The 144,179-nt window shown below is 37.8% G+C and overlaps 10 protein-coding genes and 1 long non-coding RNA gene across 15 annotated transcripts; 6 read left to right on the top strand and 5 right to left on the bottom strand.

Moving 5' to 3' along the window:
• The first annotated feature begins 32,018 nt into the window (after positions 1-32,018).
• Positions 32,019-53,631, top strand: LOC104121629 (uncharacterized). Its single transcript, XM_070197573.1, has 24 exons — positions 32,019-32,518; positions 33,442-33,801; positions 34,525-34,654; positions 36,509-36,684; positions 37,836-37,909; positions 38,080-38,115; positions 38,208-38,298; positions 38,373-38,432; positions 43,524-43,788; positions 45,904-46,103; positions 46,247-46,348; positions 46,626-46,736; positions 47,971-48,036; positions 48,121-48,219; positions 49,085-49,318; positions 49,654-49,776; positions 49,924-50,010; positions 50,517-50,828; positions 50,980-51,167; positions 51,246-51,348; positions 51,427-51,572; positions 52,455-52,534; positions 52,740-52,915; positions 53,224-53,631. The coding sequence occupies exons 1-24, from the start codon at positions 32,126-32,128 to the stop codon at positions 53,377-53,379; spliced, it is 3,768 nt and encodes a 1,255-aa protein (XP_070053674.1). The 5' UTR covers positions 32,019-32,125; the 3' UTR covers positions 53,380-53,631.
• A 590-nt stretch (positions 53,632-54,221) lies between these two features.
• On the bottom strand, positions 54,222-64,449 carry LOC104121627 (uncharacterized). 2 transcript variants are annotated; one of them, XM_009633665.4, is made up of 9 exons: positions 63,854-63,995; positions 63,094-63,258; positions 61,361-62,626; positions 58,487-60,175; positions 57,188-58,270; positions 56,746-56,850; positions 56,562-56,651; positions 54,943-55,053; positions 54,222-54,871 (listed from the first exon to the last, which is right to left on the bottom strand). In XM_009633665.4, the coding sequence occupies exons 2-9, from the start codon at positions 63,124-63,126 to the stop codon at positions 54,332-54,334; spliced, it is 4,917 nt and encodes a 1,638-aa protein (XP_009631960.1). In that variant the 5' UTR covers positions 63,127-63,258; positions 63,854-63,995; the 3' UTR covers positions 54,222-54,331. The 2 variants fall into 2 exon arrangements, with proteins under 2 accessions (XP_009631960.1, XP_009631959.1); XM_009633664.4 differs by lacking the exon at positions 63,094-63,258 and having other exon boundaries at positions 63,854-64,449.
• Positions 64,450-65,763: 1,314 nt separating this feature from the next.
• LOC138908467 (uncharacterized) lies at positions 65,764-66,078 on the top strand. The gene has a single exon (XM_070199134.1). It carries the CDS (start codon positions 65,764-65,766, stop codon positions 66,076-66,078), a length of 315 nt encoding a protein of 104 aa, XP_070055235.1.
• Positions 66,079-73,257: 7,179 nt separating this feature from the next.
• LOC104121626 (heparanase-like protein 2) lies at positions 73,258-79,003 on the top strand. 3 transcript variants are annotated; one of them, XM_009633663.4, is made up of 10 exons: positions 73,258-73,492; positions 74,409-74,667; positions 74,765-74,801; positions 74,992-75,175; positions 75,730-75,878; positions 75,979-76,212; positions 77,130-77,322; positions 77,449-77,574; positions 77,711-77,810; positions 78,458-79,003. In XM_009633663.4, exons 2-10 carry the CDS (start codon positions 74,458-74,460, stop codon positions 78,848-78,850), a joined length of 1,626 nt encoding a protein of 541 aa, XP_009631958.1. In that variant the 5' UTR covers positions 73,258-73,492; positions 74,409-74,457; the 3' UTR covers positions 78,851-79,003. The 3 variants fall into 3 exon arrangements, with proteins under 3 accessions (XP_009631958.1, XP_018622233.1, XP_018622234.1); XM_018766717.3 differs by lacking the exon at positions 73,258-73,492 and adding an exon at positions 73,701-73,724; XM_018766718.3 differs by lacking the exon at positions 73,258-73,492 and adding an exon at positions 73,799-73,891.
• Positions 79,004-103,037: 24,034 nt separating this feature from the next.
• On the top strand, positions 103,038-103,829 carry LOC138908466 (uncharacterized). Its single transcript, XM_070199133.1, has 2 exons — positions 103,038-103,503; positions 103,657-103,829. Exons 1-2 carry the CDS (start codon positions 103,038-103,040, stop codon positions 103,827-103,829), a joined length of 639 nt encoding a protein of 212 aa, XP_070055234.1.
• A 4,624-nt stretch (positions 103,830-108,453) lies between these two features.
• Positions 108,454-109,048, top strand: LOC104114904 (uncharacterized). Its single transcript, XM_009625451.4, has one exon. It carries the CDS (start codon positions 108,546-108,548, stop codon positions 108,807-108,809), a length of 264 nt encoding a protein of 87 aa, XP_009623746.1. The 5' UTR covers positions 108,454-108,545; the 3' UTR covers positions 108,810-109,048.
• Positions 109,049-111,672: 2,624 nt separating this feature from the next.
• LOC104114903 (SNAP25 homologous protein SNAP33-like) lies at positions 111,673-115,247 on the bottom strand. 2 transcript variants are annotated; one of them, XM_009625450.4, is made up of 6 exons: positions 115,091-115,247; positions 113,779-114,342; positions 113,254-113,347; positions 112,963-113,093; positions 112,149-112,246; positions 111,673-111,987 (listed from the first exon to the last, which is right to left on the bottom strand). In XM_009625450.4, the coding sequence occupies exons 2-6, from the start codon at positions 114,271-114,273 to the stop codon at positions 111,888-111,890; spliced, it is 918 nt and encodes a 305-aa protein (XP_009623745.1). In that variant the 5' UTR covers positions 114,274-114,342; positions 115,091-115,247; the 3' UTR covers positions 111,673-111,887. The 2 variants fall into 2 exon arrangements, with proteins under 2 accessions (XP_009623745.1, XP_018632732.1); XM_018777216.3 differs by having other exon boundaries at positions 113,779-114,447; positions 115,091-115,228.
• Positions 115,248-116,170: 923 nt separating this feature from the next.
• Positions 116,171-118,374, top strand: LOC138907201 (uncharacterized). The gene is made up of 2 exons (XR_011414977.1): positions 116,171-116,710; positions 117,066-118,374. It is a non-coding gene; the product is annotated as an uncharacterized lncRNA (long non-coding RNA).
• A 287-nt stretch (positions 118,375-118,661) lies between these two features.
• LOC104114901 (uncharacterized) lies at positions 118,662-119,794 on the bottom strand. Its single transcript, XM_009625449.4, has one exon. It carries the CDS (start codon positions 119,671-119,673, stop codon positions 118,885-118,887), a length of 789 nt encoding a protein of 262 aa, XP_009623744.1. The 5' UTR covers positions 119,674-119,794; the 3' UTR covers positions 118,662-118,884.
• Positions 119,795-121,371: 1,577 nt separating this feature from the next.
• Positions 121,372-123,683, bottom strand: LOC104114900 (zinc finger protein ZAT1-like). The gene has a single exon (XM_009625448.4). It carries the CDS (start codon positions 123,352-123,354, stop codon positions 121,903-121,905), a length of 1,452 nt encoding a protein of 483 aa, XP_009623743.1. The 5' UTR covers positions 123,355-123,683; the 3' UTR covers positions 121,372-121,902.
• A 6,263-nt stretch (positions 123,684-129,946) lies between these two features.
• Positions 129,947-133,747, bottom strand: LOC104114899 (uncharacterized). The gene is made up of 3 exons (XM_009625446.4): positions 133,181-133,747; positions 132,050-132,194; positions 129,947-131,772 (listed from the first exon to the last, which is right to left on the bottom strand). Exons 2-3 carry the CDS (start codon positions 132,186-132,188, stop codon positions 130,343-130,345), a joined length of 1,569 nt encoding a protein of 522 aa, XP_009623741.1. The 5' UTR covers positions 132,189-132,194; positions 133,181-133,747; the 3' UTR covers positions 129,947-130,342.
• Positions 133,748-144,179: the final 10,432 nt, after the last annotated feature.

The following is a 144,179-nucleotide window of genomic DNA, read 5'->3' as shown; positions in this document are numbered from 1 at the left end:
TCAACGATGTGAATGCCTTATGCACACCCACCAAATCGGATTTTATTGTGGGAATTGGGTTTTCGAACAAAGACGCACATTAATAGTTAAAAATATTGCGAACATATATATAAGATTCCAAAGTCCCACATTAGTAGTTAATGCACATTATGGTGTGAGGCCGTCAAGAAAAATCGTGCAGGACTTGACTTAGAACGGACAATATATCACACCATATTAGTCGTGCCTTTGGAATGATTGAGCCCAACATTTCAAGAGTGTTATAATAGCAAGTAGACGAGGAGACTAATTTGAAACCTAATAGAAAAACTATTTTGTTGAAGAGTTGGGGGGACCGAAGTTTTATCTGTCCACTTAAATACATACTCCCCCGTAGGCCGTAGTACTACTACTTACTATACAGTTGCGAGTAGTGATGGCTGAGAAGCTGTGGATTTCGGCTGCTCTGACTTGTGACCAAACAACAATCCAAATAAGTTTAGACTGTATTTTTATGAAGCTTCAATCATTTAGATGTCATGTCCACCCCATACTTGGCTCCAAAATTCTAGCCTGGAAATCCTCTATCCTTTTCCATAGCCAGGCATTACAGTATTAAATTCCTGCATCAGTTTCCCAACACGTGGATCTTGTCATGCCTCACCACTTTGATATATATATATATATATATATATATATATATATATATATATATATATATATATAATATCTCCTGTGGAGATCGATTGGACATGTCCTCTATGTTCATGTCTTGTCGCTCTCCTCACTGATATCTTGCAAACGATGTAAAGATCTCAGCATTTAAAATTGAGAATTCTTTGACATTTCCGTATCAAATGTAAGTGCTTGAGTTCAGGCTTAGTTATAATTTGCTTAGTGTTTCCTCAAGCTAACTCGTCATTGATAAAAGTAGTGACAATTATTTAGTTGCTAATATGAAAAGGGAAAGAATGTTTTAAGAGAACCAAAAATCAGTAATTCAGGAGATTAAAGTTGATCTTGATTAATTAATTAGTTTTGTCGCCCAGGAAACTAAGTTTGAGTGTTAATACTATATGAAAATAATTAAATAATTTATTCGGGCCACAGGTCTGAGACCAGGAGGGTATAAGAAGAGGAATATCAGGGAACATCTACATGCTTCAATATTTAGGAAATTTTAATTAGGAGTATTATGAGTAAATTCTACTGCAGTATAATAATAGTTTAATAAGGTAAATTACAAATAAATTTCCATAATAAGTATTAATAGGGCGGTAACTTGATAATAAGGGACGGTCCAGTTGTTTTGGAGGGGTGTTGTCCACACGGGCGACGGGAGTTCGATCTACCCTCAATGCCTTCTCGATCTGAGTCTGTTGCACAAGGCTTGTCTAGTGCGGTTTGCATCCCCTGTGTGGTTTTGCAGGCTATTACACTGGGGTTTACCCAGTGCGCACAGAGTGCTCACTACAGAATGCTCACCCGAAGGGCAGAGGATGTGGCAGAGGTTGTAGCGGCTGCGGGTTTTACTGGGGTTCCAAAATAAAATGATTAAAATGATAATTAACGTGCTTCAATAGGTCAATGATGATCGTGTAGAAGTTCTTCATATTGTTAGAATATTTGAGTACATAAAATTAAGGGGAATTCCTTCCTTGATAGCAAATAGAGAAAGATTCTAAAGGCTGCTTTACATGTATTAGCATTTCTCATATTAGGAAACAATGGCAAATATGTCCACATCCAATCACTTGCCAGCTTAGACACTAGGAAGGAACAGAGACTCTCTGTAAGTTAGTTTGCATCTTGTGGTTCAAACTTGTCAAATAGATTAGCAACATTTTGTCGTCAAGTGCAAAGTTGGCTGAAATTTTCATATAGCTAGGGATCTTGCTTATTTAGGCTGGTCCCGTGTCGCCTACTGTGTCAATTTTGCAACTTGTTTCCGGAGAAGCATCACGTTACAGTGGCTATATTTTAAATGTTTTTTGGTTACAAAAACCAACATTACCACAATTTTGTGTGTGCGCGTAGATTTAGTCTTGTGAAGAGTATGTCATGTATTTTTTTTCTTTGTTTTCACACTTTCTTCGTCTTTCCAATCATGTTTCTTGGACCGGTATGGGAAAGATTCTTATCTCCAGTTTCCATATGATCCATTGCTATTTACATGTTTTACCTATTGATAATTAGAGGTCGAAAATAGCTGCAAGTCTAGTCTTAGTTATTGGATATATGTTGTTTAATGAAAGACGATATAATTAATGATAATGGTGACATTATGTTTGACTTAGCTTGTCTGTTACATGTTATAGGGGTCGTCAATAGACAAAACTGGGACAGATGTGGACTCTGCATCCTCATTAGAATACAAAGTCTATCAAATGAGAATGACAAGTTCAGAGCTTGGATAGAGTTATCGGTTGAAGCTGGAGATGATGATAATAGATTTATCCCCGTGTCAGATGTAGCCCAAATAATAGCATTGTTTGTCACTCCATCATTTCAATTGAATAATAGCACTGTTTTCTCTTGAAATTAAAGGCACACTTGTTGAAGTTTAATATGCTCAAGATGCTATTATTTTCAGAAAACATCACGAGACTATTTTCACAAGGCTATTTGAGCAAAACTAAAAAAGAATTCCCAATCAATATGACATATGGAGGCTATGTTTCCTCTTTGCATCAAAAGTTTCATTTTGCTGTGTCCAATAACCTTACAAAGTTTCATATGCACATTCTTCCCAAAGGAAGCTGCTAACTTAAAACTTAGAAGCAATTACTTGATTTCTGTTTTCCCATGTATAAAGGTTTCTTGGACACCCTGCTTTAGTGTTTGCTAATAGCAGTAAAGATACAACACTATGATGCGCTGCCTCTTCTATTCAGAATCCTCCTCCTTTCCAACATGGTTAGAATAATTTTGTCCAGGAGCAAGGATTTTGTTATCTTTATTTTTTTGGTCACATGCTTCCATTTCAATTCATTTACTTTAACTTAGTTATGGTTACACAACTTGTACATTAAAAACAAACACTTAACTCTCCTTTACAAAAGAAAAAATCATATATGTCAATATTTGTGTAGGATTCTCATTATATATGGGATTAAATATTTTAATATATAAGAAATGTATTAACAGCTTATTTTTTTCGTTTTTCAATATTGCACGATGTTTGGCGACCAATATGCCTTTCGGTATTGCACGGAATTCACGTGAAAATAGCATGGGCTAGCCAGTTTTCGCACTGGTAATTCAAAAATAGTCAACGTTTGCAAAGTCATAGAAAAATAGCCATTATTTTGCTGCAACACGGAAAGTTCCAACATAATATATTTGAGATTGGTGCACATGTGTATGAACTTCCATCATGTTATATTGGAACTCCAATACACGGAATGTTCCAGCATAATATACTAGAGATTGGAGCACTTGTGTATGAACTTCTAGCATATTATGCTGGACCAGTATATTATGCTGGAACTCCAGTATATTATGTTGGAACTCCAGTATATTATGGTGAAACTCCAGTATATTATGTTGGAAGTTCACATGTAAAAAATTCGAACTCCAGTATATTATGATGTAATATTTTTCCTAAGTTTGAACAGTATTTTCGTTCATATTTATCTTAACATGAAAAGTAGCTAAATTTCGATTACCTTTGAAATTGTGGCTATTTTTTAATTATCACTTGTAAATCTGGATATTTTTGAATTTCACCCGGAATTCACAGAGCCGTCAAAAAGGGCTTATACATTAAGATGACCCAATCCAACTTGTTGCTCGGGTAAACTTTCGGGATTGTTTTACAAATGGCCGGCCAGATTCAATGTTTATGTTTTTTAGTTGGTATACATAGCTTATTCATTGTTTAAACACAGTTATACATATATTATACTTCCGTTGGCTATTTTAAGTTTAAGAGATTAGTTGAACGGCTATTTGGGCTAACACTAGAACTTTTTCAGGGGCAAGTACATAGATAGCCATTCTCAGAGATACTATTTAGAGATTAGCTAGTATTTATTTTGTCCTAAAATTTTAGACTAAAAATCTTAACTTCAAGACAATTTAGGACATTTTTGTCCTGAAAAATAGAAATTCAAGACGCACTAGTTAATTTCTAAATAACAGCCCTTTAGAGTGGCTACCTGATGTCATTTCTACCTTTTCAGACCATTTAAATTGGCAAGAAATGGCATGGTATAGCCACTTTTTAAGTGGTATTTATTTTTTAGCCAGTATTTTTAATGTTGAGCAAAAATAGCCAATACTCTATTAAAATTGATACAAAAAGTCATTTTTACCCTTTCTTCATGAGTGCTGTGTAAATATTAAGGATATGGTGTCCTTAATTTTATGAGTGTTGTGTAAATATTAAGGACAAACCATGTCTTAATATTTTACACATCACTCATGAAGTTAAGAACACCATATCCTTAATATTTTACACATCACTCATGAAGTTAAGGACACCGTATCCTTAATATTTATACAATACTCATAAAGTTAAGGACGCTATGTCCTTAACATTTACAATGCACACATGAAGTTAAAGACACCATGTCCTTAACATTTATACTACACATATGAAGTTAAGGACATGATGTCCTAAAGTTTAACAACAGAAGGTGCAAATGCAAGCTAAGGACATTATGTCCTTAACATTTACATTGCACACATGAAGTTAAGGACACTATGTCCTTAACATTTATGCTGCACATATGAAGTTAAGGACATGATGTCCTAAAGTTTAACAACAGAAGTTGCAAATATAAGTTAAGGACATTATGCCCTTAACATTTACGTTGCACACATGAAGTTAAGGACACCATGTCCTTAACATTTACACCGCATATATGAAGTTAAGGACATAATGTCCTAAAGTTTAAATACAAGTTAAGGACATTATATCCTTAACATTTACATTGCACACATGAAGTTAAGGACACCACGTCCTTAACATTTACACTGCACATATGAAGTTAAGGACATGATATCCAAAAGTTTAACAATAGAAGGTGCAAATACATGACACTTTTTCCTTAATATTTATACAACACTCATGAAGTTAAGGACACTATGTCATTAATATTTACACAACACCCATGGACACCACGTCATTAATATTTACACTGCACATATGAAGTTGAGGACATGATATCCTAAAGTTTAACATGAGAAGGTGCAAATACAGGACACTTTGTCCTTAATATTTACACAACACGCATGAAGTTAAGGACACTATGTCCTTAATATTTACACATCACTCATGTCTAGCACAGGGGTATTTTTGTCCGGGCGGGTAAAAATTTATTAAGCACTGACTAAAGAGTAAATACATTTAAAATAGTGGCTAAAAAGTGAAGACATCTCTAATTAGTGTTATTTGTGCACTTTCCCCTTAAATTGGAGCTTTTTAGACACCTCCAAATAGCCCAATGACCTCAATGGTCGGGCTCGGTTGGCCCATAAGGCCTAACATTACAAACGAATCACATAAAAATGTGAAAATAACACGGGCTAGCCAGTTTTCAGACAGGTAACTGAAAAATAGCAGTGTTTACAAAGTCACTAAAAATAGCTACTATTTTGCTGAAACACGGAAAGTTTCAGTATAATATGCTGGATTATGGAGCTCTTGCGCATAAACTTCCAGCATATTATATTGGAACTCCAACACACGGAAAGTTCCAACATAATATGCTAGACATTGGAGCTCCTGCGTATAAACTTCAAGCATATTATGTTGGAACTCGAGCTCATTATGAAATTCCAGCACATTATGTTTGAATCTCATATGTAAAAAATTCGAACTCCAGCATATTATGTTGGAATGTTTTTGTATTTTGAAGGGTGTTTTTGTTCAGATTTTATCTTTATATGAAAAAGTAACTAAATTTTGATTACTTTTGAAATTGTGACTATTTTTTAATTACCAATTGTAAGTTTGGCTATTTCTTTTTTTTTTCCCTATAAAAATGGGTGAAGTACACAAATAACCCTCAAAGTGGATGGTCTTAAATTTTTATCTCGCTTGTCCCATTGACACAACTTCAAGTTTAACAAGTATTGCTCATCCCTTGTCCCATTGACAAGACTTTTAACTTTGACCTTAAAGTTTTGTTCATGGGACAAGTGGGGTCAAAAGTTAAAGATCACCCCAAAAAATAACACATTTTTATGATTTTCAACTAATTAAACAAAAAATAATACATAAACAAGTTACAACAAGAACCCTGAATGAAACTAAAGGAACTTATGAAAAAATCTTTATGCTTTATAAAATTGATTGCTTGTTTTTGAAACCTTTTTTCTATTTGTGGTTGATAATTTTACACCTATTCAATTTAAAAATTATTTATTCACCTTTTTTCCTAGTTGTTTCAAAGGCTATACATGATAGAACGTTTAGGCAAAAATGTAGAATATGAACTGATGTGGTTGAATCAAATGTTCTATCGATCAGCACCTATTTTATTCAGTCCTTTTATCTTCTCTAATTTCCTTCTTATTTAGACTGCCACAGCTACAAAAGATTTTCTTTTAAAAAAATTTCTTTCTCCTCCTACTCTAGTATTTGTTGGTTATATGCTACAGTATTTTGAATAATTTTGATAATTACTATTTTCAAATTATCACTTCATCGAATTATAAACGAGAAAAGATCACGTACAAACCACACATTGTAACCTATTTTCAGGATTATTGAATTATTTATAACGAAAAGAAATGTCAAAAGAGTTTAAATTTCGACATAATAATTGCATTTCGTCATACTCAAAGAAATTTTACCAATAACTACTCGTCATCATAGTAGTATTAAAGAAACATTGAAGAGCTAGTGTGCGACTCCCTTAGGGCTAGTTGTGCTAGTTATTCAAAAGCACTTTCGGACGAGGGTTAGGCCGGATTGACGAACTACTGGATCTAATTTAAGACCAATACATAGGCGGATCCAACATTTTAGGACATATGTACTATTACGAAAAGGTGGATTCAAGATAAACAAATTTTGGATTCAACCTTTAATTCTTAGTGATTGCACCCATTACATATTTGAAATTATTAGCTCAAAATTAAATCTTTTTAAATAGTAAATTTCTTATATTTATATTTGTACTGCGTGTCGAAAATGTTAGATCAGCTCAAACCATTGACTATATGCTACATTATTCACTACTACTAATTGTAATAAACGCATTTCGTTTAATCATATAAAACTTTATGGTGACAAAAGAAGAATAGGAATTTCAATGTGTCACGACCCAAACCGAAGGGCCGCGACGGGCACCTGGTGCCTTACTCAACCGAGTATCAACGTAACATATCTTTCTTATCATACTACCATGGGTAAATGAGTCGGAAAGGCCTTCATGAGATAACCGGAATAAAACATGAGGGAATACTCAATATAGGACGACCCAACATGATATACAAACTTATACATGTGACATACGGGCCTATAGCCGACATGATCAATTGTACATTCAAAACATAGGCCGACAAGGCCATACAAGCATCCATATACATGAAATCTATCTACAAGTCTTTAAGAGTACATAAATGTCATAAAGGTCAGGATAGGGCCACGTCATACCAATCATTACATGTCCAAAACATACTGACCAAATAGGCAACTCCGGAGCAAGTGGAGTGCGCCAATACCTTACGCTGAGCTGATAGTCTACTAGAAAGACTGTCAACCTGTCCATCAGAACATGTGGGAATGAAATGTAGCGTCCCTAGGAAAAAGGGGCGTCAGTATGAAAAAGTACCGAATATGTAAGGCATGAAAGCATAAATAAGAAAAGTAACGCAAAAAGAGATAGAGAAGATACAACCTGTAATATTTGAGTGCCTATGAGGGCTACTGACATGAAATGCATGATATATATATGTGTGGGGGGGGTTACATATATGATGATGCCCACAAAGACGTAAAATAAATACATATATAATGCATGTTGGACTCATAGAATCACGTTCTAAACCTTTCGAAGTGACATAAGGTCGTCGCGCCTTCAATTAACATTATGGACATCCATACCATCAATATGAACCTCAATAGGATTCAAGGATCATAGATACTTGCTTATAAACTTTATAAGGAAAGAACAACATGGACAACTTTAGTTGTTAGGAGTAGATTTGTTATGAAATAGCGTATCGTTTACGTTCATTTCACTTCAGATCATGCCAAAAGAAAGAAGGAAGTGCCTTAACATACCTTTGCAATCTTCTCTCTAATCGTCAACCAAGCTCAATATAATTTTCTTACATCTCCAATGAGTAAACCGACTTCATCGTCATCACATAAGCGTTGTAACTCTCATGTGAAAAAACCAATATTCTATAAGAAAATGGACAGTGCCTCCCCTATTTGTACTACATCCCATAAGTTACTAAAAGTCACCAAATAGACAAAACCATAACCAGTGGCTATATGGAACACAACCAGCACAATAACACGTAGAGCGTCAAGCTCGGTTCATGTCTAATCACACTATATTTTGAACCCTTTGTCTCTTATTTATATTAATAAAAATTATTGATAATAACAACACAATATACTCAGGTTACTCCATAAAATTTCCAGCCATAAAACGCTGCAAGAACACCTCCCAAACAGTCCAATAATCAACAATATTACTAACAAGTCTTTTGATCGGTATCTCACAAGTTCTAGCTTCAACGACTTAGTCGTAAATTGGATAAGTAAATACATTTAGAGTAAGAGGCTCATTACCTTTAAAAAGATAGAACAACTCCAATTTGAGCTTAGTTCACCACGAAATATCTTTCCAACGCAGCCACAAGAACAATGAAGCGAAAGTAGCAATCAATTCGGGTTTCTCGACACTATAATCACTTTGGAAGATTTGAAATCACCTAAAGTTGATATAAAAACCTTGGGAGAGTATTTTACAGAACATAAACCACTTTAAACAACCCCCCACACGAGCTGAAACCACACCAAATGTCACAACTCAAACTCACTTATAGGTCGTGATGACGCCCAACATCCCAGCTAGGCAAGCAAACTAATGATTTAAACATATATTCATTTCTTTAAAAAAATGAATAATCAAACTCTTCAAAATTTCAAAAATTAAGAAAGATATGAGAAAATAAGATAAATTAAAACCCAAGTAAAATAATTAAATCCACAAATTCTACTAGTGTGTTCCAAGACCTCGTGTCACAATTGTATGAGCATCTAGTAGATTATACAAAATTTTAAATACTGTCTGAAATAAAATAGACAGAATACAAATACAAGAAGAGGCACTAGTTGCTGCAGAACGGCTCAGAAAGGAAGCTCACCACTAAGCATCTGGATAATGTGGGTGCGCGCTGATAGGTCATCCGATAGTACCTGTCTCAGGTCCTGCACAAAAAGTACAGCAAGCGTAGCATGAGTACGTAAACAACGTGTACCCAGTAAGTATCACGCTAAATCTCGAAGAAGTAGTGACGAGAGGTCGACTTTGACTCTCACTATAGGTCAATAATATTACAATAGAATATATTGAATTAAACATGATTTTTAGATGAACAACAATAATTTTCTTAACAAGCAAAAATAATTAATTCCTTACATTTTAATAATTTTTAATTTATCAATTAACTTTACAAGAAGCAATTAAAATATCAAAGTATCGTGTAATTATTATTATTAGGCACAATTTCTGCCGAGGTCGTACGGCCCGATCCAGAGTGTCATGTACACTGCCGAGGGACTTGCGGCACAATCCATAGATGCATCTGTATTGCCAAGGCGTTCGGCCCGCTCCACAAGAAAGGAGGACATTTTCTTATGAACCTCCGGAATGAGAAAATATATATATATATATATATATATATATATATATATATATATATATATATATATATATATACGTTTTTGAGATTTAATGCAGGAGGATGTACAAATTTCAACAACAGTTAAATATACTGAACAAAATTTCAAGTATGTGAGATTTCACTCTTTTACCATTTCCTCTAACAATTTCCAACATAATTCTATTACTTTAATTAAATAAGGATACAATTATCACAAGTAATTCATGATTTAAGTCCTAAACTACCCGGACTTTAGCAATATTAGTAGCAACGCACGGACTCTCGTCACCTCGTACGTACGTAGCCCCTACAATTAGCAACAATTATTAATTTAAATCACCTATGGGGTAAATTCCCTATTACAAGGTTAGACAAGAGACTTACCTTGTCTTAAAGCCCACTTCCCGATCACAATGTCGTGTAAAATCTCAATTCGGTGCCGAAAAATCCGAAACTATCCAAAGGTTATATAAAATAATTAATACATGTTCAAAAATTCAAAATTTAGACTATTAAATAACTTACCCTATCCAAAAATGGTAAATTCCTAAAATTCACCCCGGGCCCACGTGCCCGGATTCCGGAAATTTTCAGAGGAAATCGTTACCCATAATCTCAAGAACTCAAATATACAATTTCCATCCAATTTCATAACCATTTTCGTGGTTAAAATCTCATTTTTATACAAATCTAGATTTTTCCTCTAATCCTTGATTTCCACAAATTTACAGGTTATAATCTACCCATAATCTATGTATTTAACACAAAGTTTGTAGGATTAACTTACCTTCAAGTTTCTAGTTGAAATCCCCTCTTAAAAGCTCCAAAATCGCTTAAAATAGAGGAATTACGGGCTAAATGGTTGAGCCTCGCCCATTTAAAACGTTATACCCAGCAGTAATTTTGCACCTGCGGAGGGCTAGCCGCACCTGCGTAAAAAGCCTCGTAGGTGCGAGTTTCCCTCGCCTGGCCAAGCTTCGCATCTGCGCCCTAAGGACCGCACCTGTGCGCTCGTAGGTGCGCCAAAAATCTCGCTCCTGCGATCCCTGGGCGTGCTTGGCTTTTCCACTTTTGCAGCTCATGGCTCACTTCTGAGAGCTCGCACATGCGGCTGGCCAAGCGCAGGTGCGGTTGTAGCAGAAACTGGAAGCTTTAGCTGCTGCTCCAAAGTCCAAATTTGGTCTGAGCCTCGTCCGGTTAACACCCGAGGCTCTCAAGCCCCTCCCGAACATACCAACAAGTTTGAAATCATAAAACGGACTCGCTCGAACCCTCGGAATGTATAAAACAATATCAAAACTAAGAATCATACCTTAAACCAAATTGATTCAACTTAGAATTTTTAAATTCTTCAAACTTACACCGAACGTGCCGAAATATACTTATACTACTCAGAATGATACTAAAATTTGCGTGCAAGTATTAAATCACCATACGGAGTTATTCTCAGGCTCGAAATTCAAAACGGACTTCAATTACTCCAACCCTTACTCCAACCCAAATTTAAAGAACATTAAACCTTCAAATAGTTAAGTTTTACTATAAAGCGCTGAAACGCTCCCGGGTTGTCCAAAATTCAATTCGAACATACGCCCAAGTCCAAAATCATCATACGAACATATTGGAATCTTCAACCCAATTCCGGGGGCGTTTTCTCAAAATGTTTGACCGAAGTCAAACTTGAGATTTTAAAACCAAATTAAGGAACTAAGTGTTTCGAATTCAACCTGAACACTTCCAAATCTTGAACCAACCATCCTCGCAAGTCATAGATTAATAAAAGCACATATGGGGAGTTTTATTTAGTGGAACATGGTTCTAAAATTTAAAATATCCGGTTGGGTCATTACACCAAAATCAGCAACCACAAGAAGAACAAGAAACCCACTAGCACCACGGGATTCCCGATACTTGATTTGTGTTGTTTTACATTGGTATGGGTCTTGTATCATGAGAGAACTTTGAAAGAAAGTTTTTAGGTGTCTAGGGTCTTAAGAGAATGAAACATAATGAGTTAAAACGGGGATGTAGGCATCACATATATTTCAAGATATCTCAACCGCCTAAGTAGGTCCCATAGGGAGCTGTTTGCGCAGTCTCGCAAAAATGTAAATATCTCTACACTCTGACGTTGTATCGATGAACGGTTTAATGAGTTGGAAACTAGACTCGTAGATCTTCAATTTTATAGGCTGATCATTCTGTAATTCCAAGTATATTTGGAGAAATGCTTAGCTACATTTGACCTAATTTTCATCACATTATGAATGTGACTTGTGATGACCTTTGCCAACTTTTATTCTACAACTCACTTGACTTCAAAACGTAACACATAATTATCATACGACTAGAATAACTCATAACATAACCTCCTTATCATGTTAAGTAACCTAGTCGCAACCCAAAAGTACATGTTGTTACATTCCTAACTTGCCGACTTTCGACGAACTTATTTTCTTCAATTCGTTTAGCTTCTAAGCTTTCCAGCCCTCTTAGTACCTGTTATTCATGATCTTAAACTTTTGTAACCCCCAAGGTAACATGATTAACTTATTTTATGTACTTCCAAAGAGGATCTCATTTCTAAGTTTACATCAATTGACTTACGACGTACTTTTGCGTACGAAAATATAGGATGTAACACCATTCCCTCCTTTGTTACGTCAGCTGAAACCATTGACTATATGCTACATTATCCACTGCTACTAATTGTAATAAACACATTTCGTTTAATCATATAAAACTTTATGGTGACAAAAGAAGAAAAGGAATTTCAATGTGTGTCACGACCGAAATCGAAGGGCCATGACGGGCACCCGATGCCTTACTCAACCGATTACCTACGTAACATATCATTCTTATCGTACTATTATGGGTAAATGAGCCGGAAAGGTTGTCATGAGATAACCAGAATAAAACATAAGGGAATACTCGATGTAGGCCGACTCAACATGATATACAAACTTATACATGTGACATACGAGCCTATAGCCAACATGATCAATTGTACACTAAAAACATATGCCACCAAGGCCATACAAGTATCCTTATACATGAAATCAGTCTGTAAGCCTCTAAGAGTACATAAACATCATAAAGGTCGGAACAGGGCCCCGCCATACCAGTTATTATATGTCCAAAGCATACTGACCAAATAGGCAACTCTAAAGCAAGTGGAGTGCGCCAACACCTTCCGCTGAGCTAATAGTCTACTAGGAAGACTGTCAACTTGTCTATCGGGACTTGCGGGCATAAAATGCAGCGTCCCCAGGCAAAAAGAATGTCAGTACAAAAAAAGTACCGAGTATGTAAGGCAGGAAAGCATAAATAAGAACAGTAATTCAAAGAAAGATAGAGAAGATACAACCTGTAACATCTGAGTGCCTTTGAGAGCTACTGACATGAAATGCATGATATATATATATATATATATATATATATATATATATATACACACACACACACACACACACACACACACACACACACATTAACCTTTAAAAATATACGCCTCTGTGGGCATCATTATCGTCATCATCATATAGTACTCGACCGTAATAGGCTCGGTAAAAACGTACCCGGCCATCATAAGGCTCGGTAGAATTGTATCCAGCCACTTGGAGCTTGATAAAACCCAACTCATCAGTGGTAGCACAATAGGTCTCGTACCCGACCGACTATAGCGCGACTTAGTAGAGTAAAATAAATATATATATAATGCATGCTAGACTCATGGAATCACGTTTTAAACCTTTCGGAGTGACGTAAGGCCGCCGCACCTTCAATTAACATTGTGGACATCCATACCATCAATATGAACCTTAATAGGATTCAAGGATCATACATACTTGCTTATAAACTTTATAAGGAAAGAACAACATGGACAATCTTAGTTGCTAGGAGTAGATCTGTTATGAAATAACGTATCGTTTACGTACATTACACTTTAGATCATGCCAAAATAAAGAATGAAGTGCCTTAACATACCTTTGCAATCTTCTCTCCAATCGTCAACTAAGCTCAATATGATCTTCTTACGTTTCCAATGAGTAAACCGACTTCGTCGTCATCACATGAGCGTTGTAACTCTCATATGTCAAAACCAATATTCTACAAGAAAATGGACAACACCTCCCATCTTTGCACTACACCCCATAAGTTATTAAAAGTCACCAAATAGCCCAAACAACAACCAGTAGCTATATGGAATACAACCAACACAATAATACGTCAAGCGGTAAGCTCGGTTCATGTCTAATCACACTATATTTTGAACTCTTTTCCCTCTTATTTATATTCAAAAAAATATTGATAATAACAACAAAATATACTCAGGTTACTCCATAAATTTTCCAGCCATAAAACTGTAACGACCTGGCCGGTCGTTTCGGGAGTTATAGCCCCGTTTTTCCCATTTTTGTTTCCTTTATGCTCCTAAGCTATATTATGATATACCGGGTTAGTTGGTTTGGGCCCGGAGTGGTTTCGAAGTGGAATGATACACTTAGTCTCTTATTTAGAACCTTAAGTTGGAAAAGTCAACCGGATGTTGACATATGTGTAAACGATCTCCGATTTGAATTTTGATGGTTCTGTTATCTCCCTAAGGTGATTTTGGACTTAGGAGTGCATCCGGAATGTGATTTGGAGGTCCGTGGTAGAATTAGGCTTGAATTGGCAAAATTGGAAATGGCGATTTTTAGTCGGCAATGGAAAATTTGATATCGGGGTCAGAATGGAATTCCGGAAGTTCGAATGGGTTTGTAGCGTCATTTGTGACGTGTGTGCAAAATTGAGTTCATTCGGACGTGGTTTTGTTGGTTTCGCCATCGGTTGCCGAATTTAGAAATTTAGAAGTTCTTAGGCTTGAATCAGAGGGTAATTTGGTGATTTGATATTGTTTTTAGTGATTCGACTAAGTTTGTATGTTGATATATGACTTGTTGGTATTTTTGTTTGAGGTCCCGAGGGCCTCGGGGTGATTTCGGGTGCTTAACGGATTTGTCGAAGTTGGAAAATGCAAATGAAGTTGCTGCTACTGCTATTTCAGCACCTGCGGAAGGAGTAGTCGCAGGTGCGAGGTTGCTGGTGCGCAAGGGGAGTCCGCAGATGCAGAAAAGAGGGCGCTGGGCAGGCTTCGCAGAAGCGGAAGGAAATGCGCAAATGCTCTACCGCATGCGTGAGAATTTGAAGCGCAGATGCGGAAAATTGGAGGCCAAGGCTGGAGCGCAGGCGCGAAGGATTTGGACGCACCTGCGAGCCCGCAGGTGCGAGACTTGGGCGCAGGTGCGGAGGCTAATAGTTTAAGTGATTCTCTCAGGTGCGAGGATTTTATACCGCAAGGGCGGTCCTGCAGGCGCGTGGAATAGGCCGCAAGTGCGAAAATCTGGGCAGAATGTATAGATAGCACTTTGTGAATTTTGGTTCATTTCCAACATTTTCAAGTCGAATGTTGGAGCTTTTGGAGTGATTTTCAAAAGGTGATTCAAGGGCTATCAGTAAGTTAAGTTGCATGAGCCCTAATACTTGTATACATGGTGATTTCCCGTTGTTTAATCATTGTAATTAGTGAAAATGAGGGGCTAGGGCTTGGAATTTTTAAGAGTTTAATTTAAGGATTTGAAGGACCAAACGATGTCGAATTTTGATAAATTTGGTATGGTTAGACTCGTGAGTGAATAAACTTTCTAGTTTTGTAAAAAAAATTGGATTTCTATACGTGGGCCTGGGTTTGAGCCAATTTCGGGTTTTGGTCTAATTTGATAGTTTTTCTTGTGGAATTCATTCCATTAGCGTATGTTGATGGTATTGTACCGATTGTAAATAGATTTGGAGAATTTGGAGGCTGAGTCCAGAGACAAGAGCATTGCGGGGTAGAGATTTGACCGGTTTGAGGTAAGTAACGATTGTAAATCTTGTCCTGAGGGTATGAAACCCCAAATTTTTGTATCATTCTAGTATTTTGAAGTGACGCACATGCTAGGTGACGGGCGTGTGGGCGTGCACTGTTGGGGATTGTGACTTGGTACGTCCCGTAGCAACTTTAAAGTTGCATATTTTGTGGAAATTATATGATACTTGTGTGTTTTTATAAAGAGGTTTTGTTAATTGGGTTGAATGCCATGTTTGGGCCTTGTGCTGTTTGGACCCTTAGGGGTTTTATTTTATTTTTATCATCTTCTCACTGTTTTCGATTGAAAATCTATACGCAGTCATGGTTATACTTGTTTGTTGCATAACTCAGTTTTATTACTCGATTTTGATGCATATAAGTGTTGTTTTGGGCTGAGGACCCTATTTTTACTGAAATGCCCGAGTGGCTTGAGAGGTTTATGACTGAGTGAGGCCGAGGGCCTGATTTGTGAGGATATTTATGGGATCGGGCTGCACTCCACAGCATGTTGCATATTTATGGGATCGGTATGCATGCCACAACATGTTTGATATCGGCCGAGGGCCTGATTGTGAGGATGAGTGTCGATCGGGGCTGCACGCCTGCAGCATACTTTATTATTATAGCACGTGAGTTGTCCGTGCAGATTATAGAGCTTGGGCTGAAGGAGCCCCTCCGGAGTCTGTACACACCCCCAGTGAGCGCAGGTACCTACTGAGTGCGAGTGCAGAGTGCCGAGTACTGAGTGACTGGGAGGCATAAGTGATTGTGAAGTATGCCCGAGTGGGAAGAGTGATTGTGAGGTATGCCCGAGTGGCACGAGTGACTGTGAGGTTTTCCCGAGAGGTTGTATATGAGTGATGTTTTGCCCGAGGGGCTGTTTTTGATTTCATCATTTTTGCTCACCTTTGCATTGAGCTTGTTTGAAAGTTGTTGAAAAATATCTTTAAATGATTTTTTTTCGGAACTAGGTTTAAACGAGATGTTTTGATTCAAATCCTGATATTTAAAGCATGTGGTATTTTACTGAGATTTCCCGATATAAACATTATATGCTTTATTGCTCGTCACTACTGCTCAGCCTTTATTTATTATTGTTACTTACTGAGTTGGCGTACTCACGTTACTCCCCGCACCTTGTGTGCAGATCCAGGTATAGCTGGACACGGTAGCAGTTGTTGATTATTTTGGTTGCAGATTTTCTCGGGGATAGCAAGGTAGCTGCTTGGCGACCGCAACCCCTGCTCTTCTCCCTCTTATCTTCCTCTAGTTGTATTTAGCTATTTTCCAAGTTGAGTTAACCTTGATATTGTTAGTAGATGCTCATGACTAGTGACACCCTGATATCAGGTTTTTTTCTTTTCCGCACTTTTGTTTTGATTTGAACTCCTTTGTGAAGGTTTTTATGTTAAATAGCATTGAAATTATCTTTGAAATGAAAATATCAGTTTTTTTTGGAAATGAGTCGGTTTGCCTTGTTCCACGATAAGCACCATCACGATAGGAGTTTGTTTGGGTCGTGACAGATTGGTATCAGAGCCTAGGTTACATAGGTCTCACGAGTCATGAGCGGGTTTAGTATAGTCTTGCGGATCGGTGACGTCTGTACTTATCTTCGAGAGGTTGCAGGACCCTTAGGAAAATTTCACTTTCTTGTATTCTATCATGTGAAATGGATTCAGCTTGAAATATAACTCTTTGAATTCCTTCCACGCATTCGTATGCGCACATGAGCGCTCGGTATCAGTTATGCATCGACGGCTTGTGATTCTATGAATGAGGTTCGAGATATGTATTATGTGTTTTGGTGATGGGATAGTCTGGAGGACTTGAGGCCAGGTTTAAACTGTAGTTTTGGCTCGGTAGCTTCAGTTGTAACCTGTACATTTGGACTCACATGTCCGGTAATGCCCCTACGAGTGGAATTCGTGGCTTGGTGAGCAGTGGAAAGGCTTTGTGATGAGTATGATGTAACTGCGGGATGTGTTAAGACGATTTGAATATGACGAGAAGTGTTTCCTTGAAATGTAAAGGAAGGCCATTGGGCGCTTGATTTTCGTTTTGATATGACGTACGGTCTCGAGTGTGAATGTTTTGAAGGATCTTTCACGTTGTTAAATTTTGGGGCAAATTAAATTCTCATGTCTTATCAATGAGTTTGGACTCAAGAGGAGTAAGTGATTGTGTAGTAATTATGGTTGTGAATGGGTATTTTTGATGTTGATGGCTCGAGAAAGATGATCTTCGAAGAGACTTAGAGTCGGTAACATTTTATTGGTTCAGGTGCGACAGAGATACATTTCGATTTGATGAAGCAGTTGGGTAGCAAAGTATAAGGGAAGACATGACGGAAAGTGTTTCGCGGTGGTTGAAGTACTAGCAGGTCAAGTAGGAGAAGTAGAGGTTGAGAAGTATCTTAAAGGAGATGATTTAACCGAAGTAAGAGTGGCAGATTAGCATATGAATTCACTAGTAGGGTAGTCGTGCGCCTTGAAAAGTGTAGAATGGTTTGGAATCGTGTTAGTATGTGAATCGGCCTGCAGACGCTATTTGGAGTGATGGTTAGTGTACAAAGAAAAATTGAATATGGCAGAAAGGTGTGTGTTTGAAATGAATAGAGGCGTGAAGATCTGATTATCGTGTCAGGCGCAATATGACTTAAGTTCGGAAGGTATTGCTGACGTACAGTTGATGTCAATAGGGAAAGTGTAGACTTATACAAATGGTGGGCGAGCATGATCTCAGGAAAATTTACGGATTTAGTGGTCGTTGCACTCAGTGCAGTGTCATTGGAAGATGTCGCTAAGGAATTCCACATGTGGGTTATCTCCTGTGTGCATCTAGCGGTGCCATGATGTTGATGAAGCTTTTACGAGGAATATTACTTGCTTCCCGGTAGGAGGTTGCTTGTGTGATTTTGGCTGTAGATTCAGAATGTTCATGAAAGGCTTAATAAAAGACTTCGAGAAGTCTGGCAGGTTAACGGTGCCAGACCTTGGTAATTGAGAAGGATAAATCCTTACGGGTTCTAATTTTATATAATTACAGCTTAAGGCTAAGTGGGGGAGTCTGCTATCGATGAGTTGATTGCACGATTATGGGTCATATTAGTTTCGGTTCGGGGTATACCGGTGAATCAGTTATGACTTGCAGAGGTCGAGATCGAGGATGACTCGGGTAAAGGAATTTCTGGACACAAGTTGTATTACACTCTATGGTTATAGGATGACCATAAAATAATTGAATGGTTATTCACAGAGAATGTAGTGTACATGGAGCGGGAATTTGCTCGGTTGCGTAGGAGTGTAGGTTAATTCTTATTCCCTTGGGTGTTGGTGTGCTAATGGGGCACAGGTCGTTTCGGTCCGTTTGGTCGGTTAATTCGAGATTTGAGTAGAGTGGATGACTCTCGAGAATGGTTCTAATGGATTCAAGATTTATTAATATGGCTAGAAAACTCAGAGTTGCACTAAACGGTGTTGAGACTCATGGCATCTTATATCATTGTGAATTATGCATTTCAGTATCAAGAAGGTGAAGGAAACAATTTTAGGTTCACATAAAGTCTCTTCGGAGTAAGCATTATTTTGGTTGTGGAACCTTTAGGATACATAAAAAGGGAATTCGGCGGCTTATAAGCCTTAGGGCGGCGTGATTCTATGCTAGAGTTCGTGGGGTAAGTTTTAGTTAAGGATAGTAGTGTTCTAACAAGGAAAAAGTAGCAATTTGAAGGCAATTTAGAAAGAACTTGGAGAATTAGGACAACTTGGTAGTATGTTGGGTTAGCACAGTAATGGGTATGATCAGTTCTTTGGGTACTTATGATGTAGCTAGTATCTACAGGTGTTTCGTGGCAATACTCTCGAATTTGCAACCTGTGTGGCTTGGTGGAGTTAGAGGAATTCAGTTAATATATCTTGGTTATGTGCAAATGGATTTCAAAGTGTTTATGATGGGTTCTACCATGGTTTGAACCGAATATTTTCTACTGATGTACGGAACGTGTTGTGTGTTATGATTTCCTACTAGAAAGAAGCAAGAAAGAGGTTTCTGACTAATAAGGTATGTAATTTGCTAGTGACTCAGAGTTGATAATAGAATTCTTATGCTTGTCACATGATGACATAATAGATGTGGTGTGGTGTGCAGGAATAGAATTTACATGTACAAGGTCACATTTCAGTTTTGAAGGGAAGGACATAAATTCTTAGGCAACATGAACGGTTTCCGATGACTAGGTAAATGATATTACTATCTGGTATAGCTTGATGAGAGTGTACATTTCAGAAGGGGGCAGTGTGTTTTGATTTATGGGTACTTTGCTGGTACTGCGGCACTCTCCTGGTTGATCGATTGTTGATATTCAAATTTTTGCCAGGTGGCACGGAAGAATTTTGTTTTTGTATTTCTCTTGGGATGATTATGTATGAGATAGGTGTTTGGCATTCGGGCGGTGTAGGTGGAATCAAATATGGTGATTCATGTGTTTTATAGAATTGGAGATTGAGAGTTCTCAGGAGCAGATTGTTTCATGGTTGTGGACTGTGAAGCTGTGGCCGGAGCTAGCCAGATGATAGAAGGTGTTATGATTCCGTCATTGTGGACTTTCGAAGGTTGTTTATCTATTGGTGGCTGATCATAGTTGATTTGAGGCCCATTGGTATGCCCAATTAGGATGTGTATTCTACACTGAGCCTGATTGATTGGCTCCATACTGCTATTGTTGAAGGATGTGCCATTCGGTTGATATGAAGCTTATTCGTGTTCTGAAATGATATGTGAGTTACTCTTCTGTGCTACGAGGAGTTGTGATACATATAGTGCGGTTCTATTATGGCATTATAGCAGAATTTGAGCGAGAATAGTATTGGATATTGCTTGGTTGATGACGTATTGGTTATGTTCTTTCTGGTTTTATGTGGCATGGTGTCGTTTGCTTCTCTGTGGTTATGGTAATGCACTTTGGGTACTTGATGTCGAATTGTGCATGGTTATTGATTTTAGCAGGGTGGCTTGAGGTGTTTCATATGGACCAGTATTTGGATAGGGTCGCGTATTGCAGCAGAGTTATGTGAAAATATGATCCCTTATGTAAGATTTGTGTGTTATGGTTCTGCGGTGTGTGATGGGTTCTTAACATTGCATCGGGGTGGTACTCGTCGAGCTTGCGGAACGGTTCTCCTGTTTGGGTCATTGTTACGATTGGTTACATTTGGAATATTGCTATCTGGTGCACGGATTGCACGGGTTGTGGATTTAGATTGTATTGATGTGTCATGTCACTAGAGTGGTCGTGTTGGATGAGACGAGGTCATTGGTCCTAGAATGGATGCTATCAGATTTGATTGTGGTATAATTGGGAGGATAATACCGAAAGTCGGCTTTGAAATTGGCTATAGTTCTTGTAGAAGGAACGAGAGCTCCATGACCTGTTGGTCTAATGAATGGTTATGAATTCGATATGTTTCTTTTATCATCGGCAGTGTATGAAGGTTTTAGAACGAGGTTTTGTCTGATATGAGGTTTATTACCAGCACTGGGTTGGTTTGAGTCGATATTGTGATTTGAAATCATTGCTTCGAGCATTCGAGCTATGCAGTATTTGAATTTGAGTATCTGAGTTATGGTTATGGCTTTTGGTACAGCTTGTTCAGACTTATACGGTATGTAGATGCGAACTTCTGATTTTATAAGAAATTTCGGATGTCAGAAATTTGATTCGAAGGCTTATGGGCTAGGTTGAATTGAGGAATTTCAGTTATGTTGTGCTATCGGACCTGTATGGGATAGGGTGACGTGGGATCACCCCCGGGTATGTGCATGGGAAAGTTACACAGCCATTTCTTGGCTTTTGGAACAACTATCGGCACGTTCGAGGACGAACGTATGTTTAAGTGGGGGAGGATGTAACGACCCGGTCGGTCGTTTCGGGATTTATAACAATGTTTCCCCCATTTCTATTTCTTTTATGCTCTTAAGCTATGTTATGATATACCGGGTTAGTTAGTTCGGGCTTGGAGTGGCTTCAGAGTGAAATGAGACACTTAGTCTCTTATTTAGAACCTTAAGTTGGAAAAGTCAACCGGATGTTGACCTATGTGTAAACGATCTCGGATTTGAATTTTGATAGTTTCGCTAGATCCGTTAGGTAATTTTGGACTTAGGAGTGCATCCGGAATGTGATTTGGAGGTTCGTGGTAGAATTAGGCTTGAATTGGCGAAATTGAAAATTTGACAATTTTTGGTCGGGAGTGAAAAATTTGATATCGGGGTCGGAATGGAATTCCGGAAGTTGGAATGGGTTCGCATCGTCATTTGTGACATGTGTGCAAAATTTGAGGACATTCAGATGTGGTTTTGTTGGTTTCGGCATTGGTTGCAGAATTTGGAAAATTAGAAGTTCTTAGGCTGGAATCCGAGGGTAATTTGGTGATTTGATGTTGTTTTGAGTGATTCGTTCGACTAAGTTTGTGTCACGACCCAAAATCTAACCGTGGTCGTGATGGCACCTATCGTGTTACAAGGCAAGCCTATTTCCCAGAATATTACTACTAAATCGATTATAAGAATTTAATAAAACATTTCAACATTTGAACTTCTCATAAACTAAATCAACTTTAAATATAATTTTTAAAATACGGAAACGAGCCCCAAATATCGGGGTGTCACTAAGTCACGAGCGTCTAAATCTATGAACTAAGAAATGAAAATGTCTAATTGTCAATACAATCCAAAAGAAGAAATGATAAAAGGAGTAACAAGGTCCTGCGGACGCTAGCAGCTACCTTGCAATCTCCACAGATAGCCGGCCTGAACTCAACGATCATCGCTTTCTAACTCACCTGAATCTTCACATAAAGTGCAGGGTGTAGCATGAGTACAACCGACTCAGCAAGTAACAGAAATAACTAAGGAACTGAGCAATAGTGACGAGCTAAGTAAAACACTTCAGTTATTTATTTTCATAATTTAAAAATAAACATAAATAAACATGTAAATTCCATAACTCTGTAAAATGCCACAAAGAAGTTTAACAGATAAATGCAGCAACAACACAAATAAATACAACCTCATAGCAGTGTCACTCCATCACTCATCACTCGCACTCAATACTCAATACTCAAAACACTCAACACTCTGCGCTCACTGGGGTGTGTACAGACTCCGGAGGGGCTCCCAAAGCCCAAGCGCTAAGCACGGACAACTCACGTGCCATCATATCAATACCTGGATCTGCACGGTCAAATCACGTGTTACGCGGACAACTCACGTGCTATGGTATCAATACCTGGACCCGCACGGTCAACTCACGTGCTACACGGACAACTCACGCGCTATGGTATCAATACCTGAATCTGCACGGTCAACTCACGTGCTACATAGACAACTCACGCGCTATGGTATTAATATCCTCACAACCAGGCCCTCGGCCTCACTCAATCATGTACCTCACTAGCCTTATCATCACCAACAAATAAGGGAACACAATCCACATCAAGTATCACCGCATATTAGCAATTAATAGAGACTTAGGTAAACATGTACAATAATTTCTATGACTGAGAACAAATAATGTGAGCATGAATAAAGCCTAAGCATGATCTCTAACATGAAGGCAAACAAGTTCAACAACAAATAAACACATAACCACAGATAATAGCCATTAGGCCTCACAGCCTCACGGGACGGACCAAGTCTCAATCCCTCGCGGTGCACACCCACACGATGGTCACCTAGCGTGGGTATCACTTTCAAACAATCACGTGATGTCAAATCTTCGGGTTTATACCCTCAAAGCCAGAGTTAAAACTGTTACTTACTTTAACAACATAAAAATCCTACTCCGGGATGCTCTCGTCTCTAGACTCGGTTTCCAAATGCTCCTAATCTATTCACAATCAGTATAATACCATCAATATACGCTAATGCAATAAATTCCACAAGGAAAACTATCAAATTAGACCAAAACTCGAAATTGGCTCAAACCCGGCCCCCGGGTCCACGTCTCAAAATCCGACAAAATTCACAAAACTAGAAAGCTCATTCACTCACGAGTCTAACCATACCAAATTTATCAAAATCCGACATCGTTTGGTCCCTCAAATCCTTAAATTAAACTCTTAAAAATTCCAAGTCCTAACCCCTCATTTTCACTAATTACAATGATTAAACAATGAAAAATCACCATATATACAAGTATTATGGCTCAAGTAACTTACCTCAACGAAACCCCCCTTGATTCCCTCTTCGAAACTCTCCCAAAAGCTCCAAAAACCGAATAGAAATGGTGAAGAACGCACCAAAATTCGCGAAGTGTGATATATAAGATCTGCCCCAGGGATTCCGCACATGCGGACTCGCATCTGCGGTCCCAGGTGCGTATATGCGAAAATCACTTAGACGTCAATCTTCGCACCTGCGGCTGCCCCTTCGCACCTGTGGGATCGCAGGTGCGATCCTCTCTTCCGCACCTGCTCTCAATGCCAGGCCTCCATTTTCTGCATCTGCGACATGCCATCCGCATCTGCTATCATCGCACCTGCGGCTCAAAATCCGCAGGTGCGGCCACACCAGTAGCCTTACACAAGCAGCTTCCAGCTGCATTTTCCAACTTCCAAACACCCCGATACCCATCCTAAATCATCTCGAGTCCCTCGGGACCTCAACCAAAAATACCAACAAGTCATATATCAACATACCAACTTAGTCGAACCTTCGAATCACTCAAAACAACATCAAATTATCCTCGGATTCAAGCCTAAGAACTTCTAAATTTTCAAATTCGGCAACCGATGCCGAAACTAACCAAACCACGTCCAAATGACCTCAAATTTTGCACACACGTCACAAATGACACTACGAACCTACTCCAACTTTCTGAATTCCATTCCGACCCCGATATCAAATTTTCCACTGCCAACCGAAATCGCCAAATTTTCAATTTCGCCAATTCAAGCCTAATTCTACCACGGACCTCCAAATCACACTCCGGACGTACTCCTAAGTCCAAAATTACCTAACAGAGCTAACAGAACCATCAGAATTCAAATCCGACGTCATTTAAACATAGATACATATCCGGTCCACTTTTCTAACTTAAAATTTTTAATTATGAGACTAAGTGTCTCATTTCACTCTGAGTTCCTTCCGGACCTGAACCAACTAACCCGATAAGTCATAAATCAATTTCAAGATATAAATTGAGCAGTGAATGGGGGAACATGGTTATAATATTCAAAATGATTGGTCGGGTCGTTACATTCTCCCCCTCTTAAACAAACGTTCGTCCTCGAACGAGTCTAACAGAATAACATACTTGAAATCACAACATCTGAAGCAATAGCGTCTGGCCTGTCTGGGAGGGCATAGAAACGGGCCTGACCACCCCCTGATCTACCTCCCCCTCTCGGGAAACCCATAGCTGACTGGGCTCCGCCCCTAGCTGAGTGAACTCCACCCCTAGCTGGTTGGGCGGGTGGTGGAAGAACTGGTGTTGGTGCCGTTGCCCGGGTACTCCACTGCGAAGTCCCACCCAACAGCCTAGGGCAATATCTCGCAATGTGACCAAAATCCCCGCACTTGAAACAACCCCTCCTCTGACGAAATTATGCTCCTGATGCCCAAAAGAATTATCCGATGATACATAAGCGGGCGGGGCATAATGAGAACCTTGTGCTGGCAATGCACTGAATGATGACTGACTCTGCTGAAACTGGTCCTGCTGAAACTGGCCTCCCTGAGGAACACCACTGAAACCGCCCTGACCACGAGGCCTCTTAGCCTCCCTCTCAGTCCTCTCCTGACCTCGAACCATCTCAATCTGTCGAGCAATGTCGACAACCTCATCAAAGGTAACCCCAAATACTCTCTCCCTGGTCATAAGCAATCGAAGCTGAAAACCGAGGCCATTTATAAACCTCCTGATCCTCTCTCGGTCTGTGGGAACCAACTAGACCACATGACGAGCTAACTTGGAGAATCACATCTCATACTGTGTAACAGACATCTCACCCTGGCAAAGCTGCTCAAACTGCCTGCGCAACTCCTCTCTGCGGGTCAGGTACAAACTTCTCCAGAAAAAGAATGGAGAACTGCTGCCAAGTAAGGGGTGCTGCGCCAACAGGCCTACGCCTCTCGTAAGTCTCCCACCATCTGAGTGCAGCCCCAGAAAACTGAAAGGTAGTGAATGAGACCCCACAAGTCTCCAAAATACCAGCAGTACGGAGTATCTTCTCACACCTGTCCAAGAAATCCTGAGCGTCCTCTCTCTTTGTGCCACTGAAAGGTGGCGGATGGAGTCTCCCAAACCTCTCCAACCTACACTGATCATCCTCAGGCATAGCAGGAACCACATAATCATGTGCAGTTGCAACCAGTTGGGCTGGTGGTGCCTCCGGTGTCTGAAGTCCCTGAATAACCTGCTCGGGTGTGTGAGCGACGGGAGTCTGAGTGCCTCCCCTGGCCTGAGAAGTGGTTGCGGCCGTCGAAATAGAGACCGCCTGAGCAAGGCTAGTACACGCTGTCAGAATCTGAGTTAGGGCCTCCTGAAGGCCTGGAATCACAATAGGCACAGGTGGTGCCTGAGCTGGTGCATCAACAACTGGAACTTGGTCCTGATCAGGGACAACCGGTGGATCTGTAAGTACTGCCCCAACCGCTGTATGGGCTGCACCTCTGCCTCTACCGCGGCCTCGGCCTCTCGCGGCCCTGGCTGGTGGTACTGGTGGCTGGCCCTCCTGACCGGTAGTATGAGTCCTCACCATCTGTGAGAGAATGAAATAACATATGTTTAGTTACTGGAATCAACAGATTGGCACGACAAGAATTCAAGAATGTGGAGTTTCCTAAAGGTTCTGCAGCCTCTCAAAGATAAGTACACACATCTCCGTACCGATCCGCAAGACTTTACTAAACCCGCTCATTACTCGTGAGACCTATGTAACCTAGGCTCTGATAATAACTTGTCACGATCCAAAATCTAACCGTGGTCATGATGACGCCTATCGTGTTACAAGGCAAGCCTTTTCCCAAAATATTACTACTAAATAGATTATATGAATTTAATAAAACATTTTAACATTTGAACTTCTCATAAACTAAATCAACTTTAAATATAATTTTTGAAATACGGAAACGAGCCCCAAATATCGGGGTGTCACTAAGTCACGAGCATCTAAATCTATAAACTAAGAAAACAAAACTGTCTAACTGTCAATACAATCCAAAAGAAGAATTGATAAAAGGAGTAACAAGGTCATGCGGACGCTAGCAGCTACCTTGCAATCTCCACAGATAGCCGGCATGAACTCAACGATCACCGCACTCTAACTCACCTGAATCTGCACATAAAGTGCAGGGTGTAGCATGAGTACAACCAACTCAGCAAGTAACAGAAATAACTAAGGAACTGAGCAATAGTGACCAGCTAAGTAAAACAGTTCAGTTATTTATTTTCACAATTTAAAAATAAACAGAAAAAAACATGTAAATTCCATAACTCTGTAAATGCCACAAAGAAGTTTAACAGATAAATGCAGCAACAACACAAATAAATACAGCCTCACAGTAGTGTCACTACATCACTTATCATTCGCACTCAACACTCAATACTCAAAACACTCAACACTCTGCGCTCACTAGGGGTGTGTACAGACTCCAGAGGGACTCCCAAAGCCCAAGCGCTAAGCACGGACAACTCACGTGCCATCATATCAATACATGGATCTGCACGGTCAACTCATGTGCTACGCGAACAACTCACGCGCTATGGTATCAATACCTGGACCCGCACGGTCAACTCACGTGCTACGCGGACAACTCACGCGCTATGGTATTAATATCCTCACAACCAGGCCCTCGACCTCACTCAATCAATATCAATACCTGGATCCGTACGGTCAACTCACGTGCTACGCGGACAGCTCACGCGCTATGGTACCAATACCTAGATCCGCACGATCAACTCACGTGCTACGCGGACAACTCATGCGCTATGGTATTAATATCCTCACAACCAGGCCCTCGGCTTCACTCAATCATGTACCTCACTAGCCTCATCATCACCAACAAATAAGGGAACACAACCCACATCAAGCATCACCGCATATTAGCAATTAATCGAGATTGAGGTAAACATGTACAATAATTTCTATGACTGAGAACAAATAATGTGAGCATGAATAAATCCTAAGCATGATCTCTAACATGAAGGCAAACAAGTTCAACAACAAATAAACACATAACCACAGATAATAGCCATTAGGCCTCACAGCCTCACGGGACGGACCAAGTCTCAATCCCTCGCGGTGCACACCCACACGCTCGTCAACTTGCGTGGGTATCACTTCCAAACTCACGTGATGTTAAATCTCCGGGTTTATAGCCTCAAAGCCAGAGTTAAAAGTGTTACTTACCTTAACAACGTAAAACTCCTATTCCGGGATGCTCTCGTCTCTGGACTCGGTTTCCAATACTCCTAATCTATTCACAATCAGTACAATGCCATCAATATACGCTAATGCAATGAATTTCACAAGGAAAACTATCAAATTAGACCAAAACCCGAAATTGGCTCAAACTCGGTCCCCGGGCCCATGTCTCAAAATCCAACAAAATTCACAAAACTAGAAATCTCATTCACTCACGAGTCTAACCATACCAAATTCATCAAAATCCGACATCGTTTGGTCCCTCAAATCTTTAAATTAAACTCTTAAACATTCCAAGCCCTAACCCCTCATTTTCACTAATTACAAATTAAACAACGGAAAATCACCATATATACAAGTATTAGGGCTCAAGTAACTTACTTCAACGAAACCCCCCTTGATTCCCTCTTCGAAACTCTCCCAAAAGCTCCAAAAACCGAATAGAAATGGTGAAGAACGCACCAAAATTCGTGAAGTGTGATATATAAGATCTGCCCATAGATTTCGCATATGCGGACTCGCATCTGTGGTCCCAGGTGCGCATATGCAAAAATCACTTAGACGCCAATCTTCACACCTTCGAAGAAGCAGAAGGAAATGTGCAGGTGCGCTACCGCAGGCGCGAGAATTTGAAGTGCAGATGCGGAAAATGGGAGGCCAAGGCTGGAGCGCAGGCGCGAAGGATTTGGACGCATCTACGAGCCCGCAGGTGCGAGACCTGGGCGCAGGTGCGGAGGCTGAGAGTTTAAGTGATTCTCGCAGGTGCGAGGATTTTTTTACCGTAGGCGCGTAGAATAGGCCGCAAGTGCGAAAATCTGGGGAGAATGTATAGATAGCACTTCGCGATTTTGGTTCATTTCCACCATTTTCAAGTCGGATTTTGGAACTTTTGGAGTGATTTTCGAAAGGTGATTCAAGGGCTATCAGTGAGGTAAGTTGCTTGAGCCCTAATACTTGTATACATGGTGATTTTTCGTTGTTTAATCATTGTAATTAGTAAAAATGAAGGGCTAGGGCTTGGAATTTTTAAGAGTTTAATTTAAGGATTTGAAGGACCAAACGATGTCGGATTTTGATGAATTTGGTATGGTTAGACTCGTGAGTGAATGATATTTCTAGTTTTGTATATTTTTTCGGATTTCGAGACATGGGCCCGGAGGCCGGGTTTGAGCCAATTTCGGATTTTGGTCTAATTTGATAGTTTTCTTGTGGAATTCATTCTATTAGCGTATATTGATGGTATTGTACTGATTGTAAATAGATTTGGAGTATTTGGAGGCCGAGTCCAGAGACAAGAGCATTGCGGAATAGAGATTTGACCGGTTTGAGGATACAAAGTATTTCTTGACTGTTATGAAGGAAAGAAGCCAAAGAAAACAGATTGTGGAACTCAACTCCATTGCGGGCAACAAACTAACAGATACTACTGAGATAAAGGAAGAGATTATTTAATGGGCACCACAACATAGACGTTGCTTGCTATTAACAAGCAGGTTATGAAGACTGGCCCTGCGCTATCTCATACTCAACAGATATTTCTTTGTAAAGAGGTTAGTGACAAGGAGATTTATGAGTGCTTATCTTCCATAGGTGATGATAAATCCCCTGGTGTAGATGGGTATAATGCGTATTTCTTCAAAAATACATGGAATATAGTCAGAACAGATGTTTGTGAGGCAGTCAAGAACTTCTTTGCTACGGGGAGACTATACATGGGCATAAATTGCACAACCATTACCCTTATCCCTAAGACAACATGTCCAAATTCAGTGAAATATTTTCAACCTATTGCATGTTGTAGTGTGCTTTACAGGATAATTGCAAAGATCCTGGCATCAAGGATTCATCAGATCATAGGGGACATTGTCTGTGTGCCCAATCTGGGTTCATCCCTGGAAGGAAAATAGCGGATAACATCCTAATGGCACATGAACTCGTTAGAGCTTACACTAGGAAGCACATATCTCCTAGGTGTATGATAAAAATAGACTTGAAAAAAGCCTACGATTCAGTAGAATGGATATTCCTGGAGCAAGTAATGTATGAGCTAAAATTTCCTAGAAAATTCATTCTCTGGGTGCTAAAATGTGTTAGAATAGTAAACTATTCTGTCTTGATTAATGGTGAACCTACTGATCCCTTTGATGCTGTAAGAGGCTTAAGACAAGGTGACTCAATATCACCCTTATTATTTGCCATAGTTATGGAGTACTTAAGCATAAATCTCAACAGGTTAAAAGAAGATAGAGCTTTTAGATACCATCCCATATGTGCTAAACTAGGAGTTACTCATCTCTGCTTTGCAGATGACTTGCTCCTATTTGCCAAAGGGGAAGTATCATCGGTCTCTAAAATTCATAAATCCTTCGTGGACTTCTCTAATGCTTCTGGATTACAAGCCAACTTGGACAAAAGTTCAGTTTATTTTGAAGGTGTCTATCAAACCTATAGAGATCTAATACTACAAAACCTTGGTTATGTGTCTGGCGAACTTCCTTTTAAGTACCTGGGAACCCCCCTCTCCACAAAAAAGCTTTCTCTAATTCAGTGGCAGCCATTAATCGACAAAATGGTGGCAAAGATTTCATCTTGGACCGCTAAGAAGCTGTCATATGCAGGAAGGGTTCAGCTAGTACATACAGTGCTATTTGGCATACAATCCTATTGGGCTCAAATGTTCCTACTGCCGGCAAAAGTGATTAAAACTATTGAAGCCTATTGCAAAAGTTATATTTGGTCAGGTACTAACAATATCACTAAAAAGGATTTGGTTGCTTGGGAGAGGTTTTGTATCCCTGAATGTACAGGGGGATTCAATCTCATCAATTTAAAAATGTGGAAAAAAGCAGCACTCGCAAAAAACTTTTGGGACTTGGCTCATAAATTAGATAAGTTTTGGATAAAATGGGTGCATGCTTACTACATAAAAGGACAGCAGATGGCCAGCTTTAAGGTTCCACAACAAGCAAGTTGGATGTTAAGGAAAATCATTGAAGCAAGGAACATAATAGAGGATGACATGAATATCACTAGAAAAGGGCAAAGTGTGATAAGAAGAATCTATTTGCAGCTTATTGATAATCCCACTAGGGTGAACTGGAAGTGCCTTATGTTAAAAAATGAAGCGAGACCCAAAGCCACATTCACAATGTGGCTCCACTTGCAAGATAGACTTCTCACTGATGAAAGACTATACAAATGGGGTATACTAGTTGATGCAGGGTGTGCTTTCTATTAAGAACGAGTTGAATTTAGAAGCCACCTCTTCTGTGAATGTGATTTTGTGAGGAACATATGGTGCAGAGTAATGAGTTGGCTTCAAAGACAGAGATACGCGGCTAAAAGTTGGGATCAACATCTAAAGTGGGCTATCCAAAATGGCAAAGGTAGGTCACAAGAAGCTAAGATGTTCAAACTCGTATATGCGGAAACTGTTCATGCTATTTGGTTGGAAAGGAGCCTGAGGATATTCGAAAAGGAATCCAAAGAAGGAGAAAGGTTAGCGAGAGAAATTGCCTATATCTGCAATATTAGAGCATCGGAAGACATAAGAAAACTTCTCCAACTTTGTATTTTCTGAGTTTTCCGTTGGTATTTGAGGAATTAGGCTTGATAGTTGGAATTAAGTCCCAAGTGATACACTAACAAACAAGTAGGCAGAAAGGGTAGAAAGATAGTCTGATATACAACACTAAGAGCAATCCTCCTCTGCTAGAAGTTTTGTTAGTTAGCTTTGTTAGTTTTCTTTTGGACAGTTAGCTGTGTTGTAGCTAAACTGTGGCTTTGTAAAGTTACACATTGGTGATTAATAAAATTCTTAGTTACCAAAAAAAAAAAAAAAAAAAAAAAAAGGAAATAAAGAAATCAAGAATCAAGAAACAAGAATGCCGCGCGCTTTTCATCTTACTGTCTCTCTATAAAAAAAAAACCCACACTCTTCACTAATTCCTCTCACTAATCGGAGAGAAAAATGGAGAAGGGAGAAGAAGAACAAGCTGAAGAAGAGATATCTGAAGAGCAAAGAAAGCGGGCCGAAGCCAATCGTCTTGCCGCCTTAGCGAAGCGCAGAACCCGACTCACTGAACCCAACCAAGACTCTTGGAAGCATTTCAAATGCAGAAAGATCTCCCATTTACCCCTCTCCGCCAACTCCACTAATGTTTCTTTCCGTAAGCCTCAAACCCCCTCTCCCCTCAACCCACCTCCCATGCCCTGCACCCCTAGTCCTCCACCACAAAAGTTTAGGGCCAGGCTTGAAATTTGCTCGTCGGATTCATTCTCTGTCACTCCCGCGCCCCTGGAAGGATTTACTTATCCCGGTGAACAACAATGTATGGAAAAACTCAGAGATTGCCTCTCATGTGTAAGGATTTTTTCTCACAATACTATGTTAGTTATAGCCTACATTTATGTCTTCGTTGGACTCATAGTTCATGTGAAATCCTATGTCGGGTTGCAAGATTTTCAACTGATAGGATGGGTTTTGTGTTAGATTGATGTATGCCAAGTTGATTTATCTTTTTCTGTTTATTTGACATCTAGTGTAAGCCAATATTTAATCTTTTTGTGGGCTTAGATGTTCATTTACTCCTATAAATAATTGGCCAACAACTATGGCTCAGTCCCAAACAAGTTATGGTCGGCTATATGAATCCTCACTTCCCCTTTAAGCTTAACTCATGTCATCATTATACCAGTGAAAGTGAAAAATAAGTTAAATATATATAAATAATAGTAATAATAACAATAATACTATAAGTTGTCTAACAAGACTAGATCATTATCTCCACTAGTAGATATCATCTATATGGACCTTTTTCTTCCATTGTGCCATATCTTTAGCTAAGTATGCATTGATCCAAAGAAACTATAGGTCTTTCGAGATAACTTTCTTCCATGTGATTTTAGGTCTACCTTGTCTCCTTTTAACACTTTCACCCACCATAGTTTCACCTACCGACCGATGCATATGTAGGTCGACATAGGACATGACATCATCATCTCTCATTTGCCCTTGAAAGCGTTGTCAAATTTCGGGGTATAGGAGGGATTTGGTTTGTCTTTGAATCTATGCGTTTCTCTCTCGTTCTTTTAAAGGCACATTCTCTTTAACTCATTATTGAATCCAAAGCTTCTATGTCGTTGATCTAGTAATTGATGGATTGAGTAATTTTACTGGTAATCTGTTTCCTTTGTTACAAAACTGTGAAATTGTCTGAAGCCTTTATCTTTTAGCAGTCCAAGATATTAATCCAGGAACTCAACCATGTTAGTTTATCTGATCAGGTGGCACTGTCGCATTGCACTCAAACGACTAGTGAGGGAAAGGCTTGTGTTTATCAAGTTAGAGACTATGAAGCAGTTCTGAAGTCTCTAAAGAACTCTAGAAGCATTGAATATGAAGAGATCCCTTGGGGAACATTCAATGTAGTCGAGAGACTTTCTCATTCATCCTCTGCAGGTCGATGGATACCTTGTAGGCCGGAGCATCTTCCTGATGAGAAGGTTGATGAGTTGATCAGCAAACTTCCTAAAAGATTGTTGGATACACTTCATCCTTTTCAGCTTGAAGGAGTTCGGTTTGGATTGAGAAGGGGCGGTCGATGTCTCATTGCAGATGAGATGGGACTAGGGAAAACGATCCAGGTAATGTTGCTGAAATAGATAACTGAATATTGCTGTAGCAGACAGGGAATCCTGCTATTACTGTCGATGCATGTCTGAGGTAAATAGCTATTCAGGAAGATGGGCGATCTTTGTAGTTGAGTGCACTTCTAACATGAGTAACTCATTGTAGGATAGACTTTTCTCCATTCAACTATTAGATGAAAAACTATAGTCTTAAACTAATTTTTTCAAGTTCGGATACTTTATTTGGCTAGATTGTTACTCAGCTAGCTCAAATTTGACAGGAATAAATTTGGTAGAAGTTACGCTAGAATTAAGGAAGAAATATAAATGCTCTTAAATTGGAAATTTACAGGAATACTTAAGCATGTTCTTGACGGATACTAAAGATGACAACTTTTTGGCTACGGTAAATTCCTCTGCCTCTGTATGGGTGCTCTTGGTACCGTAGATTGGAGTTGCGTTACCAAAGCTCTCAGTTCTAAGTTTCTTGTTGTGGTTGTCAATGAAATCAATCTCCTATATTGGTTGTAAACTTTTGTACTTCGGAGGATCTATTGAATTAATTCTACAATTCTATTTCTTTTTTGTATATGTCTTAATGTGTGTGCGTCTCGCGCATTTTTGCCTCAAACTGATTGTTTTGAATCTAGTATATTCTTAATTCAATACCTTCTTCTGAAGCTTGATATTTCGCAAAATAGTTTCTCCTCTAATATTAACTCACATTTTTTTATTCAGGCTATCACCATTGCAAGTTCCTTCATGGATGAAGGTTCTATGCTCATAGTTTGCCCAGCTATTCTGAGATATCCATGGGCTGAAGAACTGGAGCGCTGGCTTCCTTGTTTACCTTCTGATATCCATCTGGGTACTGTTTTCAAGCTTGTCCACCACTAATAACCATTCTCTTCCTTTATCTCCCTTTTCCTCTCTGAAAAGTGATGACTAGGGATGAGTGCATGGAGAAGTTATAGTCATATCGTTCTTTAACGTTATAAAAGCTGTTGTCATGTATATGTTGATTTACAAATCCTAAAGTAGGACTTTGTGTTTGTGGTGTATGATAATTAGAGGAAACATACTAGTGAATAAGGAATTGATATAAGTCTATTTAGTGACCCTAAGTTGCTCGGACTCGGGTGCGGGTGTCCGATATGGGTGCGGATCTAGAGGTCAGATACTTCATGATCTTAATATTAAGATTCGGGGATACTCATCCAGGTACGGACACTGGTGCAGGGATTCAGTTAAAAATAATTCAAATATCTAAAAATAGAGTTATAAAAATATCTATATGAGACATTATGTGAAAAACTTACAAGGTATTCCGAGAAAGAAGAAATATCGATCAAGAGGAGAATCCGAGAAGGAGATAAAAGGAAAAGGATTGAAATAGAAATTTCTATATACAAGATATTACATTTTTTTTTCAATTTCACCGTAGCTTTTGTTTTGATTTCAAAAATCATTGTATCTGTCCCGAATTTCTCCATTGATCTAGGTCAAAGTACCCAAAAATCAGTTGACCAGATCCGGTACAGATCCAGACCCACACTCACACCCACACACACGTCGTGTCGACACGGGTGCGACATCAAAAGTGAAGAGTCCGTGCCCTTTGCTGTTTACCACTGTCCCTTAGTTCTAGGATTGAACTAATGGAAGTTTGTTTCAGTTTTGCCACCGATAGAGTTCTTTTCAGTTATCTAACGCGTATATAGCTCTTATAGTATCTTTTTCTTGAGTAACTTTTAGATGAATTGTATGGATTGTTTCTTCGAAAAAGGCTGAGTTTTGAATGGCAGTGAATGGTTTTAGATACCACCTTTTCTATGGCCTGGATGGCAGGTTTAGTTAGGCAAAAATTAGACTGCATATTTGTGTTATCCGTTTAGTTTACCTACTTTACTTTCATTAGGAGAATAAGAGTTTTGTTCTCACACTTATTTGGATAATTTAACTCTTGAATGGTCGTATTGAAGGGAAAGCTTCTAGGGACTATAAATGAAACACTGAACCCTTGATGAGACTCGATGCTGCTTGAATAACTGATTACGAGAGACTCATTGCTAGTGATAAAATCAGAGAGCTCTTCTCATTTTTATGTGTACAAAACTTAATCACTTGTTGATCTCAACCTAAAGAAAGCATTGAACACGATTCTCTTGTCATTAAAAAAAATATTTCTTTATTATCTTTATGTAATCTATTTCTGCCCCTTGTTTCAATAGATTTCTTTCTGATTAAAAAAATAAGTTATTTCTCCCCTTGTTCTGTGGGTCCTTTTTATATGTCCAGTTCCGCTGGAAAAGAGCTGTGTTTTAAACTATATTTGAGTTGATAAACAACAAATATATTGCTTAGTTCCTCGTTTAGGAATTATCTAACTGTAAATTCGTTCATTTTGAGCTAGCATGACTAATTTGGCTGTCCTTCTAGGCTTTTTTGTCTTTTCTAGTTTTATGTCTTACATTCAATTTTTATGTATTCATCTTTGTCATCTAGTTTTTGGTCACAAAGACAATCCTGTTCGTTTACCTAAATGTCCAAGAGTTGTGGTGATATCATATACGATGCTTCGTCGTTTGAGGAGGAATTGTCTAACTGTAAATTCGTTCATTTTGAGCTAGCATGACTAATTTGGCTGTCCTTCTAGGCTTTTTTGTCTTTTCTAGTTTTATGTCTTACATTCAATTTTTATGTATTCATCTTTGTCGTCTAGTTTTTGGTCACAAAGACAATCCTGCTCGTTTACCTAAATGTCCAAGAGTTGTGGTGATATCATATACGATGCTTCGTCGTTTGAGGAGGAACATGTTGGAACAAGAGTGGGCCACCTTGGTTGTGGATGAATCACATAATTTGCGTTGCACAAAGAAAGCATGTGAAAATGACGAGGTACAAAGTCCTTTCTGAGAAAAAAAAATCTTTAGATAACTAAGATCAAGTTATTTTTTAAGTAACTAGTCAAATAAGTGCTTACTTCAATATATTTAGCTCTTTGTCTGACCATTTACTGTTTAGGGTAATACCAATTGATGGTTGAGGTGTAAAAAGTTGGGGTGTTGATCCCTAAACATTTGATTAGTGGCATTAGAACCTTTCCACTAAATACTAATGTTTCATGAGTCACTTGGTTGGTGAAAGGATGAAATTGTCTTTGATTTAAAAAAAACAATTAGTCAACATTAAATCGAAAAGACTTGGGAATTAGAAACAAAAAGCATGACTGAAGCGGGATGCAAAAGATAAAAGTTTTTTGGCTAACATGGGAAAAGCTATGAAGTTATACTGCATGTGCTTATATATCTGATTTCCAGTTTAGGCTCTTCTAGATCAAACATAAAGCTGAGTTGAAAATCCACTTTGCAGTTTATCAGGGTTGACCACAGGATCATTTGTGTTAGAGTTGCTCTATTTTCTAGTGATGATAAATATTGGTGATGCAGAGTCAAAACCTCTAAATAGATTAAAGAGAAAAAAAATTGTTAGTTTAATACTTTTCAAAAATGGCGTATGAAGACCGTCAAAGCTCTTCAGTTTTTACTGATGGGTCAAAGATTGATCGGCTGCTTACTCTCCACTCCAAAATTTTGAGGTTGTCATAGATCTGGACATTTACACCACAGGCCTCAAGACCCACTTGATGGACCCATAAGCAATGAATGAACCCACTACAAGGCCACAACTTTCGTGTACTTGCTGATAAAGAAGTAGATGGAGTCCTTGTCAAGTTTGGGGTGGAAGTATCAAACTTGACATCTTGGTTCTCTATCAGATACGACATTTGTCAAGAAATAAATTTTCATGGAAGGTTAGAGATGTAGGTAGAACAAACTTTTGAGAGGCACAAAACTCTCAATTAAAGAAGGGGTGATGCTTTCTCTTCAATAAAGGATCTTCATATTTATGAGGCATGATGCATGAATTTGGAACTTCGTTTTTTTAGTGGATGCACTTCCAATTATCGACATTTCATGATCAGTTACTGTACATAGTCAATACTTATTTGTTTTACTGCGTAAGAGTTCTCTTTTGTTGTTTGACAGATAACAACTGTTCTTGATGTTGCGACAAAGGCCAAGCATGTAATTCTATTATCTGGGACTCCATCTTTGTCAAGGTTGTAGCGTGTAGTGACACTTTTATTGATGTATGATCTTTGAAGTTTAGTTATCCTTTGAGAGCAGTCTTAACTTGCTAATGTACTTTGTTTCTTTTCGATCATGGCAATTTTCTGCATATGTCAATTGCATTCTGATACATGTTTCCTGTTTTCCTAAATGCTCGTAGGCCTTATGACATTTTTCATCAAATAAATATCTTATGGTGAGTTACTTGGTTCTCCATTTTCTCTGAGTACCTTTTACTCTGGATGGTCATTTATTCCCTTCTCATACTTCTTTCATGGTTTAACCTAGGCCCGGTTTACTTGGAAAGACTAAATATGACTTTGCAAAGACTTACTGTTCGGTTAGATTTGTTCATGGCTGCCAAGGGAAGGTTTTCCAGGTGACTCTTGTTCCCTCAAATATTGAAAGAGACGCAAATCCCACTGGAAAATGTTCATGATTTGGTCTTCACAGGATTTCTCAAAGGGGGTTCGCTTGGAGGAATTAAATGTGTTACTGAAGCAAACTGTAATGGTATGACCTTGTAGCTCCTTTGTTGCTTCAATTCATTGTATTTTTCATGATGTACTTTGTTTTTGTCCTCATCTTCGATCTCTCAGCGACTTGTAAGTACATGATGTCTGTGAGAAGGCACAGGAGAAAATATGTTATTGATATTGGACGATAAATACAATACAAGAGGTCCCTATTTATAGCTATACACTACAAGGAGATATTACTCCTCTTCCAATGTGGGACAAGACTACACTATACATATCTATAAACTAACACTCCCCCTCAAGCCGGTGCATACACATCATATGTACCGAGCTTGTTACACATGTAACTAATACGAGAACCAGTAAGAGACTTAGTGAAAATATCTGCTAGTTGATCATTCGACTTTACAAACTTTGTAACAATATCTCCTGAAAGTATTTTTTCTCTGACAAAGTGACAGTCGATCTCAATGTGTTTAGTCCTCTCATAGAACACCGGATTTGACACAATATGAAGAGCAGCTTGGTTATCACACACTAGTTCCATCTTGCTGATTTCTCCGAACTTTAACTACTTGAGCAACTGCTTGACCCAAACTAACTCGCACGTCGCCATAGCCATGGCCCGATATTCGGCTTCGGCGCTAGATCGAGCAACTACATTCTGTTTCTTGCTCTTCCACAAGACCAAATTACCTCCTACTAGAACACAATATCCAGACGTAGAACGTCTATCAAAAGGTGATCCTGCCCAATCAGCATCTGTGTACCCAACAATCTGCTCGTGGCCTCGATCCTCGAATAGTAATCCTTTGCCTGGAGCTGACTTTATATACCGAAGAATGCGAACAACTGCATCCCAGTGACTATCACAGGGAGAATCCATAAACTGACTTACTACACTCACCGGAAAAGAAATGTCAGGTCTAGTCACTGTGAGGTAATTCAATTTGCCAACCAACCTCCTATATCTCGTAGGGTCTCTAAGAGGCTCCCCTGTCCAGGCAGAAGCTTAGCATTCGGATCCATAGGAGAGTCAATAGGTCTGCAACCCATCATTGCAGTCTCCTCAAGAATGTCTAAGGCATACTTCCGTTGTGAAATAACAATACCTGAGCTAGACTGAGCGACCTCAATACCTAGAAAATACTTCAATCTGCCCAGATCCTTAGTCTGGAAGTATTGAAAGAGATGTTGCTTCAGATTAGTAATACTATCCTGATCATTACCAGTAATAACAATATCATCAACATAAACCACTAGATAAATACATAGATTAGGAGCAGAATGCCGATAAAACACAGAGTGATCAGCCTCACTACGAGTCATGCCGAACTCCTGAATAATTGTGCTGAACTTACCAAACCAAGCTCGAGGGGACTGTTTCAAACCATATAGTGACTTGCGCAATCTGCACACACAACCATTAAACTCCCCCTGAGCAACAAAACCAGGTGGTTGCTCCATATAAACTTCTTCCTCAAGATCACCGTGGAGAAAAGCATTCTTAATGTCTAACTGATAAAGAGGCCAATGACGTACAACAGCCATGGACAAAAAGAGACGAACAAATGCTACTTTAGCCACGAGAGAGAAAGTATCACTATGATCAAGCCCAAAAATCTGAGTATATCCTTTTGCAACAAGACAAGCCTTAAGCCGATCAACCTGGCCATCCGGGACGACTTTGACTGCATAAACTCAACGACAACCAACAGTAGACTTACCTGCAGGAAGAGGAACAAGCTCCCAAGTGTCACTCGCATGTAAAGCAGACATCTCGTCAATCATAGCACGTCGCCATCCTGGATGAGATAGTGCCTCACCTGTAGACTTAGGGATAGAAACAGTGGACAAAGAAGATATAAAAGCATAATGTGGTGACGACAGACGATGATAACTTAAACCGACATAGTGGGGATTAGGATTAAGTGTGGATCGTACACCTTTGCGGAGTGCAATTGGTTGACTAAGAGGAGACAAGTCCGCAGTAGGTGCAGAATCTGATGCGGGGCGTGAATCACCTGGGCCTGATGCTGGATGTGGACGACGATGATAAGTCAAGAGTGGTGGAGCTGCAGAAGGTTGAACTGGATTATGTGGAGGAACTGGAGCTATAGGTGGTGGAGCTACAACCAGAGTTGTAGGTGGTGGAACTGGAGCTATAGGTGGTAGAGCTACAACTGGAGTTGTAGGTGGTGGAGCTGGAGTTACTGAATCTCCAAAAGATGAAACTGGTAGTTCCTCAGAAATATCTAAGTGATGACCTGAACCTATGAAGTATGATTGGGTTTCAAAGAAGGTAACATCAGCGGACATAAGGTACCGCTGGAGGCCAGGAGAGTAGCATCGATACCCCTTTTGTGTTCTCGAGAAACCCAGAAATACGCACTTAAGAGCACGCGGAGCTAACTTATCTGTTCCTGGAGTAAGGTTATGGACAAAACAAGTGCTTCCAAAGATACGGGGTGGAAGAGAGAACAAAGGTAAGTGGGGAAACATGACAGAGAATGGAACTTGGTTCTGGATAGCTGAAGATGGCATACGATTAATAAGATAGCAAGATGTAAGAACGGCATCCCCCAAAAACGTAACGGAGCATGAGATTGTATGAGTAGGGTACGAGCAGTTTCAATAAGATGTCTATTCTTTCTTTCAGCTACCCCATTTTGTTGAGATGTGTACGGACAAGATGTTTGATGAATAATCCCATGAGATTTCATAAACTGCTGAAATGGGGAAGACAAATACTCTCGGGCAATATCACTACGGAATGTGCGAATAGAAACCCCCAATTGATTTTGAATTTCAGCGTGGAAGGTCTGAAAAATAGAAAACAGCTCAGATCGATTTTTTATCAAATATATTCAAGTGCACCTGGAATAATCATTAATGAAACTGACAAAGTAGCGGAATCCTAAGATGGAACTGACCCGACTAGGACCCCAAACATCTGAATGGACTAAAGTAAAAGGTGACGCTGCTCGATTATCAAGACGCCGAGGGAAATAGGAGCGGGTATGCTTACCGAGCTGACATGACTCATACTCTAGAGCTGACAAATGAGATAAACCAGATACCATTTTCTGAAGTTTTGACAAACTGGGATGTCCCAACCGTTTATGTAATAAATCTGGTGAATCAGTAACAAGACAAGTTGTAGAAGGAAGACAAGATGTGAGTCAATGTGATTTAGCAAGGATAAGGTAATAAAGTCCGTTTGATTCACGCCCGGTACCAATGATCCGCCCCGTACTGCGTTCCTGTATCAAAACATGGTCATCAAGAAATAAAACAGCGCATTTAAGTGATTTGGCTAAGCGACTAACAACTATGAGATTAAAAGGACTATTGGGAACATAAAGGACTGAATCTAAAGGTAAGGAAGGAAGTGGGCTTGCTTGACCTATTGCATTTGCCATGGTTTGAGACCCATTGGCCATTGTGACTTTTGGAAGAGATTGAGAATACGAAATAGTAGTGAAAAGAGATTTGTTACCAGAAATATGATCTGATGCACCTGAATCAATGACCCAAGACTCAGAGGATGAAGATTGGGAGAAACAAGTCACGCTATTACCTGTTTGAACAACAGAAGCTATCTCAGAAGATGTCTGCTTACATGCTTTATACTGAAGGAACTCAATATACTCTGCTAAAGAAACCATCCGACTATTCAAAGCATCGGTTCCCATGTCGCTACAATTTGTCGTAGTAGGGTTAACTTGAAATAGTGGAAATAAGTAACTCCTGTGAGAAAACTTAAGAAATAGCTTGAAAAACACTGTTTACAGCAGGAAAACATAACATTTTTCTGTGCCGGAAACACTGTAGCTCGCCGGAAAATTCCAAAGTTGTCGGAATTTGTTGTAACCAGGATGGATAGACTCGGAATTCCTTTGCGAGCAAGCTGTCCTGAAGAAATATTTTCAAAAATTGCCAGAAAGGTCACTGTTCACGCCGGAAAAATATAAAAGTGGCCGGAATTTGATTTGAATTAGATGGGTAGGCTCGGAATTTTGAGGAGAGCACACTGTCCTGAAGAAGCTTCGCGAAAAAATGGCCGGAATCCTCGTCGGAAAAGTTGTTGCCGACACGTGGAGGAGCGTGGCGGCTTTTCTGCCGGATAAAATTTCAGAGGTTGGTAGTCGGAGGGTGATCTACCTCGTGGTGGTGTTGGTTTTAGCACAATACCGACAGAAAGTGACTTTCACTTAGACAAGCCTTAGGTCACCGGAAAAATTACACGATGACTAAATTCTTTCTTCCCGGTTAACGCTGGAATGACGCACAACAATCTTCTCACTAATGCTCTGATACCATGTGAGAAGGCACGAGAGAAAATATGTTATTGATATTGGATGATAAATACAATACAAGAAGTCCCTATTTATAGCTATACACTACAAGGAGATATTACTCCTCTTCCAATACGGGACAAGACAACACTATACATATCTATAAACTAACAATGTAAAACTGCTCATGTCACGCTGCTGTCAATTGGTTTACTATCCACTAATTCATTTTGACAAACAGAAGATTGCTGTACAGTTGAGTTTGATATCTAATGATGGCACTTTCAGTTGGTAAAGCCCCTAATTTGTGATAATAGTTTTCCAATATGTGAAGTTCAGGTTGTTGCTAATGACAACTAGTTAGGGTTCTGGATGTAGTTCTACCTTAAAATTCTCATAATATATATCCTCACCCTCCCAACAAGTAACCTATTGATTTTCTTTTCTCTCAATATACATAGATACACTATTTTCTGTAAGAAATGTATATGATGTTCTTTCTGACACAAACCTAATAAATAACAAAGAATAATTAAAAGGTTGTGGTTGAGGAATAGCCTTTTGACTCTCAAGATAGTGTGTAGGTCGTCATGTTTGACATGGAGGGAGTGGTATTTATTCATGTACACAAGCTCTGATTACAGAATGCTTGCTATGCTGAGATAATCAGCATCTACAGTTAGATATGCTGCACTATTATTATTAGACATGCTGCAATATTATTATTAGATATGCTGCACTATTATTTCCTTTGTTTCCTGCTACTTTTTTTCCCCTCCAGATATTGAAGACTTAGCTCTTATTCTTCATTTATTTATATCATCCAGATACGCCGTTTGAAGGAGCATGTGCTTTTGCAGTTACCACCGTTGCGGCGCCAAATTATAAGTTTGACTTTAAAAAAATCAGATATTTCTCAGGCAGTGGCTACCGTTGACTTGTTGAAAGGAAGAGCTTCTGGGAAGTGTGGTGCCAAAGAGGTTGAAGGTGTAACCAATGATGACTCATGCGCTAAAGATGTAGAGAAAGCTTTTGAGGATTTAAAGTTTGTTGCTGAAGATGTGCAACTGGAAACTCCTGAAAGAGTTGATGGTATGTTATAAATGACCTAGATATTCAAACTAGATTCTGTTGTTGGTGGTAGTCCTTGGTCCCTTTCATCCAATTTTCCCAGTAGTTATGTTTTGTGAGAAAAGCAACTAGCAATAGTCAATTTATTGTTTATTAGGCTTAATTTGTATTTTTTTGGGATCTGTTAGCTTCTTTAAATGGGGAAGACTGAAGAGAACGCAATTTGTCACCAAATTTAAAATATATGGATACATATGGCCTGCTAGATCATATCCAAAAGAATAATAAACAAAAAAAAAAAATGTAACTTGGGTCCTCTCGGCAATTTGAACTTTCTAGAGGGCAACTAATGTCAGTGTCAGTTGAAACTAATGTGGATTTACCAAGTGGAGGAAATACAACTGGAACAATGTTATCGTGGGTAGAAGATGAGACATCATGCACAATACTATAGGGATTTTTTGACGGTAAAGTAACTCTGAGGACCTTAGTTTCTCAAGGGACTTCAGCACCTTTGGCAATAGAGGCAAAGGGATGCGTAACTAGGGTAATTTTGACAAGCTTTTGAGTGTGGTTCATGGATAAGACCCTCAGCTTCGGATGTTGCAGCCCTAGCTCTATGTGGTAGTTTGCAAGGAGAGAACAATAAAGGTGTTTGAGGGGGTTGGGAATGATTTTGTATATTTGAGGAATAGCCTCTTCTCTCTAGTTTCTTTTGGTGCACCCTTGAGTTCCCTGTTTGCATTGATGATTAAGTGGCTTTTGTAAAGAATCATGTTTACTAATATTTACTAATATTGTCTCCCTTTGCTTTGCATCTTTCTTCTGGATTTCATGGTGTTCCTATTTATCCTATGATTGTTGTTGTGATACTAATATTGTCTCTTTTTTGTCATTTTGTCTTTTTTTTTTTTTTTGAGCCGAGCGTCTTTCGGAAACAGCCTCTCTACTCCTTCGGGGTAGGGGTAAGGTCTGCGTACACACTACCCTCCCCAGACCCCATTAGTGGGATTTTACTGGGTTGTTATTGTTGTTGTTGTAAAGAATCATGTTTAATGTACGCTTTCTACTTTTTGGTATATTGCTTGTGTACGGGGGTTTCCCCAATATCAATAGAATTATTTACCTTATAAAAAAAGTAGCTACTTGTGACGTTTGTATTGCTAATGGGTTTAGGCCTCATTTGTTTTCACTTAATGGAGGTCTGAATCTTAATCATTCAGATCTCAGACATTAAGTGCGTTTGTTTTTCAAGTCTGAATCTTAATTATTCAGATCTTAATCATTAAGCGTGTTCGTTTTTTTTACTTCACAACCATTTAATGGGTCTGAATAGGTCTGTATGATTAAGATCTATAACAAAGATTTAATTTCATTAAGATGGTATCATCCATATTCATTATTAATTGCCGTCACCGCCTACCATTATCAACTACCACTATGCCGCCACCACCACCATACTCAACCACCACCACCACACCACCACCATCCTCAATCATAGACGCCATCATTATCGACTATCACCACCCACCATCCTCACCACCATCATTCTCAACCACAATCAACACTCATCCACCTCAACTACCACAACTAACCACCCAATCACTATCAGCAACCACAACCGACACTGCCCATCTTTATAACCTACCACCATCTTACTCAATCACAACTACCATCACCACCCGCCATTATTAACAATCACCACTCACCACCACCATCCTCAATCATAATCGCCACCACTGCCAATCACCACTAGTTACTACCCTGAACCACCACCATCAACCAAAACTACCACCAACCACCGCCTCTAGTCGGCATTCACCTGTTAGCCATCATCACCAACATCTATCATATTTTTAAAAAATTATATATTTTATTGATAGAATATTAGATTAATTAGTATTTCATTTGAATTTTATGTTTATTAATTTTCAAATAAAGATAAATTTTATACATTCATATGTTAAAAATCAAACTGTCTTAATCATTTAATATTTAGATGTGTATTCAGATTCAGATGTCTTAATCTTAATACACATCTTGATATTCAGATGTGTACTCAGATTCAGACGTCTTAATCTTAAAAAAAACAAATGAGGCCTTAATATACTTGCTCCTCTTTTGTCTTTTTGTCAGATGATACTGGCTGTTGCAGATCTTTAAGAGAGCTCTATGACGAAGCGCTTGGCATTGCAAAATTGCCAGGATTCTTCGAGTGGCTCTCTATACATCCAATCATTACAGAATTGGACGGTGAAGAAACAATGGAAGCAAGCCGCAGTTGTCATAAAATGATAATATTTGCTCATCACCATATAGTTCTTGATGGTGTACAGGTGAAATCCCTGCAATGCATGTTAAAATAGACTTCACATGTCTATTTGCATGAACAAATTACACACTTCTTTTTGCTGTATCAACGAACTCATCAAATTTCTCTTGGTTTCACTTGTTCCCATCATTGTTATCACTTTTGTAGGAGTTTCTTTGTCAAAAAGATATTGATTATATTCGCGTTGATGCAAATGCATCATCAAGTGATAGGCAGTTAGCTATTCAATCATTCCAATCAGCAAATCAGGTTTGTATATTCTGCTCCAGATAATTTGGAGTTCGTCGTTACTGGTAATTTGGAGTTCGAAACAAATCGCTTTTCCCGCCCCTATGATACTAATCAAAAGCTTAAGCAGCATTTATAATCTCATGGATGAAATGGTTATCATTGGATGTAAATCGGTTTCTTTCTTTTGTATATTGGTGTTGCTTGCCTTGCTCTTTGTTTTTGCCATTAATTTGGATAGAGTTGTGCACTTGAAAGGAAGACAGATTGGCTGACTTGTTTTACTTTTGATAACCAGGTTAAGATTGCACTTGTTGGAATACTCTCTGGTGGCTCTGGACTTAACTTAACATCAGCGCAACATGTGGTATTCTTGGAGTTGCCAACAAAACCAGCTCACATGCAACAGGTGAAGCTGTTATACCCCAATATCAATATATTGTATCAGTGGAGAAAATTATTTACTTAGAAATCTAATCTACTTCTTACTCTTTTTCTTTTGCTCTCGTTCTATTCAATGGTTGCATTTGAATATATATGTAACTGTTCTGTAAAGAGGCTAAGTTGTTTAACACTTGGATTTGGCTCTCCATGTACATTTTACCTGTTGATTTTTTTTGGTCCAATTTTTCCTGAGGCATCTCTACTATTAGGCAGAGGTGTAAGTCGGTAAACTCTTTCAGTGAAACCCTGTTTTCCATTTATTTCCAATTGTATCCTTATCTCACCTCCCAAGGAAAGAAGGTTAGAGAGGTCATCCTATTGAAAATCGAGATCTCTATTTCTGCCCCCACTGCCCTATGTTTTGCTTTTCCCAACTTCTCTTTCTTCTCCAGCAGATTTAGAACTGCTCCAAGAATTCAAAATTGGTGTACACACATTGGGTGCCTGTCTAGTGAAGGATAAATGTATTTGTATATCTGACCAATGCTCTTAACACCTGTTTTGTCTGGTGGGATGAAGCTCTGAGATAAGTGATAACCCTTTGAGGCAGTTGTGTGAATTCTTTTCCGTGTACTGAATGCTTCATTACATCTTTCCCAGGAATGCTCAACCCAGAAAATTACATAAGCATCAGTTTAAGACTATTGGCAATGAGTGAACTGATCTACTATTTTATAACATCCCTTGGAACCTAATACTTCACTTTGTCCTGCACACTTTTCTAACTGGTGAGCTGAGAATTAAACAAAATTGTGCAGTTGTGTGAGGCACCATCACCAATTGAATGCTACAGACAATGAACTGGAATCCCACTAAGCATATTGTCTTAACATAGGTTGTTCTCAATCATGAATGGCATGCCACGCAGGGCTTGTGCACATCAATGAATGCAGAGCATAAACTTTTATATCACAAAGGTAAACATGATAATCCTAGGAAAGGTAGCCCTTAAAATTTTCTGCGTAACTGACGTGCACCAATATTGGACACTTTTGTCAATAGTGAATGTTCCTAACATGGATCTCCATGCTCGATTTCGATTTTCCCTTGTTGTTGGTCATATGCTTGAGTTTCAGATTATTCTCCATTGTCAATGTCAACATCCAGTGCCCCTATCTTTTTGCAAGATCTTCTAAATATTGAAGTAGTTATTTCTTGTCTGATTGGTTGATGCTTATATGCAGTCTAATCATTTGTAGGCTGAATGCAGAGCTCATAGACAAGGGCAAACAAAGGGAGTAAATGTATATATTTTTATTGCAAAGGTGACTTTCTGTTTAATATATATTCTGTGAGATTTTCACTTGGGAAATTCTTTTTGCTAATTTTACTTAATGCCTTCTTACCAGGATACTTCAGATGAGTCTCGATGGCAAAGTCTTAATAAGAGTTTGCGTCAAGTTTCATCTACAATGGATGGGAAGTATGACGCTGTACAGGCAATAGAGGTATTCATGGAAAAGATAATATTCATAGATCAGTTTCATTCTCGTTCATTTTTGTGCATTGCATCGTTGTCCTTAACAATTATAACAAGCCTTGCAAATGCTAAATGTTATGCTCTTGTCTTCACTTAAATTTAAAAGCCTACAATTTAACAGAAGAAAATATTGAATCTAGAAGTTGACTTATGACATAAGTCAACTGGCGTGGGGAAGCTCAATAACAAACACTTGTAGGTGGAGAGTTTTCAATCAAGAGCACAGTATGGGGATTTACCCAGAACCCTTTGAATGATCATTTTCTCTTTTCCAAGATACAATCTGTATGTGACTTATATCAAATAGAAGATAAAGGCAGTAATAATTTAATCATTTCAGAAACTGGTGCAGAAAATGTGAGATAATCAGGCATAATGGTGAAAGTGGTAATTTTTTGGTTTTGTGACTTTCTCATTGGTGGGGTTGGCTGAGGGAGGACTTGGTCACCCTCTATTTGCTTGTAGTCGGACTCTCATATTCTTAGATCTACTTATAGGTAAACAGGGAAACCTGAACATGTAGTTTAGTTCTTTAATCAAGTGGAGATTTAGATCTGTAGAGATTGTTCTATCCTCTTAAGGTATTTGTTCATACTCTAGTCCCCTTATATAGGTGCCTTTAATGGTGCGTAATTTGGTACTGTTTTATAAAACTCAAAAGGTATATGCAACTGATACCTATGCTGTGTAACCCTGACACTATTGTTAGCTGTATTTCTCTTTAAAACTGACAGTAAGGTCTATTACCTCTAGTTTGACTTTATTAGTATTCCTTGACCTTTGGTGGGAATGTTTTTGTTTTCCATTGATGGTAAGCTTGGTCTGGCAAATAGGTTGCTGATGTTTCTTACCTTGAGGAAATGGATGTCAGAGAAAAGAACAGTGAGCATTTAACAACTGAGAAGGCAGGAAATGGTGAAGTTGCTCGAGCAGAACCAACAGTAACTGAAAGCCAAGGCATTCATCTAGATTCAGATCCTGTTGAAGCTCATTGTGATACATACAGGGTTGAAGATAAACAGGATGGAAATAGTTCATTCTTATCGAAATCAGACCTCCATTATACGGTAGGTATTGCATCGGACAGGTGCCTATTAATGTCTATACTACATCAAAGCCCCAATACTCTACAGAAGCTACCTTTCTTCACTCCACCTCATTTTTAGCCTATGATCTCACTAGCTTCTCCTTTTTTTTTTGGCTTGAACAGATTTTTAAAAGCTACTCGCTTTGATTTAGCTTAAGATTTAAGTGATATTAAAGAACTAGTCCAAAAAATTGCATGCTGTGCGGAGCTTCAAGTACATTTTTATGTGACCAATCTAGTGTTAGGTTTATTCGACATGCCTCTTATTTCTGATTTTGCTTGATCTGGCCTTTGGCTTGTCTCTGTGATGGGAAGCCCACCACTTCTACCTTAGGGCATGAAGGATCTTCTTGTGGGGCTGAAGTTTCGGATGATGACTTTACTTCGTCACATTGTATAGATGTCAATGAAGCCAAAAATCAGGACTTCAATGAGGAGGTATTACCTGGATTTCTCGTTTTATACAAAAAATTTATCATACTTTTAATCTTTATTTCTGCACCCACAACTCTACCTCCTTTCTTGGATTTTGGAGGTTTATTTGGAACCACACTTAATCTGTTACTCATGAATTGGAGTATGTAGGGAAAAGGTGCATCCCCTGATTCAGAAGTAACTGGCGACAGACTTGTAACAAGCAGCTCTGTCCAAGTAGAGTCGCTCCGTTTTGAGGTAAAATTATATAGATTTTATCTAAATTTCCTATCTCCATATCACTTATTTTTTCCTCCAAACCAGCTGAAATTGGGAAGGTGTGCAGGGGAGGGTTTGGCTGTTACGAGAGTTACAATATTCCAAGTTGATAAATTTCAGATCAGCATAAAGCTCATTACCCTCGTCATAAAGTGCTTGCTGCTTGATGTGAATGGAATTTATGCACTTTTCTTGTGTAGCAGATGGTTATAATCTTGGACACCTAAACTCTTTATGTTTACTTTGCATTTTTTAAAGATCATTCCTGTTCTTAAAAATGGTAAGAAAAGCATATGCCAAGTTCTGTTTGGGTCTTGAGGCTTCTTTAAGATATTGCTTTACAATCTGCATTGTCAATCGGACATATCAGTAACAAGTAGTTCTCCCGCGGGGGGGGGGGGGGGGGGATTGTACCTCTGTAGTTTGCTTTGTTGAAATTGAGTTAGTTTTGATTTTGTTGTGTGCTTGGACTCCTATGGTTTCAGGTCAGCCAATATACAGGTAGGATTCACCTGTACACTTGTATTCCTGGAATTGATTCCAGGCCAAAACCGCTTTTTAAGAATTTCCGGCCAGAGGAAGTTCATCATAAACTGCCTCCTCTCAAGGAAGCTGAGAAAACAGCTTATAACAATATTAAGGATGATATGAGTTGTCGGTACGCTCTAGTGGAATTCCTCAAAGAATGGAGCACGTTGAGTTCCATCGAACGAAGGAAATTAATTGGAAAGGCCTTGCAACTTCCGTTATCTGTTGAGTTGTCCTATTTAAATGAAAACCTTAACCACGATAACGGGGTATGTTATTTGCTTCTTTCTTTGTCTTTTGGGTTTGTTCACCAATCGTTGACCTTTCATTAGTGACCTACCTCTGCTTATATCTGTTTTGACTCGTCAGGGTTGGAAGGTTTTGAACTGTGTTTAACACATAATGGGGCTTTTCTTTCAGGGACTGCTGAAAGGTAGAAGTAAGAGGAGGACAACGCCGTTGGACGAAATTAGCTATCCGTTACCACCAAATGCTGTCTGGAGGAAGGTCCGTCTTTGTACTGGGAAAGGGAAGCAAGAGAAGATATACATGCAGGGGTGGTCCGACAAGGATGAACCACTCTGCAAGCTTTGTCAAACTTCTTGCAGGTGAGTTCAAAGTATCATTTTGGAAAACATGAGGACAATTTTTGGGTCACTAATGCTTCATTGACTTTTCGTGTTCAGGAATAGCAATGCCAAAACTCCTGACTACTTTGAGGATCTCTTCTGTAGCTTGAACTGCTGCGAGGAGTATCACCTTAGAACTAATAAATCATCAATTCGTAATGTATGTTTTTACTTGTATTTTTACTAAAACGAGTTTTACCCTTGCAAGAAACCCTTTAATTGATCCCTGATACTTTAGGCGCTTTTCCAAATTGAGCATGGCATTTGCACAAACTGCCGTCTAGACTGCCACAAACTTGTCGAGCGCATCAGACCATTGTCATTTGAGAGTCGTGAAGAGTATATTGCCAAAGTAGCCCCAAATTTGGCAAAGCGTAAGAAATTGTAAGTTTACAGATTAGAATTACATGGTTTACATGCCAAGGTCTTAGTTTTTTAATCAAATAGCTTGCTTTTCGGTGTGTACATGTATGTAAAATTAATACATGTGTGTCGTGGCAGTTGTTGGCTTGAATTAAATTTCTACTGACCATCTCAAGAAAGAGAAATTGACGAGCCAGTATCAGTTTTATGTTTAAGCAAAATGTGTAGCTTGTGCGTAACAAGGAACAATCCATTTTCCCGTGCTTTTTTTTAGTTAATTCTTTGTGTTCCTCCTGGTACTAGTTTCATTTTCTTCCCTTTGTCTGTTTAGTCCTTATTCAACGATTTTGTTTTATTTCTTTTTCCTTTCTGATGTTATTTTGTTTATTGAGTTTTTGGTATAAATTCATCATGGATATCTTCAGCTATTGATAACATACATATCGACTTTGTTAGAGGGACGGATCTATCCTAAGACATTTTGTTCTTCAAGAACATAGAAAATAATGCCAGTCTACTGATCTAGGAACTACATACCTCGATGGTTTACAGTTTCACTTTAATACTACACATTAACAAAGGGAGTCCTTGATATGTTTAATTACCTAACAGTTCTTGTGTGCATAAATTGCCCCCTTCCCCCCCCCCCAAAAACACACACACATATAACATATAATTAACTTCTAACCTATATGTTAAACTAAGGGAGCTTTGGGGGAGTTTAACTACTTGAACAGTTCTCATTTGTTTAAACAGTCCCCTGTACATCACAATACCCTTGGTCAAACTAGAAAGTTTGAAAAGGGTGGGAGAGCTAGGGCAAATACACAAAAGAACTATCTACTCTATTTTGCTGCACTCAATGTATTAGCTGGAATACCAATTAGTTCTTGCACTTTGCAGATTTCAAAAGCTTGTTCAGGACCCTATTGATGGCAATGCATGGCATGCGGATCACATAATACCTGTATATCAAGGGGGAGGTAAATGATAAGGCACTTGCAAATTTTTTGTTCAAGGGTCATCCTCTTGGAGTTCTTGATAGACTTACTCAGATAATCTCTGGTTCTTTCAACTCTCTTCTCATTTCTATTTTCTGTGGGAACACTCTCTTTCCCCTTGCCCTCTAGCTTCCTCTTTCCACTGTAGTCCACACCCATAGCTTCTTGTCTTTTGAAATTCTTGCAGGTGAATGTAGGCTAGAGAACATGAGGACACTATGTGTTGCTTGTCATGCTGATGTCACTGCCGCACAGCATACAGAGCGACGTTTGACCAGACTTGTGGCAAAGAAGAAACTCAAAGCTGTCATGAGTAACCTCAAAAGTACTAAGAAATCGAAGCGGAAAGTGGATGAAGCAGAGGTGTGCTTTTCTAGATTTCACTGGTTAAATCATGTGTAGCCTTATTGACTTATGCTCCATTTGTTATTAGAACTCTCATCTGGTCAGCTAGATTGTCATTTAGGTAAGGATCTGGGGAAATTATAATGGGGGAAAAGGACAGATATTTATCCAAATGAGTGGGAAGCATTTGCAAATTAATTAACCTTTAAGTAATGTTTGGCCTATTGATGGGACAAATCTTATATGCGGCACATGGCTCTGGGTTGTTGGCACTGTATGCTGTTAATATCATATAAGTTCTTTTTCTGTTTTGCTACTTGCTTCAGGGTTCACGGCATTCTGACATTGAAGAGAACAAGGATGTGGATGAACTTCTAGTGAATGTTCCAGGGAGTTCATATTCTATTAGCACTGAAAGCACAGAACAAGGAAATTCAGAATTGAAGACTAGCACCAATGAGGATTTAGGTGAGGCGTCATAATGAATGACGTGCTGCCCACTGCTTCAGCCATGAAGAGAACCAACTGTAAAATTTTTGGGAAGTAATTACTTATCTTCTTGAAGAAATAAGGAAATGTGAGTGGGTTTTCTGGATATTTATGTATCCACAATAGTATACGACTACAAGAAGCAAATGAATTGCACTATCCTAATCCTTGTCATGAAGGTTCTTGATGGATATACCTGTATCTATTATTTTTTTTCTACTCATATTGGGATTGTTTGTGCTGAATGATGCCCCTTTCGACCATTCACTGCATAACTAGCTATCAAACACAGGTTGCCATGGTAAATCATGCTCACCAAGACTGGAGCAAATGGGTTTATACCAATTGTTGTCCCTCATGTCGAACCTGAGATCTCCAGGTTGTTACTCCCATGCTTCTGCCAAGACGTATGTCCATAAATATACCGTGAACAAGTTCCTTCAATCCAAGGATACAGTAATTGGAAGATGGAGAGACTATCCTCCCAGAAGACATGAAAGCTACAGTTGAGGTGTTCGTTGATGATGCTGATAAGAGATACGCCACTTGCCAACATTTACAAAACTGCTTCTCTGTTTACACTCCGAGAACACAGTTTACAATTACCTTTATTATAGATAGGAAGTTCTGGTTGTTACCAGACACTCTCGAAATGCTTTCCTCAAGAAATAAAAGAGGGAGGGACTTTATGATCTTAGTAGCGCGGTAATATATTACTCTAAGATCACTAAAAGAAGCAACAGCTGCTGCATCTATCTTACTACTAGTTAGTGAAGATGTTTGAACTGCCACTGAAGTATTATAAGCATTGAACGGCTAAATCTTTCTTGAGCAGTTCCGAACAAATAACTAGTATATCACTGTAAAGAAGATTACAGTGTCATATACCGTGGTTATTCGGCATTAAGCACTCAAAAGAATGGATATACTATACAGCAAATAAATTCATAATTCTCCATTCTCATTGCAGGTAACTGCAGCAAAAAACTGCTCTGCTTTATCAAGTACATCAGTAGATAATCTAGAGTGCAACATCCATGCGGCAGTACTCTCAGGCACAGATGAATTGCTCTTCAGACCCTTACCTTCACAAGGCTTCAACACTTTATTGTCTCTTAAGCTTCGGATTCTGCCAGTTCTAGTAGTTGGCAATGGACCACCTCTCTGGGAAAGGACCCTAGCATTGCGTTGATTGTTACGATTTGATCTCAGTGGGACGTCAACTTGAAGGTTTTTAGATTCAGGAACCAGCTGAGCAGATGCAACAGCCTCATCTAGTGATGGATTATTAGGTACTGCAAAAGAATCAGGAGAGGGAAGATTACTTCTACAAGCTTTCAGCAAAGCAAGGAGCATATCTGGGCTGAGTTCTTGCTGAATGACATCCTTATTCTGTTCACATCCAAAGCAGGCAGCAACCATGGTACCCGCCAAGACTGGCATTAACTCAGGATCACTAAAGAACACAAAAGGCAGGTCGCATACCTGTGCCACACAATCCACAATTAAATATATGTTTTAGGTGAAGTCTTAAGTTGAATAGAAGATTTACGTACCTTGTGAAGAATTGTAGGGCTCTTTCCCCATCGAAGAACAGCTTGGTTTTCATGATGGAACAATGAAAAATAACTAAGAAGCGACAATGATTCCAGCAGCAGCAAACCAATCTGAGACACAGAATGCCCAAATAGAAAAGACTATATTAATCAGTCCTGTACTTTGACAAGAAGCAAATAAATGTGAAAACAGTGACTCCCAACAAAAGTCTACAAAACCATTAAGCGTTAATGCTGCTCTCTAACAGGAAACTACAATTTTTCCTAATAAAATGCTGTATCCAAGGAACATTCTCATTCAATTCTGGAATCCAGAAAAAGTCAAACAAGACTGAGATACCTTAACATCACAAGGGATAAGTTCATAACTTATTTGAACAAGGGCCAGGTGGTAATTATGGACAGTACTACAACAGGGAGTCATCCAATCACCAAGATCCGTTTTGCTATTGATTGACCCTGTATGTTTAAGATCTTTTATGTTTTATGCGAGGGTAAATATCTTTTTTTTATAAGGTACATGATATTATTAGCAATGGGAAAGCTCCCGTATACAACAGGTATACCAAAAAGGTAGAGAATCTACAACGCGATGGTAAATATCTACCAAGCTATTTTTCATAAGGTTTCTGCCTCAAGATCTTAATCAGAGAAGTTCACAGGGCTGTTTGATTGCTGACTTGCTGTTTTGACATTTAGATTTCTGTCACGTCAGAAAAGTTACAGAAGCTTCCAGACAAACCAAGTCTATCCAAGAAGATATTGGAACATAAATTTGGAAGAGATGATGGAGGCAGGAGTTCATATTGGTCATGGTACTAGGAAATGGAATCCTAAAATGGCGCCTTATATCTCTACAAAGCGTAAGGGTGTTCATATTACAAATCTTACTAGAACGGCTCGTTTTTTATCAGAAGTACAAACAAAGCGAAGCGCTACTTTTAGCCCTTTCAAGAATATGAAGGCCCACGTGACACTCAGCGCTAACACTCCCAAATCTGGAAATCCTTCTTTCCAAAACCATATTTGATGATATAAACGCGAAGTTTATACAATGTTGAGCATCAATTTAGACCTTCACAGAGTAAAAGCCTCACGCTGTGTCTTCTCATTACTAGATGGTTGCAATACATATCTAGGAATTCCGAATTTAATTATATAATTTACACTCCTTTATCAAAGAAATATTAGTTATACAAGAAAATTCGCATCAATTTAGACCTTCACAGAGTAAAAGCCTCACGCTGTGTCTTCTCATTACTAGATGGTTGCAATACATATCTAGGAATTCCGAATTTAATTATATAATTTACACTCCTTTATCAAAGAAATATTAGTTATACAAGAAAATTCAGTGTTTCTAAGAAACGCATGACAACCAACAAGTAATACACTGACAATCTTTCCTATCGTCCATCAGCTTAAATGGTAAGTAAACTTGAGTTAGGATTTCTTTCCAAATGAAAATGGACAATCTCTCTTGCACTTTCCTACTCTCCAACCAAAAGACACGGTGGCTTTCCAAGACTAGCATAAACAGCACCTTTCTAAGTCCAATAAACTTGTGAGGTGTACAATTTGAAGGCCAAAACATGAAAGCAAAAGCATCAGAAAGAAACCTGGTCAGTTGCTCCGCCCCATTTGCTCGTGCAATGAGAGAGAAGAAAACTCATCAAGTGAAAGAATTCCATCTTCAGATCTGGTCGGGCCTGTGATCCAGAAAAGAGAATAAAGAGTCACTTTATTAACATCTAAAACTTTTAGAAAGGGAAAGTTGATGTAAAAAATTCCAAATTGACTTACGAGCATCTTCTGGACAAAAGATATGTCTATTAATGCTAAATTGTTCAACACTTTTAGTACACCAGTTGCCACATCTTCAAAATTGGATGGAAGGACAAATGATGCCTGCAAAGAAAGGTTTCAGTAAGAATAAGTGGTAGACACAGAGATAAGCAGACTATGAACGCAAACTCAAGGTTAGGTTTCATCTTCCTTTAACATAGGAACAGTTTCAAACAATTACTTCCCGTACTAGAATGATTCATTGTTACATGCTTACGGTAGAGAAGTCTAGTAAAGAACACAACAAAGTAGCAAACAAATGAGGTTCGACTACATCCTAATGCTTACAGATAAAGCCCAGTAAGATTCATGGACTACAAAATTGCACAAAATCAGCGCCGTGCAGAAAACCTCAAAAATGGATTTTACAAACAAATTTAATGAAATTCACGAAGTTCACCTGTTCAGAACATCTATTGTTAGCCTGCAATAAAACGGCTGTCAACATTGATGGAAGACAAACTAAGCCAGTCTCAGATATGGCAGAAAGAAGAAACTTTACAGCCTGCTTCAACACTGATGCATTTCCACTAATATGACCTTTACTATTATCTTGAGATTTCTTCTCGACCATCTGAAGGGTATCATATGTCACGATGGTTGTAGATTCCTGCAATACATCTGCAGTTTCCGTATTAGCAGCAAGTAAGTCAACTTTGTCAGAGTTCCGATCAATTACAACTGAGCCCTCATTTTCTTTTATTTTAGAAAATTCATCCAGGGGCCTATCCTCCGGTACATCCGGCAAAGACGAAGCTACACCTCCATTTACTGCGGGAAATACCAATTTACCATCATTCTGGGAATTGCACAAAGGAGAAGAAGACTTCAAGTCTGCAGCTTCAGCAAGTTCGATGTCGTTCTTTTCATTACTTCGAGTTGATACAGTAGGAAAGTTTTTACATGTTATTGAAGACACATTTCTGAATCTGGATGTAAGAACTGCCAACAGATTTACGCCAAGGAGGATTGATGAAGGGAAAGGTGAACCTTCTACAGGTGGTCTATCATAAAGTGCAAAAAGATCCCGTAACCGGTGAATAACTTGGTATGCAATTACAAGCTCAATCAAACCATCTTGCAGTTGAAGGGCACGTTCATCCGAACTTGCATGACCAATGATTGCTGCAGCAGTCCAAAGGAAACCATCCAGAATTTCAGAGATTAACTCCAATCTGTCAGTTGATGTCTTACAGCTAACCAGGTTGGCAGAAGCAGAGCCATTTGATGAGGCTGCAATTTTGATGTAGTTTTCAAGAGCTGCCGCCAACATGGGGATTATAGGGGGCAGTAGATTCTGAGCAAGAAAATAACCCTTGTTTGCAGCAGCTGAAAGTACAACCTTCAGAAGCCTTAGAAGGTACAATGTCACCTGGCAGCTTTCTGGCTTTGATGTGTGAGATGCGGGAAGTGCAGAAGCAATAAAATCAACCAGACCAGCTTGACGAGAAGCCTGCAGCTCAGCATCCCTTCCCTCCAAAAACTAGTTACAAAAAAAATGCCAGAATCAATAAGTTTACTATTATTTCATGAAACAAAGTTGACCTATTAAAGCCACAATATTTTCAAAAACTGATTCTAGCCAAAACGTTGTTTTATGTTGCAGTTATTCATGGCAGGATAAACAACTTTTTTATCTTAATACCACTACATTGTCAGGCAAGTGAAACAAACTTCACATAGAAGTGTAATATATCACCTTAATTATTTCAGCTGTTATTAGTCCAAAGCTTGCAGCCCCTTCTTTTCTTGCTTGACGAAGTCTTTGAAGTTCTTGGAGCCACTTCGCAATCTTCGCCCTCGCATTTGCCACTGCAGTTCTATACACAAAACCTGCATTTTCAGTACCGCCGATTGAAGGCTCAGGAAAATCATATTTCAATGCCATAAGTCGTTGGCGAATTCTTTTGATCCTTCGTTTTAATGAATGTTGGGTAGCCATGTGGCCAGTAGCAAGCGTAGAGCCTTCAGGAGCAACACCACTATTTTCGTTATTATCTTCACAGTTACTGATTGGCGTAGATCTACCTTGCCCCTCCTTAGCCACAGAACGACGGAATAATGGCGAAGACTGATCTCTGAAGTCCATTGAAGCTCTTTCCCGTATTTGCTCCAGATAAATTTTACGACGCTGTTCACTTTCTCTGAGTCTTTCAGCTAACTTCTGGGCCAGGAGTTCAGCTTCCTCCTGTTGAGCTTTGGCTCGAAACTCCTTTCTCCGCATCTGTTCCATAGCCTTTGCTTCGCGTGCAGCACTTGATGCTTTACGCTCCTCTTCCCTTCTTACCTGTGCCTCTTCCTTTTTCCTCTGTGTCTCTGCAAGGCGCTGCAACTTTTCTGCTTCAATTAGTTTCTTGCGTTCCAAAACAGCTTCTTCCCTTGCCATATCTTCTTTCTGTTTAGTTTTTAGCACTTGAAGCTTCTCAGCCCTCCTCAACTCAGAATCATGGAGTTTCTGCCGCAAGATGAGCTTTTTGTTCCCTTCATTGAGTGAAGTAATGAATCGAACTTCATTTACTTTTATGCTTTCATCGCCCGCCCTTCTCACAACTTCAGCTAGGTAAGCTTCATGTCGGGATTCACTGCGTTGGTGCCGAGCATGCATCACCTCTCGCAATTTCATACTACGCACGGATTGCCATTCATTTACGCGGTTCAGCTTCTCAGATGTTCGTTGAAGCTTTTGAACTCTCTCATTTTCAAGCTCACTTCTAATTCTCATTGCACGTGCATGCTTTTCTTCCGCTTCTTTTTTTAAGTCAATAGCTGACTTCTTCTTTTTCTCTGGAGACATGAGTTTGTCGTGCAAAATGCGTGCACGCTCTGCACTTTTCCTACTCATGCCAGGTGAATGCGAGAAACGAGATGAAACTCGGTATGGAGTGGAGAGTACATCTTCCCAGTTTCTCTTCTCCTTCCAAGCATCCATGGATCTCCAGGAGCTTCCATTTCGCTTTTCCTTGTCTCTTTCAGAATGTCTCTTCAAGTGATCTATTGGCTTTAGATTTTTCTCATTGTCTCTCTTGTTCTTTCCACCGACAGATGAGGAAACCCCCTCCTTAGGAGGTAATCTAGATGCATGAGAAGCAGACTTTCCCGAATCAACGTGCCTCTTCTCTCTACTCAAATTACCCAGAGAAGAATTAGATGCATTACTCTGCTTCCTGCTTTTCTCTAATGATTCACTTAAACTGCTTTTTTTGTCACCTTTCTCATTATATGTCTCCACAACACTAGAACTTCCACAATGATGATCATAACAATTAGATGCCATTTTCTCCATCCCTGTAGCTGACAAACTAGTTCTTTCATGTTGAATTTTTCGAAAAGCCTCAAGAGATGAAGCCAGTATTTCTGCCCTGTGTGGTGAAGTTGTCATCCGGCGGACCTGCAGTTAGAGGAAAGATCATACCACTTTAACAGTTTGTCACAAGGAAAAAGGAGTAGATAATCAATTTATCCATGTATCTCTGTATGTATAATAAACATTGATAACGAGGGTGGGCGTCAGGTAGTTCGGTTTGGATTCTGAAAACTTTGGTTGGAATTTTCGGTTTTCAAATTTAAGATATTACAATCCAAATCTAAAGACTGGTTAGTTTTTTAGAGTTCAGTTTCGGGATCAATAGGTTTCGTTATTTCGGATTTGTGGTTTAGGCCTATAAGTTTGGCTGCTTCTTACGAAAAAAGTGACCTCCAAAAGAGTATCCATAACTGGCCTAGGGCTTAGTTCAAGTGGTAGAGGTTGAGGGACTTGCGACTTGGGTCACAGATTCGAGCCCAGCACCATACGAACTAAGCCTAATATTTAAATGGAGAAGATTAGGGAGGCGGGCCCATTATCCTTGAGTTTTGAAGGCTGCGGTTGTTCCTAATTGGTTGGCCCCAGACGAATTTCTTGGTCATTCAAAAAAAAAAGCTTTTTTTTGGGCAATAGAAAAATAGAGAATTAGATTGAACTGGACCAAATCGCGTGATTTTTTTTAATGAAACAAAAACCTTGTAAATCGAACCGAATTAACCTAAAATGGATGGAACTGACCGAATGTACACCCCAATTCGATCTCCATCATTGCTAGTGGTAGGTTACATTAAAGAGAGTGGCACCTGCAGCTTACGAATTCTAGATCCGCCTTCAGTGAACAAAAGAATTCCCCCCCCCCCCCAACACACACAAATAAGGCGCCAAAGAGGGCGATGTTGTCATGATTGTTCATCCAATTACTATCGAATAGGTAAAAATAAATGAAAAGAAAATTCAAGAATCCCAATGTTGTTGCCTGCTGGGGGAAGCGTATTTGAAAAGACAGAATATATCCCTCCGTTTAACGAGCTGAAGGACTTCCCTGGCCCAAACTGTGGGCGCTACCAGTACCAAAAACCAGGTAAAAGACATGCAAAACCATTTCTTTAGCATAGATGGAATATAATAATGACTGGCCAGCAGATATTCTTGGTATGCATGCATGCATTCAAAACTGCAGTTTTTCAACTTCCAAATGGCTGAGATTGTTGTGTAATTTTTTACAGTTACCAATTTAAAACATTGAAAAATGAGAGCTAGAGTACTCACTTCCCATGAGAGAGCATGTGGTCTGCGATGGTTAGACTTCATGGTCAGAGGTGTTCCATCAGTCGCATGAGAACTGGATTTTTTCAGTCTCTCAAATTCCGCCACTCTTGAACTCAGTTCTTTAAAATCAGATGCAGCTTCTTCAAGAACAAGAATAGACTCTTGTGTTTGCTCCAGGTCACATTCCAGTTCACAGAGTAGGTAGAGTTCATCTACTGCCCGATTAAGATTCTCAAAGAGAAAGCACCAGAGGCGTTGCCTGAACCTTTCTTTACTTTCACCAATGCCTTCTGCATCAATACTACTCAAGTTATAGTTTGATAAATCTTCAATAATTGAATCAACTCGTTTGCTCCTAAACTCTTCACAAGGAGACGACAGGTAAGGCTGCCCATTGTTTCCCGATCCTCCTTTATCGGGTGGCACTGGCTCAGAATCCTGTGAAGCGACCACTGTTTTTATATCCTGATCAACACTAGGCACTTCAGGGATTTCTGTGCAAGCTTCTTCAGATTCGACACTGTGCACAGTTACCCCACGAGGCCCTTCTCTGGCAGCAATGTTAAGCTTTTCGCCAGGACTGTTGCAAGTGTCACCTTTTTCAAGCTGGGTATGTCCACATTGCCCTCCAGAAAGAGGAGAAACAGCAGAAGCATTAACATCTTCTGAAGATAAATCCTTCAACTTCACACAATTTTTTTCAACAGCTTCAATCTTGGGAGACAAAGGATTCGAGCTGACAACTTGATGGCTTTCCTCAGTAACCAATCTATTTTTCTCTAGATCAGTTGGAGAAGTGTGTACAAAGGAATCACTTGTTTGATCAGCTTTTGTACCAAGCAGATCATGATTTAGAATGTCACCGAACTTAATTTCTGCTTGGACAGTACTTCCAAAATGAGATGTTAGAGCTCGATCGTCCAAGTCACCCCACTTGATATTTGGTATTATGTCATGGTTAATTATTTGAGGATATTCCTGACTGACTCCTTGATTGGAATCTGTTGGAAAACCTAAACTAACAGAATTACTACTGTGACTGACCACACATTTATCGTGCACAATCACTGCATCTTCCTTCGGAATTGAAGTAACATCATCATGCCTAATACAACGTCCACTTCCTTTTGAATGCTGAATGGCAGATTTAAAATTTTCACTTTTTACACTCAATGAAGACCGATTTTCTGGATTGCAAGAAGCAGTTCCTTGAGATGATCCTCCAACCCAACCATGTAGTGAAAACTTTGAACTGTGCCTGTGCTTCTGCACAAGAGGTCCACACATTGAATAACAAATAGACAAATTTTAATTGCGCAAAACGCAAGGCACTCTACATTATTGTTGATGAGAAAATTGCAGTTTAATCCTGATACATATAGCATCTGCTAATGACAAGACAACAGAGCATACAAGAAATAAGGCATTCAAATTCCAGGAAAGGTTGATTTATTGGTGAATCTCCTAAACGCAGAATTGCCAGAACTGTACTTACCTGTTTTTCTCTCTTTTTACTATTTCCTTTCTTCTTCTTTTTTGCATATTTTGCAAACATGTATTGCTATTAGCCACACATTCTACTCCATTCAAACCACTTAAACAGCAGTGAAGGAGTAAATTTCTTATACTTTAATAAGCTATAAGGCATAAGGATGATAAAGCAAGACGCCGTCCATTGCATTCAGTGTTCTGTGAAACAATGTTTTTTTGAACAACAATCCAGCAACACTTACTATCGTGAATCTTAGATGCCCCTGGTCTTCCATTATCTGCTTTCACCCCAGAACAGCGGAACTCACCCCATGCAGTGAAAAGAGGTGAAGGGATAGAGGGATATCTCAGTTTTTGCGATGAGCTAAATCCAGCACTTAAGAAGCATGTGCACAACACTATGGTCGCTAAAACGTACAAATGGAATTATCAGAAAGAGAAAGTGGAAGATTATAGATGAACCACGCGATAGAAAAATACAAATGTAAGAGTATTTCATTCAATAAATTTCCGTTTCAGCTTCAGCAATACGACAAAGAGAACCTATTCAGCTGCCCTTCATTTCTCTAGAGGGCTTTTCTTTGGTACCGATAACAAGAAAGAAAATATAAAACTTGCCCAATTAAATCACCATCTCTTCACTAAATGCCGGTGAATATGCCCAATTCTAGTGTAATCCACCAATCCATTTTTCAGAAACATATTGAAAATGATTAGTTCTTTCTCAAATAACTAAAATTCAACTAATTCATCTACATGAATTCAGGAAAAGTTCAATCCTTTGATACTTTTTCTAATAAAAGAATACCTGAAACACCAGATTATCAGGAGGTACATTCTTGACATTAGGCCAGTGACACGACTCAAACATGGTTTATAATGATTTGCATTCTACTATTAAACCCATTTTCATTCATCATCTTTCAGCTTAAACATAAAATTAAAACGATTTAAAAGCTGAATTAATTAATATTGAGAGATGGATGTGTGAAAAGTCCAGACCTTTTTAACTTGCATCCATCCAGAGCCTTCTTGATCATCCCCTCCTTCACTGCTCTCCATTAAACAACAATAGATTCCCAACCCCAAAATAAAATACCTTTACATTAATCACTAATTTGCAACACTAGTAAAAAAATATAAAAAGAACCCCCCCCCCCCCCCCCGCCGGCCCCTCGCCCAAACAAATAAATAATGTGATCCTTCTGAACAAAAAATAACGCCTTTCCTAATCTTATTAAAAGATACAAGCTCTAAATATATATTTTTTTAAAAAAAATTTAAAAAGAATGCAGAACAGCGACCGAAATATGATTTTGAGGAATATGGGTATCCAAATTCGATAAAAATGGGGCTGAAATTTGAGTAATAAAAGAAGAGTCTTGATGAAAATAAATAACCAGGAATGAACTTTGTTGGAAACTCCAAAGAGCTGAACTTTTAATCGTTGTTTTTCTTCCTTTAATTTTTTCCAATTTTCTAGGGTTTTGGGAGAGTGACGACCTCCATTAAAGAACCTAGCTGCATAAGAGAATGTGCTGAGAATAGTTAAATTAAATTTTTTATTCCGGGGGCATTGATTTTCTGTGAGGAAGAAGATGGTGTCTTCGTGACTTTATTTTTTACTAATATATCCTCAAATTTTGTCCATATTGACATTGAGGTCCCCTTTTTTTTTTTAATTTAACCAAGTCTTCCGTATCTACATAATGATTGAACTTTAAGCCAATCACAAGGGTTCCACTTGTTAAAGGGTGGGGCCCTTTTACAATTGCTGGAATTCTGGCCCCTATGGTCTAGGGTTCGAGGACGGTGGAGAGAATGAGCGAGGTGTTATGTTAGGTTTTTTTTTCTTTTTGTATTTTATGTTTGGTTTATTTTTTGTACTTTTATTTCCTATTCGATTCGATGTTTGAATTCGTATCCGAAAGTTTAACATTGAGAGGTAAAATGATATTTAAATTTGCGTATGAAAATTCAATATTGGGAGGTAAAGTTTTCCTAACCAACGACTTTATACTTAGAACTTGAATTTGAGATATTTAATCAAATAAGAATGAATAAATATTTATTACTCCACTACACCTCTATTGATTCGGTAATGCCAAAAGAACAATGTACATCTATGTGTTTGGGTTCCCTTCCTTTTCATATCGAGCAGATGCTTCAATTGAAATCTTGGTTTTCAGAGATCAAATTTTAATCTGAATAGCTAGCATTGAATGCAAGAACTAAAAAACTATCTCATATTAATAATTTAACCATAAAATAAATTACTTCCTCGGGGTAATTTAGTAAAACTCATTCTAATATTTAAGGATATGTATGAGGGAGCGAAGACTCGGGTGAGGACCGCGAGAAGTGACTCAGATTATTTTCCAATGGAGATGGGGTTGCATCAGGGATCGGCTCTTAGCCTGTTTTTGTATGCCTTAGCATTAGATGTGCTGACCCGACACATGCAAAGGGAGGTGTCATGGTGTATGCTATTCGCTGATGACATAATATTGCTTGACGAGACGCGAGGCGGAGTTAACGCTAGGTTGGAAGTTTGGAGACAGACACTGGAGTTTAAAGGTTTCAAGTTGAGTATGTTAAAAACTGAGTATTTGGAATACAAGTTTAGTGATGGGTTGCATGAAGAAGAAGTGGAAGTGAAGATTGGTACTCAAGTCATCCCTAAAAGAGATAGTTTCAAGTATCTTGGAGCTATTATTCAAGGCAATGGGGAGATTGACGAGGATGTTACTCATCGTATTGGAGTAGGGTGGATGAGATAATTCGCCCTAGGGGTTTTGTGTGATATGAATGTACCACCTGGACTTAAGGGCAAGTTCTACAGAGTGGTGGTTAGACCAACTATATTGTATGGAGTTGAGTGCTAGCATGTCAAAAAGTCTCATGTCTAGAAGATGAAAGTAGCTGAAATGAGGATGTTGAGATGGATGTGTGGGCATACCAGGAAGGAAATGATTAGGAATGAAGTTATTAGGGACATGGTAGGAGTGACATCTATGGAGGACAAGTTGCGGGAATCTAGGTTGAGATGGTTCGGGCATGTGAAAAGGAAAGACATAGATGCACCGGTCAGGAGGTGTGAGGGGTTATCCATGGTTGGTCTGCGGAGGGGAAGGAGTAGGCTTAAGAACTATTGGGGAGAGGTTATTAGGCAGGACATGTCATTGCTTCAACTTACCGAGGATATGACCATCGATAGGAAGATATAGAGGCCGAGGATTATGATTGTAGGTTGACAGTTAGTAGTGTGTTCCTCCTATGCTTACCAGTAGTGCTAAGACTATTTTTGTAACCCCATACACCGTTTATGAGATTTCACCGAATTTGTTATTGTTGTTGTTGTTCATTCTAATATTTTAACTTTAAGTATATCTTAATCAAAAAAAGTATCAAAAAACTAAGATCGATAATAAGAGACATGAAATCAGCTCGCATTCATCGCATGATGACAAAATGAAAAAACTAAGAGTTCGTTTGGATTAGCTGATTATAAATAATTGATAAGCTTGAAGTGCTGAAACTAACTTTTTAAATAAGCATTTACGTGTTTGGATAGACGTGTTGAAACTGATAATAAGCAGTTGATATGTTTGGTAGAAAAGTGCTGATAAGCTATTCTATTATTAAAATGACTAAAATACTCTTAAAAACTTTACAAAAGATTATATATTAAAAAGTTTCTTTATAAAGAAAATGATGAACAACGAATATAGAATGATGAAAAAGTTAAAAAATTATTTTGAAAAAAGATTTTGTGAATTAAAAATATTATTAAGGATAAATTAGTAAAAGCCTCGGTCAAACTAAAATTGCTTATAAGCTGAAAAGTCATAAGTTGGGGTGACTAAGAGCCCGTTTGAATTAGCTGCTTGTAAATAGCTGATAAGTTTAAAGTGCTGAAAAGTATTTTTAAGTGCTGAAACTGATATTTTAAATAAGCATTTACGTGTTTGGATAGGTGTGCTGAAACTAATAATAAACAATTGATGTGTTTGGTAGAAAAATGCTGATAAATTATTCTTTTGTTAAAAAGACTAAAATATCCTTAAAAAAATTTAGAAAAGATTATAAATTAAAAAGTTTCTTTGTAAAGAAAAAGATGAACAAGGAATATGGGATGAAAATAAAGTTAGAACATTTATTTTGGGAAAAATATTTTGTGAATTAAAAATTATTATTAAGCATAAACCAGTAAAAGTCTTGGTCAAACAAAAAGTGCTTATAAGTTGAAAAGCCATAAGTTGGAGGTGACCAACTTATGACTTATGGCTCATTTTAGCTGATGAGCACTTTGGGTATTTATCAAACGCATAAATAAGACAAAAAGTGCTTATAAGCAGTTTGTTCAGCTTATAAAGCCAAACACCCTCTAACTTATAACTTATGACTGATTTTAGCTTATAAGTACTTTGAGTGTTTACCAAACGCGTAGATAAGCCAAAAATACTTATAAGCCAGTTTGACCAACTTATAGGCTTAGCCAAACACCCTCTAAACTCTTGAAGGTGTTTTTGATATATCATACTATATTATAAGCATGAAAATCAAAAGTTGAATGTGAAAGACTAATATAACCCTATAATATTATTGGACTTTTATGCCATTAAGAGTTATATTAATATTTAATAATACATCCAATATTAATAAAAGAACGGAAAAGGGCCAAAATGCCCTTGAACTATCTGAAATAGCTCAAAAATACCCTTCGTTTGTTTTTGGTACCAAACATATCCTTGCCGTCTATTTCTTGGACCACAAATGCCCTTAAACTGTTAGTCTTGTCATTGAAGGTGACATGACAGTCCAACTGGGTTAGATTTGCTTATATGACCATCCACCTAAACAATCCAACATGGCAAAATTATTTTTCCGAATGTTTTTTAAAAATACAAAATCAACACTTATTCCGAAAAAAGTAAAAAAATTCTGGAAAAATTATTTTCCGAAAAAATAATTTTCGGAAAAAATATTTTCCGGATTTAAAAAAAATACAAAATCAATACTTGTTTAGAAAAAAAAGTAAAAAAAAAAAAACCGAAAAAATAATTTTCCGAAAAAATATTTTTTTCGGAAATATTTTACTTTTTTTCATAATAAGTGTTGATTTTGCATTTTAATAAAAATTTTCGAAATAAATAATTTTCTAGAAAGTGTTGATTTTGTGGTCCAAATGCCATTAAACAGTTATTTTTCCGAAAATAATTTTTTCGGAATTGTTTTTACTTTTTTTCGGAATAAGTGTTGATTTTGTATTTTTTTTAAAATCCGAAAAAATATTTTTTCGGAAAATAATTTTTTCAGAATTTTTTTACTTTTTTGGGAATAAGTGTTGATTTTGTATTTTTAAAAAAAATTCGGAAAAATAATTTTGCCATGTTGAATTGCTTAGGTGGATGGCCATGTAAGCAAATCTAACCCAGTTGGATTGTTGTGTCACCTTCAATGACAATACTAACAATTTAAGGGCATTTGTGGTCCAAAAAATAGACGGCAAGGATATTTTTGGTACCAAAAACAAATAAAAAGTATTTTTGAGCTATTTTAGATAGTTCAAGGGCATTTTTGGCCCTTTTCCGATAAAAGAATATGTAAGCTCTAAAAGTTAGTTTTATAACATTAAATTTGCCTTGAGATTGTCAAAGAATTTATTAAGGTACATGCATCTAAATTCTTCACTATACAAAGTTAAGCTCTTTAATTTCTCATGCGTATAATACTCCCTCCGTTCACTTTTAATTATCCATTATACTAAAAATACATTTTAACTTTTACCTATCCACTATAATAAATCAAGAGAAAAATAATCTTTTTATATTGTTTACCATTATCATTAACTACTCATTCCCCAAACCAGTTCCCAATTCTTTTGAAAATCCTATCCTTATTATGGGTAAAATTAAAAATACATTTCATTTATTTTTTCTAAAAGAGAGTGCAAAGTCAAAAGTGAACAACTAAAATTGAACGGAGGGAGTAATTTTTATAGATATCATTTACAGTTCTTATATTTTATCTTCTTCTTCTATTTTTCTTAGCTTAAATATTCAGATTGTTATAATTTTTAAGTGAAAATCTTTTCTTATAAATGCAATCATGATTCAAAGAGTTTACTATTCATGTACAAAACAATGTAATTTTGTCAATTTTGTACTAATTATATGGAATACACGTACAACGCACGTGCACATGAACTAATATAATAAAATTGAGGTGAAATCTTGATTTTAGTTCAAGAATAATTGAAGATCTTGCAATATAGTATCATGGTGAATACGAACATTAAGTGTGAAAGCTTTCCGGTGTGGCCATGTCGGTGGACACTGCAGTCTGCAGATATTAAAGCATTTTATGATCAAATTAAATGAATGATTAAATGTTCTTCCCTTTCCGAGTGGTGGGATCCAAAACTATTACAACAAAGTTTTTGAAATACAATTCACACAATCAGTACCCAATGCTTGAAATCTTATTACTGGTTTCGGTTTTTTGTATGTATCGTGTAATTATGGTCAATATTTTGACTAATGGAATCCATCTCACATAAGCATAAGCATCTTTGCAGAATATAGACTTTGTTGGCAATATTCTTTGGGACCCAAAAATATTGCATTGTGTGGTGTACATCATTTTCACAAGTTGTATCTCTTCTTTTACACCTAAAAGGCCAATGCTTTTTTTGCCTATAAAAAGAAAGGCCATTAGTTCATTTTAAAGACAAGAGTGAGTTGATGTAGTGGTGAGTACCTTCCACTTCCAACAAAGAGGTTGTGAATTCGAGTCACCCCAAGAGCAAGGTGGGGAGTTCTTAGAGGGAGGGAGTCGAGGGTCTATCGAAAATAACCTCTCTACCATAGGGTAGGGGTAATGTCTGCGTACACACTACCCTCCCCATACCCCACTAGTTGTTGTTGTTGTTATTGTTGTTGTTGTTGTTGTATTAGTTCATTTTAGACACACCAACAATACTTGAGTCTTCATTTCTTGTTTCTTCCTTTTCTCCTTTATTAAGAGTGTTTTGTATGAGAGTTAGTGTTGTGAAGTATTTGTGTGAACCCTTTCTTTGAAGTGATCTTGTGAGATTATTCTCTTAAGGTATTTGGGATTAATTAGAGTGTTTACTCTAATTTTGTACTCTCTTTTGTACTCATATTGGTATAGTGAAATTGCTCCTCTCCGCTTGTGGACGTATGTCACTTTGACTGAATCACGTTAAATTGGTGTCTTCTTCATCTTCTTTAATTGCCGTTATTATCAACTTGCATTGTCTTTGTTATTGTCATTATAATGTTATTTGGCTAAATTCCGTACTACCAGGGTTCCCGATCCTAACAAATTGGTATCAGAGCCGTATCTAACCAGGTTTGTTTCAGTAGCCAATATGACTTTAACAAAGACTTATGTTTAGAAATTTGATCGAAGTGCAAACTTCGGAATGTGAAAATTAAAAATGGAGACTGTCCCAATTCAGGATGAGTTAGATTTGGCGTTGCAAGGAAAGGAGAAGAAGCCGGATAAAATGACGGATGAGGAGTTTACCGTCATAGATAAAAAGGCAAAAGCATGTATCATTTTAAATCTCTCAAATGAGGTTTTACGTGAAGTTTCTGTAGAAACCACAACCAAAGGTATGTGAGAAAAATTGAAAACCTTATATATGAAGAGGACGGTGGAAAATAGATTTTACCTGAAGCAGAAACTTTATACAATTTGTATGGGTGAAGGTACCTTTATTCTCTCTCATCTTGACACCTTTGATTCCATTCTTATGGATTTGAATAATATAGATGCTGAAATTAAAGATGAGGATCAAGCCGTGTTACTGCTTTGTTCTCTACCCCCATCTTTTAAGCATATAAGAAATACTATGCTTTATGCAAAGGATAATATCTCCTATAAGGATATTAAATCTATCTTAAAATCAAAAGAACATATATATAGTGATATTACTGGGGAAGCTAGTGGAACTCAAGCGGAAGTTGGCTTGTTTGTTAGGGGCAAATCCGACTCCATATCCAGATACAATAATTTAGAGTGTCGCTATTCTCATAAGAAAGGTCACATTATCTCTCAATGCTATAAACTGAAAAATAAAGAAAAGCATAAAGAAAGAAAAAATGAGCACAAAAATACTGACACCGCCGAAGCTAGTGTAGCAACTGATGAAATTGAGGGAACTATATTTTTAGCAACTGAAACTAGTTTCAGATTAGACAATGAGTGGATTTTAGATTCCGATTATTCATATTATATGTGTCATAGCAGAGACTTATTTTCTACATATGATTCAGTTGCAGGTAGAGTTGTCCAACTAGATAACAATATTACTTGTAACGTTATTGGCAAAGGTACAATTCAGATTAGAATGTACGATGATGTGGTGAGAACTCTCACCGATGTTAGATATGTTCATGAGTGGAAGAAAAATCTCATCTCTTTGGGCACTATAGAATCCCTCGGGTGCAAATTTACTGGTGAAGGTGGAGTTCTAAAAAGTTTTCAAGGTACTCTTGTGATCATGAAAACATACAGATCTGGTTCGTTGTATACTTTATTGGTCTCCACTGTTATAGGCCCTACTACAGTTTCGGTATCAGATAACTTGTCTGATTTTGATGGCATTAATTTTTGACATATGCCCATTGGGGCTTTTGCGGAGAAAGTTGAGCAAATTTATTATATCAGCCAAAATTAGGCCAAGGTGGAGATTTATAATTATGGCCAATATTTTAGCTAATGGAGTCCATCTCACATAAGTATAAGCATCCTTGCAAAGTATAGACTTTGTTGGCAATATACTTTGGGACCCAAAAATATTGTATTGTGTGGTGGACATCATTTGCACAAGTTGTATTTCTTCTTTTACACCTAAGAGGCCAATACTTTTTTGCCTATAAAAGGGAAGTCCATTAGTTCATTTTAGACACACCAACAAGACTTCAGTCTTCATTTCTTGTTTCTTCCTTTCCTCCTTTATTAAGAGTGTTTTGTACGAAAGTTAGTGTTGGGAAATACTTGTGTGAACCCTTTATTTGGAGTGATCTTGCGAGATTATTCTCTTAGGGTATTTGGGATTAATTAGAGTATTTACTCTAATTTTGTACTCTTATTGGTATAGTGAAATTGATCATCTCCGCTTGTGGACGTAGGTCACTTTGACCGAACCACGTTAAATTGATGTCTTCTTTATCTTCTTTAATTGCCATTATTGTCAACTTGCATTGTCTTTGTTATTGTCATTATAACGTTGTTTGGCAAAATTTCGCACTACCCGAGTTCCCGATCCTAACATATCGTTTAAGGTTACTCAGTAAAAAAATTATTTGATAGCCTTAATTATTTAACTAAATTTACCTTTATCTCTTTCGTAAATAATTAAATGTGTAATTAATAACTATATGCCTTGTTGGTGTAGTAAAAATGAAATTGAAAAATATAATTAATGCCTCTTGATTTTTCTGAAGAACTAAATTGTTAGTATGGATAAAAATGACAAATTAAAAAGGACATAGGAGTAAATATACATATTACAATTATATAACAGAGCTTTAAAAGCCTATTCACTTCTCGTTTAACACTGTGCTGCCTCATCAGTGATCAACAGCTGTATTCATCTTTCGGTATTTTTCTTCTTTTTAATTTTTCTTGGCTGCCAATTCTATCATATAAGTTCTTCTTTCATCTTATTTCAACACCAATCTATACTTGACTATTTTAAATTCATGGTGCATATCTCGTGTTCACGTAGGGTCAGATGTGATTTAGAGAGCCTACCTTAATGCAAACATTAGTGACTGTTTCTACGGTTCGAATTCGTGACCTATAAATCACACAAAGATAACTTTACCGTTATTCCAATACTCTCCTTCAAGTTAATTTTTCCTGCCAGTCAGCCAAATAGTCAGAGATTCAATACCATACTTTTATAAACTACGAAACAAATGTTATCGCGTCTACGACAATAAGAACACTATAGTCTATAATTTTAGTTGCAAATTGGAATGTTGAAGATGGTGTATAGGTTTGTAAAAGGAATTTCTCTTTATATTATTCAGCATGCAAGTAGTGCAAGAAATCATGACTGGTTAAGCTACTTTTTAATGAAAATGGATCTGACGGCTGCTGTTGACCGAAGCAAATCTTACTCAAATATAAAAAAATACATAAAAAGAGTCATTCCTTGTCAAACCAAGAAATATTTAATTTTGTTCTTTTGGCACAATATTAGCTAAGTATAAGGTGTAAGGCATGACTTTAAGCTGAAGACAACTTGGAATCCAACAAAAATAAGGGTCTCCAAAAATAATTGGAGTATGGTCTGGCCACCTCATCATATTTTATCTTTCCTCTTATTATTGTCTGCATTTGACACGAGCCACTGTTCTGTACATATGTACCAAAAACTCCGTGAGCAAATGAATGAATGACTGTTAGTTGATTCTGACACTTCACCTAAAAAAGTTTCAGTTTTTAGCTAATAACTGAGAAATCTGAGACCAACCCATTTCATTTCACTCGCTATTCTTGTCCTTCACCTGTGTGTTTTAGTACACTGTCTGCTGATTGTCGGTCTGTTCTTTCTCGGAATTTGCGCTCCGTGAGTTTCATTATGCTGGATTTTGTGAGGTGAATTTCGTTTGGTTCTTTGTTCTTATTGTTTTTAATATTGCAGTGTATTGTTTCAAGGGACTGTTCTTGTAGTATTTGGATCTTGCTTTCTGAGTGTAATTGGTTAATTTGCGTATTGTATATTTGTATTGATGTGGCTGACATAGTGACTTTACTTGTACTGCTGGTAGCTTGGTAATTGTCTTAGACGTGAAGAAAAAACTTGCCAAGACTTTTCTGAAACTAAAAAGTAAAAGTCTTTAATAGGTTCTGCAATGTCTAAATTAACTTCAAAATTGAAATTTGCTTCTCTATCTTTATGACTGTTGTCCTTATAGATTAGTTTCGTGAACTGGCTACACTTGACTGACCCGAGCGTTCTAGGTTCTTTTACATCTGAGCAAGAAAAGCAATTTGGTTCGCCTCTTAATTTTCTAGTCATTTTTTTCTTAATACACAGTTAGTTGTCAAAAATACTCTAGGAGTACTTGGTTTATTTCATTTATCCAAGAAATAAGAAATTCATTTCATAATTTCCAGAAGGTTACTGGAAATTACTGGAAGTACTCTAGGAGTAGATAGCCTCTTGCAGAAGTGCAGGTAAGACTGTATACAATAGATCCTTGTGGTCCGGCCCTTTACCGGATCCCGCGCATAGCAGGAGCTTAGTGCACCGGGCTGCCCTTTTTAATTTCCAGAAGGTTACTGGAATATATAAGTTAGTTTATAATTTTTTTTATCTAAGCTTCCTGGAAATACCAAGGGGTTTTGGATTGACAAAATTAAACTACTTTATAAAGCTGCTCAAGGACAGAGTTACTAAGTTATTGTATGAAGTTGTCCGATGAAATGTTCTGCCTTCGTCTTTTTTAGAAAGAATAAGTTACTCTTTAAAAGCCTCTTTAACATTTATTTGTTTGATTCCTCTTGGCAGTATATGACTCGGTTCAAACAGTGGTGAAGTTGCTGTACTTAATCATCTAATGGACTTCCGAACCTTGTTGTTAATCTTTCTGGCGCTGTGTCCTGCATTTTTGGCGCAAACAGGTGAAGATACAGAACTTATGATTGATACATCTGTGAAAATTGCCTGGACAGATGATAATTACATTTGTGCTACCCTTGATTGGTGGCCTAAAGAAAAGTGTAACTATAAACAATGTCCTTGGGACTTGGCATCTATTATAAATCTGGTAAGTTGTTCTTCAATATTATAAGTATAAATATCTTATCGAGATTCTGATTACGAAATGAGTGGTCAATGTTACTAAATGTGTTTTGATTTGTCAGGATTTATCTCATCCATTTCTGGAAAATGCTATACGAGGTTTGCACGAGCCATTATGCTATAATTTTAACCTATTTCTAAGTTGTTTCTGTTATTACCATAATTAGCAAAGTGAGACTTAAACATGCTGTCATTTCACCTTAAAATCTGAAGTGCATAAGCAAACTAGATTTCTTTCTCGTCTCTTAGATTTCTACTCTTCTCTGATTTAAATTTATTGGTGATACAGCTTTCAAGGGTTTGAGATTACGACTCGGAGGTTCATTACAGGACCAAGTAATATATGGTGTAGGCAACTTGAAATCTTCTTGCCATCCGTTCACCAAGCAGAGGGATGGGTTGTTTGGATTCTCTAAGGGATGCTTACATATGCATCGATGGGATGAGTTAAACAACCTTTTCAAGAAGACAGGGTAAGATTGTCTAATTCTGTACATCTTCTCCTATTGCATTCAACAGTATAAGCGTCTAACCATGTCCTGGCTAATAATCTGATCTGCTCCTAGGCTGCACGTTCTGGCTCGATACTATTCTTATTCTTCTTTCTCTTTTCCCAATCTACGGATGCTATTGAGGAAACATGCGTCTCCAATTTGGTTAATTCCCAAATTTGACCACTTTCATCTTTATGAATGACTATATTCTAATTGATGAATGAATACAAGGTGAATTAAGATATAGGTAGTTTGTTATATGCCCATGCAGAGACGCGTCCTGAATTAGTATCCGTGACTTTGATGTTACTACTTCTTAATCCTGAATGTGCATCCATGACTATTCAAGAAACCTAAAGATGTTGGAATACACTGCCATTCTTTGTAGAGTGGTGTTGAATTTGCAGTTCTTCAGATACTGCAGACTATGACTTCTACAAAGAACTAAAAGTAAAAATAGCTCGTGGGCTGTCAAAAAACTTACCAAAAGTTCTCCCTTGAAGTTCATATAAGTTCAACTGCTTTTGCTGCAGAGCACTTGTGACTTTTGGCTTGAATGCGTTGTATGGGAGACGGCGGATCAATAGGCATGCGTGGGGAGGAAATTGGGATTCCAGCAATGCCCTCGATTTCATAAAATACACTGTTGCCAAGGGCTACCAGATACACTCATGGGAATTTGGTATATTTCTGGCATATTTCTTTCATCTTGCAACTTTATTTAAATCTCTCCTTTACCAAAGAGGTTCCTTTCCTCAATCTTGCTTTTTCTGGTTTTGCAGGAAATGAATTGAGTGGTCAGGGAATTGGTGCAAGTGTTAATGCTGTACAGTATGGAAAAGATGTTATCCATCTGCACAATCTCATAGACCAAGTATACAAGAATTTCGACCAACGTCCTCTTCTATTAGCACCAGGAGGATTCTATAGTCCTGAGTGGTTCAGCAAGCTCCTTGAGGTTTCAGGGCCTGGCATAGTCAATGTCTTGACGCATCATATTTATAATCTTGGCCCAGGTGAGCTAGTGTAAATCTGTTTGTTTTAATAGAACGGAGTTATATGAAGAATCCCCTTGATTTCTATAATCTAATTTGTATTTGAAAATTAAGGCATATTCTTAAACTCATAAAATCACGGATAAAATCTTAAATGCTTTTGCTTATGACACTTGGTCTCCATTCGTTGTCGTTTGAGTTACTTTTTTGGCAATAGCATTTGAGATAATGGAAAAGCTGCATACAAATACTTTTGGCTTGACACTGGAATTAATCATGTTATATAATCAAAGAGACTGAATTTATCTTGCACTGCACATAGTAGTAATGAAAGAGGATAATGTAGACTTCAATTTTTTTTTTTTAAATTCTCATATCATTGAGGTTTGTTGTGTTTTTTTCTTTTCTTATACTATGTTAGTTTTGAAATTCAACATTTCTAATTTATACTTTATTATATATGCTTAGAAAATTGATACTTCTCCAATCTATTTCTTCCTATGAAAGTTTTTTAGAAATGTGTAAATAGTCTCTAGAGAAGATAGTTGTCATTCTGGTTTATTCTTTTCGCCGTTACTTAGAGTTGAGGCCTTTTTCGACATTTATCAGCTATATGTAAGTGATTATATTCGTTTGAGTCTCTTACTTATCTTTCTGGATTCATCTTTTAAAAGAAGTAGTAGACGATAATATTCAATATACAACATGTGAAATATTTTTTATCGCAATGATTAAAGAAGAGATATAGTTTAGTTACCAAACAAATTGATGTTTCCTTGACATCTGACATCAAATGTCAACATAAAAAATAAAATAAAAATAAATTCATAAACCCACAGCTCTGGATATGATATCACTGCTTGTATTATCTTGATTAAGGAGCTGATCAATTTATTAATGTCATTCCAAATAATTAAACCAGAAGTGTTCTGTTTCAGGGTCTGAAGGAAGCAAGCTTGTAGATAAAGTTTTAAATCCTCAATACCTGAATAAAATATCAGACACATTTGGTAATCTTACTCAAACCATAAAAATGAAGGGTCCTTGGGCTTCAGCTTGGGTTGGAGAATCTGGTGGAGCCTACAACAGTGGAGGTCCTAATGTGTCTAACGCCTTCGTAGATAGCTTTTGGTAAATTTTCTTGCTTAATTTGATTTATAGTATTAACTAGCAGTCGAGTGAAGCAATTCCAGATACCATAATTCAGGCATGTGATATGATTTTTCATTTTTGCCTTGCCTTTAACATGAATTATAGGTATTTAGATCAGCTTGGCATGGCGGCGAAGCACCATACTAAAGTATACTGCCGGCAGACTCTTATTGGTGGAAATTATGGGCTCCTTGATACCAGCACGTTTGTTCCAAATCCTGATTATTATAGGTGAGGTGCTTGACTACCTTATTCGACTTCACTATATTATTCAAAGTAGCAGGCTGTTATTTTTTAATATTCTGTGTTAGGTCCTTCACAATCTAATTAAAAAGTATCTGATCTGTTCATTTTCACTTCAATACAGTGCACTTCTTTGGCATAGACTGATGGGAAAAGAAGTTCTTGATGTTAGCAGCAACGCCTCACCATATTTGCGCTCTTATGCCCATTGTACAAAAGATAGAGTAAGAGTGCCATTTATATCCTGATTCACTTATGTAATCTGAAATGCATTATTTACTACATCGGAAAGGTATCTTGATACCAAGTGCTTTGAAGGCTCCCCAAAAAGGAATTACTGATTTTTTTTCGTTTTTTGTTTTTCATCTGCCGCACAAGGCATTGTGTCAATCTAACATTTTGCGAAGGCTCAAACATTAGAGCTGCTCTTAGTTAGACTACAAAGATGCAACGGCTCAAGTGCTTCTCTGACATAGTTTTGGATTATTTCAGAGTTCTAACACATAACGACCAAATGATTTGGGTTTTATGAACTCTGCAGGGGGAACTTATAGCTAGATGCAATACGTTACACTGCTTCCAGTGTAGACTATGCAATCAGCCTTACTTGATTTTTTCTGTCATGATGCATTTGCTAATTAGTTCAAAAACCAACCTTCGTGTTCTTGCACATCAGAATTGCAGCCAATGTCTCAAACTTATACTCTATGCTACTTATATTTTGCTTTTTCTGAAAAATGGATCATCAAAAATGAAGGATTATAGTTGATTCCCTCCTGCGCATATATCAACTTACTTGATTATTTACATATCCATGCTACTGCTGAAGACCAAAACCACATATTAAATTACTGATTTTGCCTTTGTGCAGGCAGGTGTGACTTTACTTCTGATCAATTTAAGCAACCAGATTCAGTATGGGGTCAACATCCAATCCAGTGCATATACCAGCTTGCAAGTCGGTGAGAAAAAAAATCACAAGAAAAATGCATTCGTGCACGGTCTTAAAGAAACTGTTTCGTGGGTAGGAAGCAAATCATCAGATGTTACATTATATCGAGAAGAGTATCATCTAACTCCAGAAGGCGGCGACCTTCAGAGTAGAACTATGCTCCTCAACGGGAAACCATTACAACTCACAGAAACAGGAGACATTCCAAGTTTGACTCCAGTTCTTAAAAATATTGAATCTCCGATATCAGTTGCACCATTGTCCATCAAGTTCATTGTATTCCCCAACTTCAATTCTCCCAGTTGTAGATAAGCATTATTGAAAGCTCGCATTATAATTAGCAAAAAATGTATTCATGTCTTCATTGGATTTGATATGGCTACAATAAACCAGTCCCCTATAGTCAATTATACTTTCACATGGAATAACTCTTAAGAATCAATAAACCATTATTTTTTTGTCTCATCTACATCTACTACTGCTACTTACATTTCTTTTTATCCTTCATTATTCTTTAGGTATTTTATGTTTTTGCCTCTGTGTATGTGGGTATTAACCAGAGGAAGTTGGCATAAAGGAAGCTTTGGATGTTCATAGCAGTGAATAATACAAGGACATGAGCAAGGAGTAAACGAAAAAAAATAAAAATTTAAAAAGGAACGACTTTACAGTATTTCATTTATTTTTTCATCCTTAATTTTCCAACCAAGGGTACATTCGAAAGTGAGGAAAGAATTACTGCACTATTTATTGTCTCAGTTATTGTTAAATTTCAAATTTGAGTTTCATAAATTAATACTCAACTAAGTTGGGCGCTTTTAGTTGCTCTACTAACAAATTTTACACTTTTGTCGAATTTTTAACTTAAAATAACGAGTGTGTATAGGGTAAAATATGTTATATTAAATGATCGCATAAGGAAGTGACACGTGGAGCCAAAGGCAGAGGATAGCTGAAACCGAAGGCAACTACTCCGTCTGTTACCGGAAAGAATGAAACTAATAAAGATGAAATAAATGTCTGCCATCCGGCAGCATTTAATGAAGAATATTTTACAGCATTTAGTACACTGCCCGTTACAAAGAATATGGCATTCATGCCCGTCATTACACATTTTTTAATGGCCCTCATAATTGACATTGAAGAAGGGCTTGATCCTAGGACCTTGTTCTCTAGGTATATCTATAAATAGTGAGCTCTATTATCATTGTAAAGTAAGGCTGGCAAGTGGGCCGGTCCAGGCCCGGGATCGGCCCGGAACCGCGGGCCAAACAGGCCAAACGGCTAAACGGGCCAGGACCGTTTGGTCCGGTTTTAGCGGGCCTGGTCCGGTCTCGTGGGCCGGTCCTATGATTTGGGCCCGTCAGGCCCGAGACCGGCCCGGTCCCTTAGCGGGCCAAACGGTCCCAACGGCTATTTTTTTTTAAAAAAATAGCCATTGGGCTGTCAAAAATAGCCGTTGGCTATTTATGAAATAGCCATTTAACCCCCCAACTTTATTTTAATCCCAAACTTTTTATAATTACACTTTTTTCCTATTTTCAACTATAAATACCCCATCATTATTTTATTTTTTCTTACAAAATCATCAATCTATCACAATCTCTCTCTAATTTACTTCTATAATTGCTACTATTGCTTACTTTATTATTACAATTTGTGAAACAATTGTGAAGTTGGTGAATTGAAGTCTTCAACGATAATCAATTTCCAACAAGTTGTTCGTCAATTCGGTAAACTCGTTCCAACTCTTAAGTTTTAATATTATAATTTTGTTTGTTTTATTTACTTTGCTTGATTAATTAAGATGGCTTATTCCTTTAAAAAATATGTTTAGTAAAAATAAGAAAAAATCGAAGAGTGGTAAATCTAGTGGCCAATATGTTCCTCCTCCACTTCCCCCGGCTCTCCGACCCAAACATGTTACCCGTCCTACACCTCCTATTCTTGATAGCGATAATAGTTTATTACAATTTACCGAGAGTCAATTTTGCCATAATATTATACCCGGTGAACAATTAAACCATGAATATATGAATGCTCTTTATGGTAATCCAACTATTGATGAAAATGATGATGAAGAAATAGATTTTGATGAAACGCAACCGGATGATGATACACCCACTAGTCATGCTCCTAAAGTTAACCCAACTAATAATAATCTAGATGATCCCCCGTCTGACCCTCCTATTAGTGCCCCTACTTTTTCTAGACAACCTTCTAAACAGGCAGAAACATCTCTTGTTTGGCAATTTTTTACTCAACTAAAAGAAACAAATAGGGCTAAGTGTAAAACTTATGGCAAAGAGTTAGTTTTTCAATATGTTGGAAGTCCGGGGGAGGAGGGGGAGGACGGGAAGTTTGACTAGACACATATTGCTACACCCTCAAGATAAAACTAGATATTTTCGTATGAAAGCTTTGGCTGAGGGGACAAGTGCACCTAGTCAGGCTGACCTTAGTACCGGGTCAAATCAATTTCAACCGGGAATTAACACTGTTACCGATGATATTTTATATTATGATCCAAAAAAAGATCGGGAAGAATTGGCAAAAATAGTCACTGTTATGTGCTTACCCTATAGTTTTCCTTCTAACCCCCACTTTGTGCATTATATTAGAAAAATTTATAATCCTACTTATAAAGATTTTCCTCGCACAACCGTAAAGAGTGATATTTATAAATATAAACATGAATATGAACAATATTTGCGCTATTTATTTACTCATATAAATTGTCGTCTTGCTATTACAACTGATATTGGTAGAAGTGGTAATGACTGTGATTACCTTACTGTTACCAGTCATTGGATTGATGAGCATTGGATAATGCAAAAGCGCATTATTGCTTATAGAATAATTAATTCACGTCACACAGGGCAGTTTATTTCTAGCACGATTGCGGATATTTGTAGATATTTTTGCATTAGTGATAAAATAATGTCAGTTTCAATGGATAATGCTACTAGTAACACAAATGCTGTAGCCTTGCTTACCACTATACTTAGTCCTGTATTTAGTAACATTTTTCATGTTAGATGTATTTGTCATATTTACCATTTAATTGTGGGTGATGGTATGCGAATTTTAAATGTTGAAATTAAAAAGGTTAAAATGGCTCTTAATTGGCTTTTTTATTCAAACCTTAGAAGTAGACTTAGAGAATATTTTAAAAGATGCGATGAATTTGGCCTAAGAGAAAGAAAGGTTCCTAAACTTTGTCCAACTAGATGGAATTACATGTATGAAAGTTTAGTTGTTGCATATGAATATAGAAACCCCATAAACTCAACGTTTAATGCTCATGTAAGTGATGATGATGAGCACCTTATAAATGTGGATTGGGCTAATGTTAAAATGCTTGTAGATATTTTAGAAAAATTCCATATTACTACAAATAAATTTTTTGGGAAATATTATCCTACTATTTCTAACTGTTTAGTTTATATTGCAGAACTTGCAAATTTGTTTGATTATTTTTCAGAGGATGGGAAAATTTATCAACTTGCTATTGATTCCATGAGAAAAAAGTTTAAAAAATATTTTCCCCTATTTCCCCTATTTATGGTATTGCTGCATTGTTAAATCCTATTATGAAATTAGGAGGCCCTCAATTTTAGTATGAAACTGTTTATAATGGTTTAGCACTTGAAGATGAGGAGTTGTCTAAACTTCCGAACGCAATAGCCTCAATTAAAATAAATGTTCAAACTATTTATAATGCTTATCAAGTTGCATTAGATCATGCTAGACCAAATGTTCCAACTCCTTCTTCTTCTAGTTCTCAATCATCTAAAAGAACTGCGGGAGTAAGAGCACTTAGTGCTTGGGCAGGGTTCAGGGGTTCTCAAGGTTCTAGTACTGGTGATTTTTCATAACTAAATGAGCTTGAAGTTTATTTGTCACAGGGAATTGAGGAAGTGAATCCCGACGACTCCTTTAATATTTTGGAATGGTAGAAGGACAAAGAAAAATACTTTCCGATTCTTTTAAGGATGGCCCGAGATATTTTATCTATTCAAGCTTCAACAATGGTATTAGAGAGCGCTTTCAGTCAAGCAAGACTTCAACTCGGTGATTATAGAGCGTCTATGAGGGAGAGCTTGGAAAAATCAGTACTTTTTAGAGATTGGATCCGTTCGGAAAGATGTATACTATCGAATATGGCTTATATACTATGTATATATAGTATAGTATAGTATAGTATAGTATAGTATATATATACTATATATACAACTTAAGATATATAAGCTATATTCGATATACTATATATACTATATTATACTATATATATATATATAAGCTTATATTTATACTATACTATAGTCTATACTATATATACATCTCATAAGATATATAAGCTATATATCGATATATATATATATATATATATATAAACTTATATATATACTATACTATACTATATATACATCTTAAGATATACTAAGTATACTAGATATACTAGATATATATATATATATATAGTATAGTATAGTAGATATACATGTATATATAATATATCTTAAGATGTATACTATCGAATATGGCTTATATACTATGTATATATAGTATAGTATAGTATAGTATAGTATAGTATAGTATATATATACTATATATACAACTTAAGATATATAAGCTATATTCGATATACTATATATACTATATTATATATACATCTTAAGATATACTATATATACTATATATACTATACTATACTATAATATATATACTTACTATATATATTATATATATCTTAAGATGTATACTATCGAAAATGACTTATATACTATGTATATATAGTATAGTATAGTATAGTATAATATATATATATATATACTATATATACAACTTAAGATATATAAGCTATATTCGATATACTATATATACATCTTAAGATATACTATATATACATCTTAAGATATACTATATATACTATACTATACTATATGTATACTATCGAATATGACTTATATACTATGTATATATAGTATAGTATAGTATAGTATAAGCTATATTCGATATACTATATATACATCTTAAGATATACTATATATACTATATTATATATACATCTTAAGATATATATACATCTTAAGATATATATACATCTTAAGATATACTATATATACTATACTATACTATAATATATATACATCTTACTATATATATTATATATATCTTAAGATGTATACTATCGAATATGACTTATATACTATGTATATATAGTATAGTGTGTGTATATATAAGATGTATATATAGTATATCTTAAGATGTATACTATCGAATATGACTTATATACTATGTATATATAATATAGTGTGTGTATGTATATATATATATATATATATATATATATATATATATATCTTAAGATGTATATATAGTATATAAATCGAATATAGCTTATATATCTTAAGATGTATATATATTATAGTATAGTATAGTATACATATATATATATATATATATATATATATATATATATATATATATATACATAGTTTATAAGTCATATTCGATAGTATACATCTTAAGATATACTATATATTTTATACTATGTATATATAGTATAGTGTGTGTATATATCTTAATATACTATGTATATATAGTATATTTTAAGATGTATACTATGTATATATAATATAGTATATATATATTTTAAGATGTATATATAATATATAAATCGAATATAGCTTATATATCTTTATTACTATTTTTTTTCTCTAACTTCTATAAAAAAAATTAAACATAGAAAGTTTCTGTTGGGCCCGTTTAGGCCCGTTTGGGCCCAGAACAGGCCCACTTAACCCGGGACCGTTAGTTCGTGGTCCCGGTCCCGAGCCGGTTACAGCAATAAGCCCGCGAAGCCCGGGACCGTTTAGGACCGGACCGCATAGGATCGGCCCACTTAGGACCGGCCCACTTAGGACCGGACCCGCGAAGCCCACTTAGGACCGGGCCCGGCCCACTTGCCACCCTTATTGTAAAGGATACAAATTTTCTGGCAAACCTACACTACACTTTATTTAAAACTTAATATAATTTTATCTTCTTGCTTTTTGATTTCATTGATATTGTGCCCGGAAGCCTTGCTCCCGGAAATACTGTTTCTGTTAGTTCGTCTCTATCTCAAGGCCAAGTATTGTATATTTATCTAATTCATCTATTATTTTGAGGATCAAATTAATTCACTTGTCTAGAAACTACGTATAAATTCAACTGTACCGTTTTACGGGTAAATAATTTGGCGCCCACCGTGGGGCCTAGACATCGTGTAATTAAGTTGGTTCTTGACTCTTTTACTAACGTGTTTTGGTTATTTGTTCTTAGCAAAAAATCATAGAAAATGACAGATAGGGGTGTTAACAACGCACACAATCGTGAGGCCCAAGGAAACCAGCCTCAACACGAGGATTCAATCAGTGATACCCGCAATGAGGGGAACGATGCCATGCCGGTCCACGGCAGGCGGTACCCGCGACATGTTCGGGAGGCGACTCTTGATGATGTTGAAGAGGAGCATGTTGTTGAAGCGATAAAGGTACTGCAAGAGCAACGAGAGATCATTTTAGGCCATCTCACATGGCAGGATAAGGCTATGATAGAACTAAAGCAGGCGTTATCGGGTGCTTCCAATAACGCGAATGGGCGAGATCCTGTTCCTCCCGGTGCTCCCGCAAATAAAATAGCGCAGAGGGTTGAGAACAATATCCCGAGGTGCGAGGTCGGCTTTGATGAGGCCGGGGGGAGCGGATCCAGTCACAACAACGAGAGTGATCCCTTTAAAAGCGAACACATACAATTTATGAGGGAAGTGAACGCCTGCATGGACCAAATCCCGGGTGCACCACTGGTGCTGAAAGGGCCGGACTCGAAGAAGTATACTCAATTTTCATACAAACCAAGCGCGACACCAGAATTGATCCCGAAGCGGTTTAAAATGCCCGACATGCCGAAATATGATTGGACTTTGGACCCTCAGAAGCATATTACCACCTATACAACGGCGGTGAAGGAGAACGATTTAGCTCCCCACGAAATCGAATCAGTTTTGCTGAAAAAATTCGAAGAGACTCTCACGAGGGGAGCCTTGACATGGTATTTGCTGTTACCCGAGCATTCCATAGATTCCTTTGAGATGCTCGCGGATTCTTTCATTAAGGCTCATGCCGGGGCCAGAAAGGTGCAGGTCCGAAAGGCCGACATATTCAGAATTGCACAAGGAGTGTCCGAGTTGCTGCGGAAATTTGTAACCCGGTTCCAGAAGAAAAGGATGTTGCTCTCGGTTGTTCTGGACGAGTGGGCGGCTGAAGCATTTACCAAAGGTTTGAATCCGAGAAGTTCCGACGCTTTCCGAAAATTGAAGGAAAGCTTTCTTGAGTTCCAAGCAACGACTTGGGCAGATGTTCACAACCGGTACGAGTCCAAGATAAGGATTAAGGATGATTAGCTCGGCTTCTCAGCGTCGATTAAAGGTCAGGAGAAGAATAAAGAGAAATCAAAAAATGATTTAGACACAGATATATGGTCTTCGAGGGGCCGGTTTTTGCCCTATGAACGGGCCTCAGGATGCGGCAGAGGTTTCCGGACGACAATTAGGTTCGCTACCGATAGAAGAACTGATCGCTGTTGAAATAATAGATCGTTATAGGACAAGGAAACATCAGGTTCTCGAGATCTTTCCTACTTTAGACTTTCAGAATACAACTTCAACGTCAGTGTAGTAGAGTTGATGTCGGCTATGAGGAACATTAAATGAGAATGGTTCCCGAAGCCGATGAGGTCCGATCCCAGTCAGAGGGATCCTAATTTGTGGTGCGAATACCACGGGACGAACGGCCACCGGACTGGGGACTGCTGACATCTGCGTGAATAGGTGGCGGCACTACTGAAAAATGGCCATCTCAGGTAATTCTTAAGTGACCGGGCCAAAAACAATTACGGTCGCAATCGTGATAACACGGAGCCCTCAAAAGTAGGAGAAGATCCCCCGCGCCAGACGATCAACATGATTTTTTGGGGGAACGAGATTAACGGGGTTACCTTCTCGACAGCAAAAAAGACGAAGGTAATAGTAACCCACAGCAAGAGGCTCCGGGAAGTCGCTGAAGACGACATCACTTACACGGAGGAAGATGCAGACGAATTGTTGCTACCACACAATGATGCATTGGTAATTTCTTTAAATGTATTAAATTTTAAAATCAAACATGTTCTGGTGGATCCAGGGAGTTCGGCCAACATTATACAATGGAGGGTATTGGAACAAGCCAAACTTACCAGAAGCATCATTCCAGCCACGAAACTCCTCGTCGGGTTCAACCTCGCAAGCGTGACAACCCGAGGAGAGATCTTGCTGCCCACAAATGCCGAAGGGGTGATGAAGACGACCCTTTCCGAGGTTGTGGATGGTGATATGGGTTACAATATTATCATGGGAAGACCGTGGTTGCACGAGATGAAAGCTGTACCATCAACGTATCATCAGTTGCTGAAATTCCTAACTCCCGAGGGGATTAGACAGATTAGAGGCGATCAACCGGCGACAAGGGAGATGAATGTGATTTCGTTCTCCAATAGCAAAGAGAAGGAGCATGCGACATAGCAATTACAGGAACTGGCGCCTGCTCCCGAATCAAGTGAAGTCAACCAGGAGGAAGAGGTGTCAAAATCTTATCAGGTGCCAAGATATTTCCACGTACCAGAAGAAACGGACACAACGAAGTCCACGTCAGAAGAGACTGAACAAGTCGCATTATTTGAAAAGTTCTTGGAGAGGGAATTCCACTTGGGGACATGACTGCACCCCGAACTCAGGTATGGATTTATTAAATTTCTTAAATTTAATGCCAATTGTGTTGCGTGGTCGCATGTGGATATGACAGGTATCCCAACAGAAGTGGCCTTACATAATCAAAGCTTGGATCCCAGCATCCCTCCGGTAAGACAAAAGAAACGTCCTATTGTCGAGGCCATAAATAAATTCGTCAAAGAATAGGTAACTCTCTTACTTGATATTGGTTTGATCCAAGAGGTAAAGTATCCGGACTGGCTATCTAACATAGTAGTAGTTCCTAAGAAGAACAATAAATTTTGTATGTGCGTAGACTATAAAGACTTGAATAAGGCGTGCCTGAAGGACTCGTTCCCACTGCCAAACATCGATCAAATGATTGATGCAATGACCAGGCACGAGTTAATGAGTTTCCTCGATGCTTATTCTGGGTACAACCAAATTAAGATGAAGGATCAGGAAAAAACTTCGTTCATAACAAATTTTGGCACATATTACTATAATATGATGCCCTTCGGGCTAAAGAACGCCGGAGCCACTTATCAGCGGCTCGTAAACAGGATGTTTGAAAAACAGATAGGAAAACCATGAAAGTTTATATAGACGATATTCTTGTTATGTCTTTGAACGCAGGTGATCATCTTAAGCACTTGCAAGAAACTTTTGACATCCTAAGGAAGCATAATATGAAGCCGCATTTGGGGGTCAGCTCCGGTAAGTTCCTAGCATTTCTGGTGTCACAAAGGAGGATTAAGGTAAACCCTGATAAAATCAAAACCATCGAAGACATCCCGGACCAGCTATCAAGCGTAACAGAAGTTCAAAGGCTCACAGGGAGATTGACCGCTTTGAGCAGGTTTATTTCCCGGTCATCAGAGAAATTTCATCGTTTCTTCGCGCTACTCAAAAAGAAGAACGACTTAGAATGGACTCCGGAATTCCAGCAGGCTTTGAGGGATTTGAAAAGGTATTTGTCAAGCCCTCCGTTACTAGCGAAGCCGGAGGAAGGCAAAAAATTATTAATCTACCTAGCAGTCTCGAAAGTAGCGGTAAACGCCGTTTTAGTCCGTGAGGATGAAGGTACACAATCTCCCATTTATTACGTTAGTAGAATTTTAACGGGAGTAGAAAATCTCTACCTATATTTGGAAAAGATGGCCTTAGCTCTCGTAGTCACCGCTCGAAAGCTAAGGCATTACTTCCAATGTCACCCGATAGTTGTGGTGACCACCTTTCCCTTGTGGAATATCCTTCATAAGCTCAAACTTTCGGGTAGGCTGTCTTAATGGGCCGTCAAAATGAGTGAATTTGACATAGAATATAAACCTAGGACTGCGATTAAGTCACAGGTTTTGGCGGACTTTGTGGCCGATTTTAGTCCGGGATTATTGTCTCTGGCAACCAAAAAAGCAGTGATGGTGTCAGAATCGACATCAGGAGTTTGGACCCTATTTACGGACGGAGTCTCCAACGTAAAAGGGTCCGGGCTTGGCATAATATTAATCACGCCTTCGGGAGAAACCTTAAGGCAGTCCATAAGAACGATTCCGTTAACTAACAATGAGGTGGAGTATGAAGCTTTGATTGTAGGACTAGAATTGGCCTGGGGACTAGATTTTGAGGTCATAGAAATCATATGCGACTCCCAGTTGGAGGTAAATCAGGTCTACGGGATCTTCGAAGCCAAAGAGGAGTGCATGCAATAATACGTAGCGAAGGTTCAGGCTCTGCTTGATCGGTTCTGGGAGTGGTCAATTACGCATATCCGAGGGAAGAAAATGCAGAAGCGAATGCATTAGCTAACCTTGACTCATCGATGAAAATGAAGGGATCAGACTCCGGTATGATTGTACATCTTATGCACTCAGTTCTGGACATAGACAATTATTACGAGGTAAAAACAGCTAATTTGGTCTGGGACTGGAGGAATGAAATCATCGATTACCTCGAGCACATAAAGTTGCCTGAAGATCCCAAGGCCTCTCGGGCGCTGCGCGCCAAAGCAATACAGTATAGTTTCAAAGGAGGCCAATTGTACAGAAAATCTTTCCAAGGCCCGTTGGCCCGATGTTTGGGAGCTTCTGAAGCTAATTATGTTATGCTAGAAGTACACGAAGGGATCTGTGGAAATCATTCGGGTGTAGATTCCTTAGTATTAAAACTGGTAAGGGAAAGGTACTATTGGCCCCGAATGGAACAAGACACCAAAGATTTCATACAAAAATGTGATAAATGTCAGTGCTACGCACCACTGGTACATCAACCAGTAGAACCATTGCACTCAGTTCTGTCTCCATAGTTGTTCATAAAGTGGGGGAAGGATATTGTCGGACCACTGCCGTCGGTGCCTGGTAAGGTAAGATTTATTTTGATTTTAACTAACTATTTTTCTAAGTGGGTTGAAGTAGGTCCTTATCAGAAGATCGGCGAATGTGAAGTGGTGGATTTCTTGTGGGAGAACATAATTTGCAGATTTGGAATACCAAAAGAGATAGCATGCGATAATGGGCCATAATTTCTAGGCGCAAAGATCACAAAGTTCCTTGAAGACTTGAAAATTAAAAGGATCACATCTTTGCCCTATCATCCGAGCACAAATGGTCAAGAGGAATCAACGAACAAAGTGATTATTCAAAATCTCAAAAAAAGATTGGAAGTAGCTAAAGGTAAATGGCCCGAGGAACTGCCTGGATTACTATGGGCGTACCAAACAACGACCAAATTGAGCATAAGAGAGACTCCTTTCTCCCTTGTGTACGGAGCAGAAGCTTTGATCCCGATGGAAGTAGGGGAGCCTACCTTGAGATATTTCCAGGCAAGTGAATAGGCAAATAACGAAGCAATGTTAGTCAACTTAGAGCTACTCGATGAGCGCAGGGACTTGGCGCATATAAGGATGACAACTCAAAAGCAGAGAATAGAAAGATATTATAATCGAAGAGTCAACCTCCATTATTTCAAAGTGGGAGACTTGGTTCTAAGGAAAGTAACTCAAAAAACCCGGGAACTTAACGCAGGGAAGCTAGGTCCAACATTGGAAGGCCCCTACCGGGTTTCAGCTGTCACCGGGAAAGATTCATATGAGTTGGAGAATCAAGATGGAGAAAAGCTGCCAAGCAATTGGAATGTGGCATACCTCAAGAGATATTATTGCTGATGAACATAACCTATACTGAAAGTATGTGCTGCACTCTTTTTCTCAGAGGAAGAGAAACATCCGTGCCCCCAAGGGAAGTTGTTAGATCCATCGCCGACCCAATATCTTGACACTCATCATTTAGGCCCTCAACATCTTTGCCCTCCGGTTCCTCTTCAGTTCCCAAGGATTCGGAACCAAAACCAGAAGAACCAGAAGCATCAGGCCTGGCCGAGAGACCCCTTTTAGCAGCTGACTTTAGCTCACGAGATTTAGCGATTTCGGCATCAAAGTCAATGACACCCGCTTTAGCCTCTTCTAAGATTTTTTACCTCATGTTGTACATAACATATGTTTTTTCAACAATGAGGGAAGCCGCTATGTGCTTGAGTTCTTTTTTAAGTTGGTCAACCTCGGCAGAAAGGTTTTCCAGGGCAGATCTAACGAACTTGAGGCTAACGTCGAGTTTGCGGACAATAGAGCTGAAAAGTCTATTATGCTTAATGGTCTTCTTGTACTTCTCCTCCAATTGGGCATATTTCACCCCGGAAGCAGCAAGCTCTTCAGTTTTGGAGTTCAAGTCTGCCTCCAAATTAGTCAAACTTTCAGCGAAGGCAGCCTCGCGATTGGATGCAGCAAGAACGACACTATGGACTTCAACCTATTTGGCCCTAGCCTCTTCAAATTGAACCCTCAGCGGGGTGATCTCTTGGCTATGGGTCTCTACTTCTTGCTCGCTTTGCTGCAAACAAGCCTCTAACACAACAAACTCAGCAACTTTGGCTTCCAGTTCTTAGAGGCGAGCAGCAGTTTGGTCCCGCTCGGCCAAAGGTTGATCACGCTCGGAGGTAATTTCTTCCTTTTCCCGAATCAACCTTTGGAGGCCCTCAGAAGTAAGGAAATTGGCCTGCGAAATAAGAAATACAAACTCAAAATACTACTAAATCAAAGATAGAAAAAATGATAAAGGAAGTGAAGAGTATACCGTTGCAGTGTTGTGCATAGCGTTATTCAACAAGTATTCTCCCGAGAGAGCCTGTATCTTTCCCCAATCTTTTTCTGAAGCATCCGGTAGAGACCGAGAGAGTAACGCTCCTCCTCCTTTGTGGATCTTTTGCGGGGGCAGCATAATTTTGCCCCAAATTCCCATAAACTGGGGACTGGGAGAGAGAAACATCCTCTTCTCGGACAGATGCGGCCAGTAGAGATGATGTAGTAGTTGCTGGTGGAAGAGTTGGTGAAGAAGGAGATGAAGTTGATGGCATTGAAGGGTGAGAAGCAGATGCAACAAATGCAGTGCTGGTTGTTGGTTGCTCATCAAACAAAGACGGAAGGGACCTGATACTCAGCCTCACAATATCGAGTGCAGCGACTGGGATCCGGAAATGAGATTTGGCATTTTCCACCATCTCAAACTCACCCCAGAGCACCGAGGCATTATCCTCGGTTGGTGTAACTAACTCAACAGATTGAGTAGTCTGTTGAGTTGAGGAAGGTCATCGTCTTCCCTCCTCGCTGGCTTCTCCATCATCGCCAATCATCACGGTATCTATGGACAGCCTGGGCAGAGGGTTCGTCATCACGACTTTTGGAGATGACTCAGGAGCAACATTCTTCGCCCTATTACTCTTTCCCCCAGCCGCGGAGGAACGCCTTCTTTTTGGTTGCTTGTTCTCCGACCGGGGATTCCGAGAAGAAACACTCGCACGAGAAGCAGGCCCGGAGACGCTTGTATGTGAAAAATCCTTCTGCAGCAGCCTTGCCGCATTAGTAGGATCAGCCAAAACGTCCTCCTCGGGGATGACAACTGAGCCCTAAGGTAGACCTATATTCAACAGGAGAGGAGAATCAAACAACTTCCTTATGAGAAAAGGTAAAGACAAGATGAGTTTAACTTACCATGATTTTTGGCCTTCCATTTGTAATTCAGGGACAACTCTTTCCACGTGCGGGTTTTGGGCGTAGTAACATCCAAAATTTTCTGAACCCATTGGTCCAAGCTCTCAACCCAAGGGGGAGCCGGCCGAGTCGCTGAGACAGGTAAAGGAAGAAAAGTCAATAATGATGAGGAATGGTCTTTAACAGGAGAAGAAGCAAATGATATACTTACAAGTGTGGTTCCATAATTCCGGGAAAGACGGAGCCGGGGCCGGGGCCGGGGCCGGGATGATGTCACTGGTAGAGATGGAAACAAATTATTCCATCTACCCACGGTCTTTATCATCATCCATGCTGGATAGCAGTGCATGGTGGCCTCGCTTGCTGAAGTTAATCATTTTCTCATAGAAGATCTTGGGGGAATAGAGGTTCATCACGTGAGGTAGGGATAACTCCTCTCTCGTTTCTTAGAACAAGTGCTGAATACAAGAAATCGTCCTCCACACAGAAGGACTCACTTATGCCAAACACACCTGGTAGCGGAGGCAGAACTCCACAATAATGGAGTCTAGCTCTCCGCTCAGAGAAAATACCCCCAAAGTGAAGGGATACATATAGAAGTACGTAAAACCCTTCTTGGGTAAGGGTACCCGCTACGCCAGATCAGGAGCGATAATTTCTAAATCCTAGCAATGGTAATCTTACTTCAGAGCAGGGATACTGGAAGGATGGATGGAAGAACGGTATCTGCCAACGGCCCATGTACGAGGGTTAGTATAAGGAAATTTCTCTTCGAAGTCTTTAGTTGTGACGAGACTTCTGGGGATGATGGTGCTCACTGTAGGAGGAGCAGCTTCATCGGCTTTGCTTTTGCTCTTTGAGGAACTAAGGTTTTTAGAAGAAGAAGCCATTCTATGTTAGAGAAGAAGGAAAAGTTTTTCTCTTATGAATAAATTAAAAAAAGGTTGAAGAACAGAGTACAAGTTGAATGAAGAGTGTTTGAGACAGTTTGGAGAATTATGAGGTATGAATAAAGGAGGTTGATGCGTATAAGTAAAGGTTTAGGTGGCTAAACTCGTGGCCATAATTACCTCGATAACCGGAAAAAGTTATGCTGAATCGTGGGATGACGCGTGTTCGGGGCATTAAATGCGGAGAGACGTGCGTCTAATCAACCGTCAAAAGCTTTTCAGAGGGGGTTAGTAAAATTCCCGCCAAAAAGAATGTTTCTACCTACTTTGAGGTGACACAAAGTTATGACACCGAAAAGCAGGGGAACTATCTGTATAGGGTAAAATATGTTATATTAAATGATCGCATAAGGAAGTGATACGTTGTCACGACCCAAACCGATGGGTCGCGATGGGCACCCGGTACCTTACTCAATCGAGTACCAACATGACGTATCTTTTCATATCATACTATCATAAATAACTGAGCCGGAGAGACTGCCATGAGATAGGTAGAATATAACATGTAATACCAACTTATACATAAGACATATGGGCCTCTAAGACCAAAATAAACACTCATACACTGAACATAGGCCGACAAGGCCATACAATCTTTTACGTACATGACCTCTGTCTACAAACCTCTAAGAATACATAATTTTCATAAAGGTCGGGACAGAGCCCCGCAATACCAGACAATACACATCTAAATAATACTGACCAAACAAGCAACCCCAGAGCAAATGGAGTGCACCAACATCTTTCACTGAGCTGATCGCCTACTTGGAGGACTCTCGACCTGTCTATCGAGACCTGCGGGCATAAAACACAGCGTCCCCAGGTAAAAGGGACGTCAGTACAAATAATGTACCGAGTATTTAAGGAATGAAAATCAGTAAATAATAGACATGAGAGAAACATGGAGTAAAAGACTCGACATGTACGTCTACATAGTTCTGTGAATCATTTCATTTTTATAATGCCATGTATATGCGTATAAATGTCATACCATGCATAGGTATATGTGTTCATAACATCATCAAGCCTCTGAGGGCATCCCATCATATCATTTCAGCCATTGTGGTCAAATCATCAACGTATACCAGCTGATCAGGTGGTGATGTGTATATAATGTCGTAACCTTTTTTCATATCCCATATACATATAATATACGCATATATAACGCCATCTGGTCATGGGTCAATGTATATGTATAAATGCATGAAATGCATAAGAAATACGCTAATAAGATTTCTCGGAATGTCATAAAAATAATATGCATGTCGGATAAACTTTATCAAATACGTATTTTTATGAGACCCATGAACAGAAGATATAATAATAATTCACATGGGGAATCAATAATATAGACACCCCTAGTATTTCTATGAATAGAGTCATTTATGGAAGTTGCGTATTTTACTCGTTTCATTTGTATCATTTGGACCATGCCAAAAGAAAGAAGGGATAGCCTTAACATACCTGAACTGATTCTCTTGACAATCCCTCCAACACACGTTGATTGCGATAAAATATGTAACAGCGAGATCGAAATAGGGGACAATCCGTATGATATTTTTGAGAAGGATTGCACCGTACTCCCTTAGAATCGCAAAATTCCATTGCTATTATGCAGTATAATTTCGTAGGAAATTGTGCTTAAGACCACTACCTTGCTGAATATGACCATCTTTAATTTGTGATAGAAGCTTCACGTTACTATAGCAAAATTTGAGCTAATCACGTTCTTAAAAAATGGATGTAACCCTCATGTTTTCAAGTCTTACATATTAAATGGATAGATCTCACATTTTCAAGACTTACATATTAAATCGATAGGTCTCACGTTTTCAAGACTTACATATTAAATGGATAGGTGACTCACCTTCTTAACAATGCCAAATCTCACATTTCTAATCTTGCCACATAATATAGTGACTTAAAAGTCACAATTCTTGGGATGGCTTGCTGCCATGTGGGGAGGGTTTAATCTTATCCAATTCTTTAATTAATCACCCAATAATTCTTTAATTAACTGAGTAATCTCCTATTACCTAATAATTAATCAATTACTCACATAATTACGAATTACCTTAACTTACTTAAAATACTACTCACTTTTACATACCTTATATACCTTACTATCATGGTCATGTGGTACCTTGTATGGTACTAGTCCATAAATACTGGGTATTTTAGCTCGGGCCGTATTTTTATCCCAAAATGTCAAGCTTCGACGAAATTCATTTTTTTCGATTTGCTTACCCTCTCACCTTCACGAATTTACTCATCACTTGTTTGAAATAACATAATGCTTATAATTTCATTCCCGAACTTACGTCGATTAACTTACGATGAAACTTTAACAAACAAAAATGCAGGATGTAACATCTCATTTCTGAGCTTCCATCAATTTACTTATGGCGTACTTTCACGTACGAAAATATGGGGTGTAACACACGTGAAGCCGAAGGGAGAGGATAGGTGAAACCGAAGGCAACTACTTCGTCTGTTACCGGAAAGAATGATACTCATAAAGATAAAATAAATACCTGCCACCCGGCAACATTTAATGAAAAATATTATACAACATTTAGTACACTACCTGTTACAAAGAATATGGGTTTCATGCCCGCCATTACACATTCTTCAATGGACCTCATAATTGACATTAAGGAAGGGATTGATCCTAAGACCTCGTTCCCTAGGTACAACTATAAATAGAGCTTTATTATCATTGTAAAGGATACAAATTTTCTGGCAAACCCACACTATACTCTATTCAAAGCTTAATATAATTTTATCTTTTTGCTTTTTGATTTCATTGTTGTTGTGCGCGGAAGCCCTGCTCCCGAAAATACTGTTTCTGTTATTTCGTCTCCATCTCCAGGCTAAATATTGTATATTTATATAATTCATCTATTATTTCAGGATCAAATTAATTCACGTATCTAGAAATCACGTATAAATTCAACTGTACCGTTTTATGGGCAAACAGAGTAAAAGTGTCATATTGTAGCATAAAAGCAATCGTAAACGTTGGATAATAATTACTTACCAGAATTTATAAAATTTTATAGAAATATATTAATGGATGGAATTATTGGAACAACAGTTCCTCTTACCAGATTGTTACCAGTTCTCATCTGCTAGAAGTAGTCTTTATCTTTTATGTTTATCCTTTTAGTTACACAGTAGATCTAAAGTTATCCTTTCATTTAGTATTATCTTTCAGTTAGTTTATGTTGATAGTCTTTGCGTTGAATAAGTCTCCTAATATAAGAAGTACTATTAGGTAAACTTGTATATATACCCATCTTGCTATTCAATACAGTATACAGTTTTTCCATCAGTTTTTAAGCCTTTAAATGGTATCTCAGCCTATACAGCTCTAACGAGTACGATCCAATTTTTTTCTCTACACAAGATGCCTTTTTCAATGGCCAATAATGGAAACAATCTCAGAGTTGTCAATGCCGACAATATTGTTGGTACCAATACCATAGTTCAATTCAATCCCGCCTCCCAACTACCTATCAAGCTTAGTGGCAGCCATAATTTTGCCACTTGGAAAGCTCAGTTTTCCATGTTTATGCACGGCCAAAACCTTTATGGTCACCTTGATGAATCTAGCCCGATTCCTAGCCATACTATCACCCTTAGCACAAACATATCCCCAACCCAGCCTACACACCTTGCTTCCGTCAAGACCAACTCATTCAAAATGCCCTTATGTCTTCTATTGACCCCACCATTGGCTCCACGCTCGCTGAGGCAGACTCATCTAAGACGGCTGGGGACGCCTTGCACACTGCTTATGCAAACATGTCCCAAATCTGAATTTTTAGCCTTCGTGATCAACTTGTTCGGATTACCAAAGAAATTTGCTATATTACCGAAAATCTTCAAGCTATTCGGTCTCTTTCAGATGAACTAGCCAGTGATGGTGTCACTGTGTCAAACTCCGAGCTCATTGTCAAAATCCTTAGCGGTCTTGGCCTTGAGTTTTGTGAGATCTCTGCTGCTATTTGCTCGCGTGATACCACTGTCACCTATGAAGAACTGTATGAAAAATTGCTTGATCATGAACTCTTCGTTCTCCATGAAGAGTCTAAGAAAAATTCCACCACAATCACTGCTGCAATTGCCACTCACAACAAATACAACAATAATAACAACAATTACTTCTAGAACAACAACAATCAACAATGGTGCCAGAATATGCGCTCCAATGCTCCACCTCAATGGCAGCCCCCGAATAATACTAACATCAATGTTATTCGCTGTCAGTTATGCAACAACATTGGCCACATCGTGAGCGTCTGTCGATCCAAGTCTCACAATCATTTTGAGGCCAAAACCAACTACATATCTGCTTCACCACTACAGCATATCCGTGGATTGTTGATTCCGGTGCCACTCATTACATCACCACCGCACCGCATAATTTCCAAGAATATCATGGCAATGAGGACGTATCTATGGGTGACGCTAATAAAATTTTCATAACTCATACTGGTTTCATTAAGTTAAAGGCATCAAATAATATTTTTAATCTTACTCACACTTCATGTGCTCCAGCTAGTAAACGTAATCTTATCTCTGATTCTAAATTTTGTCAGGACAATCTAACCTCTGTTGAATTCTTTCCTTTTCGTTTTCTTGTGAAGGATCTGAAAACGCGGACACCACTGGTATGCGGCTGGAATAAAAATGGACTGTATGAATGGCCCAATTCAACTCCACAAGTTCACATGTTCTCTGCAGATTTCATGACAACTTGGCATCAAAGACTAGGTCATCCACATTCTAGAGTTCTTAAGTATATTTTGAATAAATTTTCGCTTCCCTTCTCCGAGAAAGACAAATTACTTTTTTGTAATTCATGTTCGTCTAATAAAGCCCATCGACATTCGTTTCACAATTTGACTCTAAATAGCTCTAAACCTCTCCAGGTTATTTTTAGTGATTTATGGGGACCCTTCCCAGTTTTATCTCTTAAAAAAAAAAATTATATTCTTGCTTTTTTGTTGATCAATTCATGAGATATACCTGGTTGTACACCCTAAAAAATAAAAGTGAAGTTAAAGTTCTTTTTTAAAATTTTACCCTTTGGTAGAAAAATACTTCGATACCAAGATTTTATCACTTTACACTGATGGTGGAGGAGAATATAAAAGTCTTCATCCCTATCTTTCTCTTCATGGTATCAAACATCTCTCTATCGCACCCTATACGCTTCAAAGAGTTGCTCTTGCAAAGCGACGACACCGACATATCATCGAAACTGCAAGAACACTACTTCATGAGGCTTCACTTCAACCAATTTTTTGGTCATTTGCATGCCACCATGTTGTTTATCTGATTAATCGCCTTCTAATACCATTTTTAAATAATATGTCTCCATTTCAAAAATTATTTGGCAGAATACCCAACTATGACTTACTTAAAATCTTTGAGTGTTTATGTTATCTGTGGCTAAAACCTTATTCGAAAAGTAAACTTAAAGCAAAGTCTGCACCATGTGTCTATCTAGGGTTTTCTCTAAATCACCATTGTCATCAGTGTTTTGATTGAGTTTCCTCCAAAATTTATCTATCTCGTGATGTGCAGTTTTTTGAGAATGTTTTTTCCTTTAAAAATTTATTCTCTAATATTGCACTAAAATCACATCATCTGGAATGGGATACACGTGTACATAAAGAGACTTTTAATTTTACCCCTACACTTCCCATAATTTCAGAATTGCCCCATCTCATTTTAATACCCACAAATAATGGTAATAGAGAGTCTGATTTCCTTTTATTCAATAGAGTCTCCCTCATATCTTTCTCCTACACCACAAACTCATCCCTTCATGATTTTCGGTGACACACCAGCGACATCAGTGGAATCAGGCTCATCACACACTTCTGCTTCAGGTAAGTCTCCATCTTTGTCCAATTTCTTATCCCCCCAAGAGCCCCGCTACCCAGCCCCACCTTCCCATGTACCTTCTTCTTCTTCTTCTTCTTCTTCTTCTTCTTCTTCCTCTCCTGTAAATTCACCTCTAAAAGTGCCCAATACATTACCTTTCCGTCACCCCCTCTCATAGTTTATCGACACCGCTATGCCAACTAAAATTCACCAGCAAATATCCTTCCTCAATCATCTACCACCATGCTACTTTTAGAACAACTTGCTAATCCATCTTCACCTCCCTGCCCCACGCCCCCATATTGCTAATAATATTCATAAGCCAAAATAAATTTTTGACTACCTTGCTCACCTCAATCCCATCATCACACCTCATACCTTCAAATAAGCCCAGAAATATCCCGAGTGGAGAGCAACATTGAAACACGAATTTGATGCCTTACTGAATAACAATACATGGGAAATAGTTCCGAATGATCCCTCTAAAAATGTTATTTCTTGCAAGTGGCTTTTCAGGATTAAAATGAAGGCGGATGGTTCAGTTGATTGCTATAAAGCAAGATTGATCCACTACTGTGCAAATCATTCTTGTTGTTGCCCTTCGGTTTCACTGGCCTTTCCGTCAGCTCGACGTTAACAATGCATTTCTTCAAGGCGACCTTGAAGAGGAGGTGTACACGATGCAACCTTTGGATTTTACTTGTGATAATTATCCGACCCATATCTATAAGTTGCGCAAGGCAATTTATGGCCTGAAGCAAGCGCCTCGGGCTTGGTATAATGCCCTCAAAGGTCATCTTTTCTCAATGGGATTTGTCAAGACTGAATTTGATAACTCCTTATTCATTAGGCACAGTCATGTTGGATTCATGTTTGTTTTGGTGTATGTTGACAACATCATAGTTACCGGCAGCAATCCTATCATTGTGAATGAGGTTATAACTTCTCTTGCCTCTCGCTTTTTAATTAAAGACTTAGGTAATCTTCATTATTTTCTTGGTGTTTAGGTGATTCGAAGTTCTGATGAAATTATTCTATCTCAAGCCAATTATGTCAATGAGATCCTAATTGATGAATTGATGTCTGACTGCAAGAGTGCAAAAACACCAATGACTGCCTCCGAGTTACTCAAACTCAATGATGGGGCTCAACTAACAGATGCAACTCGCTATCGCCAAGTCTAGGAAGACTTCAATATTTATATTTTACGAGACCGGACATTACCTATGCAGTTAATAAACTGTCCCAGTTTATGCAATCACCATCTGATCTTCACTGGAAGGCTGTGAAACGTGTTCTCAGCTGCCTTCATGGTACACTTTAATTTGGCATGCATGTGTCCCCGAAATTTGACTTTAATTTGCACATGTATTCTGACGCCGACTAGGCTGGAGATCTCATTGACAAATCCTCAACATCTGGTTATATTTTGTTTCTTGGCCAAAACCCTATCAGCTGGTCTTAGAAAAAGCAGAAGACTATAGCTCGCTCATCAATTGAAGTCGAATATAGAGTTGTTGCCAATGCCCTTGCTGAACTACTGTGGGTTATAAACCTATTGCTTGAGATGCAGCTCCTTGTCAGAGATACCCCTACAATTTACTGTGACAACATTGGTGTCACTTACCTAAGCAAGAATCCAGTCCTTCATAGTCGCATGAAACATATTGAGGTGAAATTTTGTTTTGTGCGCAACCATGTTGAAGAAAAGCTGGTTCTAGTTGTTCATGTTCATTCTGCTGACCAACTTGCTAATACGCTCACCAAAGCCCTTGTCAAGCCAGCCTTTGACCAGAATCTGTTCAAGTTAGGCTTAATGACACATAACCTAACTTGGGGGGGGGGGGGGAGCGTATTGGAACAACAGTTCCTCTTACCATATTGTTACCAGTTCTCATCTGCTAGAAGTAGTCTTTTATCTTTTATGTTTATCCTTTTATTTACACAGTAGATCTAAAGTTATCCTCTCATTTAGTGTTATCTTTCAGTTAGTTTATGTTGATAGTCTTTGCATTGAATAAGTCTCCTAATACAAGAAGTACTCTTAGGTAAACTTGTATATATATTCAGCTTGCTATTCAATATAGTATACAATTTTTCCATCAGTTCTTAAGTCTTTATAGGACTAAACCTCTATCAATTGATTGCTAAATATGTTTAATAGTATACTACAATGATAGGAAACTAAAATATTTTTTTGAAACTATAAAGGATCAAACGTGGAGTACTAAAGCTATTTTTCTTTTTTGGTGTTTATTAGGAAAAAAAGCAAAATTTTAATATTCCACATTTGGTACTTGGAAGAAAAAAATTGGTCAAAGATCACTTTTAGCTATATATATATATATATATATATATATATATATATATATATATATATATATATATATATATATATATATATCTACACTAGTTTCTCGGTACGTGCGTTGCACGTGTATACCGAGTCATATAGTCCATGCTTGATAAAATAGTACCATCAAAGTTTAATTGGATATATGTCATTCTTTTACCTTTTTATATTTTATGAGATAAAAAAATATGTAATGAAGGGTATCTCACCTAATACTTCTTTATAAATGATATTTATGGTGCATGTTTGTTTCATCCATTTAGGTTGCTTTGTCATTACCAGGACTTTTGTTATCAAAATTCCCTAGTTAGAAGGAAATCAAGAAATTTAGTATAATTTCACTCTACTTAATAATAAGATATATAAGTACATAAGATTGTTGGCATACTATATTTGTAAATTTAGAATATCATCCTCCTATAGAATTATCTTTGTATATTCACACATCTCTTTCTCTCTAAATCAACGGACCTCCGGCGGACCAGGTAAGACCCCCGGCCCCCACCCCACCCCACCCCTTGTCTTCTTTTCCTTTCTTTCTCTCTCCTGCTTTCTCCTTCTTCCCGTTACTTCCCTTTCCTCCCTCCCTTTATTTCTTGTTTTCTTGTCCCCCCTTTTTGCTCCCAAGATCTGCCCCCCCTTTTTATTTCCCTTTCCCTTTTCTTCTTCTCCCTTCTTTCTCTCCCCTATACCTCGCCTCTTCCACCTCGTCCCCCTATTTTCTGGTGCATTGACCTAGCCTAGCGGCGGCGGCGGCGGAGACTATTTTCCAGCGAGCCTCGGGCGAAGCGGGCGAAAACTTTCAAAACATAGCTGCTGTGGACAACACCTTTCTCAACACTCGTTGTGACTTCAAGTTCTATTGTTCTTACTTAAAATTTACTATTTGTTAATATTGGACTCGTGTGAGTTGGTACCTCCCGTTTTCTAATTTTTCCTTTGTTGTGTTAGTTAAATTGTTATCAACTTAGTTCGTATTAGTTTATTTACCGTATTAGTGTGCCTGTAGTTGCAACTTATCTTCTTCTGGTTTGGTCTGTTATATTGTGCGTGATAGTGATTTCCCTTACTCTGCCGTAGGTATAGTGGCTGTGGTCTGGGATGGTCGAGTGAGGTCATGTCCTCGGGAGGAACGGGGGGTGGGGCGGGAGGTAGGGCAGGGGTTAGGGGGTGGGGCAGAAGAAAAGGGAGGTAAAGGGAACAAGGGTGTCTGTAGGTTGAGAATTGGGTCATGGAATGTAGGTACATTGACGGGTAAGTCTATAGAGTTGGTGAAGATCCTCCAGAAGAGGAGGGTCAATATAGCGTGTGTCCAAGAGACTAGGTGGGTAGGGTCGAGGGCGAAGAACGCGGACGGGTATAAACTTTGGTACTCAGGAGTCCAGAAAGGTAAGAATGGAGTGGGCATCTTGGTGGATAGGGAACTCAGAGAGTGTGTGGTCGAGGTTAGACGAGTGAATGATAGATTGATGATTATTAAGTTGGTGGTTGGAGAGTGCACCCTAAATGTCATTAGCGCCTATGCGCCGCATGTGGGCCTAGATGAAGAGGTTAAACGACGCTTCTGGGAGGGGTTAGATGAGATTGTGCGTCAGGTTCCGCCTACTGAGAAGATATTCATAGGAGGGGATTTCAATGGGCATATTGGGTCGACTACAGGTGGTTATGGCGAGGTGCATGGAGGCTTCGATTTTGGGGAGAGGAACGAAGGAGGTACATCATTGTTGAACTTCGCTAAGGCTTTTGGGTTGGTGATTGTGAACTCTAGCTTTCCAAAGAGGGAGAGATATTTGGTTACTTTTCAAAATGCAGTGGCGAAGACTCAGATTGACTATCTTATCCTCAGGAGAGGTGACAGAGGAATGTGCAAGGATTGCAAGGTGATTCCGGGTGAGATACTCGCGACGCAACATAGGCTCTTGGTGATGGACGTTGGTATTATGTTAAAGAGGAGGAAAAGGTCTACTCGAGGAAGTCCGAGAATCAGGTGGGGAGCCTTAACTAAGGATAAAGCCCAAGAGTTGGAAGGGCGGTTGTCGGCTATAGGAGCTTGGAGGAGCAGCGGTAACGCGAGCACTATGTGGTCAGCGACAACAGACTGTATTAGAGAGGTTGCGAGAGAGGTGTTAGGAGTCTCGACGGGCGTCTCTAGTGGGCACAAAGGAGACTGGTGGTGGAATGAAGTGGTTCAAGGTAAAGTGGAAGCTAAGAAGGTGGCATACCTGAAGTTAGTGGGGAGCATAGATGAGGAGGAGAGGTGAGCATGCATGGAGAGGTATAAGACAACTAGGAATGAGGCTAAGCTGGCGGTCACATAGGCTAAGACTGCTGCATATAATCGTATGTATGAGGAACTGGGGAAAAAAGGCGGGGAGAAGAAGTTATTCTGGCTGGCCAAGTTGAGAGAGAGGAAGGCTCGGGATTTGGACCAAGTGAGATGCATCAAGGACGAAGATGGTAGAGTATTAATGGAAGATGCCCAGATTAAGAGGAGATGGCAGACTTACTTTCATAAACTTCTGAATGAAGAAGGGGATCAGGATATTGTGCTAGGCGAATTGGAGCATTCCGAGAGTCACCGTGACTTTGGGTACTACAGGCGTATCGAGGTTAATGAGGTCGTGGGAGCTATGCGTAAGATGAGTAGGGGCAGAGCGACCGGGCCAGACGAGATTCCGGTGGAATTTTGGAAGTGTGTGGGGAGAGCAGGTTTGGAGTGGTTGACTAGGTTGTTTAATGTTATTTTTAAGGCGAAGAGGATACCTGATGTGTGGAGGTGGAGTACGGTAGTCCCATTGTATAAGAACAAAAATGATATCAAGAGTTGTAACAATTATAGGGGTATAAAATTACTGAGTCATACCATAAAAGTGTGGGAGAGGGTGGTTGAAGTGAGGGTAAGAATGACAGTATCTGTATCCGACAACAAGTTCGGGTTCATGCCAGGTTGTTCGATTACAGAAGCTATACACCTTGTTAGAAGGTTGGTGGAACTGTACAGAGAGAGGAAGAAGGATATGCACATGGTCTTTATTGACCTAGAGAAAGCGTATGACAAGATTCCTGGAGAAATTCTATGGAGATGCCTGGAGGAAAAAGGTGTATCGGTTCCCTACATTATGACGATTAAGGACATGTATGATGGGGCTAAGACTCGGGTTAGGACAGTAGGAGGCGACTCTGAGCAGTTTCCGATTGTAATGGGGTTACACCAAGGTTCTGCGCTCAGTCCGTTCTTATTCGCCCTCGTGATCGACACGTTAACACACCATATTCAAGGGGAGGTGCCATGGTGCATGCTATTTGCCGATGACATAGTTCTGATTGATGAGTCGCGAGCCGGTGTTAACGAGAGGCTAGAGGTTTGGAGACAGGCTCTTGAGTCTAAGGGTTTCAAGTTGAGAAGGATAAAGACGGAATACCTGGAGTGTAAATTCAGCGCTAAGCCAGGGGAAGTGGGCGTGGATGTGAGGCTTGAATCACAGGTCATCCCGAGTAGAGGCAGCTTCAAGTACCTTAGTTCGGTTATCCAGGGGGGAGGGAAAATCGACGAGGATGTCACACACCGTATTGGGGTAGGATGGATAAAGTGGAGGTTAGCATCTGGAGTCCTGTATGACAAGAGAGTACCACCAATACTCAAAGGTAAGTTTTATAAAGCGGTATGGATAAAGTGATTAGACCGGCTATGTTGTATGGGACTGAGTGTTGGCCCGTTAAGAACTCACATATCCAGAAGATGAAAGTAGCAGAAATGAGGATGTTGAGGTGGATGTGCGGGAACACTAGGATAGATAAGATTAAGAATGATGTTATTCGGGAGAAGGTGCATGTGGCTCCCATTGATGACAAGATGCGGGAAGCGAGGCTTAGATGGTTCGGACATGTTCAAAGGAGAAGTCCAGATGCTCCGGTACGGAGGTGTGAGCGGCTGGTTGTGGAGGGCACGAGAAGAGGTAGAGGGCGGCCTAAGAAGTATTGGGGAGGGGTGATCAGACAGGATATGGCGAGGCTCCAGATTTCCGAGGACATAACACTTGATAGGAAGATATGGAGGTCGAATATTAGAGTTGTAGGTTAGGATGTAGTTGAGTCTTAACTTACTTCATACTATTGTGGGACTGGCCATGTAGGGTTTTTGTCTAGGGTAGCTAGTGACAATGTTGTGTTTTACTACTTCGCTTTTCAGTGCATGTCCTATTTACTAGCTATCGTTTTTGCTTTGCATCTTTCTTCTGCATTTCATGGTGTTCCTATTTTTTCTATGATTGTTGTGGTGATACTAATGTTGTCTCCTCTTGTCGTTTTGTCTTTTTATTTTCTTGAGCCGAGGGTCTTTCAAAAACAGTCTTTCTGCTCCTTTGGGGTAGGGGTAAGGTCTGCGTACACACTACCCTCCCCAGACCCCATTAGTGGGATTCTACTGGGTTGTTGTTGTTAGATCTAACATTAGAAAAGCATATGATTGTTTTATCATGATCATTCAATTTCTTCGAGAATTTCACCATTATTTTCAATAACATCTTCCCATAAAATAGAGCTATATGATAATACTTATATATTTAAAATTACATTAACTTATCTATATGGTATCTCAAATGAACTTTTTATCATAAAAACTTATGTAATTTTAATTTACATTTCTTTGTAACTATTATTTTCTTTTTCTCCTGCTCCGTCCTCCGATAAATAATTTCACTATTACTAACATGTAAACTATATCATAAAAAGCATGACAATCTTATCTTTTCTCATAAAATTATCTTTATTTATTAATTTATGCATGTCATTTTTTTTAAATACTCGATATGTGTGTGAATCTAAGCAAAAAAGAATTACATGTTTAATTAATATTGATGTAATTTTTGAGAATCGTGTGAATTCCGAAAAGCTTATAATATTAAAATGGAAATATAATTTTTTTTATGATCTTAAAACTTTTAAGGTTTGGACATAATCTATCCAAATAAGATACTCCACTTTATATCATCCTTCAACTTAAAAATAAACTTTCACATAATTTTTATGTGTGTACCATAGTATAAGTTAATATATGAATTTCAACTTAGCAATAGAATAACAAAGTTAATTATAACACTAACTAATATGCCGTTCCTTAACATAACAAACATGTATTTAATTTTTCTAAAATCACAAATTAAGTTAGGAATTTAAGAGGTGTGAGTTTAGAAAAATAAAACCCGAAATATTTTGATACTTTCATTTTTTTTTTCTATTTTTTTTTTAATTCCCTCCTTTCAAGAACTTCCTACCTTGCTTTTGGGGTGACTCGAACTCACAATCTATTAATTGGAAGTGGAGGGTGCTCACGAGCAACCCACTCTTGTCGAATATCAAACCTTCTTTAACTTTCCAAAGAGGCTCAGTTCTAAAAGGCCTTGCACGAGCTGTCTCCAAAAAAATTGTAAAGATGGGTACTTTGCATTCAAATTTTATTCGTCGCCATTTGTCATCATAACCAATTGCATACTAAATTCTATCACTGCCACAATATCCACCACCTTTCTCTTCTTCTTTAACCACCGTTTTTAATAACCCAAATGCATCCGTATTCCTTTTTCAAATCTCTTCGCATATTTGTATTTGTATGCTTACACAATAACGAAGACTCCAAGTAATTGGAACACTACTATCCTTACATTGTTATAGACATGGTAAAAGATAATCTAAAAGAGTAAGTGGGGCATTTTTATGAAAACATTTTTAGGACAGAAAAATTTTCAAACGGTACAAATAGATGAAAATTATATCCCCAAGTGATTGCTCTTTTACTTCTTATGACTGATCATTTTTGGTGGCTATATAAAGGCTTTTATAGTGAGGGCTTTGTTTTAGTCTTGATGGCATCCAACGGTTGTTAGGGATAGTTAGTGACTATTTAGAATGAACCCATATATATATATATATATATATATATATATATTTAGGACACAATAAATGCGGTAAGTTTCTTCCTTATAAATTGTTAATAAATAAATAGTTAAAAAATTATTTTATTTTTTAATAGACATTTTAGTAATTCAACTTTTAAATCTTTTTTTTTTTTTTGAGTTTCTCACTTTTAAAAAAGTACATATAGATTAGTTTGAGCGGCTGTCATTTTCCCAAAAAATTCCTCACTTGGTGTTAAAACTAGGGGTGTTCATGGTTAGGTTTGGGTCGTTTTTTTCCGAAAAAGAAACCACACCAAGTAAGTCTGTTTTTTTAAATATTGGAACCATACCAAACCAATTAAGTCGTTTTTTTTTTATCAATTCGGTTTGATTCGGTTTTTGTCAGTTTTTCAATTTTTTCGGTTATTCATCGGTTTTTTTCTTAAATATGATACATACACTACCAAACACATATTTCGGCGACTATATTTTCAATGTAACACTATCAAATCAATTGCTCTTTGAGAAATCTATCATTTATCAAGATATATTAATGATAATTGAATCAAATAGTGATGAATAACTAAAGTTCTCAATTAAAAATCGATTATTTTTAACATGAAATAAATTCTTGTACTTAGCAAAAGAAAACTACAAATCAAACTAGAATGTTAATGCAAAGAATTAGATTATTATAATAGTAAATAACTAGATTAAAAATATAAATGACTAGTATGTACCGTAAAATTTTAGAAACTTTATATATATATATATATATAATAAATTTAAATAGCTACTTTTATAACCGGTTTGATTCGATTTTTTTCGATTATTTTTTGATTAAAACCAAAATTAAACCAAATTTAATCGGTTTTTAAAATTTAAAATAAAAATCAAATCAAATCTAAAAAGTATCGATTTTTTTAGTCCATTTGGTTCAATTTTCGGGTTGATTCAGTTTTTCGGTTTTTGGTGAACCCGCCTGGTTAAAACCCGACTTTTTTAGCTAAACCTCTACGCCGCGTCGACAAACACAATCGTAGGCCTGAATCTGAAAACCTTTGGTTATCTCTGGAAAAAAAGATGGCATCGCCGTCCCGCGGGGAAGTCCTTACCCTTTTCCGTTCGCTTCTGAAGACGGCGCGTCAGTTCCCCGATTACAACATCCGGGAATACACTAAGCGCCGGACAATCGATGGGTTTCGGCAGAACAAAGACCTCTCGGATCCCTCAAAGGTCGCAGCTGCTTTCTCCGAAGGTAGGGCCCAGCTCGAGGTCGCCAAGAGACAGGCCGTAGTTTACTCCCTCTACGCCCCCAAGGTCAAGAGCGTTATGGAATTGAACTAGTAATTTGATTTTCGTCATTTTAATCCCTTTTGATTAAACAATAGAATAATTTTATGAACGTTCAAGAGTTCAGCAGTGTTCGATGTGAATACCTTGAATTATGAATGGTAAGCCCTAGGGTTTTGTATTTTTATAGCATCTAATATCCAATGTGATGAAAGGCACTGCCTTATATTATCATTGTTCTTTTGTTGATACTCCTAAGTTTTATATTTGAAAGCATGAATTTTTCGGATAAAGGCTTAACCTTCTTCTGACTTGAATGATCTTGTTAGCTAAGCTAAATAAAGAGCAGCCCGGTGCACAAGGCATCCCTTGTTCTCACAGGGTCCACGAAGGGCCGCACCCTAAGGGGTGTGTCATAGACGGTCTACCATAATGCAAGCATTAATGACTGCTTCCACGGCTCAAACCTGTGACCTATAGGTCTCACGAAGACAACTTTGATACATAGATTAGAGGTTGTGGTTTTTATTTGCCTGGTGAATGGCTGGTTGATGGAATGTATGCCCTTATGACATTGTTGGCCGGCCATTTCTGTAGTTCTTTGGATTCCAGACCGTATGTGTATATGGATCTGGATAAGTTCTTTAGATTACTGGTTGTGTGACTGCGCGAGTACCTTGATTCAGATTTGACTGATGCTGCAGTGTTTGATGTATAAGCACTGTACAATTTAGCAGCATCTTTTGCAGAAGTTTGTGACTTTTGATATTGTGATTTATAGGGGAATAGGAATAGAAGCTTCAACAAACCATTGAGGGTAAATATGTTGTAGAAACTGTAACTTTATCACTAAGAAGTACTTGCTAATGTTGTTGAGCTAGGTATTTGGACCCATGAAGAATTGAACTGAAGTGAACTTAGTTTCATGTGGAGTTATCTTTCTGTCATAGGACTATATGTATCCTTAGTTAGATTAGAGAAGTTAGAAGAATATCAATTGAATACTTTCAAGAGCTTTGGGCAAGACCAAGGCCAAGAGAAGGTTATAATATATGTTTCTCAACCTGATAAAAAGAATCTCTTCTTAGTTCCATTTGTCATTCTCTCTTAATATTATGCTGACCAGGAAGTTAGGATTGGCCATCCTTCCTTTCTTCCTTTGTTTTTTCTTTTGGGGGTGAGTATACTTCCTTTTTACCGGTTCCTTCTCAAGCTTTCAGCTTTCAGCCTCCTGTATCCCTTTGTTAAGGGAACCACTGAAGGGAAGTCTAACTCTGAAAGCCTTTGCCTAGACTTAGCTCATCTTTTTCGTGTTTTCTAATGGACCAAATGTGGCATAACTTCCCTCTTCTTTATCCAAATTTCACTGTTACTGCAGCATACAACAGCCATGAAGGCTTCCTTAAGACGTAACAGCTGAAAAGCTTACTTTGTTAGAACGAGAAATTCTTTATATGGAAGTTAATTTCTCTTGTCCAGCTTGCCCTGTTACTGGGAGTTCCTTCGCGTGTATCTTGTGTTGCATATTGGAAGCTGCGAGAGCTGATTCAAGTGGGATTCCTTTGAATCTAAAGGCATTTGATCTCGGAAAGCAACAAGAGGAAAACCCAGTTGTGCTCTTTAAAATTTAGCGTGTTCAGATTCTAGGGAATCTTTTGTTTTGTTTCTCCCCACATCCTAAGTACAGTTCAGCGACTGCTTTTTTAATGCTACTCGGCAAAATATGTTCGGAAACGAGTTTTTTTTTAGTATCATTTGGCAAAGTATCCTGTAATGTCAAAGGTTTTGATGGGTTCTATAGACAAATGAACTTTGTCTTTCCCAGAACAGATTGAAAAAATGGTAAAGAATGGTGCACGGAGTGTTTGTTGTCGGTCATTCGAGTAATTGCACCTGCTCTAAAGGTGTTGGTCATTCGAGTAATGGATTACGCCTCAGTTCTACGCTAGTTCAGTGTTTATATGAACCTTTTGTAATTACTCTGCTCTATATATTATTGTCATATAGCACGTGCCTAAGTGGGCATGTTCAAATGATTTCAGTGTGACTCATAATTAGATTACTTTTACATTTGTGTTAAATCTATGTAACCCTCTTCTCTTCTATCTATAGTAGTGTTCTAAATTTTTGCTAGCAAACATGAAAAACGAGAAACTAAAAAATCCAGAATTTCACCCTCAAAAAACTATTTTAGCTGTTGCACCCACGAAAAGAAAAAGGAACAAGAATATGCCATAGTGCGCACAATACTTCAGCGGCTTCAAGGTGAGTGATATTGCCTTTTTCTTCAAGGTGAAATTCGGTTTGAGCAAATGAATTGGTGTGCGAAGAAAGTCATGTATCTTTCGAGATGCAGTGAATTGGTGTGAAAGATCTAAAAGTTTGTAATGCTAAAGTGAAGCTTTAAGATCGGAAGAGGAGAGTGTGCAGTAAAGGAGCTATTTGTACATCACGCCCCTTTACTATTTTGAATTTAAAAAAATGACCTTTTAAGATCTCTTAAGTGTAAAAGACAGATTTCATGTGTAAAAAAAGTAGGGTCATAAAACTAAAAACAAATTTGTAAAGAGCCAAAAAATCAATTCACCCGCACTAAAGTGGCAGACAATCAGTAAATTGTTTCTCCTGGCAATGAAGGAAGCTGGAAAGCAATCAGTGATATTTAAAAGCACCAGAAAGGGCCTCAATGACTAGAACGATTCTCAACAAGTTCTGTTCTCTAGCACCGGAAAGTGGTTAAAGATGGAAAAATATTACAGTAATTAAAGCAAGTTTTTGTCGGAAAATGAAGTAAATCTCAGCAGTTCTATCGCTAGCAACTCTCAAGTTGGATGCTAACACTGTCTAAACAATTGTTAAATGTGCTCAAGACTATTTCCCCAAAATGGTTAGTGCAATTTGTTGATCTGCATCCAGATTACCAGGAAATTGATTGATTAACTCGATCTGATGTCAACCGTGTACAAAAATTACAGAAGTAACAGATAAAGGAATTGGATTAATGAAAAAGAAAAAGAGGAAGGAAGATTAGTTTGTGAATGACTCTAGAGGAGTTGAAATAACAAAGTAATTAAAAAAAAGAGCATGTTAATATCTCGTGCTAATCCAGTAGGTCCAAAAGATAAATGCTGGTTACTTTCCAAGTAAGCGGCGGCCACGCTGGTTGGCACCTTTAACTCGGAAATTGAGCTCATCCACGTCATCTTGAAGATGATCCAGGGCTTTGTTCTGCCTGCAATATCCAACAGCATATGCAGAAATGTTCAGAAGTGATTAGAGAAATACACAGTACTACAATGATCATGAAAGTACATAAGAAGAAAAAAAGGGATGAAGGAAAGAGCAAGGAAGCTCATAGTCCTTAAAGAAAATTTCACAATCTTAAACACTAACCTCCCAATTTCAGATCCCATGTCAAGAGCCATATCTTTGAGCTCTCCCAACAGGTTACTGAGATCTGATAATGCGTCATCTTGCTTTGCCTTTTCAACCTGTCAAATTTTCAAAATGATTAGCGCTGTTTCGAATGATTTCTCAATGCGAGAAAACACATAGGTGCTTCTAAAACAAGCCTCCTAGGCTGCCCGGTGCGACTCTTCTTAGGCTTCCCAGTCTTAGAAAACAAGCCATGCAGTTTTCACCATTCTAAGATAGAGAATGCATCATAAGAAGGGTCTTCACCGTTCTAAGATAGAGAATGCAAAACAAATGGATAGAAAAAAAGGGCAGCCCTGGTGCAAAGCATCTCGCGTTCACATAGGGTCAAGTGGAAGGCCACACCCAAGGGGTGTGATGTAGGCAGCCTACCTAACACAAGCGTTAGTGGCTCATTCCATGGTTCAAACCCGTAACCTATAGGTCAAATGGAGACAAATATACCGTTGCTCCAAGGCTCCCCTCTAAAACAAATGGATAGAAAGTTTAAATGGAGCACTACAACTTCAAGTTTAGAAAGTTCAGATGGAGACAAATATTGTGAAACTTCAACTTGTTAATGGAGCACAGTTAAGGAAAGAAACAGGAAAGCCTTCGCCACGAGTAGTTGACATATTGATCGCAACTCTTCACACCGTGATAAAACTAACTTGAGAGCAAGTTTATCTTCCTATCACGCAACAGGCTAGAGCCAATATCAATTCTCTGAAACATTGATATAAAGGAGTTCTTAATATCCATCTCTATTTTGTGCCAAGTAACACACATGTACCTCAATTTGCTGTAGTGCATTTGTAGGTTCTGGTGGTGGTGTTCGTGAACTTGAGCGTCCTTTAGGTGCCGAGCTCAACCCCAACTTCTCTCTCTGCTCCAGGTGGTTACCCTTTCTTTGAACTGGATCATCTGCCACAGTAACAGATAATCAGCAATCTTTCTCAATAGCCACAACCTCCCCACAGTTTATTAATGTTTTCTATATCTGAATGTCCAGTTAGTTAATTCTTTCCCTACTCATGAACACCAAAGCATATTAAATGAACAAGAACAAAATCAGATGAGTAACCTCTAGTAATTACTGGCCCTGTAATTGGGCGAGTCTTCTTAGGCTTCCAAGTCTTAGAAAACAAGCCTCCTAGACTGCCCAAGAGTTTTTCACCCTGCAATCAAATTTCAAGCTTTAGTTTCAAATTGATAACTACAGCAGCAAAAGGAAATAACAGATACAAAATATTCCATTTAAGGAATAGTAAGAAAGTATTCGGTAGTTATGGGGCAACGGTAGGTTAAGGACAGAGGTGGAACAGGTTGAAGCAAACTATTGACTTATGCTTTATAAAAGTCTAAACAAAATCTATATGCCCTCCTAAAGACTATAAAGTTTCATCCCAAAATGAACAAGGAAGTAACCTACCAGTCAGTATAAATTTCAAACATATTTGAGTTATTCAACGAAATACTAAAGAATGAAAAGTTGCAGAAACAAGAAAAATAGATGAGAATTGGCATTCCATGATGATACAAAGGGTAACTTAATCCAAAACAAGTTCTTTTGCAAACTACAAAATGCAATAGACTTAGAAAACCATACTCTGCTAAGGTCATGGTCAATGTCAGCTGCAGTTGTGTGGGTTCTTGTAATTTGTTCACCTTGCTGATGTAAGGTGATCAAAGTTTTTGTTGCGTCCTGTCTCATGTCTTCTGCAATCCTCAGGCAGCTGTTAACAGTCTTTGTTGTCTCTTCAGCCTTGTGTACAGCATAGTTTTCCAACTCCTGTACAGTTTGGTTCTCAAATCCTCCAGAGTCCCGGAAGTCATTCTTGTATCTGTTTCTTGCTGTTGAAGTTGCAGAGTAAGCAGATGAATGAGTCCCTTTAATATCATCGTCATCAAAAGGGTTTGTACTCAAATGTGGAGTTATTAGAGAAGGCTCGGACGAAGTTCTCCGTGCAGGTGTTATAGTTTGCTTGCTGTCAGATTCATTGTCAGAGTCAACAGGATTTGAACTAGAATAACCATGGAATCCAGGATTCGCAGAGTGATTTTTAGCATTCAGATGCAAGGGCGATTTCTTAAGCCCGAACATTTTCAATGGGTAAGAGGTGAACTTGCTTCAGTAGGAACTAGGAAGTGTTCGACTAATTAAGGAATGTACCTGGAGAAAGAAGCAAGCGAAAGCTATTAACAGTATGTTTTAACAGCCAAATTAATTAGCAAGAATCAGCTATAACGAGAACATTCACTTGAACATCCTGCTGACCTACATTTAAAGTGAAAGTTCATGTATTCTACCACGATAGTCGATAAGATTGACAATACACTAATAGATCATCAAAAACTGCTGAAAGGATGAACTAGGACTCGAGGCTAAACTTTGTGCAGGAAGAGGAAAAATTTTTCCTTTTTTTTTTTTGGGGGGGGGGGGGGGGGGGGTGGTTTGCTACATAAAATAAAAAGGGCATCCAAGAACACACTTAACAGTCCTTCAATAATATATAAAAGTTTCAACGAATATGCAGGCCCGATTCTCTATGCATCTTCATCATAACTCATAAACGTTAAAAGTTAAAAATGAAAAGCTTTCCTTATAGAAATAAATTTTTACTAATCTTTTTTTTTTCCAATCAAATGAACAATCAAGATAGTTTCCCAATTCATCTGGCTTATTGCTTTATGCTGAATTCTTTAAAACCCAGAAATTAAACAAGATTAAAACGACAGCAAAAAGTGCAGATTGTTCCACTAAAGAGTAGAAAAAGATAGCCGCAAGTGATAAAAATCACAGCGAAAAAGAAAAACTAACAGAACACAAATCAGTACAATAAGCTTAGTGATTTGAACAGATCCAAAGGATAAAAACAAAAATGCATAAACTAATACATTCAAGAAAAAATGAAAATTACCTGCAAATCCAAGGAACACTGTGGATTAGGATTTAGGAGCACCGAGATTAACGCCCCTATCACGGAGAACCAATCCACAATAAGGAGAAAATCTAGAGAGAGAGCGAGAGAGGAAGAGAGGAGACTATAAAATTTGAAAGTGGGGAACAGGCCTATATAATATAGTACTTCCTCCCTCTAATTTACCAATTTATGAATGCACTCTAATTTTATTTGTCTATTATATTAAAAATAAATATTTATTTTTTAGAAAACTAATAAATAATTACTAATTTATACCTAATTTATCCTTATTATTTTCCAATATTTTAGATTTTTAATAGTCAAAGTTAGTTTTTTAATAATAATTAGGGGTTATAATAAAATAACCACAATTTATTAATTCTTTAAAGATGTGCCAAGTCAATAGTGAATAAATAAACTTGGACGGAGGAAATATTTTTATATTTATAATAAATTTAATCTTAGACTCTTTATTTTATTTTAATAAAATAATTTATAAAAAAACAAATATAGAGTAATTGTTTTAGTCACAAATCTTTTAAAAATTTATTTTTCTTAAACTTTGTGTCAATGCATCACATAAAATGGGATGGAGAGCATGCAATTGAATTTTATTTTTTCTTCTGATGCAATTGAAAATGTTGCGGACGCTAGCAGTATAGCTTACTTTTGGAAGAAATTAGTTGTATTCTAATGTAGTATTGGGCATTAAAATTTTAATATTAACGTTCAAGTTTTGTAGCAAGAGGTACAATAGTAGTAATAACAACTACTGCCCCTCTCAATAATCTGACCGGAATAAAATAAAGTATAAATAAACCTTTTTCTAGAGAAAATAAAAAGAAAAAGAAAAAGAAGCGCGTAGGCCGTAGAGGGTGACTTTTGAATTCGGCTAAATTGGACCGTTTCCTCTCCATATAATGCATAAATAGTAAAGCCCTGACCCAGTCCACGTCAAAATAAAAAGTTTTTAATTTCCACTTCTTTCCCTGTTACTGTTAAGAAAAAAAGAAAAAGAAAAATTACTAGTTTAAGTTCGCCAAAATGACGTATTAAATCATTAATAATACTTACACGTAACGAGCTTGCTTTGCTTTCTTCTTCTTCTATATCTTCTAACTCCTTGGCCCAACGTGCGAAATTCTGCGAATTTGTCACCACCAAACCGATGCCAAAAATCAACGGGACTTATATCTTCTTGATTACCTTTGCCTTTTTGCTTGTCCCATTATTTATCATATTGAAGAAAAAGTTTAGGTGCTTTGATTCGAATAATGTTGTGGAAATAGCAGCAGGAGCTCGGGCAAACCCATGTCCGGCGGAAAATTCAGCTGCTGAAGTAGTGATAGATGTTTGCGAAGAAGAAATTAAAGCAAAAAACAGTGATTGTTCTATTTGTATTGCAGATTTTAAAAAAGGGGAGATGTGTTTGATACTTTCTCCTTGTTGCCATGGATTTCATTTTGCTTGTGTTAGTCGTTGGTTAGAAGACAAAGAGACGTGTCCCTTGTGTCGGACCCCTGTTACTAGTGTCATGTGTCGCTCGTATTAATGATGACAAGCCGAGCTATGTGGTGGGGAGGTTCAATTGAATCTTCTTTATACGGTGTAAGCAAGGTAAAATGTAAACACAAATTCTTTTGTATATATACAAATTGTTGAATCTTGTTCACAATTTTTTTTTTTTTTTTTTTTACATTCTAATTATGCATATACATTCACATTAGGGTGTGGGCATTTAATAATCAATGCCAATTACTATTTCATTTATTCGTTCAAAAGTGCAAAATAAGCAAACTCATCTTTTCAGAGAATGTCATCCCACTTCATTGTCAAGGCAGACACATTGAATTAGTTTGAGATTTATCTCAAAAAAGAGTCCTGAGAATTTATTTGTCATGGTTTCTGCTGCACACCAAATTTGCAAGCTCAGTTACATTTGAACGTTCACTAATACATTACATTTGATTAGGATCGGAGAACGGGAGAAGAAATGAGGAAGCACTGTAAGGAAGTACAGAAACTCCACTCATTAAATTGTCGATTCAGAAGAAACCCTTCAGGAAAAATGACTTTTCCAGCTTCCAAGCACCTTCCAGGAAACCAGCAAGAAATCATAAACCCCTAATTCTTAGCTGCTAAGTTCCATTTGTAAATTACAATATACAATCTACTCCTAACACTTCTCACTAAGACAAGACACGAATCACCTATAGCGCATTATACACGCTAAAAAAGGTGTGCAAGAAATGAAGATTCAAGCAACTTACATTGCTCATAATTACGCGTTCCAACAAGATTAAACAATATGTAAAACTTGAGATCACATGTGAGCTGGATCACTCAACTACTCTTTCCAATCTTGATTTCTGGAATCATATTCAATCCGTGTCAAGATTTACAACATGTCTAGATTCATTGAATTTAGGTATAAGAATATTCGATAATATCTCATAATGTTCCCTACTTCAATGTTGAATATTTTATATGAACTGGTAGAACAGTTGATAATATAACAATCAGCGTTTGCAGCATCATACACCACATTCAAATTGACTTTTCTAAATGGAAATTAAATCTCATTTATCAAACTCCTCTAAACGAAACAAAAGTAGACTTGCGGAATCAAACAACAAACACACTTTACCAGAAGGCATGTTGAAATGGACACATTTTTTACCAATATCTATGCTACACAGACTGAGACATACTGAATCTGGTGTTGGATTTACTATATATGTTGTCCTTAAGATAACACAATTTACTATATGTTCTTTTCAATCTTGATAACACAATCTCCATTCGGAACTTCAAAGATATTACTACTATATTCCTCAAGGAACACAATAAGTCACAAATGTAAAGATCAAACCCGAGCTTCCAACTTAGCTATATACTTTTGTAAAGATAATTGTTCTACTTCAATGCATGCAAGATGTAAATGATGTGATATAGATGTTAATAACAAATATAGCTTAAGTTGCTTTACAAGTGATTCATAGTTCTTTACTTGATCTGCCATTTCTCCATCTTGTGCATAACATGGCAGAGGACAATGGAATGGTAGGATAGTTGGAATTTTGAGAAATATGAACTATTACCCCTAAGTTTGCTTGGAAACATGTTGTAAAAAGGGATGGGGGAGGTTAAGGAGATAGGTGTGCTAAGGTTAGGGCTGTTCAGCTTTAGGGGTTTTGATTTGTTTGTACATATTTTTTCCCTTGGTAATTAAAATTTGACTAATTACCAAAAAAAAAAAAAAAAAAAAAAAACGAACAGAACAGCCGGTTTTGTAAGGGGTGGACCAAATATCTCCATCAATGGAAGTGTGAAATAGCAAAAACAAAGGTAAGATCGATCAGACGGATGGGATCCCTCCACTCTTAAGCAGAAGTTTCAAGATCGAGTCCTGGGAATGCAGAAACCCCTGATAGGAGCGCTTCTCATTAAATGATCCCTACGAGGCACTAATCCAGATTCCAGATTCCAGATTAGCTGGACCAGTTGGTTCCGAATACCAGATGCTTATACCAAAGTAAGATATGATAGATTTCTTTTGTAATCAACATTGAATTGCAGAAGTCATTGCTAAAGCTTTCCCATTAAATCTTTATCAGCATTCAGCTTACAAATTCAACATCAAACATTTCGTGCAACTACTTAAATCATGGGGCAACCAAAAACTTCTCAAGAAACAAAAGCTTCATTTCCAAATCGAAAGAGCAGAACATTCAAAACTGCCAACTCTTATTCAGCTTCCCTATTGATCATGATTTAATACCAACGGAAAATTAATTGCTGAATCTAGAGAATACAACAAGGATCAATCCAAGGGAAGTAACAGCAATACAAGAGTAAGTAACACCCTGAACGCGAACAAAAAACAAGTTCAATTGCTTAGCAGCCTGGAGAGTAAGAGTCAAAATCTGCAGCCTACCTTGTTCTTCCATTTTCCTAAAAAAGTAAATGGGCTTCAGCGCTCGCCTCAACATGAATGCAAGAGAAAATGGTAACCCAAAAGCCAAGAAACTCTGCATTGAGATCTCGGGAATTGGGGAGGACTGAGTCCTGTAAGTGATCCAAGCTCCTAAACCAAGCTGTACAAGCCCAAGTACAGCAAATCCTTTGCTCAAACTGTACATTGTTTTAAGCATTTTATCAAGCACTTCACGGGTCTCATTTCCAAGTGGTGTAACGTCACGCTCAACAGTTGGTCCTGTGATCTCCTGGTGCTTAAATTCAGGGGTTTGACTTGGATACTCACTAGCGATTTTAGGGTTTCCACCATCACTAGATGAAAAGTATCTCGGTAGAAATCCTTGAACTTGAAATTTGGGGGTTTTATAATTAATTTGATTTTGGGAAAGTGATATATTGGGTTTAATAGAGTTTTGAATTGTGCCAAGAAATGGTAGCTGACTTTGACTCTGGACAAAAGGAGTTGATCTGATATAGGAATTGGAGAAGGTTGAAAATTTTGTGTTTGTTTTGGGATGCCTGAGGAATGAAAGTGGAGAAGAAAAAGAAGAAGGATTTTTAAGAAGTTCGGTTGTAAATCTGCGAGTTATTGTAGACGCCATAATAGCTGCAGAAGCAGAAAGGGAAAAGAGGAGATCAACGAGGAGCACAAGGTTTTACATTAAGCCATGGATTTTAGTCAATGGCTGCTTTGCCCGCGTTTTGCGTTTATTGCATTTTCAGAGAATGGGCCAAACTTTTGCTTCTCTTTTCTGGCCCAAGTTAAGAGTCCAGTTAATGAATGGGCAAAATTGGTCGACCGAAATAAATTGTATTGCTAGTTAAAATATATAATATAAGTATATATATAAAAAATATGTATTTTATCAGCTACTTCATTATTTTTGGGAGCAGCTAAAAATATATATTTTTGTTAATGAATGTCAGCCTTGTTATGATCGGCTTATGATGTATAGAGGCCTAAGCCCAAATTAGTGAAATTGTGTAACAATCCCAAAAGTAATTTACCCAAATCAGAAAGTGAAATTGGTTAAAAATTGCATAAATAACTCGTGTTACACGTTTTAAACTGTAAGGGGTTGTTTGATCTGAAGTATAAAAAAGTTTAATTCCGTATAAAGTTCCATATTACTCGTATAACGTTTACTTTTCTAAGTAAAATTTTGATGGTTTACTTCCATTCGCTAATACAGAAACTAACTAATTTACTTACTTTAAGTAAACTTTGATGGCTTACATCCAATTTTTAGTAATCAGAAAGGTATTAAAAGTGATATACTTTCCTATTTACGCACGATTTTGGGAAGATAAAAGCTTAAAGGAAATAGCTCATTACACTCAACGTTTTCTTTACTCTCCAATTTTATTTCTATTTCTCTTTACCGCACAAAGGAAATGTAAATCGTTACACTGAACTTTTCCTTTTACTCTTTCAGTTCCCTCCTCTTTTAACTCAACCCAAACATGGTATAAAGTGCCAAGGGCTGATTCCCAAGAATAGGAAAATCAATACAAGCAACGTAACTGGCAACATTTTTTTACACTTTCATCCAAATTTATTTGATTAAATCCACCTTTGAATAATCACTTATACTTCAACTACGACTGTCTCAAACATTATATCTTTTGGCAAGCGGATTTCTAAAGAGATTGTAATAAGTTAGTAATAACATTCGAAAGACAAAAGTCTTGAATTTTTTTGTTAAACAGTGCACAACTATCATGTTCTAATATAGGGAATGTCATATAAGCTGATTAATAGTAGCAGAATAGAATAGAAGCAACTTTTCGATTAGCAAGAAAATTATGTAATCAATCCTAAGTCTTATATATCTCCAACATGTCAAGTGCCGGTATTAAACAAACTGCACGTCGAAATAGGTGTTGTAGTTAAAGTGGACTAGGTAAATGAACAATATAGAATATTGTGGAGTGTAAGGACTCTTAACTTTGCAATTTAATCAATCAAACTTGATAAGTTTACTACTGATATTTATTTATTTCTTTCAAGTGTAGAGGTGGTCCAATCTACTAAGTCTTCCTTTTTCAGTTGCGTGATAACCGTTCAAGCTAGAGTTTTGTGTATAGCATTAAAGATATTAATTGAAAAGCACTAGCATATTGTGAGACTATATAAGAAAGGGAAATGGGATGGGTTGTCATGTTATTTGGTAGGTCACTAAACAACCACCTTTGAGCTCACTTATCTTTGTTTACAATATATAATGGAGCATTTTTTTTCTCCCTCATGACTTCATAGCATAGTCCCATCTTCAACACCTCACTCAATTTCCCTTCAATTCCAAGAAAAGATTATCACATCATTAAAAGAAATTACCCTTCATTACAATTTAGTCTAGCTCAAGATCAAGTTAAAATGTACACAACAAAAAAAGAATCCTAAATAGAAAAAGAAGCTTACATCTTGTACATATGAATTTTCATTTCCTAATTAAAATTGGTAAAAGACAATAAAATTGATCCCAACAAAAAGAAAGGGAGGGGGGTTGCTAACTGGTTCAATGAGCAAAATGGAATTTGAATTTGTTAAATGGACATGTTGAACAGGGAGCCGAGGGTCTATCGGAAACGATTTTTTTATCAACAAAAGGTAGGGGCTAGGTCTGCGTAGACTCTACCCTCTCTAGATCCACTTATGGGACTACACGGGCTATATCACTATATTGTTGTTGGGCAGGTTGAATAGGGATCAAACAAATTTGGGTTGAATATTGCCACCACTAAGTTACTACTGAGAATTTAAACACTTCAAACATGTAAAGAATCAATGAATCTGTACACTTGTGAACCTTAAATGAAATTCCCAATGATTAATTGGAAATAAGGCCCAGTAGCTGCTCATGTTTGTGACTGTTTTCCATCCACCATTGCTGGAAACCAATATTCTCACTGCTAGAATCCAACATATTCTCTTCTTCAACAGGAGCAGGCAAGTTTAGATCCAAGAAATTTCTGATTTCTGGTATTGGTTTCTGTACTATTTCAACAGCTTGGTTATTGTTTCTTTTGGCCTCAGCAATCAAATGGGATCTCTTGTGACCACCTAAAGCTTGACCTGATGAGAAAATCTTGAAACAAATTGGACACTCATGATTCTTTAGCTTCTTGGATCCAGAATTGGTCTCAATCTTTTCATTTATTGCACTTTCACTGCTGCAGTTTTTGATGAGTTTGATATGATCTACACCTTTATTTTGCAAGTGCTCAATATCAATACTGCTATTTTCACCTTTGATATTTTTGTGGCTTGCCCTGTGACCTCCTAGTGCTTGGTAGGAATGGAAACTCTTATTGCAAGTAGTACACTCAAATTTTATCTTCTTGGAATTGAAACCCTCAGTTAAATCACTCCTTTTGACTAACTTGTTAGCAAATTCAACTTCAAACTCTTCAACAACTCTGTTTTCATTGTCCACTTTAATCTTCTTCTTTTTCTCATCATCAGTTGGAACTTGTGATTTGTCCCTTTTTTGACCATTTGACTTGGAGCTCTCACCTTGTTCTGTTTTCCCATTTTTGACTTTCCTCAGCTTGACCAATTCACCATCTTTACATTTTGTGCTCTTGTTCCCAACTTTATCATTTTGATGTGGTTGATAATTGTTATCAGAACACTCAGTGACATGATTTTGACCAACCCAACTTCCCACATCTTTTGAAAGTAAGATCAAACTCATAGCAACTTCCTCTTGTAGCTGATCATGTTCAATCTCAGAGATACAAGGAGAAGCATTATAAGCAACAGTTAAAGAAGAGGAAGTTGTAGTAGCCATGTACCTTTTCAACCTTCTTGTTGATCTCTTCTTCTTATTTGGTGCTGCTGTTTCAGTATCAGATTGACTATCCATAACTTGTTTCTGATTAGCATTAGCACTATTCCAAGAATCTTGTTCCACACTGTTATTTATTGATGAGATTCTCTCTGAGTGACACTTCATATGGCCAAATAAAGCTTTCCAAGATTGGAAGCTTTTGCCACATTCTTTGCATACTTTGTTCTTCTGATTTGGAAGCAAAGTATCTTCTTCACTTGACTCAGCAAATTTTGAAGTCTTCTTGGGATTCTCCCTCAGCACATAATTAGCACTTTGAGTACCTGCTTCAGTGCCCATATCCAAAATTGGAAGCATTTTTCTTGTAGTGTTTCCATCAGTTGAATTAATCATATGAGACCTCATATGACCACCTAATGATCTACCACTATTGAAACTTTTGTTGCAGAATTTGCATACATGTTTCAGTATTTCTTGATCTTCTCCCATTGAATTGAATCAAATCAAAATTCAAGAATCAAGAATCAGATCAGATGATCAAGAAAAAAAGTCCAACTTTTACCTAGTCTTGTTCTTTTCAATCTCACAATGCAACTCTGGATGTAGAAATTATCCAAATTATGCTAGTAGCTCTCACAGTAGATAATATGAAGAAAATATCCAAATTATGTTGGTGATGAACAAGCTAAAAAAGAGAAAAGAAAACTTAAAAGAAAGAGAGCAGTTTTAGTACTTTCTCTTTCTTAAGTTTTTCTCTCTCTTAGAACAACACTATGTTTGGCGAATTGGAGGAGAAATCCATGCATGGAAGCAAAGATAAAAAGAAGTGGTAAAGGGAAAGATAGTAGTAGCACGTGTACTCAACTGACAATACTACGCCAACCCAAATCCAACGGCTGAGATTGATCCTCCTATTTAGCATCTCTATTGTGTTGAGCTGACAACCGAGCTTAGCTAGCTAATGCTCAAAATAACTTAGAACTGCTCTCAATAACTATTCTTTCCTTTGTCTTTGCTATTAAAGAAGCCCACAACTCAAAGTGAGACCAAAATTAAAAAATAAGAAAATTAAAGGTTCCACTCTTTGTCTTTGGCTGTTATTCTTTTAATCTTATGTTAAACTTATTTCTTTTCTATTTCTATTATTTTATGAGTTTAACTTCTTCCCCATATTCATGATCAAATATAATTCTTACATTGTCATAAAACAGTATAGCGATAACCTAAAAACTATCTACTATAACATGGTAATTCTACTACATATTTATGGTCTAATAAAATTCTTACACCGTCAAATCACAAATAACCTAAAAACTATCTATTATAACTTGTTAAATATATTAATAGTTCAAAAATCTTCCGGTGTCGTCAGTATATATAAGTTAAATTTCTCCTAAGACTTGTTCTATCCTTATTCTGGTCCTGCATGTCAGTTTCCAGTACTGTTGTTACTTCCTTGAAGGCATTTAATTATTTACTTATTAATCATAGGCCAACCCAAAAGAAATTCTTGAATTTAGCTTCAATTAGCATATAGTACTTGTATTGATTAGTATCATAAACTTAAGTTGTAGCACAAAGTTGACAGCAACGAGAGCTAATTAGATGAAGTGAGAAAAGTTGCCGGCCTTAATTAATTAGTTGTTAGCAGCTAAAGCCGGCTTTCATAGCACTAACCGCAACGTGAATATGTCTTAATATTAAGGACAAACTAATCACAATTTTGGGAGGTACGTGATGAAAGTTCCTTACCTTTTGTGCCTATTTTAGCCGGCAATATTAGTGCAACTTTAGCTGTGAACTTGTCTATTTATTCATTTTGATTTTTGCTAAGCAGTAGCACATTGCTCGGAGAGTAGTAGTTATACGTTTAAATATAAATATATAAATATATGTGTGTGATTACGAGGAACAGAAAGACCACCCTTTATTTCCTTCTCTACTTAAAACCGTAATAAACAAACATTTTTAAAAGATCAAACATGTGCTTGCACATTATTTTGTGCCTAACTTTGGCTTGTGAACTATACACAATACATGCACTATGATGATTGTGTGTGGCAAAATTGTCTTGTGATTGGCTGAAGAATCTTGGATATTAAAAGGCGAGTTCTTGACTAAATTTTAGTTTCTCTAGATTGATAGTTAGCATTGATTAATTAAAAATTCAGAAGAAAACACTGTTTGATAACTTGCGTTAAATGGTAAATAACCACAAATATGGCTGACATGTCATGGTGAAATTGTTTTAAAATTCAAATTTTGACTAATTCGTATGAAACACTGAAAAAATTAAGAGATATAGTAGTTTTTTGCTAAGTCATATGGTAACTACATAAAAGGAAGTGAAGTTCTTGATGTTTAACAAAAATAAAATAAAAAAAATTGAAATCATTGTGGAGCTATAGAAAGATAATAGTATTGCAGCTACTACTTATTTTACTCCCAATCAAAGATAGTTTAAATTGAGTGTGCTAAATCGCAGAACCGGATTCAAAATTTAAATTTTATGTGTTTAATCTTTAATATTTCTAGCATTGAACCTATATATTACAAAAATTATGAGTTTAAACCTATTCGTTTATAATTTTAATGACTTTTTATACATAAATTTATATTAAGTATTGAAAGTGATGGATTAAGATGAATTCGGTGTTAATATATGTTAGTATCCGCCTATGGTAACTAGTACTATGAAACATGCGCTAAATAGAATAACATTTTCTCATTGTTTTCCCCATTTCCTCTAGCTGACTTACTAGATACATAGCTGGTGAGAAAGCTGCTCAACCACTTCTCCTTAATTAAGGTGTTGCACCAAACCAACTGGTGTCAAGTGCATGTCCTATGAATCTACATGTTAATTTGATATCCTAATTGCATCTTGATAATTTTGACAAACAGATGCAAAATCTTGTAGAAATTAATTAGAATCTCCTACTTTGATGACCTTCTACCATGTGGCTCAATTTATTACTACATACCACTTGACTAGCTAGCTAGATAGCACTAAGATAGGTCATCTATACAACCACATTAAGGTTTTGTTAAGTATAAGAAATGAAAAGCCTGCTAATATACATAATGCAGCATCAGGAAAAGAAGACAATTGTAAAATGATTAAGCACATAAAGATATAGCATATGTTATTGCTCAAAGTGACTTCACTTGAGAGTGAAGAAGTCTTTTGGGTGTTTTGTTTTTCCAAAAGTGGATGCTATATATATATATATATATATATATATATATATATATATATATATATATTGACAACTGACACTCTTCCAAGTAAAGTTAATTTGGCCACTCCTTGTCTTTCTCCCATACCCATGAGAAACATCAAGATGCCCTACTTTGTCTTTATGCTTGCTCAGTCAAGCTTGCTCATCTATCCTAGAAACCTTGTGCAGACAGAACTAGCTTATTAGGTGCGGGTTCGGTCGAACATATTAATTTTATTTAAATATTATATTTATAATTAAAAAATTCATTTATATATATATATATATATATATATATATATATATATATATATATATATATATATATATATATATATATTACAAATTTAATAATTAAGACGAGCTATAATTTTAATAAAAAATTCAAAATTCATAAACTTTAGATTTTGCTCCGCCTATATCTCCCACTACATTAGGAGGAAGGGGAAATGGGTGAATTTTTAGAATTACTATTAATACTGGACAAAAATAATTTCCTCTGGCTACAAAGACTGGGAACTAGCATCCAAAATTCCCTAAATCTAAAGCTTTAACAACTCTTGTATATTTCTCTTCTTCTGTCTTCTCTTTGTTACAAGATTGTCAAGGCTGTATATTTCAGCAACTAATTTCTCTTTTTGTCATAGAGTATAAATCCAAAATTGCAGTTAATTCACAGCTTCATAGATGTTGTCATTAGGTTTAATTTTCTAAACGTAATCTACGGTAGGACTTGAGTTAATTAGCTCCTTTCTACAAAATTTCAGTGGATTATTTATACTAGTCCTGTACATAGGCGAATCTAAGATTTTCAATACATGGGTGTACTACTAAAAGAAAATAAGGAAAAAATGTATTAAGTGAAAATTGATCCCCCTTCCTCTTGGTAAATAATTCAACATTTAATCAAGTTCACCATTCAACCTTCTTGTAGTATGGGTGCCAACAGTTAATATTATACCAATTTTAGAAAATATGTATATAAAATATCTAATTTTGAGGAGAGACCATGGGTTCACGTGCCCCATAATCTCCTCTCTCTATATATCTTCCCTTGCTCCTATGGACTCTTTGGCAACATAACCAGTATTTATATTACCAGTATTTTGGGGAGGATAGTGAATACGCATACCTTACCCCTACCTTATAAAAGTAGAAAGGCTTTTTTCAATAGTACCTATTTAAAATTACGAAGTAAAATTAAAGGCCAAAATGTAAGGCAATTAACTCTTTTGGAATTTCCTAATTGGGTATTGTAATTAATTCTTTCTTTTTCTTCCATGAAGAAATAAATTACATAATTATTTTTTGTTAAATTCTAGCAGAGACAAACAATATTAGGTACTTTCCTTCCCCACCTATGTAAAATTTGGCGAACAGAGCTACATGATATTTGTGCTGATGTAAAATAATAAATATCGGACGAATAATTATAACGTGCATTCAAGCTGATTCGAACATCATAATTTATAATTAAAAAAATAAAAAATTGTCCATCTCGTGATACATCCCTTTTACCTCAAGTCAAAGCAAGAGCTACCTAGCCTTGTCGGTCACAGATGGAGGAGACTTGTTGAGGAGCTTCACTTCCTCGCAAGCAAAAAACAAAGTTAATGTGATATATATAACTTAAGAGTGATTCACTAGTACCAGTAAAGTAAAGCTAATCTTTAGCTTAATTGGTCCACTATATTATGTGAATATGAGATCTGGCTATAGCTAGGTGACACCAGTCCATGATTAATAAAGAATTGGATTATAAGTAAAGTTCATTAATGAGAAGCACGTCAATCCTTTAACAAATATAAAACATATTAACAACTAGCTACTAGTATTTTCTTTGGTGGTTAGGCTTTTGAGATTTCACGCTTGTATCTCTTAGTTTACAGAAGTTAGATAACGTGTTATTTCAGTAGAAATTCTAAAAACACTCAAAAAAGAAAAACTACCTTTATAAATTAAAAGGAAAAAACGGCCCATATAAATTGAAAGAAATAAAGAGCATGACTAAGCGGTTAATGAGGTGAGTAAAACTTATTGAAGTCCATGGTTCAAATTTCAATATATATATATATATATATATATATATCAGTGAGAGATAGCAGATACTCAATAAAATAATCAAGTAACGGCGTAGACTATATATCTGTCTTACATAAGCATATATGTTCGTAGAGAAATGAAAAACGACGGAAAGGGGATGAGAAAATTGCAGAATATTATTTAACTATACGCTGCATATAAACATACGACCTACTTTAAAAAAGAAAAAAACAATTTCCTAATAATAGGTCGCGCTGCTTTAAAAGAGGAAATTTGCACCTTTTTAACTGTGGCCTGCTTTTGCCTCTCTTAGTTTAACAACGGAAAATAAGTACGCAAGTAGAGTAGATACATAAAGATACATATTTTATTTTTTACTTCTTTTCTCTTTTTGTGGTTATAAAAGGGTAATAATCATAAAGGTGCATGTGTTACTTTATACAGATAATAATTGCTCATGTGTTCATAGCAAGTTCTCACCAGCAATGCTTAGGAAATACTCATATATGAAATTAAAAAGAAAATTGAAAATCCCAACTGAAGTTATTACGTGGGACCTTTCCTTACCTGTTCCTTTGGATGGATCATGCAAAACTAAAATTGGTTAGGGTAGAGCACTCTTCCACTACTTCTTTGACTTGATAGATTATTGAAGATTTTTTCTCTTATATATAACCAAGTAAAGAACACCCCCGACTACTTGCTACTTCCCCTTTGGGTGCCAGAATTAAAAATAGTTTCTTTGTACTAGTATAACATATGTTGATGGCTTTTCCTTCATTTCTACCTAGCATGATGGAATTTGTTTAGTAATGAAATATAAAGTTAAATTAACTTAGTACTGTATTAAGAGAATGTCATATACATTACTACTATAACAACGGATCGGAATGTATCGGAAAGTGCAACTTTTCCTTTTTATAAAACAAAATACACTGGACGAAAGCTTGAGATAGCAGAGTCAAAGAGGCCTTGTATTCTAATGCATAACCACTAAAAAGCATACACAGATATCTGCTGCAATTAGCACTGCCCCCGGCTGCATCTAAGGGCTGCTGATGTACATGTTGACACTGAGCGTCATAGCCCACAGTTGCATCCGTGAGTCAGTGAGTGTGTGCGCATCGTCATAACAGGTGTACGTGTCTGCTTACTCATATTATATACTACTCCTATACGCATTATTGAATTTTTTTTAAAAGTATAGATAAGAGTAAATCCACTATCTCATAATAAAAGTATCTACTATATGGTATACCTAAGTGGTCAATGAAATGGGTGTGAACTTTGAATATAAGGGTTTGAAGAGAAAGTTCAAATTCCAAAGGTGACAAAAATAATACTAATAGATGATTTATTTCTACAAGTTTAAGTCTTATTACATGACATGCTCTTTTCTTCTTTTCAATAGAGTATCAGTATTTAATGCCGTCAAGTCAATCAAGTAGTTTATACTTCACTCTCAACACAACCAACTCCTCTAAGTTTAATGATACACTCGAAAGCTTGGTAGGCGCATGCCACAAGGTGTAGAGGTTAAAAACCATCCTTCCATGAAAGAATGCATTTTGATGGTCTTAGTACTCGGCCAGAAGCAAAAACAGCATGTTGGTTAATCAGTCAGAGCTTTAAAAGGCTAAGAGCTTATATCCTTAAAACTTCTGGTACGAATACCTTCACGAAACAAGATTATCCAGTGAAGCTTTGTACAATGTTGGTTAATTTCTTATTACCCATATCAAAGGTCTTCCTTTGTAGAGCTGAGAAATAGACAAAGGAGAGGACAAGGGAACATAAAAAGAGAGGAAATCCGCGACTGTACAAAACAACTAAATTTACGTATATAAGAATTTTTAAAAGGATCTTCATCCCCCTTTTTTGGAAATATGGCTCAATTGGCCATAGTTTAACTTTACAAATAAATTCTAAGAACCTACTGTCAGTCAAAACAGCTTCCCAGGAAACTGGTGTTAAGCAAATCAAATAATGGCTACTGTACAGTTCCAAAAGCATAGCATCCATCAGCTCCTGTAACACCCTTGTAATGTCATTTCTTGAAGAGAGTAAAAATTATCTTCCACCAGCATTATGAATATACAAGGAAAACCGGAACCTGCAAATGAAGCATCACCAGATTGATTCAACCACACAAAACCTGCCTCTGTCTACAGCATGAATGTAAATGTCAAAACATAGCTTAACCCTTAACCATCTCAACTCTTGTATATCCAGGCTCCATCCCCAAAGACTTCTTCAATCATAGTGCAGGTTGGTAACAAATCAACTTCATTTCTGGCACAACAGCTCAAGTACCCAACATCCCATTCTTTGCAACTACATGGCCCAAACACACGATCATGCTCAGTGCCACTGCCCATACCAGTAATATCATTAGCCCAACATTTACCATTGTTGGTCTGCCCTAGTGATGATTCTGAAGTAACCCCGGCTGCAACAGTGGTACAGGAGCCATCTTGGACTTCTTGCTTAACCACTTTATTTGATAGGCCTTGGTCTTGAGGCTGTAAACTAAGTTTATAACTGCTGTTACTATCAAACAGCTCACCAGGACATGATTCCGGCACATCAGTGAAGACCTTCGTGCTACAAACATTTACAGCCTTATAATCTTCCCAGGTAGCATCACCGACATCCTCATGATGTTTATCGAGCTCCTCATGGATCCCATTGCCACTGAGATCATTATGATATGCTGGGGATTCAACCACAGACTCCTCATCTTCATCCGTCATATTAGCTTCCTGATCAGCATCACCAACAATCTCCAGCCACTCATCATTATCACTGTCTATGTTCAGTGGATCAAATCTGTTCTGCTCAGCACGTTTTCGCAAAATAAAAACATTAAAATAATAGCTAACAAGTTCCTTCCTGCTCCGTGAAGGAAACTCAATAGCAAGATGGTTCCAGAAATTCTTGCCCAGTGATGCAGGATTGGACAATACAACCTCATGAAATAATTCCTCTTCCTCTTCACTCCATTTTTCTGCCACTACCTCTCCCATGTCACAAAAACCCAACCTAACAAATGTCTCCTCGCCAAGGTCTAGCTTTAGTTTTTCCCTTGTTTCCATGATGTGCAGCCGAACACATCTTATGGAACCTATATCTTCACATGGACATTCGCCTCCTCTCTCTACAATATTCTCCCCATGATCTGCACATAGCTCCATTGCAGGCATTGTAATGATACTCGTACCAGCAAGTTTATTTTCATCAGCTTGCGATGAAGGACACAGAGTTTCATGTATGCCCTCCACGTACAGTTTATCCTGATTACCAAATGCAACCCATTCGGGTAATTCTGCTTGAAAATCAGGTCCAATAGGGACCATCTTTTGAGGAGGATCACACAATAGAGAAGAATGCATCTCCCCATGATGAGCAGCGGCCCTGAACGGATTATCAAAATAGTAATATTCAGGAGACATCAATATGTGAAAACGCGCCTCAGGCCTGATGTCTTCCTCACTGGTGCAACTGGTGGGCCAGGAAGAGTTAGAAGCAGAGCCATAAATGCCCATCTCAGTTTCTTTCTCAGAAGAAAAAAGAGCTTCAGCCACATTGTGACTATCAGGTTTGCTGTCAGCATTGGTTCTTGAAGAGTTTTCCTCATCACCACCTACCAAAGATATAGAGATACAGATCAATACATCGGAACCCACACTATAAAGAGTATGGAGCTAAAAGATTCACTTAACATCCAAAATCTGCTCCTAAAAAGAGCAAGCCTGTAAAGAGAGATTTGGAGAAAACTGCTCCAACCTTAAAAAAATACTTGGCAAGTCTTACAGGGTACTGTACTACACCAGTGACTGAAAACATTTTAAAATATGGTACGCAAAGCAGCAAAAGCAGTGCAAAGAATATCTCAAACTAACAAAATAATCTCTTGTTACCTGAAGCATAAGCCTTCACAGCCACTGATTCACGAGAAAGTTCCAAAACTGAAACTAACTGACAGCTAGGTTCATGTCTTGGTTGCTTAGATGAAACCTCATACAACTCCTCTTCACCATACGACCTTTTTTGCACCATAATTAGCTACACAAGGAACTAAAAAATATGAGATATTTAAACGTAAACTGGAAGAAGGTCAAAGATTAGCAGAGAGGGGAAATTCCTTCAAGTTCCATGTGTTTAAAAATATGTAACAATACATATGATTTCATAATCACAAAAGACATCCACAAAATAACTTCAAGAAAATAAAGGGATAATAACTATACTTCAGAGACCACAGAATTGCACTAGAACACCACTAAATTCAACAGAAAACCTGAACAATGAGCATTCCAACCCAGTTCTATACAGCACAGAAGGGCATTCTAATTAAATATATAGCTGTATTGTCTAGCTGAAAAGAAGATACTAAAGGTAAACACCACATCAACTCTCAATAAACAGAAAAACCGACATGATGTTGTTAGTCAGAGCATTTGGATATACAGTCACAACTTTGTCAAAAATAAAGAACTGAGCTATGTCAGGCTAAGCCATTCATGATAAAAATAATCCAATCTCATAAGTGACACTGATTAATAGTAATAGTAAGTCGAGCATAGTCAGAGCACCCATCTACTATGAAAGGTTACAAGCACTAAAAGATACTGACCGGAACAGAATAAGAACATCAATTTTTCTTTTAGGACCAGAAATTAGCAGACAAGAAACAGCTTACAGGAAACAGTGACACAAATGTTTGAGCAAGTAGCAAATACAGACAAGACTACACACTGTCACACTGATAACTGATAAGCGCGATAACATATACAACAGCTCATTCTGTTTTCGAGCAAAGAAGGCTGAACAGAATAATACGTAGCTAACTAAGTTTTAAATTAGTGACACGTGGCAGGGGAATAAAACAGTGACGCCCCTTAAATCAGTTTTATCATAGTATGGCCCTAAAGAACGAAAAGCTGGAAAAGAGAGCCATAAGTTTGTCTAATTACATGGAGTAACAAAAATTACTTTTGCACCTTAACGACTGCAAAATAAATAGGGGGAAAGATGGACGGTTCGGGTACCTTGAACGGGAAGCTGGTCTTCGTCAAAACTGAGCTAGCCAATTTTTCAATTTGAGGACAGCAATATAAATACGGGTAAAATTGTAATTTTCTTTTTTTTTGGGGGGGGAAAATCGAGAGGTAAAAGTATGAATTGCAATTTTTTATGAAAACCCTAACTCTAGATCCCCAAGTTCAGATACAACTCTTCAATTAAAAATTAAATTAATTAAATCAATCAAAAATTGGTTCAAAGAATTTAAAATTGAACAAGAAATTCCAAATCCGCAGATTATTTATATCGGAAGAAGATCAACCCTATTTTTCTTTAAAAAACCCAGAGAAATCAATGGAGAAAAAACGAAATTAAGATATAATAACAATTAATTTTACAAAAAGAACTCGGAATTGAACAGATCTATAGAAAAAATAGAGGAGATCTGAAACCCTAAAATCGAAATTTGATTTTCAAAACTGCTATAGCCGAAAAAAGTATAGATGGATAGAGAAGAGAACGAATTAGACAAATGAAAGATTGATTTGAAGGTCGAGAAGAAAAATCGAGGTCGATTTGAGGGGAAGAATAGTAAGGATTGGAATTGGGGGGAATTCGTTGACAATAAAAAGCTGGTAGCGAAATCTGTTATTGGCGCGTCCGGAAATAGTAAAGCGGGTGGTCTAAAAATATTTGCGCCAAATAACCGAGCTAGTTTGGTAACAAGAAAAAAATAACCGAGGCTAGTTTGCATAATAATTAATGGCTGCATTCCCCTGTGATTTTGTTGCCTAATCCTTTTTCCAATATTCATTAGCCTAATTTCTTTAGAAATTAATTAGTCACTCGCGTGGTGCTAAGGGGTAAGAAATTACAACTGTAATTTCACTTGTTCGAACTCCAGTGACTTTATGATTATTTCATTATATTTGTGCAGAAAAAGATATACTCTAGTTCAGTGAATAAAATTTTGTTTGGAAAACATATTGTATACGGTTAAAATCGGACCCACCCGATTTTACTATTTGATCGAGACCGGGAGATTGCATCGAAGGACGGCCTCATAACGGAACAGACTAAATCACGAGGACTAGATACCGAGTTCAGAACCGAGGGAAATAGGAACCTCAGATTAGAGTAACCCTGACTTGAGGGAAATAGGAACCTCAGATTATTTGCTATGTGAAATTCATGTGAGCGGCGTATATGTGAGGTGACGAGTACTTATGCGCCGCCAATTTACCTGTTTTTCCTGTTTCTCCCGTTTTTCTTATATTGTCTCTTTCTTATGCCTAATTGCTACATGTTTAGTCTAATGTCGTTAAATTAATCGTTCTTATCATGCTTACGGATCTTCTGGTGATAATTGAGTATTTATTTTGAAGTCGAGATTGATATTGTGGAATCTAATGTTGAAGTAAAGCTTGTACTTGTTATTCTATCTCCATGTTGTTATTTATTCATTGCATTATGGTAAGGGAGAATGTTAATGCACGAAGGGTGATGCCGTGCCATATTGTGAGTGTTAAAGCACGAAGGGTGATGCCGTGCCATATTGTGAGTGTAAAAGCACGAAAGGTGATGCCGTGCCATATTGTGAGTGTTAATGCACGAAGGGTGATGTCGTGCCATGATATGAGAGTTAATGCATGAAGGGTGATGTCGTGCCGTTTCTATTGATTTTAAGGTGAGGTTGAGAGTAAAAGCACGAAGGGTGATGCCGTGCAATTTGTTTTCCTTTACTGTATTCGTTGTTCCTATTGATTCATAGTACATTGGTTGTTTCAGTCATTATTCTGTTGTAGTTCCTTATCTCGTATTTTCCTCAGCATGTTCCCCCTCCCGATATTACCTGTCTAGCTTTTCATTGCTGTTACTTGTATATACACTGTTAAATTGTACAGGTTGATTTGTAGGTGCCTTGTCTTAGCCTCGTCACTATTTTGTCGAGGTTAGGCTTGACACTTACCAGTACATGGGGTCGGTTATACTGATACTGCACTCTGCACTTTCTGTGTATATTTTGGTACCGGCTCGGATTGATCAAGATTTTAGCTGTTGGACCCACTATCCGGAGACTCAAGGTAGATCTGTCGGCGTTCACAGACCTTGAAGTCCCCGCCTATCTTTTCTGTTTTACTATTTCTTCCATCCAAACAGTTGTATTTCTTTCAGACTATTACTTGTAGTGAATTCTAGAATGCCCGTGAATTGTGACTCCAGATCCGGGTGGTAGTAGTTAATAAAATTTTTATATTATTCCGCACTCACTATATTTCATCTTAGCTAATTGTTGTTATTTTCTGAATGGAATAAGGATTGGTTTAATGATTCTCTAACGTTGGCTTGCCTAGCAAGTGAAATATTAGGCGCCATCACGATCCCGACGGTAGGAATTCCGGGTCGTGACACATCATTAGCATCTTCCTTAGCAGAAAACAATGGAGACATGGAAGATCCACAAGGGATAGCCCAAGCCTACCATGCCTATTTAGAGGAAGAATAGCACCTTGCCCCTTTACAAAAGGACAAATGACTCTTCTTCAACCGACAAAGACAAAACAACTTTTCAAAAAAGCAAACGACTCTTCGGAAAAGAAAGAGTTACTTGATAATGACAAGCACAAAAGGACAAGAATAGTACATGCTCCTTCAACAAAGTAGAAGACGACCCTTTCTCTCCCCTTTAACTTAACAACTTTTCGAAGTCTATAAAAGGCTTTCAAATTGTAATCAATAGACATCAGAAAATTTTCCAAGATTTTCTTTCTATCCTTTCTCTCCCCTCTCTATAAAATGTTTGCCTATGTTTGAATAAAACTCTTATCTTGTAAGTATTTCTGACTTATGCTTTAAATTCCGCATTTATTTTATAATCTTGATTATCAAATCTATGATCCTTTATAAAGCTCTTATCTTGTAAGTGTTTCTAACTTATGCTTTAAATTCCACGTTTATTTTATAATCTTGATTATAAAACCTATGACCCTTTGAATTGGTACCCTTCATCAGAAGCGTCCGTTTCGACTATCATGAATGCCTCCGGATTAGGAATACCTAGACATGAAAGTTTTTGAACAACTGACTTGACCCTTTTAACGGTGCCTGTTTGTTCTATACTCCATGGAATTGGGGTTTTCCTAAGACGCTTATATAGTGGTTCGCAAATTTTTCTAATGTTAGGGATGAAGTCTGCAACGTAGTTAAGGCTTCCTAAGAACCTTTGTAATTGGGTTTTGTCTGTTATTTCATCGGGGAACTTGGATAAGAACTCAATGTCTCTACAGATTGGTTTGTAGGTTCCTTGGTCTAGGTCGTGTCCTAAGAATCTGATGGTTGTCTGAAACAACTTAATCTTCTTAGCACTTACTACTAAACCACTATGTTTTATAATCTTAAAGAATGTATTTAAGTATTTTAAAATGAGAATCTATGTCCTATGAGAATATTAGAACATCTTCAATATAAACTATCAACATATTACTATATGCGTTGAATATATTATTCATAATGTTTTGAAATTCTGATGGGGCATTCTTTAACCCGAAAGACATAACATTTCACTCATATTGTCCAAAGAGGACATTGAAAGCAGTTTTATATTTATCCTTTTCGCTAATTTGAATTTGCCAGAAACCTGACTTCATGTCAAATTTGTTGTAGATATTAGCTTTGTAAGTTCTTTTTAACAAATCTCTTTTATTAGGTATCGGGTACCTAATCCATTGTAGAACTTTATTTAATGGCTTATAATTAATGACAAGTCTATGAGCTCATCTTTCCTTTTCTGCGCTATTATTAACGTAGAAAGCTGCACAGCTCCAAGGTGATTTTGATGGTCTTATAATCTTCTTTTTAAGGAGATCATTGGTTTCGTTTTTGAAAATTTTCATAAGTTCATGATTCATTTGAATAGGCCTAGCCTTAGTGGGTATGGCCTGTTCTGTGAATTCATTTATATAAGGTAGTTCAACTACATGTCTTTTCCTTTCCCAGAAGGTATTGGGTAATTATGAACAAACTTCAAGTTCCAGTTTTTCTTGAAAATGTTTAATCTTTTCCTTCATTCCGGGGTTTTTTAAAGTTTGTTCAATTTTATGAATTTTTATATCGTTTTTTAAATAATTTTCCTGATTTGAAAGCAGATTTATTTTAAAAATGGTTTTTGATTTGAGGAAGTCACTTTCCTCTTTGCAGATAGAATTAAGATAAGGAAATTTTATTTCTTTTCCTAATATTGTGGTGTAAATTGCATCCAGGTTGCTATGATATGGTTTAATCTGGGTTATAAATGGTATTCCTAGGATAATTTCTTTATTTATATCCCTAGTTATTACAAAATCATTTATAAAACAGATTCTATCATTACAGATGTGTGCTTTTGATAACTTATAATTTATCTTTAATTTTTCTCTTGTGGCGGAATATAATTTTGTAGTACTTGTTTCAAGGTACTTGGTTGGTATTATTCCTTCCATTATGCAGTTTCTATCTGCACTTGAGTTTAGTAGTGCTAATTTATTTAGCGTGATATCTTTTACCTTTAAGATGATGGGAATATAGTAGCTTTGGGCTTTTACTCTTGTAATTTTGGCCACAGCTGTACCACTTCCTGTTTCATATTGATTGATGATTGAGTCGTCATCATTTTTGAAATTATCATCTTCTGTGAAATATTCACCAATTGTTTATTTCTTATTGGCTGCTTGTAGTATTTATTTTGTGAGATTTTCCATTTCTATTTTGTCAAGTCTAAGCTTAACCGATTTTATTTCCTCTTTCAGATATTTTAATTCAATATGTAGATGCTGAATAGTAGAAAATCTACTCATATCCTCTTTCATATTAAAGGGTTCTATGTTATGATGATTTCCTTTTTGATTAATGATGATATTTTTTAGTTCCGTCAAATACTTTCTTTTAATATCTTCATCATCAATGTAATTAATAATATCAAATAAGACTTCTTTGGAGTCATTAGTAATTACTTTAATAGAATTTTGACCGCACACACATATTGTACCAGTGCAGCTACAATTGTCTTCTTTAGAGCTACTGCTGTTGTCTGAGCTGTAAGCCATATTGATTAATTCATTGTCACTGTCAAAATAACTTTCATCTGATGATGATGATGATGTGCTGTTATCATTTTGTTCAAGAATAGCGAACAACTTTTCTTTAGTATTTTCATCAATTTCTAAGGTGTTAACCTTTTTCTTTTTCTTGTTGGTGACTGGGCATTCATTAGCTCTATGCCTTGTCTTTCCACATGACCAACATTTGTCACCGTGTTCTTTTTTGGAATGCCTTTTGAACCTTTTCTTTTTAGGGGTTCCTTCCTTCTTTTCGTTATGTTTATGACGTCTTTTGGATTTTTCAGAAGATTTTTGTTGTTTTGCTCTTTTAGATGGAGCATCTATTGTTTTAAAACCAAAGTCTTGGCAGAAACTTCCTAACTCCGTTTTGGATTGAAGTCTGTCCTTTTTAATAAGACTTTTAAGTTTTAGGTCTGTAGATAAGTCAAGACATGTTACATTAATAAAACTGATTAAATCTTCATATGTAAGATTATCATAAGGGATTTGTCCGTTAAATCTATCTTTGATTTTTGTTCTTACTTTTTTGGTAAATAATCTTTGTAGACCGTTGTTAAATCTTTCTTTCCAGAAAGCACTACTGCAGTCTTCTCTAATCATTACCTTTTCTACGAACATATCTTTATACCACCTAAAATCTGTTAATTTTGGGCAGTTAAGAAGTTCTAAACTCCTGTCTTGGAAAAATTTTGGTTCTCCAATAAAATGTTTAGCAATACAATAGATTAAATTTGCGGAAGCATCTTCTCTAGCTTCTTGATTTGCAACTTGCATTCCTAATTCGGTTTTTACTACAGTTGCGACTGTAGTGGCTCCTAGGATTTGATTTTTATTTTCTTCGGAGAGATAATTGTCCCACCAATTTTTTTAATACACCAGTAAATCCTGAAATTATTAATGTTGCATCATATTTGTCTGATGCATTTTTAATTTTATAAGTGGTAACTGCAATTCCTATTTCATGGAGCTTTTTATAAATTTGGCTTTCTGCCAATCCATCTATGTTCCATTATGTGATTCTAGTTTCATTATTACTGGTGCTAGTTAAATAGATATCTTCTTCGAATTGAACATCTGGGAATGCTGCTCTACCATAGTAATTCTTTTTGTTAGAGTGTCTTGGGTCATTAGTAATTCTATTGATTTCGGAGTCAATAGTTTTGATTGTAGAGATCGTCTTATTTTATTAATTGCTTCGGAAATTTCTCTAGAAGTTTTTATTAAATTTTCTAGTCTTTTCTTTTTATCAGGGAAATCTTTTATTTTTAGAGAAGTATATTCTTTTTCAATAGAACTTAATTTATTTTGTAAATTATGAAGTTCTATGGTTTTATCATTTTTACTAGTGCTAGCTTGGTCGAAAGATGTATCTTTTTTAGAGATTGTTAATTTTGTTTTAAGCTGATCTTCAATTTTTTTCCACAAGCTTATCAGTAAAGTCGAATTTTTCTTTTAATTGAGGAAACTTTTCTTTAGAATATTCTGGAAGTTTTATTATTGGATGTGTTTTAATTTTAGGGGTTGTTATTGTCACGACCCAAAATCTGACTAGTCGTGATGGCACCTAACCCAACCCGCTAGGAAAGCCAATTATCAACTATCCAATTCCAATGAATTTAATAAGGCAATTACAACAACAACAACAACCCAGTAAAATTCCATTAATGGGGTCTGGGGAGGGTAGTGTGTACGCAGACATTACCCCTACCCCGAAGGAGTAGAGAGGTTGTTTCCGAAAGACCCTCGGCTCAAAAAAATAAAAAGACAAAAGGACAAAAAGGAGACAATATTAGCATCACAACAACAATTATAGGAAAAATAGGAACACCATGAAATCCAGAAGAAAGATGCAAAGCAAAGGGAGACAATATTAGTAAATATTAGTATCACCACAACAATCATAAGAAAAATAGGAATACCATGAAATCTAGAAGAAAGATGCAAAGCAAAAGCGATAGCTAGTAAATAGGACATGCACTGAAAAGCGAAATAGTAAGTCACAACATTGCCACTAGCTATCTTAGACAAAACCCTACATGGCTAGTCCCACAATAGTACGAAGTAAGGCACGACTCGACTACCTCCTAACCTACAACCCTAATACTCGACCTCCACATCTTCCTATCAAGTGTCATGTCCTCGAAAATCTGGAGCCTTGCCATATCCTGCCTGATCACCTCTCCCCAGTACTTCTTAGGCCGCCCTCTACCTCTTCTCGTGCCCTCCACAACCAGCTGCTCACACCTCCGTACTGGAGCATCTGAGCTTCTCCTCTGAACATGTCCGAATCATCTAAGCCTCGCTTCCTGCATCTTGTCATCAATGGCAGCCACAGGCACTTTCTCCCGAATATCATCATTCCTAATCTTATCTATCCTAGTGTGCCCACACATCCACCGCAACATCCTCATTTTTGCTACTTTCATCTTCTGGATATGTGAGTTCTTAACGGGTTAACACTCAGCCCCATACATCATGGCCGGTCTAACCACCGCTTTATAGAACTTACCTTTGAGTATCGATGGCACTCTCTTGTCACACAGGACTCCAGATGCTAACTTCCACTTCATCCATCCTACCCTAATACAGTTTGTGACATCCTCGTCGATCTCCCATCTCCCCTGAATAACCGTACCAAGGTACTTGAAGCTGCCTCTACTAGGGATGACCTGCGAATCAAGACTTACATCCACACCCACTTCCCCTGGCTCAGAATTGAACTTACACTCCAGGCATTCCATCTTCGTCCTGCTCAGCTTGAAACCCTTAGACTCAAGAGCTTGTCTCCAAATATCCAGCCTCTCGTGAACACAGGCTTGCGACTCATCAATCAGAACTATGTCATCGGTGAATAGCATGCACCATGGCACATCCCCTTGAATATGGTGTGTTAACGCGTCTATCACCAGGGCGAATATGAACGGATCGAGCACAGAACCTTGGTGTAACTCCATTACAACCGAAAAATGCTCAGAGTCGCCTCTTACTGTCCTAAAACGAGTCTTAGCCCCATCATACATGTCCTTAATCACCATAATGTAGGGAACCGACACACATTTTGCCTCCAGGCATCTCCAGAGAACTTCTCTAGGAACCTTGTCATACGCTTTCTCTAGGTCAATAAACACCATGTGCAGATCCTTCTTCCTCTCTCTGTACAGTTCCACCAACCTTCTAACATGGTGTATAGCTTCTGTAGTCGAATGACCCGGCATGAACCGGAACTGGTTGTCGGATACAGACACTATCATCCTCACCCTCGCTTCAACCACCCTCTCCCACACTTTCATGGTATAACTCGGTAATTTGTTACCCCTATAATTGTTACAACTCTGGATATCGCCTTTATTCTTATACAATGGAACCACCGTACTCCACCTCCACTCATCCGACATCCTCTTTGCCTTAAAAATAACATTAAACAACCTTGTCAACCACTCCAAACCTGCTCTCCCCACACACTTCCAAAATTCCACCGGAATCTTGTCTGGCCCGATCGCTTTGCCCTTACTCATCTTACGCATAGCTACCACGACCTCCTCAGCCTCGATACGCCTGCAGTATCCAAAGTCACGGTGACTCTCGGAATGCTCTAATTCGCCTAGCACAATATCCCAATCCCCTTCTTTATTTAGAAGTTTATGAAAGTAAGTCTGCCATCTCTTCTTAATCTGGGCATCTTTCATCAGTACTCTACCATCTTCGTCCTTGATGCATCTCACTTAGTCCAAATCCCGAGCCTTCCTCTCTCTCAACTTGGCTAGCCGGAATAACTTCTTCTCCCCACCTTTTTCCCCAATTCCTCGTACATATGACCATAAGCCGCAGTCTTAGCCTCTGTGACCGCCAGTTTAGGCTCCTTCCTAGCTGCCTTATACCTTTCCATGCACACTCGCCTCTCCTCCTCACCTATGCTCCCCACTAACTTCAGGTACGCCGCCTTCTTTGCTTCCACTTTACCTTGGACCACATCATTCCATCACCGGTCTTCTTTGTGCTCACCAGAGATGCCTGTTGAGACCCTTAACACCTCTCTCGCAGCCTCCCTAATACAGTTTGCGTCGCTGACCACATAGTGCTCGCGTCACCACTGCTCCTCCAAGCTCCCATAGCCGACAACTGCCCCTCTAATGCTTGGGCTTTATCCTTAGTTAAGGCTCCCTACTTGATTCTCGATCTTCCTCGAGTAGACCTTTTCTTACTCTTTAACATAATACCAACGTCCATCACCAAGAGCCTATGCTGCGTCGCGAGTATCTCACCCGAAATCACCTTGCAATCCTTGCACAACCCTCTGTCACACCTCCTGGGGAGGAGATAGTCAATCTGAGTCTTCGCCACCACATTTTGAAAAGTAACCAAATGCCCCTCCCTCTTCCGAAAGCTATAGTTTGCAATCACCAACCCAAAAGCCTTAGCGAAGTCCAACAACGATGTACCTCCTCCGTTCCTCTCCCCAAAATCGAAGCCTCCGTGCATCTCGCTATAACCACCTGCGGTCGACCCAATATGCCTATTGAAATCCCATCGTATGAATAACTTCTCAGCAGGCGGAACCTGGCGCACAATCTCATCTAACCCTTCCCAAAAACGCCGTTTAACATCCTCATATAGGCCCACATGCGGCGTATAGGCGCTAACGACGTTTAGGGTGCACTCTCCAACCACCAACTTAATAATCATCAATCTGTCATTCATTCGTCTAACCTCAACAACAGACTCTCTAAGTTCCCTATCCACCAAGATGCCCACTCTATTCTTACCTTTCTAGACTCCTGAGTACCAAAGTTTATACCCGTCTGCGTCCCTCGCCCTCGACCCTACCCACCTTGTCTCCTAGATATTGACCCTCCTCTTCTGGAGGATCGTCTCCAACTCTATAGATTTACCCGTCAATGTACCTACATTCCACGACCCAATTCTCAACCTACAGATACCCTTGTTACCTTTATCTCTCTTGCCTCCCACCCACCCCCTAAACCCTACCCTACCTTCCGCCCCACCCCCGTTCCCCCTGAGGACATGACCTCACTCGACCATCCCAGACCACAGCCACCTTACTTACGGCAGAGTAAGGGGAATCACTATCACACACAAGGCAACAGACCAAACCAGAAGAAGACAAGTTGCAACAACAGGCACACTAATACGGTGAATAAACTAGTACGAAATAAGATGACAACAATTTAACTCACATACGACAAAGGGAAATTGGAAAAAGGGAGGAATCAACTCTCGCGAGTAGAATAGTAAATTCAAAGTAAGAACTATAGAACCTGAAGTCACCACGAGTGCCGAGAAAGGTGTTGTCCACAACAACTATATTTTGGAAGTTCCCGCCCGCTTCGCCCGAGGCTCGCCGGAAAATTATCTCAGCCGCCACCACCACCGCCGCTAGGCTAGATCAGTGGGCCAGAAAATAGGGGGACAAGGGGTGGAAGAGACAAGGTATAGGGAAGAGAAAGAAAGGAAAACAAGAAAAGGGAAATATAAAAAAAAGGGCAGATCTGGAAACAAAAAAAAGGGGAGGGGGGAGTAATAGGGAAGAAGAAGAAAGCAGGAGAGAGGGAGAGAGAGGAAAAGAAGACAGGGGTGGGGTGGGTGGTGGTGGGGTGGGGTGGGGTGGGGGTCTTACCTGGTCCGGTGGTCACCGGAGGTCCGGTGAATGGTATCAGAGAGAGACGTTAGAGCTTCTCGTTGAAAAGAATGCTTCTCACTCGCTCATTGGCCACTATACAATTCTGAAGACTGAGGATTTTTAAAAGAAAATATATGAAACTAATACGTTTCTCCAAGAACTGATAGTACAAATCACGAGCTTCTAAGAATAGAGTTTACAAAGCTGGTATGAAATAAATACATCATCTGTTTGAAAATTACATAAACAGATTTTTATGAATCTAAGGCTACCATGAACAAGAGGCAGCTA

This window comes from Nicotiana tomentosiformis, chromosome 3, assembly GCF_000390325.3.
Source record: "Nicotiana tomentosiformis chromosome 3, ASM39032v3, whole genome shotgun sequence".
Lineage (NCBI taxonomy): Eukaryota > Viridiplantae > Streptophyta > Magnoliopsida > Solanales > Solanaceae > Nicotiana > Nicotiana tomentosiformis.
This window is presented reverse-complemented; position numbering and strand designations above follow the sequence as displayed.

Bases quoted from the DNA above. Each gene is read 5' to 3' on its own strand.
- LOC104121629 (XM_070197573.1), top strand. From the start codon at position 32,126: ATGGAGAAGGGAGAAGAAGAACAAGCTGAAGAAGAGATATCTGAAGAG. The intron at 37,910-38,079 runs GTTGTAGCGTGT...AAATGCTCGTAG, and splicing joins GGGACTCCATCTTTGTCAAG to GCCTTATGACATTTTTCATC. The intron at 38,433-43,523 runs GTATGACCTTGT...TATATCATCCAG, and splicing joins TACTGAAGCAAACTGTAATG to ATACGCCGTTTGAAGGAGCA.
- LOC104121626 (XM_009633663.4), top strand. From the start codon at position 74,458: ATGGACTTCCGAACCTTGTTGTTAATCTTTCTGGCGCTGTGTCCTGCA. The intron at 74,668-74,764 runs GTAAGTTGTTCT...TTGATTTGTCAG, and splicing joins TGGCATCTATTATAAATCTG to GATTTATCTCATCCATTTCT. The intron at 75,879-75,978 runs GTATATTTCTGG...CTGGTTTTGCAG, and splicing joins GATACACTCATGGGAATTTG to GAAATGAATTGAGTGGTCAG.
- LOC104114900 (XM_009625448.4), bottom strand. From the start codon at position 123,354: ATGGGAGAAGATCAAGAAATACTGAAACATGTATGCAAATTCTGCAAC.
- LOC104114901 (XM_009625449.4), bottom strand. From the start codon at position 119,673: ATGGCGTCTACAATAACTCGCAGATTTACAACCGAACTTCTTAAAAAT.
- LOC104114903 (XM_009625450.4), bottom strand. From the start codon at position 114,273: ATGTTCGGGCTTAAGAAATCGCCCTTGCATCTGAATGCTAAAAATCAC. The intron at 113,094-113,253 runs GTTACTCATCTG...TTACTGTGGCAG, and splicing joins AGGGCCAGTAATTACTAGAG to ATGATCCAGTTCAAAGAAAG. The intron at 112,247-112,962 runs GTACATGTGTGT...AAAATTTGACAG, and splicing joins ATGCACTACAGCAAATTGAG to GTTGAAAAGGCAAAGCAAGA.
- LOC138908466 (XM_070199133.1), top strand. From the start codon at position 103,038: ATGATTATTAAGTTGGTGGTTGGAGAGTGCACCCTAAATGTCATTAGC. The intron at 103,504-103,656 runs GTATTATGTTAA...CTATGTGGTCAG, and splicing joins GCTCTTGGTGATGGACGTTG to CGACAACAGACTGTATTAGA.
- LOC104121627 (XM_009633664.4), bottom strand. From the start codon at position 63,913: ATGGAGAGCAGTGAAGGAGGGGATGATCAAGAAGGCTCTGGATGGATG. The intron at 56,851-57,187 runs GTGAACTTCGTG...CTTTCTTTGCAG, and splicing joins ACAATAGATGTTCTGAACAG to GCATCATTTGTCCTTCCATC. The intron at 54,872-54,942 runs GTACGTAAATCT...TGTGTGGCACAG, and splicing joins GCCCTACAATTCTTCACAAG to GTATGCGACCTGCCTTTTGT.
- LOC104114899 (XM_009625446.4), bottom strand. From the start codon at position 132,188: ATGGTGCAAAAAAGGTCGTATGGTGAAGAGGAGTTGTATGAGGTTTCA. The intron at 131,773-132,049 runs GTAACAAGAGAT...TATCTTTGGTAG, and splicing joins TGTGAAGGCTTATGCTTCAG to GTGGTGATGAGGAAAACTCT.
- LOC138908467 (XM_070199134.1), top strand. From the start codon at position 65,764: ATGAAAGTAGCTGAAATGAGGATGTTGAGATGGATGTGTGGGCATACC.
- LOC104114904 (XM_009625451.4), top strand. From the start codon at position 108,546: ATGGCATCGCCGTCCCGCGGGGAAGTCCTTACCCTTTTCCGTTCGCTT.